This window comes from Barbus barbus (assembly GCF_936440315.1).
Source record: "Barbus barbus genome assembly, chromosome: 26".
Classification (NCBI taxonomy): domain Eukaryota; kingdom Metazoa; phylum Chordata; class Actinopteri; order Cypriniformes; family Cyprinidae; genus Barbus; species Barbus barbus.
This window is the reverse complement of record NC_136754.1, coordinates 131,484-275,662: the sequence shown is the minus strand read 5'-3', so window position 1 is coordinate 275,662 and position 144,179 is coordinate 131,484. Positions and strand designations below refer to the sequence as shown.

General features: G+C 38.0%; 7 protein-coding genes across 11 annotated transcripts in view; 2 read left to right on the top strand and 5 right to left on the bottom strand.

Moving 5' to 3' along the window:
* Nucleotides 1–44,874: 44,874 nt before the first annotated feature.
* Nucleotides 44,875–50,179, bottom strand: sf3a2 (splicing factor 3a, subunit 2). Of its 2 annotated transcripts, XM_079378652.1 has the most exons (9): nucleotides 49,348–49,396; nucleotides 48,570–48,799; nucleotides 48,435–48,481; nucleotides 48,237–48,346; nucleotides 46,954–47,003; nucleotides 46,686–46,826; nucleotides 45,711–45,779; nucleotides 45,349–45,633; nucleotides 44,882–45,086 (listed from the first exon to the last, which is right to left on the bottom strand). In XM_079378652.1, exons 2-8 carry the CDS (start codon nucleotides 48,765–48,767, stop codon nucleotides 45,370–45,372), a joined length of 879 nt encoding a protein of 292 aa, XP_079234778.1. In that variant the 5' UTR covers nucleotides 48,768–48,799; nucleotides 49,348–49,396; the 3' UTR covers nucleotides 44,882–45,086; nucleotides 45,349–45,369. The 2 variants fall into 2 exon arrangements, with proteins under 2 accessions (XP_079234777.1, XP_079234778.1); XM_079378651.1 differs by lacking the exon at nucleotides 49,348–49,396 and adding an exon at nucleotides 49,685–50,179 and having other exon boundaries at nucleotides 44,875–45,633.
* Nucleotides 49,751–53,247, top strand: LOC306845706 (pleckstrin homology domain-containing family J member 1). The gene is made up of 6 exons (XM_079378653.1): nucleotides 49,751–49,984; nucleotides 50,959–51,026; nucleotides 51,108–51,174; nucleotides 52,299–52,389; nucleotides 52,464–52,527; nucleotides 52,617–53,247. The coding sequence occupies exons 1-6, from the start codon at nucleotides 49,891–49,893 to the stop codon at nucleotides 52,692–52,694; spliced, it is 462 nt and encodes a 153-aa protein (XP_079234779.1). The 5' UTR covers nucleotides 49,751–49,890; the 3' UTR covers nucleotides 52,695–53,247.
* Nucleotides 53,248–58,477: 5,230 nt separating this feature from the next.
* LOC306846571 (tubulin polyglutamylase complex subunit 1-like) lies at nucleotides 58,478–67,336 on the bottom strand. Of its 2 annotated transcripts, XR_013782084.1 has the most exons (3): nucleotides 66,986–67,336; nucleotides 59,522–60,637; nucleotides 58,484–59,423 (listed from the first exon to the last, which is right to left on the bottom strand). XR_013782084.1 is itself a non-coding variant. In XM_079380034.1 (2 exons), exons 1-2 carry the CDS (start codon nucleotides 67,255–67,257, stop codon nucleotides 60,103–60,105), a joined length of 807 nt encoding a protein of 268 aa, XP_079236160.1. In that variant the 5' UTR covers nucleotides 67,258–67,336; the 3' UTR covers nucleotides 58,478–60,102. The 2 variants fall into 2 exon arrangements, 1 of the variants encoding a protein (XP_079236160.1); XM_079380034.1 differs by having other exon boundaries at nucleotides 58,478–60,637.
* Nucleotides 67,337–77,486: 10,150 nt separating this feature from the next.
* On the bottom strand, nucleotides 77,487–110,090 carry LOC306846334 (inositol-3-phosphate synthase 1-A-like). The gene is made up of 11 exons (XM_079379644.1): nucleotides 109,613–110,090; nucleotides 109,327–109,450; nucleotides 109,024–109,185; nucleotides 103,920–104,049; nucleotides 103,641–103,834; nucleotides 83,612–83,761; nucleotides 83,308–83,523; nucleotides 82,004–82,168; nucleotides 79,045–79,158; nucleotides 78,123–78,340; nucleotides 77,487–78,042 (listed from the first exon to the last, which is right to left on the bottom strand). The coding sequence occupies exons 2-11, from the start codon at nucleotides 109,438–109,440 to the stop codon at nucleotides 77,847–77,849; spliced, it is 1,659 nt and encodes a 552-aa protein (XP_079235770.1). The 5' UTR covers nucleotides 109,441–109,450; nucleotides 109,613–110,090; the 3' UTR covers nucleotides 77,487–77,846.
* A 6,053-nt stretch (nucleotides 110,091–116,143) lies between these two features.
* LOC306846052 (inositol-3-phosphate synthase 1-A-like) lies at nucleotides 116,144–125,204 on the bottom strand. Its single transcript, XM_079379133.1, has 11 exons — nucleotides 124,954–125,204; nucleotides 124,635–124,758; nucleotides 124,294–124,455; nucleotides 122,810–122,939; nucleotides 122,537–122,730; nucleotides 120,645–120,794; nucleotides 120,341–120,556; nucleotides 119,113–119,277; nucleotides 118,451–118,564; nucleotides 117,960–118,177; nucleotides 116,144–116,857 (listed from the first exon to the last, which is right to left on the bottom strand). Exons 2-11 carry the CDS (start codon nucleotides 124,746–124,748, stop codon nucleotides 116,662–116,664), a joined length of 1,659 nt encoding a protein of 552 aa, XP_079235259.1. The 5' UTR covers nucleotides 124,749–124,758; nucleotides 124,954–125,204; the 3' UTR covers nucleotides 116,144–116,661.
* A 2,127-nt stretch (nucleotides 125,205–127,331) lies between these two features.
* Nucleotides 127,332–134,691, top strand: LOC306846053 (ankyrin repeat domain-containing protein 34B-like). Its single transcript, XM_079379134.1, has 3 exons — nucleotides 127,332–127,441; nucleotides 131,536–132,294; nucleotides 133,634–134,691. Exons 2-3 carry the CDS (start codon nucleotides 131,538–131,540, stop codon nucleotides 134,035–134,037), a joined length of 1,161 nt encoding a protein of 386 aa, XP_079235260.1. The 5' UTR covers nucleotides 127,332–127,441; nucleotides 131,536–131,537; the 3' UTR covers nucleotides 134,038–134,691.
* Nucleotides 134,692–139,211: 4,520 nt separating this feature from the next.
* LOC306845857 (uncharacterized protein) overlaps nucleotides 139,212–144,179 on the bottom strand; it is a 6,952-nt gene continuing 1,984 nt past the window's right edge. Inside the window, exons 2-5 of one of the 3 annotated variants that reach the window (XM_079378845.1) lie at nucleotides 142,788–142,888; nucleotides 142,639–142,708; nucleotides 142,401–142,484; nucleotides 139,212–140,031 (exon numbers count right to left, since the gene is read on the bottom strand). In XM_079378845.1, the coding sequence (XP_079234971.1) occupies nucleotides 139,529–140,031; nucleotides 142,401–142,484; nucleotides 142,639–142,708; nucleotides 142,788–142,888 (758 nt within the window). In that variant the 3' untranslated portion in view covers nucleotides 139,212–139,528. The remainder of the gene's footprint in view (nucleotides 140,032–142,400; nucleotides 142,485–142,638; nucleotides 142,709–142,787; nucleotides 142,889–144,179) is intronic. The other 2 variants (XM_079378846.1, XM_079378847.1) reach the window with 2 other exon arrangements.

Here is a 144,179-nt window from a genome sequence, read left to right as displayed (position 1 = left end):
GAAGAAGGATGAGGACAATCCCAAGAACACCATCCCAATCGTTAAGCATGGGGGTGGACATATCATGCTTTGGGGGTGCTTTTCTGCAAAGGGGACAGGATGACTGCACCGTATTGAGGGGAGGATGGATGGGGCCATGTATCGTGAGATTTTGGGCAACAACCTCCTTCCTTCAGTAAGAGCATTGAAGATGGGTCGTGGCTGGGTCTTCCAGCATGACAATGACCCCAAACACACAGCAAGGGCAACTAACGAGTGGCTCCGTAAGAAGCATTTCAAGGTCCTGGAGTCTCCAGACCTGAACCCAATAGAACATCTATGGAGGGAACTGAAACTCTGTGTTGCCCAGCGACAGCCCCAAAACCTGAAAGATCTGGAGAAGACCTGTATGGAGGAGTGGGCCAGAATCCCTGCTGCAGTGTGTGCAAACCTGCTCAAGAACTACAGGAAACGTCTGACCTCTGTAATTGTAAACAAAGGTTTCTGTACCAAATATTAAGTTCTATTTTTCTATTGTATCAAATACTTATTTCATGCAATAAAATGGAAGTTCATTATTTAAAAATCAAACACTCTGATTTTCTGGATTTCTTTTTAATATTCTGTCTCTCACATTTGAGGTGTACCTACGATGAAAATCACAGATCTCTCCATTCTTTGTAAGTGGGAAAACTTGAAAAATCGGCAGTGTATCAAAAACTTATTTGCCCCACTGTATGTATTTCAATAATTTTTCACGCAGTTATATTGAGTAATTATACTGTAAATAAAATGCAGGCATCCGGGAGCTGCTATTAATATGTGGGGCATTAATAGAACTGCTTTCGAATGCACAATCGCTTTTTAAATCAGTCGCCATCATCCTCATCATCTCTCCTAACTCTGTTTATGTGGTAAGTGAAATCTTGTGTACTGTAACAGGCTACAGGTAGCAAGGAGCTAACCATGTCCCTTTAGTGGCTCGCGTTATTTTATTAGAACGCGTTATTTGCTTTCTGTGCCTTTCTGAATACAGACACCAACCCATCCCTGCACTTCACACCCCCTGCTCAGCCTGGAACATAACATTTTCGTTGTCGACCTCGCTCGTTTCTTCACAACATCTGTAAAGCTTCTGATGGTTCGGCTGCCGGCTGGCCTGAACATGGGTGAGTTTATGCAAATATAGGGGGCGTAACTATTAGTGATCCTGACTGTTACGTCACAGTCGGTGTTATGTTCTGATTCGCCTGTTTTTCAGTGGTCTTTTGCATTCACGAGATTTACATGAGGAGGAAACTATGGTGTTCGAGGCTCACGGTATGTTATTTCCATGTACAGAACTCTTATTATTCAACTAAGCCGAGGCACCTTCAACTAAGCCCAATGGCAGATTCTTGTTTAGTGTTTAGAGAATACATAAACTTACCCAGAACTAAACTGATGATGATGAATGCTTGTTTCTTCAGTCCTGAGTTTTTGTCCTCCAGAGCCGCTCATTTCCACACAATGCAAGTGGATGCTGCAAAAACAAATAACAGTAAGATATAAATCCACTATAAAATATAGTAAAACCTAGTCGAGCTTTAGCATCTCTAAAGGTTCCTTGCATTGGGTCTTTCTGAAGATCACAGAGGTTTGCACAGATAAGAGCCACACGTTCAGCTCGTAACACTGAATATAGAGCTGAATATAACCCTGATTTATTCCTCACGTCAAAGTGCTGAACAAACATATCATTAAAACAGAGGTCAGAGCACAGAAAACACAAGCTCTGATGATGATGTGAAACAGCATTCGCAGCCCATTTCACTCCATTAATGTGATGCATTTCAGAGTCAATGATCAATGCATGACAGGACACTGTTACAGATCTGAACCAGGGTTATTAGAGTTACCATTAAGAGTTATTTAAAACTCACTACACTGTAAAAAAAACTAATTCAATAATGTGGTGACTTTTTACACTAAATAAATTACCTTAATGACAGTAATTGTCGTTTCATTTTTCTATTAGCATTGCATTGCATAAGAACTAAAACACTATTTACTGTATCAAGTTGCCTTATTTGTTTTGTTTTCTCAACTATTTATGTTTTTACTGTGCTGTAAAATTATATCAGTTTACAAACAAAATTAGAAAATACAATAAAAAAAACTATCATTTTTATTTAATTCTCATATTCATTTATTCTAACTAAATGTTTAGAAAAATAAAAAAAACACAAAATTACTAAAAATGTAACAAATTAATATGAAAGCAGAAATAAAATGTAATAAAAATTATAGTATCTCATTGATACTAAAACATTGAACTGAGCTGAATTAACTTTGAACTGAATTAAGCTGAATAATGATGCTATATTCATTTTAGAGACGCTTTTACAGCTGAAAATAAATTTGTTTAAAACTAAAACAATTAGTTAAAAATCAATAAACTTAAAAAAAATAAAAAATTAAAAAATTGACAAATTTATTTTATTTCAGGTGGTTGCCAAGATAAAATTTCTCATTTTCATTTGGTTTATCTAAAATAACTAAATTAATAAACAATTTACACATAAAAAAATAATTAAATAATGACAAAAACACAACTAAATTACTAAAACTTTAACTAAAATTAATAAAGCAGAAAATATAAAAATAAACTAAATTCAAAATATCAGAAATTCACAGTATCAGTGATATCAAATATACAATCATCTGAACTGATCTGAAAAATGACACTTGTCAATGATTACTGTGTATACTATGGGCAACATAGAAATGCTGCATTCATTGATATTTGAAGTGACATTAACCAAGCAAATTACTACACATTACAAAGACAAACACTAGATGTTTGCTTATCTAGAATAATATGCATTGATAAATCATTCAGATGTTCCTGCTGATTTCATGCAGCACAGTACATGCTCAATGACACAACATCTGCTCGAACATCACTAAACACGCTTCTTTATCCATCCGAGTTCAGAGAACAAGATTTCAGATTTCTTCTAATCTATTGCCATCTAAGCCGCCAGACAGAGAAATCCAGCATTGTTTACGGTGCATTATTATTTATTATATTGGCTGAAGCACAAAACAGATTCACAGCAGGTCGGTGTGAAATTCTTGCATTATGCGAGCAGATTATTCTCATCGTTCATCTCATGCATATTAATTATGTATATAGGCTTGTGAGAAGCAGTCTCTGTGGAGTCCTTCGTTATGTAATGAACTATAATTATATGTTTAAATTTCTCACTGCTCTTAATGCAATGCCTTCAAAGACGAGAGCATTTCTAAGAGAAGAACATTTACGGTCACATTAATATTAATTAATATTAAAACTCTAAATACTAAACTAACACTGGTGCACAGCTGCTGGACACTTACAAAGCAAACACATCTCTGGATGAAGCCGCCAATCAATCTTCAGCGACAGGCTTTGATGGGCCGATGATGACATTTGCTGGAAATGGAGAGAAAAATATCCTTCCCACGACCAGCCGTTCAGAACGAGCACTCTCCGTCTCTGTCAGAGGCTCCCGCTCCGAGGGACAGAGGCATTATGGGAAATAACTTCTATGGAGATAGATGGGCTTGAGGTTCCGGTGAGGAGCGCCATCGTTTATAATGATGAACCTGCGAGCAGAAATCAATAAAAGAGGCGAAAATTACAGATTATACAGTAAAGAAGTGATCAAGGATGAATATACACAAAAACTCCAACATCCAAAACTTTAAAAAGGGTAATAAATTATGATGTGATTAAAGAATTAAAGTTCTTTAGTGTGACAGAATGAGTAAGTTTCTCTCGCTCGTTTACAGCTAATTGATATTCTCACCCGTTTAATGAACATCATTCATCATAATAATACACAAGCAGCCGGAACGCATCTGAAAGGTCACAGCATATTCACGAACTGCAGTAAAGGCCACACCGTCTCTCATGTTCGTGTAAATCTAGCGGACGCTCGAGTGCAGGGTTTCAGAGGAGAATAATGTTCCGCAAAATCTGTCAGACATTTAAGACTCTCTTGCTTTCTATCCAGCAGTTCTCTAACGGGAGAGATGCGTTTCTATAGTCTCACATAGCCAGATATTTAACCCTCTGCTGCTCACATGGAGGTCAAATGACTGATTTTTATTGCAATTAAATGAATGTGCTGTATTGTAGTTTGATCATGCTTTAATATTTTGTATTTTTAGTGGATTTTATGCTACTGAATTATATTTATGGAACAGGTATGATCCATTTATTAACTGTTAACCACTTTTTCAGTAAAGACCTTAAAATTAATTTTCCAACTTAAACGGTTGCAAATCTTGGATGCTTTTAAATTGTTCTCTTTTTAGAGAAGACACTTGGCGGGGGGGGGGGGGGGGGGGGGGGGGGGGGGTGAAAAATGCACAAAATACAATTTTAAAATTTTATATTTACCAAAACAAGTTTTACTCTACAACGGAGTAAAAATCAAAGCCATAAATCTGAGCAAGTTGTGTTCCAAATTTGAGGTTGATGCGTCAACAAATTAAATTTAGTTTGGTCGCAGTACCGAACGTTTCCACTAGATGAAATTCACTTCCCATGTGTTTCAATTTAACCTTTTGAATTATGTCCATTATTATTATTATTATTATTTTTTTTTTTTGTGTTCACATTGCAAGTGCCAAAACCTTTACCAAGTTTAGTACCATTTCAATGAAGTCATAAATTCTAAAAAAAAATGAATTTGTCGGTCAAAAAACACTGGCGGGTTAATTCAGCATACAGTCTGATGCCGATTACAGATTATTTATTTTGGCCAAAAGGTGACAGAACTCTTTTTGACAAGCAAAATATTTCACTTAAAATTAAGAATTTATTTTTGCATTAAGAAAATTAAGCATTCTGAAGGTTCTTTGCATTATTTTCATGACAATTAAACACATTTTGTAACAGGCGAGCGTGACAACAGAGTTGAGGATCCAAATACAAGGCTTTACTAAGAGCATAGTCAGAAAGGCATGGTCAAACAACGATATCCAAGGCAAGGCTAAGAGTAATCCAACAACAGGCAATGGTCAGGGCAGGCAGCAAAGTAAACAGTCCAAGGGTCAACACACAGGCAAGGAAACCAGGAAACTAAAAAAACATGGAAACTAGGAGAAGGCTAAAGACAAACAATACTCTGCCCTCTCTCTGTGTGTGTGTGTGATCTTTATAGTCCTCCTGATTGGAAACAGGTGTAGTCTGGAACGAGTTGCTACGCAGAGGTTTATGGGAAATGGAGTCCAGGGTTGAGTAGTCTCGCGTAGCCAGACCTTCAGACTGACAGCTGAAGGTCTGGAATCCATGCCAGCATTCATTGGCCAAGGCCCACCCATGAGGCGGTTTGACCGACATGTCAAAAAACCAATCAGTTTTTTTTCGATCATCGTCACGTTTCGGGGCATGGAAATGTCGCCACAATAACAGACCGGTGTGTAAAACTCTCGGTCGTATTTTAAAGATGCCGCAAACTTTAAATTTCACATACTTTTGAAAATCCAGCGTTTAGTTGATCCTGATAAACTCTTGTCGTCACAGTTGTAAACACAGCGGCCTTCTTTTTTCGTGAGGGGGTTTGGCGCCAATGGCATATTTGTTTCCAGGTGGAACGTTAAAGAACGCGACAAGTCTCCCGGAAAACCTGTATAATTCAACCAATCCGACGACGACTTTGAAACTCCTGAAGTGTTTCCAGATAAGTGTGCCGTATGCATCGGACGTTCAGCTAACGGTCCGTGGGCGTGACGTCTGAGGCTGAGACAAAGATATGGGATGGAGTGCCCTCTAGCGGAGCTCATGGGCACTCCACCTAGAGATTGTGACACTTTTAATGCCAAATTCTCATTACTGCAATACAAAACAATGTTATAGTCTACTAATTAAATTGTTAGAAATGCTACTATTTGAAAAAACTTCAAATCTTCATTTTCTTTAAGCAAAATATAATTTTTTTTATTTTGTGGTGAAATATGACGAGATTGTCCCATTAAACAAACTAATAATAGTTTTGATAACTGAAATAAAGCTGAAATAAAATAAAATATTAGAGGAGAATCATCAGTGAAAATGTCACAATGCCAAAATTAATAAACAGTGATTTTAAATTATTTCCGATTTATTTCAATTAACAGGCCTACGATTAATCAGATGCAAATAGAAACACAAATCCAGTCCTAAATGAAAGAAAACAAGTTGACAAAAAGAATGAATCCAATATTTGGTGATAATATAGCATAATAAGAGATTTATAAGCAATTGTTTGGAGTCCGGTCATTTTTGACCGGGAACACCACAAGTGTGACTTTTTGCAATTTTGTACAAAATAAAAGCATTTAAAAGCAAACTTCCTGATTAAATATTAAAGCACACTAGTGTGATAGTTTTATAATTTTTTGTTTAATATTGTGAAAATTATTCATAAAAAAAATAATTCACTCAAAAAACGAGGTACCTACTCAAGGTACCTACTAATAAATCCAATATTTGGTGTCATATTACGGGGCCATTGAATGCTTGAATCTGATTGGCTGACGAACGTTCTAAAGTGTGCAATTATTTTCAGGGAAACGCACGGCGAAAGTAGTTCCAGGCAGCTCTCGACCGCATTAAAGTTACGCATCACTTCGCCAAATGATTTCAGTTATTTCAAAAGGTCTTACAACAGCAATACAACCACAACCAACAACGACACTGGCCAAATACATAAATATAGTAAGCAATGGGATAAAATCGCATAGGAACGCATCTTCAATAAACAAGTTACAGATAGTCCAAAATGCAGCGGCTAGAGTTCTTACCAGGTCAAGAATATATGATCATATTACTCCAATTTTACAGTCTCTGCACTGGCTACCTATTCAGTTCCGTATCATTTACAAAATATTATTACTTGCCTATAAGGCCCTAAATGGTTTAGCTCCTGCGTACCTAACTTGTCTTCTACTACGCTATAATCCAACCCGCTCTCTAAGGTCGCAAAACTCTGGACTTTTGGTAGTACCTAGGATAGCAAAGTCCACTAAAGGAGGTAGAGCTTTTTCACATTTGGCTCCCAAACTCTGGAATAGCCTTCCTGATAACGTTCGGGGTTCAGACACACTCTCTCTGTTTAAATCTAGATTAAAGACACATCTCTTTAGCCAAGCATTCACATAATGCATCTTATAATCTTGTACTGCAGTTATATCTGATCAAATGTGCATTATTATTATTCTTTAGCTTGGGTTGAACAATTCATTTTTGCTTAGATGGAACAGCAGCTACGCTAATTAGGTCTCTATTTGTTTCTCTGTTTCTGCCACGGGATTAACATCCTGTGGTAACTAGGAATGACAAGCGTCTGGATCCAACCCTTAAATGATCTGAGATGACCGAACACCTGAGAAAGATGATGCCAACCCCTCAGAGGACCTCAGAGGATGCCAACGCTCAGACAACATACAGAATTGCCACACCGCCGCCACGACCGGTCTGACGGGGCTCATGTTTATAACAGTAGCTCGGTGGAGTAGACTCATTTAGACCAAAATATTCATTTGGTTTAAGCCAGGTTTCAGTCAGGCAGAGTACATCAAAATTAAATAAATAGAAAATTACACATCCGTTTAAATGTATATTAAAGTATATAAATAAAACGTGTATTAATTTTTTATAAATTTCTATAAAAATATTAAATAGTAATATTTAAAATAGTTACAGCTAAAGGGTGTATTATTATTATTATTTTATTATTGTATTAGAAATGGCATACAGCATTGTTTACAATATATAATGAATATACAAAGTCTTATTACTTATTAAAAAAGCTTAAATTATTCTCCTATATTGTGTTTACGCCACTGGAATACTAGACTGTGCAATCAGAAGACAGTAAAAATAATTAAATTATTTATTATAGTATTATATTGTGTAGTATTATATTTATTTATTTAACAAAAGTTTATAATTTGAGATGATTAAATATGCACCAAATCGAATATTTTTTGCTGATGGAATTGTTTCAGAGACTGAGAGAAACAGATGTCATGTGCTTCAGCACACGTCTGCTCAAAGCGTGTTTGCTGGTGTCGAAGTGAAAATGTCTCCCTCACCTTCACAAAAAATCAATGCAAATGGGCTGAACACAATTCGAATGTGACAGTACACAAGAAATCACCCACGTGGAGCGTTTGTCCTACATATGACTGCCAACACAAACATACCGGCGCTAACAAAGCCATCAGACACGCACAGTCCTGCATTTACACCCGACACCAGCGGAGCCAGATCCTCTCTGACAGACAGTAGGCGAAGCAACCTCACATCACATCTGACTAAATGATGTCAGAGTAAAGCCCCGAGGATGCGGATTGAGTCATAAAAGACCACAAATAGCAGCGTACAGATACTGAGATATCCTAAATCTCCACATCCCTGCCAGAATCTCCAGTAAGTGGCCGTCGATCCACATTAAGAGCTCTGAATGTTCACGCAATAAAAATCATTAACATAAATCACACGTTCATCGCTGGCTCTTCCAGTAGATCTGAAACTCTCTGTGTCCCTGTGAGAGGGAGATAAAGAAGTGTGTGATTGGCTGTTTGTCAGAGTGTGTGTGTTTATTATTGCCAATTGGCGATTAATCACAGCGGGCGACGGATATGAGCGGGTGAAGCCTGGCAGGACCGCGGCTGGAAGCAGAGGAGGAGAGATAAAGAAAACACAGACAGCAGGAGGAACGTTATTACTGAGAGAGACAGAAACACAGACAGACAGAAAGATGGACAGACAGAGAGAAAGATGGAAGGACAGAGAGATGGTCTTCTTTAAGACATATCTTAACTACTTATTTCTTGTTCATTTAAAAAAAAAAGTATCCATGTAATTATCTAGTTAATGATTTATAGATCTAGTCAATGCTTTGGCAATACTATGCAAGTCATGCAAATAAAGATCACTTGAATTGAATTGTCTGACAAAGAGACAGACAGAAAGACAGACAGATGGATGGACACATACAGACGGATGGAAAGACAGAGACAGATGGATAGACCGAGACAAAGAGACAGACAGAAATACAGTCAGACGGACGGATGGAAAGACAGACGGACAGAGAGACAGACTGACAGACGGAAAGACAAAGACAGATGGACAGACAGACAAAGAGAGACATACAGACGGACACAAAGACAGACAGATGGAATGACAGAAAGTGGTACATGTTGCATTTTCAAATGCATGTTTATAAACGCCCCAAACTCACAGCAGATGCAGAGATGGAGTTCATGTGGAGCAGCAGAGACATTGTGTCAGGGTGCAGGTGAAGGGATGGAGCGAGGACTCAATGGTGCAGGAGAATGTGCTTTTCATAGTTAACAAACAAAACAACAAAAACTACCCCGAGGGGAAAAAGGGCTAGCTGGCAACAAGGCCGGGTAGGACAAGCCAGGATCAAGACACAACTAGTCTACATTCAACAGTGAACTGGCACAGGACTGCAAACACATGGAGGATAAATAGGGACCAAATGAGGAAGGTAACGAGGGAAACACAGGTGGGGCAAATTAACCAATAATCAGGTAACAAGTAGGGCGGGGTCAAGACAATTGACATTCCAAAGCAGGAAGGCATCAAGGCACGTCCGAATCCAAATTCTGCTTTACTTCCTGTCTCTGGAGGTACCTTCTTCTGATCGCATTTTGAAGGCAGCATAGATGTATCTTTTGCTACCTTTGATATCCTGTGCATTCCATTCTGTGACAGTTGAGCTAAAAAAAAAAGATGTGGTCTGAAAGTTGCGTTTGCTGGTCAGTTTGTGTAAATGTATATTTCTGACTAACGTTTTGCACTTTTGATGTTATTTCTAGCGAGAAATTAGTATTATAGTAATTAATTATTCATTTAGTTATCACCAAAACTTGTTCTATTTTGTTGTAGAACATTAAATCATAAGGCTGCCTCAGAAGCCTGTCCGAAATCAGTTTCATGAGGTGTCTTCGTGCAAAAACGCTGCCTGCAAAGTCATTGCCTCGAACATGGACTGCATGCTACACCAAACACACCAACACATGCGGACAGGAGAATAACACTAGACCGAAGTGACAGAACTCTGACACATTGAGCCACTGCAAAAATCGGATCATGAGCTGCTCGCGTGTAAATGAACACAGAGCATCGATTCACTCTGAAACACACAGTGCATACTGCATATATTTATTGCATTAAATCACAGCCTTTCTACATATCATGATTTATTTAGATTAATTGTGCAGATCTGGTATATGCTGTGCACTGCCTATCATTTTTAAAAGCGACATAGGAAAAAACAGTATGCAGTGAGCAGTAATGCAAGTACAAACAATAGAGCATCAATGCAGAGGTCACCAGTTTGATTCTCAGGGAATGCATGAACTGACAAAATTAAACTTTGAATGCAAACTTCCTTAGATAAAATGTGTGACAAATGCATACAAATGTGATTTGTTTTTTCCTATTAACAAAGCAGTCAAACATAAGACCACAGGCAGACTTAGTGATTTGGGGGCCCTAAGCAAATTTCAGGTATGGGGCCCCAGCACAAAAACTATATGTTCTTTTACGCCTAACCCTTGGTTTTGCTCGCTCTCTCTCTCTCTCATAGGTTATAGCTATAACTAGTTTATTTACCCCTTCACAACTTAAGGAAATAATTAGTCAACCTGATGATATTCTAAAGCCATATTAGGCTACCTAATTTTTTTCTGATCACAAAAGATTATAAAAAATTTATTTAAAAAAAAAAAGCCTGCACTTGTCCATTTAATGAACTGTAAACTTCAATCTTTTTACAAAAAGGATTCAAATGTCATAAAAATTATCCCATGCAACTCGTTCTCTATCCCAAGTGTTCTTAAGGCATATGGTAGGGTTTGCAGAGAAAAAAATCTAATCTATTATTATGCAAAAATCTCAAGTTTGTTTCTCAATTTTTGTATAGTGAAATCTCAAGTCAATGCATTCATGCTTTTATATGAATAAATTTGTGTATTTGTGCATTTATTCGCGCTGACTCGCCTAGAAAAAGCACACAAGCAAGTCATTTTGAAACAGACAAAATCGCGACATGAAATTTTTTTTTCTCTGGGGTTAATATATCCGTTCTGACACAGTCAGACAGTATTATACAGCCTAGAAAGTATGCAAAGAGCGCAACCTCTATAATTACAAATAGCTGTCATTCCAGGTCATTCACTTCAGTTCATAGAGATCTCACAACTTTCCGTTAATCAATGAAGCTGTCTGCACTGCACAATGAATCTCTTATTTACATCGTATCTACCATCTACACATTGTTATAATGAAAGGATTTGCGAGCTTGCAGAACTAAGCACCTGACAAAAACCCTGCATTTTGAGCCGCGAGTGAACATTTGAGGCTCTCCATAAACAGAGATGCAAACAGGTAAGAGGGAAAAAAGGTGAGAACCGGGGGCATGCTCCACATGGAATTAAAAAAATATGTATTTGTTTTACATGCTCATTTGTAGTTACTTTAAGGTATTTTTAAAAATATTTTTTATAACCTTATATGTAAAAAACTGAAATTGTTCACACAAAAAATAAATAAAAATAAAATAGCATCTTGTTGCAACATTTTACAAAAATCAAGATTGAATATATTTGGTCAAAATCCCATGTTATAAAAGATGAAGTGCTATGCAGGCTATTTAAGACAATATTGGCTGATTAGACGGCAAGGCTGCTGACCTAAAATACAAAATGTTTGCCCTCTCTCCCCTCACTGTTCCCACATCTCAGACCTCAAATACATCAAATATTACCCTTTTCAGACAGTTTTAGAAGAGTAAAGAAAATACTATACAAAACTTACTAGCAATTGCCAAGTGGTTATCAGTCTTACTTTTCCATCATAAATAAGATCAGTCTACCTTTTCATAACTGAATATAAAAAGTTATGACCAGTCTGCAACCAGCTCTAGTTCTTTATTTACCCTTATAAGACCCCCCCCCATAGGCAAATTTAATAGGCGACCTATTCTGATCTCAAAATCTGAGTTGTCACCTAAAGGTGAGGAGTTTGCATTTATGCATAACACAAATACACATTGGAGCGTCTGCCAAATATGTTTTGCCAATATCAGATGGGGCCCCCTGATTCCCCGGGGCCCTAAGTGGCCGCTTACCTCGCTTATTGGTCAATTCCACCCCTGCATAAGATCTCACAAACACTACAGAACAATGAATAGTGCTCAAGGTTTCACCACTATCAGCACTAGTACTAGATACTTGACAAATACCAGCAAACACAACTAATGATAAAAAGGTGTAGCATATATTCAAGGTCAAAAACACACGCATGATTTGCGGATGTGATGGAGTGAGATTTCCATCGTTCTTTGATCAGCCATCTGTCAGCAGTACAGAGAGACAAACACTCGACTGCTGCTGACAGAACACCACACACGCCTTTGGACACCTGGAGAAACATTTCAGTGTGCTGTGCTTAGTTTAGAGCACACTAACAAAAAAAACATCTGCAGTATTCAGCTGAATCCTAAAAACACACGTCTAATGAAGACGCCTCTGACACGATGCTCAATCTGAGTTTTTATTTATACTAAAACAATTCAACATGAAATTAAACTCGATTTTTATATTTTCTCAAAAACAATTAATACTAATAAAATAAAATGAATGTGAGTGGTGTTTGCTCATGCAAACCAGCGTTATTTTAGTATTATTTATATACTATTATAGTTTTCATTAATACTTTGAATTAGCTTTTATTTTTTACTTTCGGTTTTCATTTTTAGTTACATTTTTAGTCATTTTGTTATGTTACCCAGTGACTGTTGTGAAAGTGCAGCTGGCGACAAGGGAAAGACCATGTGACAGCATGGAGAGACAGCTGACAGGAGGAAATAGACCCCAACGGGGTTGTTATGGGCTAGCTACCCATAGCAGCAGGCTCCGTCACCCCTATTAGGGCACAAAACTACAATTGGCTACGAAATGTTCAAAAAGAAGAATACCCCTAGAATCTGCGAGAGCAGGGGCGCAAGAAGACTCACAGACTGACCTCCCGGTAATGACCCTTGGAATGGACATGACATTGAAATAAGGAAGTAGCAAGACTCTTGAGAAATTAGCAGCTGGAGATGTTTTTCAGACTTGCGTGTGTGGATGGGCGAAAGTAACATCAATCCATGGTCTTAAGGTACATCAAGGACGGAAGAAATGCCTGAAAACCACCAACCCAGGGCCCCGCATTTACCAGATTCTGTCAAGAAGAAGATTAAATCAGTCGGATGAAACTCAGCGGCAGGAAGAAACCCACAGTCCACAGAGAATCAGCACCCTAGGGAATGAGGAGGAAGCTTCAGGCAGAACCACCAGTCCAAGATAACAACCAGCCCACCGCAAAAAAGAAAACATGCAAGGACGTAAGCTGTTGGTGAAATGGCTGAAGTCTAACAGCAAAGAGTGGGAAATCATCAACATAGACTTAAGCCTTATCCTAAGTAATATCAAACGAGCAGCCAAAAAGAAGCTGGAGAAGATGGGTGACCTTATCTACAGCTATGGAGAGGAGAAATGTGGAGTGAAGGAGCAAATAAGAAAGAACGATATGCTTCCCTCCCCCAAGTCCCATTGGCTGCAAGAAATCAACAACTCGTAAAAGAGAGGCAACGACTAAGAAAGTTGTGGAGAAAGGCGACAGTGGAAGAAAGGGATGGCATCTATTTCCTTCAAGAGGACCTAAAGCACAGGCTCTCAAAACTCCGCCGAGCAGAAAGCCTACGGATGCACCGGAAGAAGAAAGAAAAAACCAGAACCGATTTCTAAAAGGCATATTCATAAAGGAGAAGAATGGATCCCTGAAAATGTCAAAAGACCAGGTTGAAGAGCATCTGAGAACCATCTATACTGATGAGAAAAAAGATGAACTGGTCGTTGTCCCCATTGACATTCCTCCGATATCACCACCACAACATCAGTTTGATATCAGCCCTCCTAAGCTGAGCAAGGTGAAGCAGGCAGTGAAAAAGGCAAGATCGGCATCTGCACCAGGCCCTAACGACGTACCGTATAGTGTCTATAAGAACGCTCCAGATGTTTTGAAAATCCTGTGGAAAAACATGAAAGTGGTATGGGACAAGCAAATCCCCCCCAAAGCCTGGCGAAGAGCGGGAGGGGTGTTCATCCCAAAAGAAAAGAACTCAACCGCCATTGAACAGTTCCGTCAAATAAACCTTCTGAACATTGAAGAACTTTTTTAGTGTGGTTGGCACAACGACTGACACTGTATTTAAAACAAAACCATTTCATTGACACATCAATCCAAAAGGCTGGCATCGCAGGCTTTTCGGGATGCCTTGAACATAACAGCATCATATGGCATAAAATCCAGACGGCAAAGAAAGAAGGGAAAGATCTGCACGTCTTGTTCCTTGATCTGGCTAATGCCTATGGTTCAGTCCCTCATTCACTTCTGTGGGCTACCTTTGATTTCTTCCAGGTACCAACTATAATCACAAATCTAGTGAAACACTACTTCCAGGATCTACAGTTTTGCCTTACAACATCAGACTTCACCACAAATTGGCAACCGCTGGAGGTAGGCATCATGGCGGGGTGCACTATCTCCCCATTGGCTTTATCAGAGCCTCAAAATGGGTTGTGGGAAGAGAATATCTACAATGTAATCAGAGGTTACCACCAATTTCAGCCTATATGGACGACCTAACAACACTCACAAAAACTGTCCCCTGCACCAAAAGACTGCTGGAGAAACTTCATCAAAATATAACATGGGAGAGGATGAAGTTAAAGCCCAGCAAATGCAGAAGCATTTCCATCGTAAAAGGCCAAGTATCAGACCAAAGATTTTATGTCGGCGGAACACCTGTCCCAACTGTCTCAGAAATGTCAGTAAAAAGCTTGGGGAGATGGTATGATGCAAAACTCAAAGACACAGAGCAGTTTGAACATCTAAAAAATGATACCAGCATGTACATGGAGCACATCGACATGACACTGTTGCCAGGAAAACTCAAGTTGTGATGCTTTCAGTTTGGCTTACTCCCAAGACTCTTGTGGCCGTTAACTGTGTATGAGATCCCCATCACCAAGGTCGAAAAGTTGGAACTGCTGATAAGCATACAGCTGAAGCAGTGGCTTGGAGTTCCACGTTGTTTAAGTTCCGTCTGACTTTATGGACATGGCAAGTTGGAATTACCAATCCCAGGGCTCGTGCAAGAGTTCAAATGCAACAAAGCAAGGCTAGTCATGACCCTAACTGAATCTGAGGATGCAGTCATTTGAACAGCGGCCCCCCGGGTGGTAGCGGGAAGAAAATGGACTCCATCAGAAGCTGTTCAGAGTGCAAAGTCTGCGCTTCACTTCAGAGATGTGGTTGACAAGTACAGCATGAGAGGGCAGGGTTCGGACTCATCCCAAAAACTCCTCTGTGGCACAAAGCAACATCAGTGCAGAAGAGACAGCTAGTGGTAGAAGAAGTCAGGAGACAGGAGGAGGGAGAGCGACATGCCAAAGCCGTCTCAATGGCCAAGCAGGGGAGATGGACCAACTGGGAGGGCCTGGAGAAGAAGAAGCTCAGCTGGCGTGACATCTGGCAGATGGAGGGAGCGCGGCTGAGTTTTGTCATCAGAGCCACATACGACCTGCTCCTCTCCCCCAAAAATTGGAGAGTGGTATGGAGAAGATCCCGCCTATTCCCTGTATCAAGTACCTGCATCCCTAAAGCACATTCTATCAGGGTGTACTACAAGTCTCACCCAAGGGAGCTATACTTGGCGGCATAACCAAGTACTTAGAGAGCTGGCATTAATATTGGAACAGAAGCCAACCACCACAAACAATCTCCCACAAACATTGACAGGTCAATTTCATAAAATTCGTACCAGCTGGCCAACATCAAGAGCATCGTACAACACCTAAGGATGCAAGCATCCTGCAGTCAGCGTGGGATTGGAAATTGGAAGTAGACCTTGATAAGAAGCTTGTGTTTCCCCCAGAAATAGTGGCTACAACACTCTGGCCAGACATGGTCCTGTGGTCTCCAACAACAAAGCTGGTATATGTTGTACAATTAACAGTACCATGGGAAGATGGGGTTGAAGAAGCTTATGAGAGGAGAAAGAACAAATATTCCGACCTGGCAGCTGAAGCATCCCGGAACAGCTGGAAGACCAGCATCTTCCCAGTAGAGGTGGGATGCAGGGGATTTGTTGCAACATCTACCATCAGTTTGCTGAGAAAAATAGGGGTGAAGGGTTGCTCTTTCCAACAGGCCATTAAGTATATATCAAGTGCTGCTGAAAAAAGCAGTAACTGGCTCTGGATCAAGCGTAAGGACCCCATCTGGGCAGCAAGGTAGAGACAGATGGTATGCGGTCAGGCTTAGGCCCGACTCAGGGAGATGGACACCCCTGCCATGCAGAGCCCATTAGGGATATAGAGGGTATGGCATGGAGGGGGGTGTATCTGGGATGCTGGGTACACCTTTGAGCCTTCTGGAGACGTTGTGGGCTTCAATCAACGAAACATCGATGAAGTAAGGTGCCCATCTGATGACCCCAATAACATACCTTACCCTCCTTTTTAACCACTCAGTTTTTAACCACTTTTTAACCACACGTTTCCTACTAAAGGGATTGAAACATCTAGTTCTATTAGCATTACTGTGCATTTCTCATTTTAATTATTATTATTTTTAAAATATTACTATTTGGGGTTTAATTTAACAGCAACAACAACAATTTTAATTTACAGTGCAAAAGTAAAATTACAATACTAATATTTATATAAAATTATCTTAATCTCAAAAAGATTTGCTGTGCTTGTTTTATTTTGTCCAAAACTTGTGAGACTATATATCAACAACTATAAATAACAATAAAAAATAGACATATTACTATTACTATCATACTAAGATGTATTACTGTTAACTATTAATATTACTACTACTTTTACTATTAAGGGTTGTATTATTTAAGTTAGATTCTATTACTATTTTTTTTTATTTCAGGTTTAGTTTTTATTTTATTTCTAGTTATTTTAGTTTCAACTTAAATAAAAATTAGAAATGTTGCCTTGGTAACTACCTGAAATATGTTTAAGTTTTTCATCTAATATTTTAGCTTTATTTAAATTAATGAAATGTTTTAATAGTTTTAGTTAATAACCCTGTGCAAAACTCACAGACAGTATTCAAGCTTGTTGTGGGTCTTTTTCCCATTTTTTTTTTCTTGTCAGAAATATTTGAAATTACAGAAGTGAAATGAGTTGGAAATAGCATTTAATGTTTCACTGGCCTCAAATGTTTCTCCTACTAAACCTCGAGGGGACGAATGTGAGATTACCAGGTCGTTTCTGAGGAGAAACATCTGAGAAGCAGCAAAACGCTCCATTTGCACTCCATTGCTGTCTAGGAGAAACAGCTGAGATCTCATTTGTGATAAAGATAAACAATTTGTGATTTTTAAATGAATAGATTTAATTTGTGATTATTCTGACTTACGGCACACACACATTCGTTCCAGGTCGCCAGGACTTTGAGCTCCTCGTGAGTCGGTTAGCTGGTCAATCCTCCATCAGGTGTTTGATTTGAGCTCAGATATGGATGGGATTTCACAGCCCAATCACTCAAACTGGGAGAAAGAGAGATGCTTTATCGCAGAAACGCACACACACACACACACACACACACACACACAATGTCAACAAATCTGAGCCGAGTGTGTGTGAGCGTGTGTGTGGCCGCACACAGCAGAAGAAACCAGCAGAGAGCTGCAGTCTATCCACATGTCCATTGATTTTCCGAGAGGAACTGAAGCTTTCAGACGTCTTGTGCAGAAATACACAGCTGATTAATTTAGCAGACGAAGACAAACACGAGATTTCAGGAGATTTCAGGAGATTTCACAGCAACACCAAACACAATTCAGAATAATGATTGACAAACATACAAAGGCTGTGCATTATTATTATTCTGTCTTGCTTTCTTATTCTTTTCACAACTTATTTTTCTCACAATTGCAGCATAGAAAGAGATATTGATATTGGCTTAGATATTGGCTTTCCTGTAGTTCAAATAGTAGAGCATGGCGCTAGCAACGCCAAGGTCATGGGTTCGATTCCCAGGGAAAGCAAGAGCTGATAAAATGTAAAAACTGTAACTTGAATGCAATGGAAGTCGCTTTGGATAAAAGGCGGTTTATTATATGGTTATAATAACGACGCTTCGCTACCTGAAATAAAGTATAAAAATATAAAATATAAATAAAGAATATAAATAAAATATGTATTATAAAATATAAACAAAAATAAATTTAACTTGAAATTATTTTTATTTCATTTAGTTGCCATTTCCTAGGTTAAGAACTAAAATGATTCAAAATGAAATAAAAATATATTAAAGCTAAATAAAAAATATGAAAATACAATTAAAAAAAATGACAAGAACATAACAACACTCCTAAAACTTAAATGAAAATTAAATGAAAACTGAAAATATAATAAAGCCAATTCAAAATATTAATAAATATTATAATAGCATATAAATATTAATAAATACCAATAAAATAAAATAACACTGCATGAAAATGGATTAGAAATAAAAACAAATATCATCAAGGCTTTCCTAAAAAAAACAGTAATGCATCTAGATAACTTACCAATATTAAACAGCACCATCATGGCACAGTTAGCATCAATATTTGCAATAAATATACAGTTATTGCAGTTCCTAGCTGTAAATAAATATAAAATGAAATGCACTGAATGTGATCAACAGCCTGAAGAAATTAACTACATGTGACCTTTTTAATAGAGTTTGTGAAGAATGCAATGAATCCTGAATAAATTCTGCTCGGCAAGAACAAAAATTAGCATGAACATTACCACATAATCCAAAACACGAGCTAATGATGAGAGATACGAGCGGTTTTATTAAAAGAGCGCAGGCTGGTCATTGTCTTAGCAGCTCATGAATGTTCTGGTGAGCACAACATCTGCTTCATCTGTGGTTTTATGACGTTCACAGTTTAAAATGGGGATATTGTCATTATCTGAGATGGTATTAGTGAGGAGAAAGTCATTTTCCTTCACAGAAGTGTCTGTTATACAGTCATCTCATTAGACTGAACATCAGCGTCTGTCTCTCTGAGTTTCTCTTTTTCTGTCTCTGTGACTACATTTAGAATCGCATACTATACTAATAGTGCCACTTCTGCAGTATATTTAGTGTGTGCAGTATATTAATTTATGCATAGAATACTAAGATGAACAATAAAACATGTTGCATGGGATGCTGTATTCCACAATGCAATGAATTCAACCTGAAATTTCATTTTCAGTATAATAGAAGTGATATCTGTTTCATAATTTGATCAGAATGCCAAAGCTTAACTATTTTTAAACAAAAACACTGTTACTGTTGACTAAAACTAAAAAAAAAAAAGTCAGTATACAGTGTACACTACACAATATATGCTAGTTTTTTCTCCATTGAGAAGCAGGGATGATAATGTCCTTTCAGCCGCGCTGCCGCTGATTGCAGATAATTACACCGGTTTGAAAGCAGCTTTTCAAATCCAGCCTGCGGCCTGTCATTTAAGAGCCGTGTTGATATAACAGTCTTTTCAGAGCTCGCCTTTGTTTCACGAGCAGCTCAAGCTTCTGCAGAACAAGGCAATTTCATCTGCCATTAAAGCCATGGTTCACCCAAAAATGAAAATTTGCTGGGCATTTACTCACCGTCAGGCCATCTAAGATGTAAGTGACTTTTTTTCTTCAGTAGAACAGTAAAGAAGATTTTCAGCTGATTCATAAAATGGGTACCATCACTTTGAGAGTCAAAAACAGAGATTCAGGCAAGACAAAATTAATACCCGTGGCTCCTGACGATATATTGATGTCTAATGAAGTGAAATAATCAGTCCGTGTAAGAAACTGATCATTATTTACTACATTATTACCTGTAATCCAGAGCCTCAGGCAAATGGGAATCTGATTCTTTTCTGCGAACTGATTCTTTTGAACAGTTTGTTTCAATAAACTGGTTCAATTTACTTGTTAATTTCGAAAATCATGCAATGATGTCACGTATACGTAATTATATTAGTAAAGCGCTAATAATGATATGAAACACAGATGTTTGAAACATATAAAGTGAATAAACTATTCTTCATCAGGTCAACTTTTTACATAAACAATGAGAAACCATAAAAAATTTAATTTTTGCCACGAACTGATTCAGATGATTCGGTCAGATTTGGTGAACTGGTTCAACTAGTTCACTAAAAAGAATTGGTTCAAAAGAATGATTCGTTCGTGAACCCAGTGATTGGGTTGTTTTCAACCAACAGTTGGGTTAAATGTTAAACCCAACCTTCTGGGCAGTAACCCAATCGCTGGGTTTGTCCATATTTCACTCAGCACTGGGTTGTATTTAACCCAGCATTTTTTTAGAGTGTGTAAATAATGATCAGTTTCATTTAGTCATTTAGTAGACGCTTTTATACAAAGCGACTTACAAATGAGGACAATGGAAGCAATCAGAATCAACAAAATATATCATCAGGAGCCACGAGTACTTTGTGTTGCCTGTATGTGCTTTTTTGTCTCTCAAAGTGCCGGTAGCCACTTACTTGCATTTAATTAATCACCAAGGACTACAGTTTCAGTTCTACTTCAAGAAAGAAACGGCCTGAGGATGAGTAAATTAACTGAAAATGTTTATTTTCGTATGAACTATCCCTTTAATGCCTGTTTGGGTGCTGGATGCATGTGAATGCGCACAAGGATTTATTATTGGCTACATTAGTCAGGTCAGGTTTTTTGCGGTCGGTTTATGAAGATTCAGAGTGCTGCGCCGCAGAGGATCATGGATGAACGTGCGGGAGTCTGAGCAGATGGTTTATGTGAGCTGATGTAATGAACCATGAGGACTCCAAACAGGGATGAACTCACTTGAGAGACTACAGATTACGGCTGCGTCCCAAATGGCGCACCTGATGTGGACATGCGACCCTCGCTGCAGTGCACGAGTCCGCAGGGTGCACCGTTTGTCATTTTAACACTCAGGAGGAGGCGAGCGTCACCGTTTGAGACCGTGATGCATCGTGTTGTGAAGTGACGTACACTTGACTATTACCCAGCAGTCCATGCAGGATAATGTCACTAATATACGACCATAAGGGCCACCCAGACAGGCGTCATAAGCTCCTGATGAGAAGCCTGTTATTTTTGTGTTCAAAATCTACACCAGCATCACATTTATCCAATAGGCCAATCCCAGAATACATATTACATATAACATTTTTTGTCTTAATGCTGGATGTGTTTGAGCTTTTGTGTTCTCCAGATGTTAACTGATGGAGTGGAGTGGTGTGGATTATTGTGATGTTTTTATCAGCTGTTTGGACTCTCATTCTGACGGCACCCATTCACTGCAGAGCATCCATTGCTGAGACACTGATGCAGAGACACATTTCTACAAACCTGATGAAGAAACAAACTCATCTACAGCTTGGATGGCCTAAAGGCAGCTCACTAGAACTAAACCACTGTATACTGTCAAAGTTAACTTTAAACCTGTCTTTAAGTCCCTCAGGTCGCGTTTAGCACCTCTCTTCAATCACACCGGCTATTTGGTTTAATAAAATTATTTCCCAATGATATTTATTGATCATCTTACATTGAGACCTCCTCCTCCTCCTGTCAGCATGAGTGCTAAACGATTTCAGGTGACTCACCAGTCTGGATGTGTCTGGAGGTTCAGCCAGATAATAGTCTTGTGAAGTCTTCAGGAGCCAGAAAGAGATTAAAGTCAGACTCACGCCGCTGCACATCAGTGACTTCAGCCATCTCACTCTGAGAAACACACACACGCACACACACACACACACACACACACGCACGCACGCACGCACACACACACACACACACACATCAAGTGAGAGCAGAAGCTTCTTGCAGAATAACAACATCACAACAAATTATTAATAATAATTTGATATCTCTTTAAAATCAACATTTTCTCTTCTAGAGATCTAATGGAGATCTCAAAAATGTCTTAAAACCTCACATATTTCTGTCATCTTCTTACATTTCTTTCTTTTTGTAAAAGAACTAGAGTGACGCTTATAGATCCGTTTCGGCATTATGAGTGTTACCATAGAAACAAATCATTCCTGAGGCTGTGAACAGAAATGGTTTCTGAAAGTGACAGAACCTAATTACTGACATACATCATACACACAAAACATACACTAGTTTCAAATGTTTTTTAAATAAGTCTCTTCTGCTCACGAAGGCTGCATTTATTTGATCAAAAATACAGTAAAAACAGCTGTTCTCTACGTGAATATGTGTTAAACTGTAATTTATTTCTGTGATCTGCAGCTGTATTTTCAGCATCATTACTGCAGTCTTCAGTGTCACATGATCTTCAGAAATCCTTCTAATATACTGATTTACTGATCAACAAACATTTCTGATTAATGTTGAACACACTTGTGCTGCACAATATTTTTGTGGAAACTGTGATACATTTTATTTTTCAGGATTCACAGAAGAATAGAAAGTTCAAAAGAACAGCTTTTATTTGAAATAGAAATCTTTTGTGACATAATAAATGTCTCTACTGTCAGTTTTGATGAATTTAATCTTACATGATCTAAACATGACGCGCTTGCAGCTCAAAGCCATGAAAACACAAACTCAAGGACACTTTCAGCAAAAAAACATCACAATGACATTCAGAAACACTCAAGAATGCTTCTCAAACGCATCTGTCATCTCGCTCCGCTCTATAGACTCTCGTCTGACTGACAGCTGGCGCAGATGGATTCAACTGGTGAGTTTATCAATACGGAGAGACTGACTGTGTGGTGTGAAATGAGCTATCGATTATAGACCCGGAGGACATAATAGTGACCCGACGGGAGCCAGAGACAGAGAGATACAGAAAGAAAAGCAACGGGTGACGACAGGCAATATCATCTCAGACGTGGAGGATCTGATGTGTTTTATAGGGTTGGAGTGTCTTACAGATGCTCGAGTGAGGAATCCTTTTCCTGAAGAAGAGAGACTTTCCTGTCTTCATGGCAAAAAAAGTTCATTAAAAATACATCAATTATAATACATTAATGAGAATTCTGGGGAGAAATGTGCAAATATATATATATATACAGTAGGGTCCATATATATTTGGACACAGGCACAATTTTTGCTATTTAAGCTGCTGACCAAAACAAATTCAAGTTACAGTTATGTTATATAATTTTGATGAGGTATATTCTCATCAAAATTGGAGGAAAGGTTAAGGAATTACAGCTCTTTAATATGTACCTCCCCCCTTCTTCAAGGGACCATAAGTAATTGGACAGTTAACTCAAAAGTTGTTTCATGGACAGATGTGGACTATTCCTTCATTATTTCTACATCAATTAATTAAGCAGGTAAAAGCTCTGGAGTTGGTTCTAAGTGTGTCATTTGAAGCTGTAGCTGTGAATCACATCATGCGGTCAAAGCATCAGTGTGATCAGGAGCTGCATGGCTTCAGTGGCTCTGGGTTACTGCTGTTTAGTGATGTTTGGTGAGGAGTTTTTGAAGGTAAAAAGTGGATTATTCTGCAATGGCCGAGTCAATCTCCTGATCTCAACCCGATTGAGCAGCATTTCACTCACTGAAGACTAAACTAAAGGCAGAAAGAGCCACAAACAAACAACAACTGAAGTCAGCTGCAGTAAAGCAACACAAAGAAGAAGCCCAGTGTCTGCTGATGACCATGAGTTACAGACTTAAGCAGTCATTGCCTGCAAAGGATTCTCAACAAAATATTAAAAATGAACATTTTATGATATTTATTTTTCCAATTACAGTTGAGCCCCTGAAAATGGGGGGACTGCGTATAAAAATGGTTGAAATTCCTAAGTTTTTTATGTTATTAATTTATATCTAGAATTTTATTTTTTATTTATTGTTTTTGCACGTTTCTCTCCGAAATTCTCATTAATGTAACATAATTGATTTTGGGTTGAAATGTACCATATTTACAGTCTGCAACATGTGCACAAAACTCAAAAGTACTTCAGAAATGCATAAAGACTATCCTACTGCATTTGCCAAAATGCGCAGCGAACAATATGTTTACTGCAGTATATAGTATGCACATTGCATACTGTCCAAAGTATGCAATTTTTCTGCATGTATGCTGAAAGAACTTTGGTTTAGAAAATTTTAACTCAGAAATTGCTAGCAAATTTTATAAAACCATTACAAAATAATGACAAGTAACCAGTTTTGGGTAAGTTACTCAGAAAAAGTAATCCACTACAAATTACTAATTACTGTACTTCTTTAAAATTGTAATTTGATTACATTACTGATTACTGCATTTAAAAAATAATCAGATTACCAATTACTTTACTATCAAGTTACAAGTGTATCTATGTATTCCACTGCATGGAAAATTGTCGCCATGATTCAAATAACCGCTATTTTACGGTTGACTGATTTTGATTATTTTTTTTTTTATTATTATTGAATGAAAATTTAATGAAAAAATGCTAAATTATATTATAAGATGATAACTATGCTGAATTAAACATGATTCTTTGAGAATCTGGCTGAATTATTTACCTGAAGGAGAGAGACATCCTGCCTTCACGACTGAACCTGTCAAAAACAAAAATCAAATAAATAATTAAAAATACATCAATTACATCACATTAATTCGAATTTTGGGGAGAAATGTGCAAAAAATATATATATTTTGCATATAATGTTTTTCCTTTTTTTTTTATTCTAATGCAAAATAATTATTTATTTTGGTTTTAGGGTGAAATGTGGAGATGCAACATACAGGATGAACAGACGGCTGAAACAGTTTTATCATTGCTCCAGCATCTAAAAAAAAACAACAACAATTAATATCTGATATCAGACGTTTTTTGCTTTTCTATACTATAAGCAACCATCATTGCACCAAGTCGCTGTCACTGGTAGTGATAAAGATGCACTTTAAAAAAAAAAAAATAATTATATGCAAAATATTTTTTCTTCTGGTTTTGGGCTGGAAATGTAGCATACACTTTAAAAAAAAAAAAAAAAGTACATAAATCTGTCACTGAGACGGTACCCATATGGAAGATACTAATATGGAAACTTCAGGCACCAATATGGACACTTTAGCTACTAATATGAGTCTTTAGGTTATTAATATCCACCCTTTAGTGATAAATAAGGTACAAAAGCTATACCTTTTGAAAAGGTCCCAACCCCAGTGACAGCTTTTGTACCTTTTTTCTGAGAGAGTCTATAGCACATTGCACATCCTGAAAAGACACAATGTGGCCCATATTTTAAGGCATAACATATCAAATTATTAAACAAGTCCAAACACACGACATCCATCAGTATTTGTCACATCGATGGCCCTCGGACTCGTGCTGCCTGTAAACAGACCTTCACGGATGCCCTGAAACAGAAGCCAGGCCGAGGTACAAGCACTGAAAAACGCACATATCGACGGAGCAATTTGCTGAGAGATTGTAGGGCGGTCTCGAGGGGCCGGCACGTATTAATTACCATCTCTTCATCTGTGGCCTGCCGTGCGCCCCGTGTGAGGCGCATCCATGAATCAGAACGCTGTCAGGACGGTTAATGCTCGTAATTGACTGGTTGATAAGAGTCCTGAGCTCTCGCGCTCTGCCTGCATCTGACGCAAAGCCACTCTGATACGCTGATGAACTTAATATGCATGCCAGCGACTCCGGAGAGATTTAGCAGGCCGACAAGGTCAAGCAGAGTAGCTAAGCTTGCCTGAAATCCTCTCTCTCTCTCACACACACACACACACATCAAAGGGCACTTTGAAGGGACAAAGACATGTCAGCTGAACTGGGATTGGGGCTGATTCTAGTGAGCGACTTCAGAACTGATATGTGAAAAATGCTTGAGCTCCACATAAAGGGATTAGAGACGCTTCGTGCTGTAAGATGATGATTAAGTCATTTCAAAGTCAAAGCAATTCAGAAGTTATTAGTAAAAATAAATATTCATCACGTTATTATCAGAGCAGTGTTAAGAATTTAGCCCTTTACTGTCAGGCATACAATGTCTAATCCAATATTTCATCTTTTCTGAGGGGAACTGGGTATCTCTTACGGTTTGGAATGGCACACCACATACTACTTTTTAAAAATAAGTAGTATGCAGTATGTATGTTGTGCACAGAATTCAAAGTTTTAGTACGCAGAAATGTGCATGTATGCATTTGCCAAAAACATGTATCACAATATGTATATTGCAGTATAAAGCATATATACTGTGCACAGTATGCAATTTTTCAGTTTGTACAGACTAAATATGCTTGTATTTGCCAAAATGTGTAGTGACCAACCATTTTCCAAAATATGCTGCAAACAATATGTATACTGTAGTATAAAGTAAATATACTGTGCACAAGTACTTTTTCAGTATGCAGAAATGTGCATGTATTAGTAGTGCAAAGTAGTGAGTGTACAGCTTGTATAACAGTGTAAATTTGCTGTCTCCTCAAAATAACTCAACACACAGCCGTTAATGTCTAAACCGCTGGACACAAAAGTGAGTATACTCCTAAGTGAAAATGTCCAAATTGGGCCCAATTAGCCATTTTCTCTTCCCAGTGTCATGTGACTCGTTAGTGTTACAAGGTCTCAGGTGTGTTAAATTTGGTGTTATCGCTCTCACTCTCTCATACTTGTCACTGGAAGTTCAACATACCACCTCATGGCAAAGAACTCTCTGAGGATCTGAATTGGTCTGCATGGCTGTCGTCCCAGAAGGAAGCCTCTTCTAAAGATCATGCACAAGAAAGCCCTCAAACAGTTTGCTGAAGACAAGCAGACTAAGGACATGGATTACTGGAACCATGTCCTGTGGTCTGATGAGACCAAGATAAACTTATTTGGTTCAGATGGTGTCAAGCGTGTGTCGGCAACCAGGTGAGGAGTACAAAGACAAGTGTGCCTTGCCTACAGTCAAGCATGGTGGTGGGAGTGTCATGGTCTGGGGCTGCATGAGTGCTGCCGGCACTGGGGTAAAGGTGATGGACTGGCCAGCGCAAGGTCTCTAACATCCACCAGCTCCGTGATGTTGTCATGTAGGAGTGTAAGAGGACCCCAGTGGCAACCTGTGAAGCTCTGGTGAACTCCATGCCCAAGAGGGTTAAGGCAGTGCTGGAAAAAATGGTGGCCAAACAAAATATTGACACTTTGGGCCCAATTTGAACATTTCCACTTAGGGGTGTAATCACTTTTAGACATTAATGGCTGTGTGTTGAGTTATTTTGAGGGGACAGCAAATTTAAGTGAAGTGAAGTGAAGTGACATTCAGCCAAGTATGGTGACCCATACTCGGAATTCGTGCTCTGCATTTAACCCATCCAACGTGCACACACACAGCAGTGAACACACACACACCATGAACACACACAGCAGTGAACACACACAGCAGTGAACACACACACACACCGTGAACACACACAGCAGTGAACACACACACACCGTGAACACACACAGCAGTGAACACACACACACCGTGAACACACACAGCAGTGAACACACACACACACCGTGAACACACACAGCAGTGAACACACACACACACACACACCGTGAACACACACAGCAGTGAACACACACCCGGAGCAGTGGGCAGCCAATGCTGCAGCGCCCGGGGAGCAGCTGGGGGTTCGGTGCCTTGCTCAAGGGCACCTCAGTCGTGGTATTGAGGGTGGAGAGAGCGCTCCCCCCACTTACAATCCCTGCCGGCCCGAGACTCGAACCCACAACCTTTGGATTACGAGTCCAACTCTCTAACCATTAGGCCACGACTTCCCCAATTTACATTTACACTGTTATACAAGCTGTACACTCACTACTACTGTAGCAAAGTGTCATTTGTTCAGTGTTGTCACATGAAAAGATATAGTAAAATATTTACAAAAATGTGAGGGGTGTACTCCTGTGAGATACTGTATACATATATGATTTTATTTCAGTTATGTTTAATTTTTAAATGGTAACACTTTACAATAACCTTTCTTAGTTAATTAATTAACTTGCATTAACTAACAATGAGCAATACATTTGTTACAGTATTTATGAATCTTTGTTAATGTTAATTAATAAAAATACACTTGTTCATTCTCAGGTTCCTTAATATGAACAGACAAGTTATGATTGTAAAAAATGTATCTGTTGCAATTAACATGAACTACGATTAATTAATGCTATTTTCATTGTTTGTTCATGTCAAGTAACGTAGTTAACTAAGGAAGTTAATTGTAAAATGTTACAGTTTTAATTAACTATAATAACCCTGATATCAGTCATTGATCATCACAACATTAAGTTCTGCACAGGCAAGTGTCATTCATATATTCTTTAGGAGATGTAAAGATTTATTTTCTTTATTTTCTACATGTGAAACCTCATGATGGGATGCGGGTCAGCTGTAAATGTCACTGCATTATCTGTCCGACAGGTAATAACAGCATTGCATTTATTTTACAGCAGGCCTGCATGTCTGAATCACGATGCATCTGCTTAACATCCTTTGTAGCAATAATATTCTTGGCACACAGCAGGCTGAAGAGCGCCCGGCGAGGTGCCTGACAATGTAATCTATGATTTTGAGCAAATCCACTGATGGCAAAACGACCAAACTCTCACCGGTCCAGATGCAATTTAAAATCTGCCAACAAAAGTCAAACAGTCAGGAGCCCACTTCAAAATGTTTAACACCCTGATTTCCCCATTTATTGCGCGTGTGCGCGACTGCTGTAGACGCATTCATAAAAGAGTCACGTCGTCGCGTGTTCAACCTCATGTAGTGGCTGCTGAGAGTCACTCCAGCACTGCTGTGAACTTTGAGATGCGTGCAAAACTGTTTCATCAGCCCACAGAAATCTGCACAGATCAAGCAGCGTTTACAAGACAAAACAGCTCTAAACAAATATGTGGCTGGATTTTGATGTGAGAGACAGCAGGAGATGCACTTTTTCACTGGAGTATGTGTTATTATGGATTATAGACTCGTATTTTAGCCTTCTCCAGATGTTAACTGATGGACTGGAGTGGTGTGGATTATTGTGATGTTTTTATCAGCTGTTTGGACTCTCATTCTGACGGCACCCATTCACTGCAGAGCATCCATTGCTACACTTTCAACAAATTTTCCATCTTTGGATGTATGAACTATTCTTTTAATAATATGAAAATAAAATACTACTTTTTCAACAGAAGTGCATTAGTGAAAAAAACGACTTTGCATGGGTTAATTTAGAGTTATAAACCTAAAAACAAAGGATAATTTAAATTAAAAGGCCAGAGACTATAACATCACAAAATGGATTTGATCAGCCTTCTAAACATCTAACAAATAAAAGCACAAAATTAAATTTAAAAACCATCCTATTTCCAATGTATATGGAATTAAAGTGGCTGGAAAAGCTGTGTAAAGGTAAATAGTCAATTTTGATTTCATGTAGACTTCATTTGCACTTGTCATGACAATCAGCAGTCCTGCTTTCTGTCGGCTATACACAAAAATCAATAATAAACTTTCAAACATGTAACACAATGTTTCCTGTGATTTATACTGCCTCTGTGCATTAAAAAGTGCATAAACATACCTTGCCGCTTCTGATGTGATGCAACAGGGAAACTCCACCTCTGATCTTCATGAAGTAACGTTATTGAGATTCAGAGCGTGTTGAGGTTTAATCTGTGAATCTGGAGCAGGTCAACAGACCCGAGGCTGTAATTTCTATATCAGCAGGGAAAGATTTTCAGAGTCTTTAGATTTCATTCTTGGCTTACCGTTTAATGGATGTCTGTGTGTGGGTGTTTCTGTGGAACACAACGTGCACGAACACACACACACACACACACACACACACACACACACTGTTCATTCACTGCTGACAACCCCTAAACACACACACACACACACACTGGATCTGTTCCAAACCCCAGTAAGCGTCTCGCAGTCTACTGCTTTCCAAGGGGCCGTTCACACAGGACATGTTCTTGCATTTAAAAACAGCCAAACGCAGGTATATTGGGATGCTTTAAAAAAAAAAAAAAAAAAGTTTAACTTCTTCTTCTTCAAAAAGCGAAATCTGGCAGTTTTTTCAAAATGCTGAAAAAACGCTAAATGCATTGAAATGCCAATTTAAGAAATGTATACAAGAACATTTCTTGTGTGAACCTTATAATGTGGAACACTACACAAGTAGCATCATAAACACTGCTCCTCATGTGAAGCTAGGGTTAAAAGATAAAAATATATCAATATTTTTCCAAATTTTCATGATATTCAATATATATACACATATATACACATATATATATATATATATATATATATATATATATATACACACACTCACCGGCCACTTTATTAGGTACACCTGTTCAGTTGCTTGGTAACACAAATTGCTAATCAGCCAATCACATGGCAGCAACTCAATGCATTTAGGCATCTAAGACGACTTGCTGAAGTTGTTTTTACAAAGTGCATACAAATAGTTTGCTACAAAATCATTTAAGATTTAAATAATAATATAGACATAGTGACCACTTACAGAACACATTGTAAAAACATTAAATATTTTAAAAAAAATTAGAAAAAGTGAAATCTTGGATGTGGTTGCTCCAACAACAAAGTGAGTTCCTTGAAGAAAGGGGGGGGGGGGGACAAGAAGAAACACATGACATATAACAACTGGCTGATCTAATAGTTTGCAAGTGTTCATGCACATCTCTATTTTGACATAAAATATCAGATTTTTTGTTGTTGTTCTATCGCATTCAGTCATGCATTATAAAGCTGTCAATCTAGAAACTTTGCAGCAACTGTCTGACACACTTTCACAAATATGCACATGAGCACCAGAAAGATAACATATATATACAACATAAATTAGGTACAACATACCTAATTTGATATAGTCACAATATTACTAACACTTTCAATGTATCTCATGGCCCTATGAAGCACATGGGAGACTTGGTGAAAATTAGACATCTTCTCTTTTAGAACAACCTTAATGTCTGGCTCTAGAGCGCAACTACGATGCCTTAAAACGCTGTCTAGGTAGGCAGCACACTAGGTGTTGGAACAGAGTCACTAACAGAAATACATTTGTTGGCTGACAGTCGTTCCAGAGTCGATCTCACACATCTGAGAATTGAGAGATTATTGAGTGTCTGTGACTCTCCATCATTCTGGATGTTAGGGTTAGCGATAACACCAGAAAAACTTCACTCAAATTCCATAAACACACACACTCTCTCACACACACACACACACACACCCGAGAGATTCACTTGACACACAGCCTCGTTCAATCTTTCTCTATTTCCCCTTACAATGATGTCCTCTAAGGTATAGTGATGGTATCAGATGTTAATACCATGGTAAGATTTGCAATAACATGGCACCAATGTTCAAAAGAGTCCATCCCAGAAAAGCTGTTAGGTTATATCCAGGTGACATTTCACAACAGAAACAGTACAAATAAAACGACAATTAATAATTAAACAGATTTAAATAAACAAGTAAATTAAAAAAACAATCATATATATTTGGGAGGGGATTTGGGGGTGAAATGTGATTTGAACACTTTTGAATTCTCTTGTGAGATTCAACCCAAAAAACTTTTTTTTTAGTGTCTTTCTCTTTTTCTCCTCGTGTTCTTTTCAATGACACGCCTCTCCTCGTCTCTTAAAATCCCTCTTTGTGAATTTTAATGGCATTTCTGTGATGTTGAATATTGACCTAAATCTTCGACCAGATGAAATATGAATCTGAGCTGAAGCTTGTGTTCCTTCAGCGGTCTGGAGAAATAAAGTTTTGTTCTGCCAAACCATGTCTACAGCCATACTGAAACTGTCAGAGTATGAGGAGTTATAGACTGGCCATCTGGAGCACTGTTCACAAACGCTGAGCTGTGCGAGACTCGAATGCGAGCTGAGATAAGATGCAAGCAGCTAAACATGACGAGAGACAATTCAGCAATATTTGACATTCATTTTCAGGAATGCAAACTACTACTGGTCTTTTCACATTTCTCAGATTTTAATGCCGTTACTTGAATCGTCATAATGTAGGCTACATAATGCAGTTTTCAGCAGACATGAGATAAGAGTACATTCATGTAAATCTGCTTTCTTCCGTGATTTCACGTGTTAAAAATCTAAAAAATCGTTCTCAATCTTACTCTAGAACAATGTAAATCTGAAGACTTTTGCTTTTGAGTGCTGTGCATAGAAAAGTGATTTATAGGCCTAATAAAAATATAATTTGCTTATTAATTAGCCTATTTTATATACACACTGGTGGTTAAAAGTTTGAAATAATTAAGGCTTTTTATTTATTTGAAAGAAGATTTAATTTATTTGATAAATAATACAGTAATAGCCTAATATTATGAAATATTCCACTTAAAATAGTGTTTTTCTATTTAGGATGTTTTAAACTGTAATGTATTTCTGTGCTCAAAGCTGTATTTTCAGCATCATTACTCCAGTCCCTTCAGAAATCATTCTAATGCTGCCTAATTTACTGCTTTTATTATCAGTTATTATTTCTGATCAATTATTAATAATGGTTTTATTATTGGTATAATGGTTCTCAGTTAAAGAACAGCATTTATTTGAAATATAAGTACTTTGTAATAAGTGTAAATATATTTACTGTCACTTAAATCAATTTAATCAAAGTCCCTTTTTGTATTCTATAATCTTTGATTAATTCAACATTGTTGTAATATCTGGCTAGAATTTAGTTGCATACTATACACTATGCACTATGTAATTTTAGAAGAGTAGTATCATCTCAAATAGCACGCCAACATTTTTATTTATTTTTTACTAACTGGTTTAAGCCATTTCCTAGTTGAGGGCTAATGATATCAAATACACATAATGTGAAGCTGCCTGCTTTATCCACACAGTAAACAAAAATAATTGACAGAATTTACCGTTTATGTTAATGCATCATATTATGCCCAACAAGACCTTGTAATCGCCCCTGCAGTTGAATTTTGCTCACACAACCTAAAATCAATGTGCTTGTGGCTGCAGGCAATGCAAACACCTAAGGAGCATATAGTGCTTCAAAAGCCAAATATAGCAACTACGCCTTGATTTTTTTGTCATGCAGCATAATAATTATGCCGCCTACGTTTCAAAACACCATCGGGAGGCCATCTATAGTGCCTTAAAATACTGTCTAGGTTGCTAGATTATAAACAGAGCCTCTATAATAAAAACACAGACACTGTTTCTGTAAATCAGCTGAATTATAGAGGCTTTCCTGTTCGAAATGTCTAAAACATCTATTCATTCTCTCACACTGTGCAAGTCAGTCACAGTCGAACCTGAAGTGACACACACACACACACACACACATCTATGAGCTCTCAGAAGTCAGTTTATAAAGAGCTGCTGGAGACGTGGTTGCCATGGTTACATTGATGTACTGTATTCCTGTAGCTGAAACACCTTGATAAAAATTTCAACAGGAAACTCAGACAACTTTTCTTTTCTGAATCAACTCCAGGGAACATATGTGAGCGTACACTGCTAGCATTTATTCTGTCTGTCTGCCTGAGTTTGTGTCTGAAAGCACCGTTCACATCCTACTTAAACATATTTGTGTGTGTGTGTGTGTGTGTGTGTGTGTGTGTATGTGTTTGTGTGATGGACAGGCTGTTATACTAAAGCAGACATGAACACACGTCTGCCTGAGGCTCATCTATGGACCCAAACAAGCAATATTTTTGTTTAAAACATAATACGTGTGTTATATAACTACATTTTTACATCTTTTAAAGAAAATAAGATTTATGTTTGCCTGTGCAAAACTCCCCAGCATGATGCTACAGGGCATTCTGGGTGAACTCTGTGATCTTCTGGTCTTGGATCCTCCTTTAATGTGCATCTGTTGGATTTCTAACCTGTTTTATTGTTGCAAATAGTGCATCTGATTGCTTAAAGTGTCTGTAATACACTCTTAAAAATAAAGGTGCTTCACGAAAATGGTCTAAATGACGTCTAAATGGTTCCATAAAGAACCTTTAACATCTAAAGAACCTTTCTGTTTCACAAAAGGTTCTTCAGATTATAAAAAGGTAAGAAAGAGATGGTTCTTTAAAGAACCTTTGACTGAATGGTTTTATGTGGAACCAAAAACAGTTCTTCTATGGCATCGAACCTTTTAAGCACCTTTATTTTTAAGCAAAATAACATGCTGAAGTGTAATAAAAGTTCAGATCTCTAGTGTGATAAACTGACTTTGCAGCTGATGCAGCTAATTATTTTCCAATGTTTCCAACATTACAAGTGTAATCCATTAATAAGGTAGCACTCGGACACTAAAGATAAATGATTAGCCTTGTTCAATAAAGCATGCTTGTGCATCTATAAGGCACAGAGATGTGTTTGTTCCACATGAACCAGTGGATCTATAACGTACCTGCAGACGATCTGATCGGAGCTCACAGAAGCAGGAAATGAGATCATGAGGAAGTTCAGAATCACTCAAAGCCACTGTCAATACAAACAGATGCTATACTCACATAAACTGGCAGATGTGTGTGAAAGAGCCGTCTGTTCTCCTTCCAAAAAATGTATTACTTATTATTAGTTGGAAAGTTGCTTTGACACAATCTGTATTGTTAAAAGCGCTATATAAATAAAGGTGACTTGACTTGACTATTATACACTAAAGTCCTTATGGAAAAACATCCGGTAGAATTACATCTGCACTACTGTTTAAAGATTTGGGGTTGGTAACATTGATTGATTTTTTACATTTTGATAGTCTCTTCGGCTCACCAAGGCTGCATTGATTTGACCAAAAATGCAGTAAAAACAGTGAAATATTATTAGAATTTAAAATAAGTGTTTTCTATGTCAATATCTGTTAAAATGTAATTTATTTCTGTGATCTGCAGCTGTATTTTCAGCATCATTGCTCCAGTCTTCAGTGTCACATGATCTTCAGAAATCATAATAATATACTGATTATTATCAATGTTGAAAACACTTGTGCTGCACAATATTTCTGTGGAAACTGTGCTGCATTTTATTTTTCAGGACACTTTGATGAATAGAAAGTTCAAAGGAACAGCATTTATTTGAAACAGAAATCTTGTGTCACATTAGAAATGTCTTCATTGTCACTTCTGGTCAATTTCTAACTAGTGTACAGTTGGCCAAAAAAATATTTGGATACTTCAGTCATACTTATTAATTGTATTTGATACAAAATATCAAAGCAAATGTGATTTACTGCAAAAAGAGCACAGCATAAGAACACTTTACAAGCAAAAAAGATTAAAAAAACAAGACGTTTGTTTGGTCTTGGATGATAAAACAATAGATCTAGTGTTAAAAATGAAGACAGCCAGTATTGTGGTTGTCACAATCCACTAACATAAAAAAAAATAAAACACCAACTAATTAAAAGTTAAGCAAAAATTATGAAGAGAATGTAGAAAAAAAGATCCTGTACCATGACACACAAATACAGACATTTGATCAAATCGACGCATTTCTAGTGTCACTGAAGTGTTAAATCATGAGAAAGGCCCGTATACCACACAAATGTCATGTTTGCTTTCATACAAAATGTGTCTCCAGAAAGCCATAGAGCCGTACCTCTGCTCCAAACCGGCTCCTTGCCCTTGCCAAAGATCCCATCTGCAGTCTTGTGTCCTGGGACGAGGTCTGGTTTATTGAGCACTCAGCTTGTGTCCTTTATGAGGAACAGAAAACAGTGTCATTTCTCAGTGAATAAAGCACAGACCTGCTGGAGCTTCACTTGTGTTGAGTATTTAGAGCACTGAGACGCCCAGGGCGACGTTAGCCCACTTTCTTACCCTCCAGTAAACGCTGGCAGAGGCTCAGAAAGGCCTCAAACACCTTTACGACTCAAGATCATTTGCTTCAGGTCACTGTTAGCAGAGAGACTGTTGATCCTCAGGTGCGCGTGAGAGCAGTCGAACCCCGCTGCGTCTGCGTCTCGCCCTCAAATACATTTGAAATACATTTCAGTGACAGATATATTACCGTTCAGAAATCTGGGGTCTGTACGATTGTGAAAGAAACTGATAAGCAAGTGATACATTTATTCATCAGAAGTGACAGTAAAGACATTTATAATGTTACAGTAGATTTCTATTTCAAATAAATGCTGATCCTTTGAACTTTCTATTCATCTGTGAATCCTGAAAAATAAAATGCATCAGTTTCCTCAAAAATATTGGGCAGCTCAACTGTGTTCAACATTGATAATAATCAGAAATGTTTGTTGAGCAGTAAATCAGTATATTATTATGATTTCTGAAGATCATGTGACACTGAAGACTGGAGTAATGATGCTGAAAATACAGCTGCAGATCACAGAAATACATTACATTTTAACAGATATTGACATAGAAAACACTTATTTTAAATTGTAATAATATTTCACAATTTTTACTGTATTTTTGATCAAATTAATGAAGCACTGGAGAGCAGAAGAGACATTAACTTGCCGACCTCCAAACCAAACAGTAGTGTATATTTCATAAAGCTGTGAAAATATGAGTGAAATGATCAATTAAGCTGTTCTTACCAATTTAGAGCTAGTTTAGAGCTAGGGCTAGTCGTCACATTTTTAATGTTATTTTATTTTTCATTTAAATTTATTTTAATTGATAATTTACTGTATGCAGCTTGCGTATTCTGCGTATAGGGAGAATCGGCTATGACACAAAAGACAACTAGTCCCAGTCTTCACTGTATGTATTTATCAGATGCCTCCTCATTATTAGTTTATTTATTTTTGATCTACATGTATGTAGTGTGACAGTGTAATATAGGCCAGTCTAACAGAGAAGGAGTTCCTGAATGAACGCCGTCCGGATGAGAAGTATCTGTAAAATGTTGAGTAACAGCTGAACAATGATTGTTCTTGAAGACTTCAAGCCCTTCCTGCAGCATTAAAGCCGTCTGCACCACCTGAGCATTAACATCAGACACTAAAAGCACGTCGCTGACAGCGAGGACTCGTTCTGTGCTGGGAAAGGTCACACGGAGACGCCATTTCCACTCCTGCGAAAACAGAAATACCGTCTCACCCTCCTAACAGAACGTTTAATGAGAGCAGACAGCTGAAAGCTCTTCGGCTGCGCAGTCGGGACACACTGTCAGTCCGTCTCACCTCATAATCACAATGAAATCAGCCATGAAGGAGAGAGAGATGCTTCAGTCGCCGCTTTAGATGTCGGCCATGATGCAACTGTTGCCACTGGAAAGACCTGCGATATCAGAGGAATAGCAGACATAATCACCTCCAATAAACCCTGTAATGTGTTAATATACACAAAGAGAGCTGGCTTTGGTATTCAGCTCATATTTCTGTAATCATTTTCTGCCGGTGTAAACGAGATTAAAGATAATTCAGTCAAATTCAGGTCAGATTTGTTGATTTAATGCTTCCTTGTTTTTTCCTTTTCAAACCCACCATCATTTACAAGGAGTTTATGGAGTTACAGCATCCTCTAGTGTTCATCTCTGAACGACTCAATGCAACAGATACATTAAATATGTATTTATTTGTTTATTATTATAACACTATATTGGCAGCTAGGGCTATTTACATGGCAGACTCGGAGTTGTAGATTTTAAAATATTAAAAACCAAATAAAGAAAATCATATATAATAATTTAACAATACAAAAAATATATCAAATATGTTGATAATACTTACTGATGTTTGTGCTGCTGTGTTACCCATAATAATATCACTTCCTGAAGTAGGATGAAGTTAAGTGGAAATTAAAATAATGTTGCAAAGAAACAATCTTTAAAAAAAAAAAAAATCTTAAAACAAGTTTCATTTTTTGCAAAATATATATTTTTTTACTTTTGAATTTGTTTCAAAATATTACATGCACATGATATTGACTTTTTTTTTATTAACTCTTAGACTTTTATAAATATTTATAAAATATAAAAAATATTATTTAACACCATATTAGAAGGAAAGGCTATTTATGTCAAACTCAAAGTAGTAGAAATTAAAAATCAATATCAATAAAAGCTCAATAAATCAAAATATTAACAAAAAGCGGATAAAAGCGTCTGCTAAACGACTAAAAGTAAAAATGTGAAGTAATGGAATTCCTAAATATAACCTGAATATAATCCTAACTAAACAACACAAAAATACACTAAATAGAGCCAAACCCTCGTGTGATTTCTAATAGCTGTTTACATAACTCTATAAATCACCATGATTTGACCAAACACAAATAAACTGCTTTAATTTTCACTTCACAGTACAGTCACACTTATAGTGGTTTCTTTCACTGCTGATTCACAGCGTTTAGTATTTCTGGGATGCATGTTTCAGATGCTGCTGTAATACAGAGACTTCTGACAGGCAGCCTTCACCTCCTAAATAAATCTCACTTCATCCCAGGGAATTATCAGTGTCCTGTAACGACACGGCTTCGTTCTGCTGCACCTGTGCATGGCTGTCATGAGCGAGCGTGCGTGTGAGTGTGTGTGTGAGTGTGTGTGTGTCCTACACATGCTCCAGCACTCTCACACCGCCGTCCTCTCCGTCTGCTCCTCCTCGGATCTCCTGCTCACCTCCATGCAGGTAAGCCGCGCTGTTTCAGAGGTCAAAGGTGATGTCCAGTGCTTCTGATGTGTCTGTGATTCTCACTGCTGTCTGAATGGACTGGATATTTAAGCACTGTTATTGTTTGGACACTGTGAGATACAGATCATTTGCATTACGCTAAGGATATAACAAAGTAAAAAGACATTTGCAGTGTTTTTTGACTGTAATGAATAAACTGGTTCTTAGATCTACAGGGTTTCTACACTCTTTGACTAATGAATGAAAATGACTTTTTCTGCTGTTTGTGATAACTTTATTATTCTAGAGATATGTAGCGCTCATAAGATTGATTACTATCTGATGAAATATTTTAGAATACAGCATGATTTTTTTTTTTTTAATTCCAGGCCAATTTTCAAATTTAAATCTTTTGTTTTAAAATATTGAAAATTGTGAATTTACAGGCCTGGAAAATTTTCATGCATGAATTTTAAACATGAAAATACATTGTTGTATTTGATTGCTTATGTTTAAAACATTGCAAGACAATTACAAGACAATGTAAATTGAAATGCAACAATATATTTTCATTTCCTTCATGGGTGTTTTATTGTCTGAAGCTCTGAAAGGAACAAGTATTTATAACTCTCTGCCCGTCTGCGCGGCTTGCAATATTTATCTCTGCTGTTAGAGAAGTTTCAGCACACATCTGCATTTCTTTAGAGATTTATATGACCACCAGTTTCTCCTTGTTTCTCAGGTGAGTGATGGATGAAAGCACCTTTGAGACATTTGAGGAAGAGCTTGGTAAACCACTGCAAGAAGTTCCTCCTCAGAAACCTGTCAGGCAAATGCGAACAGGAGGCAGAGCAGGTACAAACGAGCTCTAATAATCTCAACACAAGCAGAGCAGTGATTTGTGACCCTGTACTTCTGTTTCAAACATAAATATAAAAGCCTCAGGAGTCAAGATGTCTTGGAAACAAAGTGCTCTTTCTAAATTAAGATCAGGGCTGAAAGCATCCACACTATTTGTGGTGTTAAAGTGAACAGTTAGTCTAATAATACTTCACAATAACCTTGACAGACACGAGCAACATGACACCGAACACCAAACACAGCACGAACGCACAACAGCTCTCTTTAAAGCAATGGACTAGAATGTGGCCTTGGCAAATATATTTTATTTCAGTTAACATTTATTTTATCTCAAGAAACTAAAATGTTTTTAATTTTAGATTCAGTTTTAGTTAATGAAAATAAGCCGGTGAGAAACAAGCGAAAAATCAAAAATGTAAATAAATAAATAATAAACTACATATAAAACAGCACATAAAAGCCAAATATTTGAAAAATACATCTAAAACTAAATCTGATCCCTGGAAATCTTTTCATTAGAATCCACTTGAAAGTAAAGAGTTCTAAAGAACTTCTTTAAAGCTAGAAATTATAATGTGACCATTAAAAATAAAAAACATAACTGACGATATTACTGTAAAAATGCATGCAATTTCTTGTCGCATGTAGGTTTTTACAGTAAATAATAAGGCAATTAATTCTTACACTTTTATAGTATTACAACAACATCACCTGCACTGATTGCTAAATCTAATGTATTTTTACTGATTAAAGGTAACAGATTATCAGGTTAACTAGCATTTAAAATGTGTGAGGATGTATTGATTCCCCAGTGAGCTGTCTGTGATGCCCGTCTGATGTGTTGTTGTTGTTTATAGAGATGTATGCTCAGAGGAGGGTGCGAGAGGTGAGTCTGAGATCACATGACAGCAGGCAAACCATCTGAACATGACCTCTAATACACACATTTACCGTTCCATTAATAAACCTTGTGTCCTGCAGGAGGCTCCAATCGTCCAGCAGGTCCCAAAGATGATTCCACGGGAACATCCGGTCTCCAGCGCCAGTATGTCGCCTGCAAAACACAAATTCATGCTCATCAGTATTCACTTGGGTCAATCAAAGTCAAGATATCTCACGACTAAAAACATCCTATAAAATATTAATTAAATGTACTTCCCAGCAGTAAACGTGTATACTAAACCACATCAGACCAGACCCGGCTGGTTTGGTGGTCTGCTAAGACCAGTAATTATAGGCTGGTTTCATCAACAAAGATGTGAGTGATGTTATGATGCAAAACAAATAATAATAGCTTCTTCATCCTGAATCAATTTAATTCAATTGAATTTCCATCTAATTTTGCGAGAGAATGCAAAAGCATTGAAGCATTTTTTCCTCCCCTCCCATCTTTTTTTTTTACTGGCAAAATGTTTTGTGATGGAAATAATGTGAACAACATTTCCAGTGATTTTGCAAGCGCACGCAAAGTTTCTTAGAGAAAGCAATAATTTTGCAACAGAACACAAATATTTTACAAACGAAAGCAAAATTTCTTATCGGAAAGCAATAGTTTTGCAAGAGAATGCAACAATTTTGAAAGCGAGGAAAACTTTTGTCAACAAGAAAACACAAACGTTTTAAAAATGAACGTAAAATGTCTTGAAACAATTGAAATTTTTTGAAAGTGAAAACATTTTCTCGGAATGTAATAATTTTGCGAAAGAAAGCAAAGGTTTTGAAAGTGAATGTAAAATGGATCGTGGGAACAAAATACCTAAAAAATTGAAAGTTAATGAAAGATTTCTCATTGGAATTAAATAGTTTTGCGAAAGAACGCAAGCAAAGGACAACTTTCTCTTCAGAACGCAATATTTTTGGAAAAGAACGCAAAATTTATGCAAACAAAAACAAAGTTTCTTATCGGAAACACAATAGTTGATCAAACTAAAGCAGTCATCGGATGCCCATTTTCCACAAGTTGGTATGATTCTTTAGGGTCTTCATGAAAAGTCTACAACAGGGTTCCTCAAATCTTTCCCTGGAGGTCCAATCTGCCACAGAGTTTAGCCCTGATCAAACTCACCCACCTGTGATTTTCTAACGATCATGAAGACTCTGATTAGCAGCTCAGGTGTGTTTGATTAGGGTTAGAGCTAAACTCTGCAGGAGTGGGCCAGATTTGAGGATGCCTGGTCTACAACATACTTTGGTTAAAATTTCTCAATGGTAGTGTAAACACCCTTTTTACCCTGTCAAAAACAGCTCTGTTCACAGCGAGCCGTTTTGGTGCATGTCCATTTAAATGCTAATGAGCTCTGCTGACCCCGCCCCTCTCTTCTGTGGCAGTTCTCTGATAGTGCGTTCACTCAAATAATCACGTTCAAATAGTCAATTCACACCGTCTCATTCACGCGAATTGCGCCTCAGGATGTCTATTCGTGCTAATGTCAAAATTTACTTCTTCCTCGCATCTCATATTTTTCAATCATCATGTCCCTTTTAGGGGCTCTGTAATATGAGCATGTTATTAGCTCGTGAATTTAAAGTTTAGATTAAAACGTGTAACAGTTGTTTTATCACCTGTCCAGCAGCGTCGTTACGCAAAGCTCTGTCCATCCAGAATCTGACCCAGATCGAGACGCCATGGGAAGGTGTGACGCTGAACAGGTGTCTGATCGCAGCCATAACCATCCTGCTGCTGAGCTCCTGTTTACAGAGAATACACGGCAAGTGTGCTTATGCCAAATACAGGCCTAGCACTCTCAAATAACATCTAAAAACAACAAACTCTAAACTACTGACAGATGTTTTCTCCTTATGCAGAAGCCGTCAGAGGCCGTAAAGACGCCAGTGAAGAGCTCATTGCACTAAACCAGAGACATAATCTGATTAAAAGAGGGAAAATAACACCACATGAGGTGAGAACAAAAACAAACAAGATCTATGAGGATAAAGATATCGCTTTAGCAAATAAAGCATTGTTTTTGTAAAGACTCAACGGACGTTTTTGACCGTTGCTGTAATGTTGCTGTTTTCATCTTTTCAGACTTTTTTTTCTTGGCGGCAGAAGCGTCACGATAATATAAAGATAAAATTATTTAAATAATTATATTTAAATCAATATTTCATATTAAAATATATTTATTTGATGAGCAATGCATAATTATTATCCATTATGGAAATACTGTACAGATTAAGGCACAAAAAAAAAAAGTTATTTAAAATAATTTAATCTTTTACTTCTGAATTAATACTCTTAGCCAGACACTTCCTTATGGGAAACATTTTTCTGGTGGATCGATGACGACGACGACGAAGGAAAATCCAAGAGAGCAACTGGCGGGAGAGTTTCCAGGGGCCTCAGACACCGGGCCCTTCCGGACCTCAGGCTCCTGAAGAAAAGAGGGACAACATTCACTGAGCGCAGAAGAAGAGGAAGACACGAAGTAGATGAGACTAAAGAGAAAGAGATAAAAGTCAAGAAGAAGGTCAAGGAAGTGGAAGAAGAGCAGAAGGACATAGAGAAGATGAAGAAACCCAAGAAACCAGCGCAAGAGAGCAAGCAAATGAAGAAAGAGAATCTGTGATGTACTGATGCATAAAGAAAATAGGGCTGATGGCATATGTGCTTAAATGATCATGAAAATAATGCAAAATAATCTTAATGGTCCTAAAAGGATCCATTTTCTGTGTTTTCTCTTGATTACAGGGTGAAATATGTTCTTGACACTCTCAGATCTTTATGCACTTCTCTAGTCAGTTGATGATAATGTGTATAATTTGGTGCTTTTTGGCTTTGTAAAGTTTATTTTTCAGAGACTTGATTGAAAACCATAAACCCCTTGACTTTTATGGCACTTTTTGCAATTATGACTGCAAGCAAAGCACATTTTTTGCCAGAGAATATTAAGTTTCAGATGCTACTGAAATCATTGATTACTGTCAGGTGAGATCCATAGCTTACAGTAAAAATAATTAGTATTTCAGCACCAATTTCTTTTTAAAAATGTATTCCCCCGGTTTCACAGACAAGGCTTAAACCTAGTCCTAGACTAAAATATAAGTCTGAGCTGTTTCAACTGAAATAACCTTGCACTGACTGATCATCAAATATATCAGTGCTTTTGTTTTGTCTCAAGATGCAACCCAGTAATGTTTTCTAAGCATGTTTAAAAAAATTACTTAAATGTCCTAATTGAACTATGGCCTAATCTTAGTCTAAGCCCTGTCTGTGAAACCAGGCCTTAAAGTGATAATATTTAAGCCAAAGCTGTAAAAGTAATGCAATGCAAAAATAAAGCTTTTTTATGTAAAAAAGTGTTTTGAGATCTTTTGTAAGTTAGTTCACCAAAACATTTTAATGTGCTCAACCTCAGGCCAGTCGAGATTAGGATGAGTTTGTTTCTTCATCAGATAGCATTGCATCAGTGTCTCAGCAATGGATGCTCTGCAGTGAATGGGTGCCGTCAGAATGAGAGTCTGATAAAAACATCACAATAATCCACACCACTCCAGTCCATCAGTTAACATCTGGAGAAGACAAAAGCTCAAACACATCCAGCATTAAGATGTTTTTAACTAAAATATGAGTCTATAATAACTCTTCCTGCAGTGATAAAGTGTTCTGGTCTGAATCAGGAGAGAAATCTGTACAGATCAAGCAGCGTTTACAAGATAAAACAGCTCTAAATAAATATGTGGCTGGATTTTGATGTGAGAGACGACAGGAGATGCACTTTCTCACTGGAGGAAGAGTTATGGATTATGGACATGTAGTTTTGTAACAGTTTGAAGTTAAAAATGTCTTGGATTTGTTTCTCACAAACAGAAAGCTTTACACTGAAGACATCAACTTTACTGAGTACTAAGTGATTTTTACCTGGTGAAAACCAAAATGAACGTGAAAATCCCATGAGCTCCCAACACCCTCATCAAAACATTATATAACATAAAAATCAGTCGTCGCAATATGATTTAGCTATAATAGTTGTCGGGATACACCAAGTCACCATGAAATTAAAATTGAAAATATATATCAAATGGAATACTGCAGTGTTTATTATGAAATATTTATAGTTCATTACCTATGCACATCATAACTTTTTAATTCATGTGTCCTTGTAATATTACATTTAAAAAGCTTAAATTTTTCCTCGCTGCTTGCAATGACATATCTTCTCTGATGACATGTGCACAATAATCCCTCCAGCAATCAGCAAAGCACAACCATCCAGTCAGTTCCTGATGGACAACATCGAAACCCACCCTGCATTCGTCTCCTTTGAGAAATTCAGATAAACAATGACATTAGGGAAGAAGAGACGATCACAACTTCCGTTTCGTCAACTTTAAAGATTTTTTAATAAAAAAAAAAAAAAAAAACAAGCATAAAAATAACTTTTGGACATTGTTTGGTCAAAGTCAAATCCATTCTCTAAACATCAGTGTAAATTCACAGAACTGTCAAATCACTACATATTTAGAGAGGAGAAAAACTAAAACATTTCAATTTATGTCTAGAAAGGTAAATCGTTAACAATTGAAGCCTTTATGTATAATGCATTATAAAAAATATTCATAATGTACGGTGTAATTTTCATAATTGCAACCAAAGTTAAAATGCATTATACTATGTGAAGGTTTGTTTGTGTTTTAAAGCATTATACTTTCTAAAGGAGCAACTATGTATATATAAATATAACCGTGGTTACAATTATTCATGAGATCATATAATGCATTATAAGGTGGATTAATTAATGCATTAAAATACTTTTACAATGCATTATATATAAAGGCTTCAAGTGAAGCCTAACTCAGAAATCCTTCAGGCTACCCGTCCATGTGGAGCGGCGGCCTCAGGTGAGGAGGCAGGGCACCTGGAGGAGGCATTTGCGGGTGCATGTGTGGCATCATGGGGGCTCCGGGGGGCATCCCATGCATTCCTCCCGGCGGCGGAGGAGGCATGGAGTCACTGTGCGGACGTGGACCGAGTCCAGTGATCAGTGAAGGCGGACGCTTCACGCCGACCGACACCGCCTGACCCGGTGGAGCAAGCAGAGCTTTCTCCACCTTAAAGTGAAACTGCAGAAAAAACTGGAGAACGAGAGGTTGTGTTCAGCACATGGAGAAGGTCTAGATAAACACAAATGATTTCATCCATCTGTTCTTACCTGCTTCGTTTCTCTATTCCAGTGTGTCCAAAAACGAGTCTCTGCTTTGTCAATCTCTCGACTGGGGACCTGAAAATATGATAGAAACAATGGCATCAAAACCCTGACATATAAAATAAGTCAGAAAAATTAAGTTGTTTTTTTAATACGGTGTCTTGAACCTTACATGTATGTTTTATGTTTTGTATCATATTTGATGCATCTGGCTTTTATGGCTCGTATTAGTCTGATATAGTGAGAATATTAAGCTCAATTTTGTTCAGACTCAAACTGAGCAAAAATATGCCATTTGCAGCAGATGCTAATATTTATATGAGATGCTTGTGATGTAAATCAATGAGATCTTCATAACAGTGCAGCAGATACTGACATAAAATGATCTAAATATCAGTCATCGCTCTATATCTCCAATAATATGTCTTATAATGCAATGCAATGCTGATTGAGAGATGAAGAAATAAACGCTCCTCAAAAGATCCTGATGATCAGATTTGAGATGCTCGGATTTTTCTAGAAAATGATTGATGGAGAATCAAGTAAAGCTGAGCTGCTTCAGTCCAGTAAGAGTTCATCTGGAGATATGACTGCAGTTATTCTGACCTTTACTTGATCAAAATCAGAGAAGATTTGACACGAGAAGCAGCAGCTGAAGCTGGACGCTTCTACAATTACACTAAAAGAGCTTTTACTGGATAAAAAACTCTAAACTATCAATCAGACGACAGAAGAGATGCAGGAGATTGAGTGTGAAGCAGGTTTAACAGGATTAAAATATGATATGTTTCAAATCAAATATGAAACAGTAGGCTTAATAGGATTTTCAGCTAATTTTGAACAAACACAGTTTCAGGTAAAAGTACATTAGATTCAAGAGGGAAATGTTATTGCTCAGTCAGGTTTAATTCATATGTCAATTTCTTATAATTGTTTCAAGTTTGAGAGTACAAGTTAAAACAGAAGATTTAGTCAGCAGACCTTGAACGCGATGGTTTCATACGGCTCGGCTGCGAACAGCAGATACTGCCAGCGGCGGTCCGGAGGTTCGATTCTCTGCTCATACGCTGACATGAAGCGATGCCTCGGCCCAATACTTTCTGCTATCTCTGGGTAATCAACCTGAAAAAAAACAAGGACACCGTTTATTATATCAGTGCAGTTTTGCAGATCAAAATTGCGAGAGAAAAACGTGCATTTTTCAGATGGATCTTAGATCTCAGGACGGCTGAGAAATGACCGGATTTACCTGGAAAAGCAGACTCTGCTGTCCGGTCTCTGGATCTCTTTGTTTTGTTACTATGTGCAAAATAATGAAAAAATAGGTACATCTGTTAATCATTAACATTTAGATCGGGTTCTCACAGCTTTTGACCAATGAGTTTCCACAACTGTCCAGTCATTTGTGATTGAATATGGATTTCTTCAAATGACTTTATAGATACTGTTTCCTTAACATATTTTAACATTAAGTCACCTTTATTTATATAACGCTTTCAATACAGATTGTGTCAAAGCACTAAACATCAAACTGGAGGATAGAGTGTCAGTAATGTATAATAATAAGATTAAACAGTCATTGTCTAGCTCAGTTTAGTTAAAATAGTAGAAATTACACAATTATAATGTACAAATGTATCTAATAAGAAAAAAAACTAGAGAAGTATATTATACAGAAAAATGTATATTTGCTACTGAAATTTCAATTACTTTTCCAGGGCTGGTAAGTTAAATATTTCCTACAGGTTTTCTCCATGACATTGAGAACTGAAATGAATGGGATTCACTCATGTGACATGAGCTAAAGAAAAATCACTCCTAAACATCTTAAATTTGTTTTGTTTTTTGCTGATTTACAAAAAAAGGCCTAATATTAACTAGTTTCATGACGCTGAGCTCAAAAACACCAATAAAAACGTTCCATGTACAGTTTTTTCACAAAGAAAGAATGAAGATTTTTCTAATTATATTTATGTATCAGCCTTAACGCAATTATCAAAATAACAAAAACAGTCAAATGTCAAAAGATTTGGTTTTATTGACAAAGATGTTTTTGAAATGTATAATAATTACATTATATGACTTACAATCTACAAACGAGTAGGAAAGTATGCTAAAATACTCCATTTAATGTCAAAAAACTACTTTTTTCTTAAAACAAAACCTGTCATTTTTTTGTGGCTGTTTGGATGCCGTAAAACACAACAGATGCAGCAGAAAACATCAGGCTCACGTTTGCATCATCTAACCTTGAAATCAGGATTAGACCTAAAATAATGCCATGCATGTAAAAATGGGCTGTGAACTGAACAGATAGTTGTAATCTGGCTCAGATTCAGACAGGAATCGTGTGTTTGTGGTGTTCAGGGAGACATCTTCACCTTGCAAATGGTTGTAAAAGCAAAAATGCTATGAAATGCATCATATTTAGTGAGAAAGTGTGACGTGCTACAGCAAAACAGACACTGTATTTATGCATTCAGCGCTGCAAAGTTAGTAGGAAACACATAGGTCTGAGGCTCAGTGTCCTACCTTTATAACCCGGTCTGCCAATCTTGACAAACTTCTTCACCTCAACCTTGACTTTCTCTGGAGCGGGTTGAGCTGGCGCTTCCTTTGCCTCTTTTGCAGCTCGTCTTGCTCTAAAATAGAAAAGCACAGACAACACAATGAGTTCCTCCTCTACACTGAACATAATCCTGATAATCACAGCTCCAAAAGTGCACTTACAAGTTAGTCTGATGCTTTTTGCCCTGTGTGTGAGCGAGATAACTTCCCTAGAAGAGGAAAATCACAAACGCAATGAGAATTGCTGATTAAGGATGAACGTTTGTAAAGTGCATGAGGGTCACTCAGAGCTCACACCTCATTGTTGTGCAGCGTGAGACACAGTTTACACTCATAAGAGCCCAAGTGGTTTTTCATGAAGTACGGATCTTTGTTGATGTCTATGGTCTCTAAAGCCAGCTGCCGCAGTCGCTCACGCCGGTCTCGGTTGCTTTCGGACGAGGAGGCGACTCCACCGCTCCCGGTTTTCCCTCCGGCTCTGTGTTGGAAATCCATGATGGCAGATGCTTCTCCTCACACGGCTGCTCCTGGAACCACAGAAGAGGAAAACACGTTTAAAAACATGACAGAAAATCACTGATTTCAAAATCTACTGAAATTATGGAGATGTGGAGGGTACTAGCCAACAATAACAGAGAAGAGCTTGATCATTTTAGATTCACATATAGAAGTCTGAAACTTAATGCCAACAGCTTGTTAAATTGTAAGGATCAGAGAAATATAAATAGACAACAAAATAAATGAAAGTATTTAGAGCAAGAAACCTTGATTTACATAAATACAAACGTGTATATAATCATATTTACGGTAGGAGTAAAAAGTTATGCTATGTCTAAATTGACCCTTATGACTGGTTTTGTGGTCATATATATATATATAAATAACAGTTAGCACACAAAGCACTGAATGGACTCGAACTGACTTCAAAACTGCATTTTAACGAATTATAACCACCGCCGAAAGCTCATTAAATGACCAGAGCTTAGTTTAGCGGTATAATTCAGATCCCCTTTTCTAAAAAAGTATAAATAACTATGATTTTGATTGGAAAATTCTTCGTGAAAACATTTTTTACCCAACGTCCAGATCACGCTCGCCGCCGTAATGTGCACGCGCGCTGAGTGACGCACTTCCGTTTCCTGTTATTGTGAAGTTCGCAACTTTATTGATAAAGGTAAGATAATAATACCACAGCAAAAGCGTCTGTTTTCCCTTATAAATGTACTGTAAAGTAATTTAATCGCACTACGATACACTGAGGATGTACAAAAGTCTAAAAAAAGTCACACTTTGACAGGTTTTACTAAAAAAGTACGTGACAAAACATCGTAAAACTGCAAAATCATCATCAACAATGCTTTTAATTGATAAACTCGGCTTTAAAAATCAAATAAAAATATCAAAACAAATACTTTTATGTGAAGTGGCAAACCAGCGCCCTCTTCCTGCAGCTCGGTGTGTTTTGTTTCGGTTTATCTGCAGTTAGAGGAGATTCTGACCACAGCAGCAGACTTTGGCTGATAGTCTGGATGACGACGCTGATGCTGGGACCAAAACTAATGTTTAATGGCATAAAAATGCGCTTTAATGAGACGAAACTGCTGTCAAAGAGCTGAAGATGCGATTCAACGAGAAAGAGCTGGTGTTCCTGAGCCGGCAGCCGTCTGAGAGAGCGGCGGAGCTGGGCATGAGAGGCCCGAAGAGAGGAGACGGTAAGCGGACAACATTCTCATCATCATCCGGCTCTCTGTGCGCTTTCTATTAAAACACCGCTAGAAAACCAGAGCCGCCGTTAAAATCAACCACAGAACTAGAAAACTGCTCATTTTATTCGCTTATATCTATTTTCTGATCTCAGTTAAAGTAGTACGCTATTACGAGTACAGATGTTAGTCACTAGTGTTCGTACTCGGCTGCACTGTCCAATCGCGTTAAGGGGCGGGTCACGTCACCTCCACTACGCGCTCTGCGATTGGTTGATTGATTTCTGTTAAACTAGAGTTGATCGCATCGCAGTCATTAACGATTAACTTTATACTAAAAACACGATCGTGGTGCAAACTAGTTTACTGTCATTTAAATCAACCAAACTATGAGAAATTGAGCGTTTCTGTAATAATCCACGAAGCTGTGGAAAAAAAACGAAATCACTCGCTCGCATCGGAATCTTTAAAGCCGCTTTGACGCAACAAAATTAAAAGACTAATAAAATAAGTAAAAAAAAATAATTCTCACAGCTTTAAAGGTTGCGACTTTTAATCTCACGATTTTGACTTTTTTTTCCTTTTCTGAGACGTTAACTCAGAATTGCTATATATTAATTCGTAATACTGAGAAAAAAAGTCCAAATTGTGATAAAAGTTGCAATTTCCTTTTTTTATTCTGTGGGCGAAAACAAAAAATATCAGAAACTCATAATAATGAAGGGAAAAAAAGGTCAGAATTGCAAGATACAAACTAGATATTATCTCACAGTTCTGACTTTTATTGATTTTTTTTGGAATTGTAATATAAAAAGTCCCAAACTTTATTTTGGCTTAATTTTGCCAGCAAAACTAGAAAATAATAATAATATATTTTACAATGCAAACTAATAAAATACATAAACCAGGAGAGAATAAAAATGCATTATGTATACTCGGTGTAAACTAAAGCAACTAATAGAGTTTGACTTTTATTTCTTCAGTTGTGAAGAGGCGTGTAGTGAAACTGATCGTTAATTTCCTGTTTTACTTCCGGACCGATGAGGACGAGGTGAGTGTGAATCAGTGTCTGATCTGGATCTCAACAGCATCGCCGTCATGATGGTCTGAGTTTAATCCCTGTGTGTTTCAGCCCATCGGCGCTCTGCTGCTGGAACAGTGTCGCGTGGAGAGAGAAGACGAGCAGGCTTTCTCCATCGGTCAGACCAGCTCAACACTGTAGAAATAGAGAAAAACATTGCATGTTTTAAGCCATTTTAAGCAGGGTTATAATTCTTGTTATTATTATTATAACAATAAAAGAGTGTTTTCATTATCTGATGATTAATCGTGATCAATCGCATCCAAAATAAAAGTTTTTGTTTACATAATATATGTGTGTGCAGTGTGTATATTTATGTATATATAAATACACACACATGGATGTTATGTTTGTATATTAAATATATACATGTAAATATTTTCAAAATATATATTGTGTGTGTGTGTGTGTGTGTATATATATATATATATATATATATATAATATACACAGCATGTATGCTGGATGCGATTAATCATTTGACGGCACTATTTGAAATAAAATATAAAAAAAACTAAATTTACTTTATTTTCTCATTTTCATTGTAACTTGATGTCCTAAAATTAAAATTTAAATGAATAAAAACTACATAGACATTTTTTTTTTAAATTACAAACTAATAAAGCTGACAAAAACACACAATTATGTAATTGCAAAAAACTTAATTACTTCAAAAAATGACTTTAAAATGGAAAAAAAATTCGACTTTGGTTTTAAGAAGGGCTATTGTTAACTAAAACTAATATTATATTATATATTAACTGAAATAAAATAAAAACTGAATTTATTTTATTTCAGCTAGTTGCCAAGGAAACATTTCTCAGTTTTGTTTAGTTTAGCTTACTAAAATAACTAGAATGAAACTAAATTAATAAAAACTATACAGACATATTTAAAAAATGAATAAATAAAAATAAAGTCAACAAAATTGCACAAAAAGACTTTAAAATGGAAAATATAAATTAATAAAAACTACAGTATAATAGTATTTCAGTATAATTTGACTCTCAGCTCTTTAAGAGAGAAATGTAACATCAATCAATGTTTCTTATGACATATTTAATAATAATAATAAAGCCAACAAAATGACTAAAAATGGAAATTACTTAAAAAAATTATAAAATGGAAAATACAAAATATAAATAACTAATTAAAAAAAAAATACAACTATAATAGTATATCAGTTATACTAAAGTAATAACCCTGGTTATTCTTTTATGACGCACTCTTGCTTGTTTTCCAGTGTTTCTGGACGAAGCCGAGAGGAAGTATTTGTTCGAATGCGATTCTCAGGAACAGTGTGTCGAGTGGATCGATGCCATCGTTAAAGCCAGGTGTGTGTCACAGACGTTTCCCATCATGCCGTGCATCTCCTGCTTTATAACTCTGATCTGCTTCTGTCTCACAGTTATGAATTCATGCGCAAGAACCTGATCTACTATCGCACGGAAATCCATCGACTGACCGGCAAGGTGAGGGAATCGCTATTAATTGATGCAACTAATGCTTCTCAGAGATCAGTATCAGACTAATCAGGATGCTGCTGTGTGATCTGGTGCAGGACCCGCTGGAGCAGTATGGGATATCAGACGAAACACGCTTTCAGGTCTACAGTGGTCTTCCTCCGCCGCCCACATAAGCACACTCTCTCTGCTGTTTGGGGTTTTTACCTGTTTTTTCAGTCTGCCAGTATCCATTACTGTACATTCTGACCTCTGTAACCTTTCATTTAATGTGAGTTATGGGGAAATGCGTAATATATTACTGTAATGAATGTCTGCTGAGTTTGAGCCAATTGCTATTAAAGTTTCTTCCCCATATCAAGGTCATTGTTAATGAGGACAAATTAAACTGGGTCGCCTTTTAAAACCTGATTTTGCCACCTTTATTGCCTTTCATAACTGATGTTAAAGGTTTATGTGCAGACACGCATGCATTATAGTTTGACCTAAAGTGCACTAAAGAGGTTTCATAGCATCCAGCTTTTATCTAAAGCATTAAAGCTTCCAGTCAATCAGACAAGATTCAGTCAAAACATTTCATCTGCTTTGAGTCTGTGTATCTAAAGCTGTATAGCGGTCGTATTTCACCCCAAAATCAAAGGAAAAAATAGAAAATTATATTTTAGCACAAAAAAAATTAAGCCGGTTATTAAACGATGTTATTTTCATGAGAAGTGCATTCTTTGCTGCAAGAAAATTCAATATATAATTTAAGTAATTTAATAAATCGTATATAATTTTATAAAAAATAAAATTACTTATCATCATAAATTACAAATGCACTACACAATTTAATAAATCTTATATAATTACTTAAATTGTAATTATTACTTCAATTTAAAATCAGCATAATTTACAAATGCATTGCACAATTAATTTAATAAAAAATATTTTAATAGATAATATAATACTATCTTATGCTCAACTTAAAAAAAATAATGTCAATGCAAAAGCCTAAAATTTATTCAATTATACAGGCTGTAATTTGTGTGTGGGGGGGGTTAACTTTTGATTTTGTGGTGACCTTTGACCTTTATATTTCAGATATGTTAAAACATTCTCAAATTTGCAGTTTGTGGAAGTATCAGATTTAATTCTGCTACTTTTTGTTTGCTCATTCGTCACAGTCTTGTGCTCATAAACGGCATTGAACGGCAAAACATGAGGAAACAACTTGAACTTCTTTCCTGTAATTTTAGGTAGTTTTATTTTTAACCCATATCACCTGTAACTTTCCATTTCTGTAAGCGATGAAGCTATAATAAGAGTGAAAATGCTTTAGTTTGTCAGAATGTGAGATTCATGAATGTTTCAGGCTTTTTCATGCACTAGAAATGATTCCTTCTATCATAATTTATATATGTTTATTTCCAATCTTATTTTGGTTAATAAATCCCATTTAAAGATACCAGCGTTTTGTTTTTATTCTGATACAAGAGCAATAAAAGTGCTGATTCTGACAGTATGATGCAAGGAAATGTCTATAAATGCATCACAATATGAGTGTTTGCACACATGCTGCCGCTCACAGATAGCATTTGTTCAGTTAATGACCACCATAAATGAGTCATTTACTGAATGCATGTGTCAGATAATGTCAATGTCACACCCTCTCAGTAAATCTGACCATATTTGACCATGATCCAGTAAAATATGTGCTGATGTTCAGCTCAAACAGTGCTGGATCATATGATTCTGACTCACTTTCAAAGATTAATAAATGAAACATGAGAAAAGGCCCATGAGCTCATTAGACCTGATGAAACAAACGTTTTCAGAAAATCAGAGCTCAGTCACATTATGACATGATTAGTGTCATCTTTAGTTGTTTTAGGATATTTCAATTGAACACAAGTGTTCATTCCTGTACCGCTGTGATTAGCTGTTAGCTTTGTTTTGGTTTTTTACATGAGAATGGTTTTGCATCAAACCGATTTGTGGAAGTTAATCAAACAGAATGAATGTTTTAAAGTAATATAACAAACCACAAAACATCACAAGACTCAACAGATCCGTTGATATACTCACTGATGTTTGTGCTGCTGGTTTCCTTCTGATAAATGATGTCACTTCCTGTAGGATGATGTCATAAAGGAAGTGCCTTTTGTTTGTTTTTTTACAAATGCAACCAGCTTCAGCAGATTTTCGAGTTTTCTCAACGTTTTGTTGCATAAACTGAAATCAACAAGTTGAGAAAACTCAAAAATCTGCTGAAGCTGGTTGGCTTAAATTTTTACGTTTTCTCAACTTTTTGTTTTTTACAGTGTAGAATGAAAAGACATAATAAAGGAATAGTTCAGCCAAAAATGAAAATGTGCTTCCCAATGAATGCTCTGCAGTGAATGGGTGCCGTCAGAATGAGACAGCTGAGACAATAAGTGATGTATTTATCAGCTGTTTGGACTCTCATTCTGACGGCACCCATTCACTGCAGAGCATCCATTGCTGAGACACTGATGCAGAGACACATTTCTGCAATTCTGATGAAGAAACAAACTCATCCTAATCTTTGATGAGTAAATGAAGTCTCATGAACTCATCTCTCAGTGGACTATGGCTTTAGGAGGTCCAGCTGCAGTGGGATTCAGGACGGTGACTGGACTCAGATCCTCATCAGGTCTGTAATGCGCTGACACAGCAGTGACTGTAACTCAAACCCTGCTGAATTATTGACACATGGACCCTCATTACTTTTAATGCCGTGAGCGGCGGGTCAGTCAAACGTCCTCTGTGTTTCACTGCAGCAGCCTGTAAGAAACAAAACCAGCTCAATTCCTGCCAGTCGCTCTCACATCTGCTTCATCAAGCCTGACAAAACCCAACAGAATGAGACGAACAGAAAGATCACATTATATTCTGTCATGAGCCGATGACAAAACTGCAGGGTTTTGACCGAAATAGAAAACCTGGAATTTAAACCCGAAAACAAATAGATTTTCCAAACTGTAAAACAAGAGAACATCAAGACATTAAATTATATTTTATGTTTATTTTCTGTTCTACTTTTGAATCGAATGCAAGTGAATTTGTGTCATTGATCATGTGACTCTTTGCACAGTCAGATTTCTTTCATTAAAGCAAAACACAGACACACCAAATATGCATTCATTCTCAAATTCATGTTTATTTTTAAACTTAAAAATTACTTTGTAATGAATGTTTTTGTAAATTAGAAAAACATGCATTAAAAAACTGCATGATCTCATAAGGAAATTAGTGAAAAAAGTCACTGAAATTAATTGGTGATGAGGAAATTCAAGCAAAATAAATATATAAATAAAAAAATCCAAGACATGTCACAATCCTGTGCAAGATTTTAATAAGCTGATAAATCAATAAATGTGACCCTGTACCACAAAAGCACTCATAAGGGTCAATTTTACAAAACTGAGATTTATACATCATCTGAAAGCTGAATAAATTGTTATGATCGGACAATATTTGTCTGAGATACAACTATTAGAAAATCTGGAATCTGAGGGTGCAAAAAAATCTAAATATTGAGAAAATCACCTTTAAAGTTGACCAGATGAAGTTCTTAGCAATGCATATTACTAATCAGAAATTAAATTTTGAGTTTTATGGTAGGAAATTTACAAAATATTTTCATGGAACATGATCTTTACTTTTTGTCATAAAAGAGAAATGTATAATTTTGACCCATACAATGTATTGTTGTCTATTGCTACAAATATACCTGTGCTACTCATGACTGCTTTTGTGCTGCAGGGTCATTAATATCAGTAATGCTTCTGAATACAAGAAAAGTTGTAAAGATGAGTTTCTCTGTTATGACTATATTTATTCATCTGGATGAGATTTTTAGTATGCAAATTAGTCAACAATAAACAGCTTGTGCAAATTCAGTCTTGTTATTGATTCATGTTCTTGGTCTTTGCTCTAATTAAAATGCAAATCACTTGCAAATGCATCAGATAGATGAGTAAATGTGAAGTGAATGCAGCTTCATGCAGAGCTCAGTATCTGTGAAACTGTGCTTCATCATATCTGTGAACTGAAAGGGGAACTGAGCGCTTTCAGATATCTATAACAGAAATACACCGCAAACACTTCCTGATCTGAGGTTCCTAGACTTCAGTGAGAAACGAGATACAATCATGATTTCACTTTGACGCCAATGAGTGCATGAAACAGCATGTGGATGAATACATTTCCTAAAGAAGTGCTGGTCTTCCTCAGTGTTTATGTTTTGTTTTCCAGTGCAAATGTCTAAAAACTCTTAACTCAAGACACATTTACTGGAGAAATGAATGAGGCATTTATAAAATATAAAATGACAGAACAAGTCTTGTTCTCTGAGAAACTGATCAGAATGGAGTTTATGAGATTAAATCAGATACCAAGGTTAAATCAGGTTTTAATCATAAAAGTTAATTTTGTAAAAGATGATGTGATGTCAAGATGTTTCTCATTGGATGGTGAAAAACATCTAATATTTATTTTTTAATTATTATATTACATTCATATATATATATATATATATATATATATATATATATATATATATATATATATATATATATATATATATATATATATATATATATATATATATATATATATATATATATTTATTTTTTTTTTTTTTTTTATTTTTTTTTTTTTTTAAAGATACATTTACTTGAGAAGCAACATTACAAGATATTAATGTAACATCACTGTGTGGGAAGATTTGCATTACAACACCCAAGTGTATGCAAAGAAAAAAGGTTTAACTTTTATTCTCGCTGTAGTAATGTTATAATGTGTTTTTTGAACCTTAAACTGCATAAACACATTGCATTACACAGCCATATCACCCTGCAGCCCAAGACTGGTTGCCCACTGAAGCTAAGCAGGGTGGAGCTGGTCAGTACCTGGATGGGAGACCTCCGGTGAAAACTGGGTTGCTGTTGGAAGAGGTGTTAGTGAGGCCAGCAGGGGGTGCTCACCCTGTGGTCTGTGTGGGTCCTAACGCCCCGGTATAGTGACGGGGACACTATACTGCCAAAAAGCACCGTCTTTCGGATGAGACGTTAAACCGAGGTCCTGACTCTCTGTGGTCATTAAAAATCCCATGGCACTTCTCGTAAAGAGTAGGGGTGTAACCCCGGTGTCCTGGCCAAATTCCCTCCACTGGCCCTTGTCTATCATGACCTCCTAATAATCCCCATCCACTTGATTGGCTCTATCTCTCACCTCTCCACCTGTAGCTGGTGTGTGGTGAGCGCACTGGTGCCGTTGTGCTGTGGCTGCCGTCGCATCATCCAGGTGGATGCTGCACACTGGTGGTGGCTGAGGAGAAACCCCCCCCCCCCCCCCACATGATTGTAAAGTGCTTTGGGTGTACAGCAATACACAATAAAGCACTATATAAATGCATCATTCATTCATCATTCAAATACACAAAATAATGTTATTTTTAGCATTGCCATATGACCCCCTTTTATAATATTTAGGTATTTGTACTGGAAACAAGACTCAAATCTTTTGCAGTGTGAAGTCAAATGGTTTGATAAAATGCCTAAGTTAGAATAGAAACAATATCTAAAAATAAAAACCTGAATGCAATACGACACAACTGTTTAATATGTATTTTCTTTTTCTTTCTACCGCTGATGTTTTTGGCTATATGTACTATTGTTTTTACAATATGTGTCCCTGCAGCACAAAATCAGTCATGAGTAACACAGGTATATCTGTGTCAATAGTCAACAACACAGTGTATGGATCAAAATTATACATTTCTCTTTTATGACAAAAATCATTAGGATATTAAGATCATGTTCCATGAAGATATTTAGTAAATTTCCTACTGTAAATATATCAAAACTTCATTTTTGATTAGTAATATGCATTGCTAAGAACTTCATTTGGACAACTTTATAATTTATTTATTTTATTTTTTTACTTTATTTTTATGAACTTCAACACAATAACAAACAAACAACACTCCTTCATGGGTACATACATAAATATTTTTCCACAAAACATAAAAAGTAAAAGAAATTTTGGTCTGGTCAACTGGTTACGATATAAGCAAATATTTGTAAGCATGTATTCATGAATATTTGTGGTCATACATTCATAAACATAATACTCATTTCCGTTCTGTATATACACATTTACCCTAAAGAACATATTCCACTTTGGCATTTATCTGTCTTCTCTCTGTTTTGACATTGTCCATTTTCCCCAGTGTTTCTTAAAAATCTCTTCTTGAAGTCTGAAGCGGAATGTCAGTCTTGAATCTTGTACATTTCTGTAACTATTTGTTCCCACTGAGTTGTTGTTGGGGAGGCTGCTGGAGCCATAGACGAGTAATGCTTTTTTGCTGCTAGTAGAATCCTGAGTAAATATGTATTCCTGTTATTAACTGAATCTGGTATATTGCCAAGAAATAGAATATAAACTGTTTTTTCAATCTCAATTTCCAAGATTTCCTCTATGCTAGAGTGCATTTCTGACCAAAACAGATTTAAGACTGGACAAGACCAGAAGACATGTGCATGATCAGACAATAATGTCCCACACTGCCTGATTTGTTATTCCTTTTTGTTTTGCTTTCACTTTGGGCATAATAAAGAAATTAATTGTATTTTTCCAACAAAATTCCCTTGGCCTGGAATGACTAGTCACACACTGTGAATGCCATATGTTCAGCCATTCTTCAGCTGATATACTCCGTAGCATGGCCTTTAATATCTTGAATGCAGGTATATAAACCAGATATTATACACTTTAATAAACATATTTAAAGGGGAATAATCATTTGTTACTCTTCTGATTTTCGTATCATAATACTTGTAAAACCTATAAACATCCTGTTTCTCCAGACCAAATTTGATCATTAAATTCTGAAAATCCTCCTTTGATATAATAGAACAGTACGCAGTTATTCATTTTTGTGCCCAACTTTCTCAGCTGGGCAGCAATATAGTAGTCTTGTAGGCATGGCAAGGACCGTCCTCCCTCTTCTTTTGTTAACTGTAGAGTTTTAAATTTAATCCGTGGTTTTTTCACCATTCCAGATAAATATAGAAATTATTCTGTCCCAGTGGTTAAATTGTTTCTGGGGAATTTCAACTGGTAAAGCCTGAAATAAATACAATAGACGAGGGACTATATTCATTTGAACTGATTCTACTCTATTGGTCATATCTAATGTCCATCTATTCTCATCTGTTTCTATCGTCTTATTAATGGGGACATAATTGTATTTATATAGAATTAATACATTTCTTTTTGAAACCGAACCTGTGATACAAGTAGCCTATAGCCAGCTCACAGAATCAAAGGCCTTCTCTGCGTTTAGGCTAAGAAAGACTGCACTAATTTCATTTGAACAACTTTAAAGGTGATTTTCTCAATATTTAGATTTTTCTGCACCCTCAGATTTTCAAATAGTTGTATCTTAGCCAAATATTGTCCGATCATAACAAACCATACATCAATGGAAAGATTATTTATTCGGCTTTCAGATGCTGTATAGATATATATTCTCATTTCTCAACAATAATGATCCATGCAAGACTCCGGCTGATTTCAGGTGACGGTTCGCACTCGAGCGATGAAGAGCGCAGCGGCGGCGTCTTCGAACTCCTGTGCGTCCATCGTGGGTCCGTCGTGTCTCTGCGCAGGTGGATGAACCTCGGCCATGGCTTGAGCCACTTTAGCGGGAGAGATCTTGGCACTGGCCTCCAGATAACGCGCCGCGTCGGGGCGGTCGGGTGTCTCCAGCGCCTCGCGGAGGGTGGAGAGCACCGCCAGGCACAGCGTCCTCTGGGCGGGCCGGTCCGGAGCGCTGGCCACCGCCGCGTAAAGACACTGAGACTTCCGGATGTAGTCGGTGAACACAGCGCAGGTCAGGACGCCCTGCCGGAAGAGCTGGAAGGGCACGGACTCATAGTCGTGGCTCTGGATGCGGCGCAGGAGCGGAGTGGCGGTGGAGCCCGAGAGCCCGCCTTCACTGCACAGACTCCGCAGCATCTCTGAGTACAGACGCCCACGAACACCTCCGCCGCTCGGACCACACGCCAGCAGCTCATACGCCACACGCACGTTACTGTTAAACGCTGACCTGCAGTGGGAGAGTAAAAATAAAACCGCTCAGACTGAATCTGAACTAAATAACAAATATATATATATATATATATATCAAGGGAATTGCACTGGTTGTGTGTGTGTGTGTGTGTGTGTGAGAGCTGGTCAACCTAATAAAGTGGTATTAATGAAATAATAAAAAAACACATTAAAACTAAATAGAGAAACCTCTCAAGGCTTGAAAGAGATTAATGGAAGTAATACAATTTCAAAAACATGGTTTAAATATAATGAATAATATTATAATAGCAGAAATAAAATAAATAAATAAAAAGAAAAAATAACTCCCCAAACTGGTTTAAAACAATATTAAATTAAATCTAAATTATGATTTTAAAAAAATAAATCTATTAAAAAAATAGGAAAATTAAGAAAGAAAAGGAAACCTGCAAATGTCTATTAAAAACATGGCTAAAACTTCTCAACTATGGCTTAAAAAATAAATAAATTAATATACAAGTAACAAAATAAATTTAAAAACAATAAAATAAATTAAGCAAAATAAAAATAAATAATTGGTGGCTTAAAGAAGGAAATATAAAAAGAAAAATAAATGAAAAGAGATAAAAACAGAAACCTCTCCACCATGGCTTAAAACAATAATAAATGAATATATGATGTTTTGATACATATTATTTTAAAATGATGATAATAAATAATATAAACAATAAATAAAATATAATAGGGGAAATGCACAAGAGCTGGTTAAGCTACTAAATAATAGTAATGAAATAAAATCAAAATAGAATATTAAAACAAACTACAGAAACCTGTAATGGTTTAAAAGAGAATGATAGAAGTACAAATAAAATGAAAAAAAAAAAAAGATTTAAATATATATGATCGATAGATACTTTATTCGTCATTTCTGTGTCACGTAGAAATGAAATTGTGTTTCACACATCCACAGCTTACAGGTCCGTGCATTATATATATTATATTATATAAAGATAAATAATAAAATAAAGCTAAAAAAGAGATATAAAGTAACTCCCCAACCATGGTTTAAAACAATAAATTTAATTTTATTCATGATTTAAAATACATAATATTTTAAGAAAAACATAGCACTAAAACATCTCTCAAAGTCAGCTTAAAAAGATAATGAAATTTAAAAATAGTAATAAAAAAGAAATCACATAAAGCAAAATAAATAAATAAAAACACTTCCCCACAATGGCTTGAGTTACAAAGTGAAATGACAAAGTGAAAACAGATTTTTAGAAATTTCTGTAAATTTATTAAAAAGATAAAACTGAGATATCACATTTACATAAGTATTCAGACCCTTTGCAACAACACTTGACATTTAGCTCAGGTGCCTCCCATTTCTCTTGATCATTGCTGAGAAGTTTCTACACCTTGATTGGAGTCCACCTGTGGTAAATTAAATTGATTGGACATGATTTGGAAAGGCACACACCTTTATATAAAAGGCCTCACAGCTGACAATGCATATCAGAGCCAACAAGTCATGAGGTCAAAGGATACAGGATTGTATCGAGGCACAGATCTGGGGAAGGCTCCAAAAAACATTTGTGTTGTGTTCCCAAGAGCACAGCGGCTTCCCAAATTCTCAAATGGAAGAGGTTTAGCACAGCCAGGACTCTTCCAAGAGCTGGCCTCCTGGCCAAACTGAGCAATTGATGGAGAAGGTCACCAGTCTAGGCCTTGTCTAGACTGGTGACCAAGAACCTGATGGTCACACATGATCATATATGCAGACGGGAGAAACCTACAGAGGGATAAACATCACTGCAACACTCCACCGATCTGGGTTTTATGGCGGTGTGGCCAAACTCAATCCTCTCCTCAGTGAAGACGCATGAAAACACACTTGGAATTTGCAAAAAAGCACCTAAACTAAAGGACCCTCAGACTGTGAGAAACAGTATTCTCTGGTCTGATGAACCTTAATTCTAAGCATCATGTTTGAAGGAAACCAGCTCTGCTCATCACCTGCAGAGTACCATCCCAGCAGTAAAGTGTGCTGGAACCAGCCTCATGCTGTAGGGCTGTTTTTCAACGGCAGGGACTGGGAGACTGGTCAGGGTTGAGGGAAAGCTAAATGGAGCAAAGTACAGAGATATCCTCGATGAAATCCTGTTCCACAGCGCTGAGGACCTCAGACAGGGCCCGAAGGTTCACCGTCCAACAGGACAATTACCCCGAAGCACACAGCCAAGGCAACACAGGCTTTGGGATAACTCTGTGAATGTCCTCGAGTGGGCCAGCCAGAGCCCATATTTGAACCCTATCGAACATCTCTGGAGAGACCTGAAAATGGCTGTACACCAACGGTCCCCATCCAACCTGACCAAGCTTGAGAGGATTTGCAGAGAAAAATGGCAGAAACTTCCCCAATCTAGGTGTGCAAAGCTTGTTGCCTCATACCCAAAAAGACTCGAGGCTGTAATTGCTGCCAAAGGTGCTTCAACTCAGTAAAAGGCCTGAATACTTAAGTAAATGTGATATTTCAGCTTTTCTTTTTAATAAATTTACAGATATTTCTAAAATTTAGTTTTCACTTTCTTATTATGATGTACAGAGTTTAGATTAATGAGGGAAATAAATAATTTAAACTTGTATCAGGTGGCAACATAACAAAACGAAGGGGGTCTGAATACTTTCTGAATGCACTGTATATATACACTGCTCAAAAAAAATTAAAGGAACACTTTGAAAACACATCAGATCTCAATGGGAAAAAATATCATGCTGGATATCTATACTGATATGGACTGGGCAATGTGTTAGGAACGAAAGGATGCCACATCGTTTGATGGAAATTAAAATTATCAACCTACAGAGCGCTGAATTCAAATCATTCATTAGTCCATTTTGCGAGAGAGAATACGGTAAAACAGGAAAAATTACACCTGCAATTTCAAAGTGAAGGCTTATAATAAACCCTACTCTTAAAAGCGCTGTTTTATTTCCTTCTTGGACAACAAACCAATCGTAGTCTTCAAAGGAATGTGTAATAGCTAGCAACCGGGTCAGCCCGTCTCCTCACTAAGATAAAATATTTGCCTTTTCCTCGCTCAGAGTTGCTCTCACATTGGTCCTGAATCACTTTTAAGCTAAGACTCCTAGTTAGAAATTTTTAAGCTAAATTAGGAGCTCTCTAAAAGGATTCTTAGAATCTTTTGGAATACGGGCCCTGGAGTATTTCCTCCCAGATCTGGACCAGGGCATCGAAACATAATGTCCCAGAGGTGTTCTATTGCATTTAGGTCAGGCAAGCGTGGGGGCCATTCAATGGTATTATTTCCTTCATCCTCTAGGAAGGCCATGAGGCCGGGCATTGAACTCAGGACCCACTGCACCAGCGTAGGGTCTGACAATAGGACCAAGGATTTCATCCCGATACCTAATGGCAGTGAGGGTGCCATTGTCTAGCACAGGGTCCACTAGAGGACGTCGGGCCCTCAGGCCACCCTCATGAAGTCTGTTTCTGATTGTTTGGCCACACACATTCACACCAGGGCTCTGGCAGTGCTCATCCTGTTCCTCCTTGCACAAAGGAGCAGATACCGGTCCTGATGACAGGTTAAACACCTTCTACAGCCCTGCCCTGCCCAGCTCTCCTAGAGTAACTGCCTGTCTCCTGGAATCTCCTCCATGCTCTTGAGCCAGCAAACATTCTGGCAATGGCACGTATTGATGTGCCATCCTGGAGGAGTTGGACTGCCTGTACAACCCCTGTAGGGTCCAGGTATCGCCTCGTGCTACCAGTAGTGACACTGACCCTAGCCAAATGCAAAACTAGTGAAAAACAGTCCAAAAAGATGAGTAAGGAAAAAATGTCAGTGGCCTCCACCTGTAGAACCATTCCTGTTTTGGGGGGCGTCTCATTGTTGCCCATCTAGTGCACCTGTTGTTAGTTTCATTAACACCAAAGCAGCTGAAACTGATTAACAACCCCCTCTGCTACATAACTGACTAGGGGTCTCATTTATAAATGTTGCAGATGAGGATATGCATAGTAAAACTAGGTGTAACTTGTCAGCTCCATATATGGCGATTTTGGGGAGAAGACGGGGTGGAGATACACGTACGCACAATCTTCCCCTGACTGGGATTTATAAAAGGATTTTTGCTCAGGTTCTGGCATACGCATGCTTTTATAAATCTGAAAACTTTTGTGCGTATGCAAAATCTAGCTTTTGTGTGTACGTACACTTAGGGGTGGGCGATATGGGAAAAATATCATATCACGATTTTTTATAGAAATATCACGATTCACGATTTTTATCACGATTCTTTGTTAGTTTTACTATTTTGGTTTTACAAGTTGTCTGAGCATTACAGCCAAACTAGAAAGACAAAGATGCATGGCAGATATTTAGGCCAAAGTGGGCGAAGATAAAAAATCTTTGTCATTATTTTATTTTTCTTATTAAAAAATAAGAACAAAGATACACATTACAAATACACATAATATACAAATAAAACAAACAGTGCTTTATTTCCAGGTACAATAGGTGTATTTAGCAGAGCATTCAATGAAATTGAATGAACAAATATAAAAATAAAACACTATATAGACTGATTCCTAAAGCAACTGTATTAAAGTTTTTCAGTCAAGAATAGTGAGTGATTTTTCTCTTTGCGTTTTGTTGTTTTGTTAACGTTAAATGAATAGTTCCCCCACAAATTAATATTCTGTCATCTGTCTGTCAATTCTGTCATAATGTTGTATTTTTATATCATCATTTACTCAAAAGTTGTTTTAAACCGGAATGAGTTTCTTTCTTCTGCTGAACATTTATAAATTATATTTTGAAGAAGGTGGAAAACCAAACAGTTGCTGGTCCTCAGTGACTTCCATAGGATTTTTCTTTCCTACTATCAAAGTCAATGTGGACCAGCAACTGTTTGGTTTTCCACCTTCTTCAAAATATAATTTATAAATGTTCAGCAGAAGAAAGAAACTCATTCCGGTTTAAAACAACTTTTGAGTAAATGATGACAGAAATTAAATTTTAGGGTGAACTATCCCTTTAATGACAGTCGACAGCATGTTTAGTGTCCTGTCCCTTTAAGAGCTGCACGCATCTAATATACAGGCACGCATCCGTTTCTCTCTTAACTATTTACTTTCATTTTAGAGATAACCAACTCAGTCTGTATGTAAACCTTGTGTGTTTTGACAGTATTAGCGCAAAATATAACTTAGTTGAGTAATCAGGCGCTGTTAGACAGGCGTTTTAGTGCGCGTGCTTCAGGTGTATCCGCTCAGAACAAGCGCACGTCAGACCAGCGCGCGAATTAAACATTTAACCAGCAAGGCTTGTATGCAAATAATGTACTTTTGCGATCGCGAATAAGTGCAGTGTCCTGTCTGAGTAACTCTACTGCTGTATGTCGTGTTGTACAGTATATAGAGAGACGGAGGAGTCAGAACTGTATTTGACAATGTGCGCGATACTACGATATTTCTTAAAAAGCAGATCGTGGAGACATTTTTATCGTCCACGATCAAAAATCGTCATATCGCACACCCCTACGTACACTTTTAGGATGAAATCCATGGAGATTTTTATAAATGAGACCCCAGATCAATATCCCAGGAGTTTAATTGACTTGATGCTATACTCTTTTTTTGAGCAGTGTATATAAGAAACATTGCACTAAAAGAACACCATGGCTTAAAAAGATAGATAGATAATTAATAATAAAGCAAAAAGAAATAGACTTTAAAAACTTCTCCACCATGGCTTTAAAAAATGTAATAAAATTAAATTATTAACTTTAAGGCAAAATAAGAAGAATTCTCTCATGGCTTAGAAATAAATAACAGCAATAATAAAATAAAACAAACATAGATAAAAACAAACTTCTCCACCATGGCCTAAAAAATTTATAAATAATGAAATACAAAAATAATAATTAAATAAAAAAAAAAATAATAAAAAAAAAAAATCGAATGCTTCAAAGAGATAAATAATACCAATATAAAATGCACAAAGAAACTAACCAAAATAAACTTTTCCACTACAGCTTGAAAAATTAGGAAATATAAAAATAATAATGTACTAAAATAAAAACAAAATAGATTAATATTAAAATAGATACATAATACCAATAATACAAATAAATATGCCTAAATAAACTTCCCCACCGTGGCTTAAAAAGATATGTATGAAAATCAATTATTAAAATAACAATACATTAAAAAAAGCAAAAAATTAAAAGAAACCTCTCATGGTTGGCTTGAAATATAAATAGCAATACAAATGTTAAGAAAAATAAATAAAAATATATATTTTTTAAAATAATTCCACACCGTGGCTAAAGTAAAGTAAAAATAAAGTAAGACCTGTGGGAGTGATGCGCCAGGCTCAGGTGCCAGAGACAGCGGCTCACGCTCCGATGCTCCGCGCCTCCGTCCTCAGCCTCCGCCGACAGATGAGCGAAGTGTTCGGCCAGGAAACCCACGGGATCCTCGGGCCTGGACTGGAGCAGCTCCAGCAGAGCTCCCCTGAGCAGCGTGCTGACCGCGGCCTGCGACACAAACTCCCCGTCGCTGTCGGATTTGGGTGATTTGGAGTCGGACATGATAACGACACCGGCGCGGCGCTTCTCCGCCATCTCTTCACTTCAGCATCCTGACCTTCAGCCGAAGCCACGAGAAAACAAGCGTAGCGGCTAAAGCTAATGCTTCCGGTCTGGCAGCACGTGGGAAAGGACACCGGAGGCAACGGAGGAGAGGCGCACACAGACATTATTTCATACACGACATACACTGCAAAAAATGATTCATGGGTCTTGTAATTTTCATTAAAAAAATTAAGGCGATAATTAAAAATTGTGTGTATTCATTAAATAAATTGTGGTTCAGTGTTGTATTGAAAATATTGAGCACTTTTCTCTAATAAAACCAATACATGTGTTTTCCTCATTTTTTAAAGGAAACTTAAGCTGTTTTGAGGCTTGAATTGAGGAACTGATTAAACTAAAAAAAAAAATAAGTAAAGAAGGCTACCTATTTATTTTAAGAGAAATGGCTCAATTTTGCAATTTTATTTTAGAGGTGATTGTTAGTTTCCATGCTTTGCATGGCTGCATATATGGAGAGTACATTTTGAAATTAAATGCTATTTAATGTGTTTTTGAGTGAAGGGAACCATAATGTTTAATATTCATTTATGTTTAACATTTGAAACAGTTTCTGTTACATTGAAGTTTCCACTGTGTAGTGCAATCATTACCATTGTGCAGAAGAGTAGAGCTTATGGTTATGTTTACTAGAGCTAGTGCAGTATTTCTCAAGTATTTCTCAAGTATTTTCCTACTCGAGCTGTTTGGCTGTATACAGTCTTTTAAATGTACAAAATGACTCAGTCAAATACAAACAGACCTCACTCAAAATCACAGACTTTTCAACTTTAAATAAATGAGCATATTTCACTAAATATTAAATTTATTGTCTCATAGATTCATTAATTTAGGTGATTTTACATGATTTATTCAGGTAGATTCCATTAAAAAATCTAGCCTTAAAAACTACTCAAAATAGTGTAATATTTTTTGTTACCATAATTTTTTTAATTAAGTAGATAGCTCATTCCATTTCTGATTAGTAATATGCATTTCTAAGAACTTCATTTGAACAACTTTAAAGGAGATTTTCTCAATATTTAGATTTTTTTGCTCCCTCAGATTCCAGATTTTCAAATAGTTGTATCTCAGACAAATATTGTCCTATCCTAACAAACCATACATTTACATTTACATTTATTAATTTAGCTGACGCTTTTATCCAAAGCGACTTACAATTGCTATATATGTCAGAGGTCGCACGCCTCTGGAGCAACTAGGGGGTAAGTGTCTTGCTCAGGGACACATTGGTGTCTCACAGTGGATTCGAACCCGGGTCTCTCACACCAAAGGCATGTGTCTTATCCACTGCGCCATACATCAATGCAAAGATGATTTATTCAGCTTTCAGATAATGTATAAATCTCAATTTCAAAAAATGTACCCTTATGACTGGTTTTGTGGTCCAGGGTAACAAATGTGTTTACCAATTATAAAAAGTAATTTGATTCAATGCAGTGTGCCCAAATACAGAGTCGTGATATTATTGTGTCGGCCCTTCTTTTGCCACAAACCTGTCTCACACTTCCTTCCTCTTTGTTTATTTCAAATAAATGTTTACCCTTTTCTTCCTGTGTGCATAACTCTTGCCATCTTTTCTTTTTAATTAACCCCTTTTTATTTCAGATTTTCCCAGAGGGGCATTAACATTTATTCTTGAATACTTCAGAGCCTTTTTTGCCAATTTATCCTCTATTTCATTTCCCACAATCTCCACGTGTGCAGGAATCCACAGAAAGAAGACTTTCAGTTGCGCATTTGCAAATGAAAATATAATTTAAATCACTTCCAGAATTCGTTAGCCCCGACCGGCCAAGATGGCAGAACGTGTGGTTGTGCTTTTCTGTTGAGGAACGATGGAAATTTTGTCACACAACAGTCAGTAATGTTTGTATAATACAGTTGCATAATATTTTGTTACTGGATGTATATAGTTGTCTTTTAAGTTGAGTTTTACGTGTTTTGTTGTTTTATTTGTTATATTGAGAGCTTTATTTGGTTGTATCTCTTTATTAGCTCTACTGGATCTTAGCGCTGCGTTCGACACTATCAACCACAACATCCTTTTAAATAGACTAGAACACTTTGCTGGCATTAGTGGAAGTGCATTAGCATGGTTCAAATCATACTTATCTGAACGCCATCAGTTCTGTAAGGATTACAGAATCTCAGACACTGTGAACTCCTGAGATGGACAACACACACACAGTGCATTAACATACAGACATCTGCCTCCACACCCCACTGAGAGAAAATGCGGGAAAATGCCTCCCTCGCATATGCATAAACTCCTTTTCATCCCTTCCTTCCCATCACCCATCCTTCCCTTCACTCAGATTGGTCAATAGAAGAATGTAATATTCTACATTAATGCAAGTGTTATTTACAGTCATGTTTGGTATCATTTGAATTGTCTCAGGGCGACTGGTATAATGGTCTCATTCTTATAAGAAGTAAACTAAAAGGTAATACAAATCCTAAGAGTTCAGAGACATTTTGCATACTGTAGAGGGCGGACCGCACCTAATGGTTTTCATGCAAATTACCTTCTGTCCCAAAAGGTGCCAACTCGACTTGATTAAATTGCAAATTACAATTGTTAGTTCCTGTCTCGAGTTTGGGGATGTTTATTCTGGTCTGAGGTACTTAAAGAGAATGTGGCAAAAGGATCGGGGCGATTTCTGTAACCAGACGCCCGTAGTGTGGGTCTCAATGCTCACACTATGTATTTCTATAAAGTCAGGTATGCATTCTTTACTCATAGATTTATCTTTGAGAATTCGATGTTTTGTATTGATATGATTTGATCTCTTTGAATTGCTGTGGAATTGAAATAATACATACAGTATTTACCTGACTGATAATAAATTGTTACATTTGACCTTATTCTGTTTTACTCTGTAATTATTGACTCTAGTAGATTACGTTGCATCCTTGTTAAAGACATGAGCAACCGAATGAACGAGTAAATATAAAGTCAAGAGTTAACTAGAATAATCAAATATCAGAATAATAAATTAGAAACGGACAAGCAATCAATTTGTATTTCAAGTTAAATACGAGGTCATAAAGAAATGGAGTCAGATTAAATGATAAAATGGAGTCAGATTAAAGTTTAATTAAAATTGAAGAACTGTGCACACTGGAAAGACCGAGCACGCAGGAAACCTTCATCCACCACCGGAGACCTTCTTTGGGCCGGATGCGTGGAGCCTTACAAAGTGGTGACCAGCCTCCGTGATCTCCCTACTCAGGCGAGCAACGTCTTTCCAGCGCGAATTTCGCTTTGATTCTCACTGACTGAGGACATGAGGTTTGAGCTTCTTCTTCCCTGTCTGCAACTGCTGCGGTAAGTTCCTTCATTTTACTTTTGTGTTGAGGGAAAGCTTTTTGCATCTCACATATAGACACATTTTTAGAACGGGTCGGTATACCCATATCTGTTTTAGCCCGGAGCCGAAAAATCCGGTGGGCAAAAGAATTAGCTGAAAAACATGGCTTTTCAGGGACAGTACAGCAGCAGTGCAGATCAAGAGATCATGGAAATTCACGCTTGTGCATATAAAAAATATCCTTCTTCATTTAAGTGGTAAAGGTAACATTAGCCGAAAATGAGCGCACAATATCTCGAGTATCAAAGAAATCGAGAAAGCGCGTTCGGATGAATTGCAAAAGCTTAGAGCACAGGTCGAAGCGTTTGCCTACGAACAAAAGGGGTGGGCTAGACAGCGCGAAGAAATGGCGACAACAATTGATCAAATTCAAAGAAAACTTCAAACCGGCAGTAATTACATATCAGCTCTTGAACATTGCTGCGATAAATCAGGTTTTCCAGTGGCTGCAGTTAAACAGGCAGCACTGGAAGAAACCTTTTAGCTATAGGTTGAAAATGAGAGTGATAATGATGATGCCGCGCTAAGATGCAGGCCCTGAAGCGCTGATAGACCTGAGAGGAAATTAAACAGGGAAGCAATGAGCCGTTTGAAACATACGCTGTGTGTAGTTTTGTTGACAAATAATTTCTAATTATTGATTCATTACTTGGTCAATAAATTGTAAACGTTTGATTGTATTCTGACCGACTCTGAGAATTGTTTTCCCAAGTAGATTATCGGATTCGTATATTTCCACAAGTTTGCGTCAGAGATTAGTGACGACTAATAACCGATACCTGGATTCACGTGTGCTTGGATGAGGAGACGAGTAAGTTTCTGTCTAGAATCAGCAGATGCTGTTTGATCAGCCTAGATCTGAATGCGTCGATGACCTCTGTTCTAATTTAATGTTACTTTAGATAAGTTTATGTGGAAGAAGCCACGAGCTTGGCCAAAACAAAGCCATTTTGAAGGAAGGTAAAGTTGATCGACTAACGTTCTTAAATGGTGGTCAAAGGAAGATTCTACTAAAGTAAACGATTGAATTAAGTTCCTGAGGGGCATCCAAGGGGGCTAAGTATTACATATCTTTGATTGTGCACGTGGGAATACGGCAAATCTCAGATATTTAGCCAAATACCTCTGTTTTGGGTCATCGGAACTGACTAAATTGTGCCGGAGACCTGGTGAGGAACTCGAAGCGATATAGTTTCCTGATCTAAGCGGGTAAAATATAATCAGAGTTTGACAGAATAATCAAATATTCGAACACAGCAGACAGCCGTATGGTGAAGACAGCAGGTTCACTTTCTAAAAGTAAAGATCAATTGTTTACATGTAACAAGTCATCCTCATGTAAAACTCTTTGTGAGGTAACTGCATTGCTGATGCAAGGCCTCCAGATGTTGACTTCACTTGCTAGTGGGCTAGCAGCTTAATAGTGATGACTTTAATATGTAAACATCCCAGTTTCAATGATCTTGTTTGAATTTTCAAATTTGTAATTGTGCTAAACACAATGTGCACATGTTACACACATTATAGTTGTTTGTGCTACTACATGTGCACATAGGCTAGTTGAGTTTATTCTTTATGAAACACATGACTGCTTCACTGTAAGTGTACGAAACACTTAGGTTTAAGGTTGTAGATGCTACATACATGCTAGACCGTGTCTCTTGTGTGAAATTAGAATAACTGTAATACTGGAATTGCATTGCAATCTAAGTTGCATGTGTGTGTCTATGTTGAATTTGTTTGTCTCTTGAGTGATACACTGTGCTATTTTCCATATAGCTACAGTTAAACCAGATACAGGAGCATAGAATTGCCATGTGGCCACAGAGTGATTTCACAATTGTCTTAATGAAAATGATCAGCAAGACTAAATGAAACAAATAGTCACAACAATTAGCCGTTTGCCTTTGAAACATAAAAACAGTGATTGTGCATTGCATCAGCTCTGACCTGCCTTTCCATATTTAAATGAATTAACACGTGAATTCTATTTGTGACAACTTAGATCTTGTTGTGCCAAGAGGGAGGAGTTGGGTTTTCATTTTAATAAGTGTGGCACAAGCAAATGCAAACCAATTCACTCGTCGCTGGGTAGCACCAACCAAAATTTTAATCTGATCAGAAGGACTGATTAAGATTAATATTCCACAGTTAAATGCAGCCACATAATACCACATGATCTTCTAAATTTGCTAGAAGAATAATGAAAGGGAGGTGAAAAAGACTCAAAAATTAACTGTGGTTCTCTCAGTATTTGGTTCTGTTTCAGGTTGACCACTGCAATTCCTTGAAAGTGAGATACCAGGAAGGCACCTGATGCCAGCTGCATCAAGCCAGGACGGCGGAATTGTTAGAAATAACCTGAAATTGCAGGAGATGGGTGCAATAACACTTCAAGAGGCCAGTCACATCTCACAATAAGCACACTACCACACAAATATCTACATGGCCTTTCCGGATTAGCACCGGAACTAAATTTTTGCAACACAGATTGTTATAGATTAGACTTCACCCATCTCCCAGACATGAGCACAGAACACAAATCTCCACCATCGCATCATCACCTCATCTAGACTGTCCAGTCTGAACACTGCACACCACAGAAAACAATGATGGCTTAGATTCCAAATGTGGTACCCCACTAAAGATCTATTGTCCATCTTCACACTGACAGAAACACATAGATTCTCACACATAGGACTTAGTTAATCCCATGATGGCAGTCTCAGAAAGACACACATAATAGTTATGATTTACAACCATCTGCCAACTCATGGAAAACATAATACATCTGCATGGCTACTGTCACAAATCGATGATGTATAATTCTGAATGCAGAGTCAAATCTGACATGAAAATTCAAAAGATTTAAACTTTCTGATTGTTATTGGGATGTTTTGACAAACCAGAGGGCCCGCTGGTTTCCCAACACATCACTAATAACAGAAATATTATCAAAATGATTAAATATGAAGTGTTGGCACTTCTGTTCATTAACTACAAAATTTACAACTTGACTATCGAATTGCCATCGAATGTGACGTAGCTTGTATAACACACACATACACATACACACACACACACACACACACACACACACACAATTACAAAGGATCCAGGATCTCCATTCTCGTACCTAAGCACACTTTAGATCACTACCTTGAAATCTTAGGTGACTGTGCATTGGAGAATTATATGTATGTCTACACCTTTGTAATTGGGATTGAATATTAATTATTACTTTCATATGTTTTAATGATGCATACCATTTTTATAAACATGTAAGGTACACTGACTTTTTGCTACTTTTCATATAAGCCACTCAGACCAAGCATTCTGTAATTCCACTACCATTAAAAATCCATCAGAGCGGTAGTGAGGATTTGGCTGTTTTAAAATGAGACCTCAAATGACACCAGAGACCCAATGTACCATTCGCACTTGTTGACATATTATGTTTTTGCCTTGTTATATGTTCTTGTGCCAAATCTCACAGCTTTCTACATCGAGTTCATCATTGGTCAATCGTTGAGCCATTAAGATGCTGTTTAAGTGTCTCACACAAAGCAGTATGTAACCAGCGAGAACCCTTCACCTAGTGAAATCTGCCCAGAAATCTGCACAATTGAAGGTGACGAGATTCAACAAAAGAGGCAAGGAAGTCCTAGGGAGGTGTTACTACAGACAGAGATTTCTCCATGATGGAACGACTCAAGAAATGAAAGGATGCACACGTGTTGTTCTCAACCAGACAGGTGAAACCCTGAACCCGTTCATCTACCTGCTGAGTTCAAGCTACATGCACCTGCTGAGACTGGTATACACAAAGGCCTTTCTAAAGGCATCCACAGCTGCAAATACTACATCACAAGGACCACAACAAGTGTCTGACAAGTGACCTCGTCGGGAATCATTTGGAATTGACCCACGTGGTCAGAGGGAGGAATCTGTAAGGATTACAGAATCTCAGACACTGTGAACTCCTGAGATGGACAACACACACACAGTGCATTAACATACAGACATCTGCCTCCACACCCCACTGAGAGAAAATGCGGGAAAATGCCTCCCTCGCATATGCATAAACTCCTTTTCATCCCTTCCTTCCCATCACCCATCCTTCCCTTCACTCAGATTGGTCAATAGAAGAATGTAATATTCTACATTAATGCAAGTGTTATTTACAGTCATGTTTGGTATCATTTGAATTGTCTCAGGGCGACTGGTATAATGGTCTCATTCTTATAAGAAGTAAACTAAAAGGTAATACAAATCCTAAGAGTTCAGAGACATTTTGCATACTGTAGAGGGCGGACCGCACCTAATGGTTTTCATGCAAATTACCTTCTGTCCCAAAAGGTGCCAACTCGACTTGATTAAATTGCAAATTACAATTGTTAGTTCCTGTCTCGAGTTTGGGGATGTTTATTCTGGTCTGAGGTACTTAAAGAGAATGTGGCAAAAGGATCGGGGCGATTTCTGTAACCAGACGCCCGTAGTGTGGGTCTCAATGCTCACACTATGTATTTCTATAAAGTCAGGTATGCATTCTTTACTCATAGATTTATCTCTGAGAATTCGATGTTTTGTATTGATATGATTTGATCTCTTTGAATTGCTGTGGAATTGAAATAATACATACAGTATTTACCTGACTGATAATAAATTGTTACATTTGACCTTATTCTGTTTTACTCTGTAATTATTGACTCTAGTAGATTACGTTGCATCCTTGTTAAAGACATGAGCAACCGAATGAACGAGTAAATATAAAGTCAAGAGTTAACTAGAATAATCAAATATCAGAATAATAAATTAGAAACGGACAAGCAATCAATTTGTATTTCAAGTTAAATACGAGGTCATAAAGAAATGGAGTCAGATTAAATGATAAAATGGAGTCAGATTAAAGTTTAATTAAAATTGAAGAACTGTGCACACTGGAAAGACCGAGCACGCAGGAAACCTTCATCCACCACCGGAGACCTTCTTTGGGCCGGATGCGTGGAGCCTTACAGTTCGTAGCAGTGAATGAAGAGGTATCATATCGATCACAAGTGCAGTATGGAGTACCTCAAGGCTCAGTACTAGGGCCGTTACTGTTCACGCTTTACATGTTACCCTTGGGAGATGTTATCAGGAGACATGGTGTTAGCTTTCACTGTTATGCTGATGATACTCAGCTCTATATTTCTTCACAGCCTGGTGAAACACACCAAATTGAGAAACTAACGGAATGCATAGTCAATATAAAAAACTGGATGACGAGTAACTTCTTACTGTTAAATTCTGAAAAAACAGAGGTGTTAATTATCGGACCTAAAAACCCCACATGTAATAACCTAGAACACTATCTAACACCTGACGGCTGCTCTGTCAATTCTTGTTCATCAGTTAGGAACCTAGGTGTGCTGTTTGATAGCAATCTTTCATTTGAAAGCCATGTTTCTAGCATCTATAAAACTGCATTTTTCCATCTCAAAAACATATCTAAATTGCGACATATGCTCTCAACGTCAAATGCAGAAATACTAATTCATGCATTTATGACCTCAGGGTTAGACTATTGTAATGCTTTATTTGGTGGTTGTTCTGCACGCTTGATCAACAAATTACAGATGGTCCAAAATGCAGCAGCTAGAGTTCTTACTAGAACCAGGAAGTATGACCACATTAGCCCGGTTCTGTCAACACTGCATTGGCTCCCTATCAAACATCGTATAGATTTTAAAATCTTGTTAATTGTTATGCTGCATTAATTAGATCAACCGGAACCGGGAACTCTCCCCATAACACATGATGTACTCATTACATTGTAAGAAGATTGACATCTACGCTAATATTTGTCGGTTTCTTTCTTATTCTGTTTCTCAGTCCGTGTCCGGATCAGATGGTGGATCGGCGCCGGGAGATGATGTATGTGGCCCTGATCGTCGGCGGAGGCCGGACACCTGGATGAGCCCCAGGGACATATCCCCAGTGAAGACCTCCACTAAAAATACAATAAATCTAAAAATAAAACAGAATAACTAAAAATATAATAAAATACCTAACTACATAATACTATTATTGTTCGGAAGGTTCATGGTTTCAATTAATTAGACATGCTTTTTGATTATTAACATTTAATTGAATTCTTAAAACAAAATCCAGAAAAATTATATATATATTGTTTCTTTTTTTTCTTTTTTCTTATTGCAACCATAAAATGTACCTCATATTTACAAATTATTATATATAAGAATTAATAGATTTATATAATAATTAATAAATATATAATATAATATAAATATATCATATAAAATACTTTTTTTTTTTTTTTTTTCAACCTGAAGTTGTACCTCATATTATACAGTACCTCTGGCACTGTGAGAGAGACAATGCAATACTAGATAGATAGATAGATAGATAGATAGATAGATAGATAGATAGATAGATAGATAGATAGCACTGAAAAAATATATACCATTTTTTTTAAGGTAAGTGGTTGAAAACAATTTATTTTAAATAAAAAATGTGAAAGTTTAAATAAAAAATGTGAAAGTTAGTCTACTAAATTTGTTTATTTAAATGTAGGTAAAATAAATAGATTGTAACACTTACCTTACAAAACTGTAGCAAATTCAATGAATCATTTGTTTCAGTATATGTCCACCCTTGGCAGTTTTATATAATCGTTCTTCAAGCCATTAAAAAAATTCCTAAAGTCAATTTTTTAATGGTTTTACCAAATATTTAATGTATTTAACACTAAGAAGTATAGTTGTTAAATACATTAAATTTAATTATAATTACCTAACATACAAATAAAAAAAAAACATCCCAGAATAACTCAAATTGCTCATTTTTATTAAGTCAATATTTTTATGAGTGTTTACACAACTCCTATTTATACATTTGCCAAATGCAACAACAATTATCACTGTTCAGGAATTAACTAATTTTGTTCAACAGACAAAAACTATGAGTTTCTCTGAAAAAGATTCCACGGCTGGGAATGCATAGATGAACATTTCATCCAGAAACAGAGCACTGGTTAAACAAGTACAAGTAGTTAAATGCAAATAAAAAACTGAGCAAGGCTTTGCATAACAAAGCAACTGATTTTTACTGAAACAACCATAACAGATTTACAACAGTAGTAAACATGTAGCTAATCTTGGTGTGTTTTGTTCCACTATGTAGGTTTTATGATACTGTGTGTCGAACCTTCTTATGACTGTTAATTTCAATGCATTTTCCAGACTGATAGCCATTGAAGCACTCGATCTTTCCGTTCATGAGGACGGGATGATGGATGCGGCTTTCATCTGAATGCATGAAGCTCCTCTTCATCTTGTGCTCCAGCTGCATGTGATTCTGCGGCGGCAGGCCGAGACACGCTCTGCAGATTCAGAAAGACATATATTAAACAATGCACACACAAACGCTGTGAGAAAACTCACACACAGGCTCGTGTCTGACCTCATGACGTTCTCGATGCACGCCCGCTGGCGGAAGAAGGCGTTGACCACCGGCGCTCCCTGCGGCACGAGCGGCGCTTTTAGGAGGAAGCTGAGCAGCGACAGAACGCTGTGAAAGCCCTGGAAAACTGGATCGTCCTGAGTGCAGAACGTGATTCTCTGACACAGTTCTGTCAGGATCACCAGATCCAGAATAATGGGACTGGCCAGCAGAGAGTCCTGGACACAAGCAGATGACAGATGCATAACAATGGAAGATGCATATCATGATGAAGATGCATCAGATTATCTTTATTAGTCTGCAGGCATACAAAAATGTGACTGGTGCATTAACACTATTGATGAGTATACTTGTTAAACATCATATTCCACTAAATACGCACACACACACACATAAACAAAATCAACAGTGATGACATCTTTGTAATATTTGCATGTACTTTACTTTAGTACTTTATTTTAGAGTAAGTTAATTGTTAAATTGTATAAGTTTCATTATTTCAGTTAATTAGACAAGATTGAATTGTTAATCATTAAAACAGAATATATATATATAAATGGGAAAAAACTGAAACAAAAAAATAAAGAATTTTGGAAAAAAAACAAAAAACAGATCTCATAGGGCCCTAAAAATTAAATTTTGGTTAAACTTTTAATAAATTGTTGTTAAATTGTATTGCCCCCCCCCCCCCCCACACACACAAAAAATGAATTATTTTCTCTTTTTTTCCAGAAAAATAGATAAAAATAGATTTAAGAAAAAGATTTTTTGAAAAAAAAAAAAGAATTTGGGAAATAATTAAATCGATTTCATAGGGCCCTAAAAATGGCATTTAATTTAACCACTAAAACAGAATCCAGAAAACTTTAAATTGACAAAACAGAATTTCTTGCATGTGTTTAGTGATATGTGATGATCTCACCTCACAGGTGTTGTGCAGAGCGATGGTGTTTGTTCCTCCCATCATGATCTCTGAAGTGTACTCATCCATCGCACGCTTGCTGTCGCCCACATAGGGCACATATTTAATAACCACCTGTTCAGACAAACCACAAACCGAATCAGTGTCTTTTCACTTATTCACATTATTAATGCACTGCAGCAATCTTCTGTTTGCATTCACAAACCACTATATTAGACCATATCAGAACTGATCTACAGTACCGTCCAAAAGACTGGGGTTGGTAGGATTTCTAATGTTGCTAAAAGAAGTCTCTTCTGCCCACACAGGCTGCATTTGTTTGATCAAATATATAAATGTAATATATTACAATTTAAAATAGCTGTTTTCTATGACCGCGTTTTAGTGCCACGTTAAAAAATAAAACAAATATTTTACTGGTGATGTAGGTCTGTGCGTGTTTCTCAATACAAAGTAGACTACGCAAATTTCGGACTTGCATCCTCGGTAGTTAGGACTTCGCAAGTTCAACTCGGGAGTGTGAACTCCCACGGATGGACGAGGCAAGTCCGGTAATTCTGCAAAGAGCAGCGTACTTGATAACGTCAGCTCGCCTTGGCTACTGCGATTTTCCTCACTATATTTACAATAAGACGAAATATGATATCAAACACCACTGCCTCTGTTCGTTTTCATTTAAACATATTAATAACCGCAGAAATGTAGTTCATGGAACGTACATAGGCCTACATTACGATGAAACGATATCAAACATATCATATCAAACAGTATTGCCTCTTTTCATTTTCATTTGAACAGATTAATAGAATTATAGAATAAAGAACAAAGATTAGCTGTTAGATTTCCCGAAAACAAATGATATCTTATCTTTAACCACTACAGAGACATCAGAGCCAGCGGTAAATGTCAGAAGGACTAGCCGAGGTGAGGCTGCTCTCGTTGGGAAACATGAAGACTGAGCGCCCGGTGATCGCCTGGAGCTCATGTCTCCGAAATCAGCAAAGCACATTTTCAAATAGGCGCTGTCTTTATAAATAAACCACAGATTTGAGTTTTAAACAACTACATTCTCCCCTGAAATACTTTTAAAACTACATTTCATTACACATAAAAAATTATGCCAATAAACAGTGGTTGAAATACAATGTTGCGTTAACTCAACCAATCAGAATGTTCAGCGCCCAAGTCCCGCCCCCGAACGTTCCGGACCTTTGAAAAAGTACTACCTCGCGAGCAGGGACTTTCTGAGGGGCATATTGCTTACCCGGAACTTTATTTAGATCCTGGTTCCTGCGGTGGAAACACACAGAGTGTGCCCAAAGTCCCTAGTTCCTGCTGAAAGTTCCTGCTGTGGAAACGGGTCTGTTCTTGGCCTGGTTTTACAAGATTTTTTCCTCACTTCTGTAAGCAACCTCTTTGGCATGACGAAGCTGTTTGAGTTTCCCTGTAAACCACATTGAATGATAAGAATATCCTGGTGGGGATGCTCATATCCCCACAGAAACTTATATATGAAGTTACAGTCTCTGTGAGCTCATCCAGATCGGTGGTGGCAGTTTCAAAAACACTCCAATCAGTAAAGTCGACGCATTCATTGCTTCATTAGTCCATCTTTTAACAGTTCTTAGTACAGGTTTAGCTGATTTCAGTTTCTGCCTGTAGGTTGGTATAAGATGAACCAATCAGTGATCAGAGAGCCCCAAAGCTGCCTTTACTGTTGTGTAACAGTGATCCAATATATTACTGTCCCTGGTGGGACATGTAACATGCTGTCTGTATTTTGGCAGTTCACAGGACAGATTTGCTTTGTTAAAATCTCCAAGAATAATTAAAAGAGAGTCTGGGTGCCTTTGCTCCATTGCAGTTATTTGTTCAGCTAGCTCTATCAGCCAGATCCGCTCTGAACAGCTGGTAGCCCGGCAAATGAAGTGTGTTTTCTTCAATGGCTTCACTCAGCCAGGTTTCAATGAAGCACAGTGCAGCAGATTTTGAAAAGTCCTTGTTTGTGCAGGTGAGGAGAAGTAGTTCATCCGTTTTGTTAGGAAGGGGTCGGAGATTCGCTAGATGGATACTAGGGAGCGCTGTTCGGAAACTGCATTTGCGGAGCTTAACCAGCGCTTCCTTCTTTTCCGTCTGAGCGCGCGTTTGACTAGGACCACTGCCCCTCCGACTAGAATATCCAACAAAGCGTCTGAATAATCAAAAACCAGAAACATTGTCCGGTGTGTGTTGCCTTATGTCCAGTAGTTTGTCTCTGGTAAAACTGATAGTAAGAGAATGACTAAACACAGAACAAACAAACAAACAAAAACAGTAAAATAATGGGAGCGTTCCACACCACAGCAGCCATTCGCGGCGCCATCTTAAACCAGATGACTTTAGACTTTATTCTCATAATATTTCGACTTTATTCTCATAGTATTTTGACTTTATTCTCATAATATTTCAACTTTTTTCTCGTAGTATTTTGACTTTATTATTGTTACTTCTAATTTATTCTCAAAGTATTACGACTTTAATCTCATAATCTTAGATTTTTTTATTTTTTAACGTGGCACTAAAACGCCGTCAGTTTTCCATGTGATTATATTGTAAAATGTAATTATTTTCTGTGATCAAAGCTGAATTTTCAGCATCATTACTCCAGTCTTCAGTGTCACATGATCTTCAGAAATCATTCTAATATACTGATTTACTGCTCAACAAACATTTCTGATTATTATCAATGTTGAACACAGTTGTGCTGCACAATATTTTTGTGGAAACTGTGATGTATTTTATTTTTCAGGATTCACAGAAGAATAGAAAGTTCAAAAGAACAGCATTTATTTAATCTTTTGTCACATTATAAATGTCTTTACTGTCACTGTTGATCAGTTTAATGCATCGTTGCTGAATAAATAGTTTTTAAATCACACCTCTGAGCAGTAGTGTATATGTAATATAGTGTCAGACTCACGCAGTGGTCAGGTTTCTCCCCGGGTCGGAACAGTACAGGGTTCGACTGCACCATGTCATCCACCACGTTACTCTTGGAGATTTCTTTAGAGCGAAACTGTTGCGGTGCCGACAGATTCAGGCCATCGTTGTTGCCAAGATGATTATAACTCACTATAGAAGTTGGCTGAAAATGACAATTTTATTTTTTTTATAATATGCAATATTGAATATTTCACATAATATAAAATATATAATATAAATAACACAATAATATATAATTTATGTATTACGGAAATATAGAATATTTTATATAATAAAACAATATAAGAAATATTTTATATTATTTTAATATTATTTTGATGTTTTTCCAGAATATACATATGGCACTTTTCAGAAATACAAAAATAGGATCTATTAAAAATCTTTTTTTTTTTTTCAATAAATTATCAGTGAAAGGAAGTGCGTAAGCTTCAAAAACTAATGTTTTTCAATCAAGATGTCAAACCAGATATGCAAATAAACAAACAAAACTATTTGTGTAAACATTGTATTATATAGTATAAAAAATGTAATATGATAATTTACTGTAACATATCTAAGAGTTCACTCGAAAGAAAATTATGGTAAAATGTTACAATAAGGTTCCATTTGTTAACATTAGTTACCATGAACTAGCTATGAAAAACTCATTCTAAAGCATTTAATTATCTTAGTTCATGATGATTTCAACATTTGCTGTACTAATGAGTTATTAAATCAAAAGTTGTATCTGTTAATATTATTTAATAATAATAGCTAACATGAGCTAACAATGAACAGCTGTATTTTTTATAAACTATTGTTTAACAAAGATGAACAAATACTGTAACAAAGTACAACTAACCTTTAAGTTAATTATTAAAACAGAATCAAGAAAAATTAAACAGAAAAAAAATTAATTTGGGAAAAAATAAAACCATAAAATAAATTCGGCCCTAAAAATTTAATTTTTGTTAAACTTTTAATAAAGTTGTTAAATTATATAAGTTTCATGATTTCAATTAACTACACATGATTTTGAATTACTAACATTTAACTTAATTATTAAAACAGAATCCATAAAAATTAAAATGGAAAAAAAATGGAACGCAGAACAATTAAAATGAAAAAACAAAAATTATAAATTGCTTTTTGTTAGTTAACTTTAGTCAATGCATTATGTAATAAATGTGTCCTTATTGTTAAATGTTACCTAAATTATATTTGTGCATTTATTGCTTAAATGAAATAATGGGACACTAATGCAAGTGTTAATGTTTCAGATATTTCATGTGTTTCTCTCACCTTGATTCCAGCGCTGATCAGGAAGTCCACCAGCACAGACTTGAGTTTGGTCTGTCCGGATTTGAAGTCGTCACCACTGATGAAGACGCCGTGCTGGAGGGCCAGATCCATGGCTCCGGGGACAAACGTGTTCTGTGGCGAGCCGTTAATGTAGGCGCAGCCCTCCAGAATACTGGCCACCGCAAACATGGTGGAGGGAGACACTTCACCTCCCCTCTGAGACACAAACATCCCAGAAATCATTAATACCAGTGATTCTGACTGATTCTGATTCAGTACACATCAGTGTTTTTATCAGGCTTGCCTGAATGGTGTTGAGCAGGTTCTCTGCAGTGTCGTTGACTCCAGTAATCACGTCACAGAATCGCTCGGTGTTTGCGGTCCAGAGAACGATGACTTTATCCACGCCGCTCTTCTTTCTGAAATCACAGATATCTCTGCGGATCTGAGCCACCTAAAACAGGACACAAGAATATTTCAAACATCCAGATTTATACATTTACTCAACATACACAAGCTAAATATATATATATATATATATATATATACAGTATATTATAACTATTAGTTATATAGATTTTATATTTGGATGTTAAAATATATATATATATATATATATATATATATATATATATAAACACACACACACACACACACACACATATATATATATATATTATTGGCGTTAACGTGCTGCATTAACGTGAGACTCTTTTCGGGCGATAAAAAAAATATTGCCGTTAATCTATTCTCAAAGTTGGGTTGGGAGCTGGGTCTATACTATGCAAGCTATGATGACTTTCACCTTGATATTTTAGCGCGGATGTATACCTAGCCGAATTGCACTGTAGGGGGCGAGAACGAGTCTTCGAACCTGTGTGTATGCCTACTGTGAAATTACCACATCAAACGTGACGTGCTAACATGGATGCAGCTATGAAGCCGCCGGGTTTGCTTCAGGGAAATTTTATTTTTAAGAAGCTTCCCAATGGAAACCTCGACAAGACTAAGGTTGTTTGCACCTTGTGCAATGCGGAATTAGTTTACTGTAGGAGTTCTTCCAGTCTCAAGTACCACCTAAACGCAAAGCATCCCTTAGCTAATGCGGAAGATGCCGGGCCAAGCACTGATGTAGCGCAGGGGAAGAGTCGTCGTCAAACTACTATGTTTGAGTGCAACCGAGGCAAGTCTGTCAGCACAGCTTTATCAGCCAAGCTAACTAATCTCCTCGCTCAGTGGATTGCCACCAGCTGCCGGCCCATCAGCGTGGTTGACGATGATGGGCTCGAGCTTGTTCTCCAGGCGGCCACAGGTGACCCATCTTACAAACTACCTGCGAGGCGAACTATCACGAGGAGAATACATCACCAGCACGCCGCAAAGAAAGCCGCAAAAGATGAGGTAATTTACATAGGAAGAGGAGATCTAGTTTATCACCAGAAAATGTGAACAAGCTGGTCTGCCTGAGTGACTGGTGGAAGGAGAAATAGAGCTTGGACTGATTGACACAAAGCTACTGACTGTAAACAGTTCATCACGACCTCTTATGTAGGCCTACAGTTCAAAATTCATGTTTAACTGAATAAACAGTTAGTAAACACAAGTGCATCTTATTGAACATGATTTCTTTTCATCACCAAGTATCATAGTAGAACAGCTTTCTCAAGCAGTTTGTGATGCATTTTGGAAACAGGAGATGAGCCCCTGGTCTAATGCGCCACCTGGCTTGAGAAACCCGTTCTCAAAGACTTACTTTTAGTCATTATTTGGGTAGCACACGTATTCTGAATGCCTTCGGCAGAATTCAAAATTCAAATGAGCCATTTTAATCTAGATTAATCTAGATTAATTCCAATATTACAGTGAGATTAATCTAGATTAATTCCAATATTACAGTGAGATTAATCTAGATTAAAAAAATGAATCTATGCCCACCACTAATATATATATATATATATATATTAGGGCTGTCAATCAATTAAAATATGCAATCGCGATTAATCACACATTTTTATCTGTTCTAAATGTACCTTAAATTAATGATTTTCAAGTTTTTAATACATTACTCTAATCATCATAGGCAAGTACAAATGTGACCCTAGACCACAAAACCAGTCATAAGGGTCAATTTTTCAAAATTGAAATGTATGCATCATCTGAAAGCTGAATAAATAATCTTTCCATTGATGTATGGTTTGTTATGATAGGACAATATTTGTCTGAGATACAACTATTTGAAAATCTGGAATCTGAGTTTTAATTTATTTACGGTAGGAAATTTACAAAATATCTTCATGGAACATGATCTTTACTTAATATCCTAATGATTTTTGGCATAAAAGAAAAATATATAATATTGACCCATACAATGTATTTTTGGCTATTGCTACAAATATACCCCAGCGACTTAAGACTGGTTTTGTGGTCCAGGGTGACAAATATGGATGCTTTATGCAAATGCATATTTATTATTAGTAAAACCATAGTCAACATAGACCATGAAGACTAGACATGTTTCAAAGGTCATAGATGCTTTTCCAATAACTTGTTCATGTCTATTAGACATGAAAAAAAACAGCAGGTTCCCATTACTCCTCTTTCTTTGCACTGAGCAATTTACTTACACAAGCCTGTTTACATTTTCGCATGACAGAGCAGCTCACTTCACTCAGATGCAGAGAAAGAGGTGTGTGCGCAGCAGGAAAGAGAGATTTTGGGCTCGTGCTGCACGAGTCGTGCAGCAATATCGGTGAGTCCAGAGATTATCTTACTATAGGGAGATGAGAGGGTCTGTATTACTTACTACTGAAGAAAGCGTAACGGCTAAATTGGACCACATGTGCCGTAATAACCAATCACATTACAGCTTTGACTTCATTGAATTTCAGTCAGAGTTGTGCGACACTCAATCGCCGCTTACGGATAATATAGGAATGAATGAAAAGTGCTGTAAGATGAATCCCACCTGTCGCAAAAAGTCAGTGACTTCGCTTATAAAACGGCTTTTTTTTTCATGGTAAACTCTAAAAATAGTTCAATCCAAAAGTATTGCTTTGTGTAAAACATGCTGAAGATTAGCAGATACGCTGTTGATTCATTAAATGATAAGCCGTTTCCTCTTTAAAGCTGTTTATTCAGCGTAGTGAAGCCTCTCCTCCATTGACATCTATTTAAAAAAACAGCCTCTGGTCTCCTTTCCGTTAGCATTAGCCATTACACTTTTTTGGCTAATGATTGCAGGCTTGCCTACTATTGGCTTTGGCAAGTCTCAAAAACTAATTAAGGTTTGGGCAAACCGTAAAGATTAGTCGCTAAGCACTTAAAACAAAATCGCTAAAGGGGTCTGAAAAGTCTAGCGACAAAGTTGGCAACAGTGTGTATCTCCATTTCTCCAACTACGAGCTAGACACAGGTCAAATAGAGAGTGCTAGAGTTAGAGGGTCAAATAAAGATGGAAGAGATGTGCTTTTAGCCAATTCTTGAAGATGTGTTGGGCAGATCATTCCACCAGGAGGGAACATTTAATGTAAAAGTCTGTGAAAGTGATTTTGTGCCTCTTTGGGATGGCATAATAAAGCATCGTTCACTTGCAGAACGTAAGCTTCTAGAGGGCACATAAGTCTGAAGTAATGAATTTATGTAAAGGGGTGCAGAGCCAGTGGTGGTTTTGTAGGCAAACATTAATGCCTTGAATTTTATGTGAGCAGCTACAGGTAGCCAGTGCAAATTGATAAACATAGGTGTGACATGCATTCTTTTTGGCTCATTAAAAATTTATCTTACTGCCGCATTCTGGATTAATTGTAAAGGTTTGATAGAACTGGCTGGAAGACCTGCCAAAGAGAGCTTTGCAATAGTCCAGTCTGGACAGAACAAGAGCTTGAGCAAGGAGTTGTGAAACATGTTCTGAAAGAAAGGGCCTGATCTTCTTGATGTTGAATGAAACAAATCTCCAGGACCGGGCAGTTTTGGCAATGTGGTCTGAAAAAGTCAGCTGATCATCAATCATAACTCCAAGGTTTCTGGCTGTTTTTTAATGAGTTATGGTTGATGTGCCTAACTGGATGGTGAAATTGTGATGAATTGATGGGTTTGTTAAAACCACAAGCAGTTCTGTCTTGGCAAGGTTGAGTTGAAGGTGATGGTCCTTCATCCAGCAAGAAATGTCTGTTAGACAAGCTGAGATGTGAGCTGCTATCGTCGGATCATCAGGATGGAATGAGAGGTAGAGTTGAGTATCATCAGCATAGCAGTGATATGAAAAGCCATGTTTCTGAATGACAGAACCTAGTGATGCCATGTAGACAGAGAAGAGAAGTGGTCTAAGAACTGAGCCCTGAGGCACTCCAGTAGCTAGATGTTGCGACTTGGACACTTCACCTCTCCAAGATACCTTGAAGGACCTATCTGACAGACTCAAACCACTGGAGTGCGGTTCCTGAGATGCCCTTTGCCAATAGGGTTGACATGAGGATCTGGTGGTTGACTGTATCAAAAGCAGAGGATAAATCCAGCAAGATAGGATAAGTATACAAGATTTGGAATCCACTCTTGCAAGTCTTAGGGCTTCAACAACTGAGAGCAAGGCAGTCTTGGTTGAATGTCTACTTCTGAAACCAAACTCCTGTCCAGGAGGTTGGTCTGTGTGAGAAAGGCAGAGACTTGGTCAAGTATTTTTGCGATCAAGTGTTTTTGCAATGAAAGGAAGAAGGGAAACTAGTCTGTAATTCACTAAAAGAGACGGTTTGCTCTGTAAATTCTTCGTCATCAGCTAGGAACCTAGGCGTACTTTTTGATAGCAATCCTCCCTTCGAAAAACATGTTTCTAGCATTTGTAAAACTGCATTTTTCCATCTTAAAAATATATCTAAATTACGACATATGCCCTCAATGTCAAATGCAGAAACATTAATTCATGCGTTCATGACCTCGAGGCTAGATTATTGTAATGCTTTTACATTTATTCATTTAGCTGACGCTTTTATCCAAATCGACTTACAATTGGTATATATGTCAGAGGTCGCATGCCTCTGGAGCAACTAGGGGGTTAAGTGTCTTGCTCAGGGACACATTGGTGTCTGACAGTGGATTCGAACCCAGGTCTCTCACACCAAAGGCATGTGTCTTATCCACTGCGCCATCACCACCCCTTTATTGGGTGGTTACTCTGCACGTTTAATAAACAAACTCCAGCTGGTTCAAAATGCAGCAGCTAGAGTTCTTACTAGAACCAGGAAGTATGACCATATTAGCCCGGTTCTGTCAACACTGCACTGGCTCCCAATTAAACATCATATACATTTTAAGATCTTGCTAATTACCTATAAAGCCCTGAATGGTTTGGCACCTCAGTATTTGAGTGAGCTCTTATCGCATTATAGTCCTTCATGCCCGCTGTGATCTCAAAAATCTGACCATTTGATAATACCTAGAATTTCAAAATCAACGCGGGCGGAGATCGTTTTCCTATTTAGCACCCAAACTCTGGAACAAACTACCTAACATTGTTCGGGAAGCAGACACACTCTGTCAGTTTAAATCTAGATTAAAGACCCAAGGTCCGAACCAGCTTCTCAGCTCTCTGCTTTCCAACGTGAAATAATTTGAGGCCAAATTAAAGCTGTGGCAATTGCAACTGGAAAAGGGTAGCACTGTGCATTTTCCTACTGTACAAGAACAAAAGCCTGCTATGACAACAGAGTATGCTGGTGAGTGTGCAAAACTGCTTCAGATATTTGGAGAGGCGTTTCAGGACATGAAAAGTAAACAAAATGAACTGAAGATATTTGCTACGCCGTTTAATGTGGAACCATTTAATGTGGAAGTACCATTGGTATCACCGTTATATGTGAAACTGCATTACCCATAAAACTGTTGATCACAGGAAGTGACGGGGAATAATAATAAAAAGAGATCTGTGAAATGCGTGACACTTACCGCATGGTGTCCCTGAATTGTGATCAATCTGATCATATTTCACTATAGAGTGAACAGAAAAGCACTACATGATGTCAGAAAACTAAAAGAACTTACAGGAAGAGAAGATGGACTCCGCTGGCGTGCCGATGCCAATTATAACACCTGGACATTGACTGAAGAAAATGCAAAACTTCTAAGCACATAGTACGACAGATTCGAAGCATACGTGATGCCGAAGAAAAACCACATTTTCACACGGTACAAATTCCACGAGAAAGTGCAAGCGGATGGTGAGAGTTTTGACAATTTCGTAACGGAACTGAAATTGTTAGTTAAAGACTGTGGGTACACTAATGCAGACGAGATGGTAAGGGACAGAATAGTCTTTGCCATAAACTCCGCAAAAGTGAAAGAAAAACTGCTAAACTATGGACCAGATCTAACCCTAGAAAGAGCCATAGACATAGCGCAATCTCACAAAGTAGCACAAGCTCAACTAAAATCTATGGCCAGACCGCACAGTGCAGCTCAGACACCACAAGTAGCGCACGCTGTGTTTAAACGAGGCAACTGGCAAAGTCATGCGAAAACCGCCTTCAAAGCTGAGCGAGACAGCACAAAATCTATAACATGCGGACGATGTAAGTAACGACACTGAGCCCGACTGTGAAACAACACAGGAATTCTTCATTGACACGATAAATGAAGAACACAGTAAAGTGGTAAATGAGCAAGCTTTTGGCGAAATTGAAGTAGGTTTGAGAGCAAAGCATGGTCATGGTCACGAGAGAGCAAAGCAGGGAAGATAAGGGGAGGAGAGGGAGAGAAAAATGCGTCAGCCTTCGTTGAGAGCCAAGTAAGAGATGTCACAAGCCTCAGTCAACTAAAAACAGCAAGATGAAAACTATCAGGACTTATAAAGCCCTGAATGGTTTAGCTCCTCAGTACTTGAGCGAGCTAAACCAGACTATATTAGTCTGTTTCTTTCTTATTCCGAGATCACCGTAGCCACCTGATCTGGTCCGTATCCAGCCCAGATGGTCACTGCAGTCACCAGATCCAGTCCGTATCCTGATCAGATGGTGGATCAGCACCCAGAGATGACCTCTACAGCCCTGAACGTCAGCGGAGGCAAGAGACAGATCCCCAGTGAGGATCCCGCCACCTAGACAGCAATCGGGAAAAGACCACTAGAACCAGTTGAGCCCTTACAATCTGATTTGCTGCAGTTGGAACAAACTGCTGGTTCGTTTGGCCAGAGGAGAACTGGCCCCCCGACTGAGCCTGGTTTCTCCCAAGGTTTTTTTCTCCATTCTGTCACCGATGGAGTTTTGGTTCCTTGCCACTGTCGCCTCTGGCTTGCTTAGTTGGGGACACTTAATTTCCAGCGATATCGTCGACTTGATTGCACAGATACTATTTAAACTGAACTGAGCTGGATGATGACATCACTGAATTTAATAATAAAATGTCTTTAACTGAAAATTGAGTGTTTAATCTTTATTAAACATTTTACTAGTCATTTTACATGATTGGCACCCTATTTTCCTATTTTGATATTGTGCAGTTGCTTTGACACAATTTGTATTGTTAAAAGCGCAATATAAATAAAGGTGACTTGACTTGACTTGTAAAAGGAACCTGCCAACTCCAGTGCAAACATAACCAGACCAAAACCATGCAGGAATTTTTCGTCGTTGACACCCAAGCGCCACCAATACTAGGACTTAAAGCGTGCCTAGAAATGGATTTGATAAAACAGGTTCTCGCCATACAAACAAGTATCGGACAGAACAATGACCTGCTAAGCGAATTCGCTGATGTGTTCGAGGGAATAGGGGAATTCCCAGGTGAGTGTAAAATACACCTTGACCCAGCTGCCATTCCAGTAGTATACCCTCCACAAAAATTCCATTCACCTCGTGCGGACGCATGAAGGAGGAATTAAATAGAATGGAGTATCAAGGAATAATTGCAAAGGTAACCGAACTGACAGATTGGGTCAATGCCATAGTCGTAGTGGAAAAACCCCACACTAGAGAACTCCGTATATGCCTCGATCTGCACAACCTAAAAAAGGCAATCAAACTGCCGCATTATCCGCTACCAACTTTGGATGACGTAATCTCCAGACTCTCAGGTGCAAAATACTTTAGCGTATTAGACGACAGATCAAGGGTACTGGGCCATCAAGTTGGCAAAAGTGTCATCTAAGCTTACAACGTTTAACACGATTTTCGGACGATACTGGTTCCTTCATCTGCCGTTCGGAACAGTCTCTGCGCAGGATGAGTTCCAGAGGAAAATAGAAGATACCTATGAGGGGCTGTCCGGAGTAGCAGCTATAGTAGATGACATCTTAGTGTACGGACATACAAAGGAGAACCACGATAAAAACCTACACGCAATGCTTCAAAGAACGAGAGAAAGAGGCGTCCGCCTGAACCCCGAAAAAAGCACTGCATACATGAATTCATCTGCATACATGAATTCAGCTACTTTGGACACAGACTGACGCACGACGGCATCAAACTGGACCAAAAGAAGTTAAAATCCATAAAAGAAATGGAACCATTACAAAACAAATCGGAGCTAGAAACAATACTGTGTATGATCAATTATCTGTCCCGATTCGCCCTGAGACTGGCAGAGATAAACGCAACGTTGCACCAGATGTTGAAACAAGGCAACGAGTTTACATGGGACGAAACGCACACTGCTGTCTTCCAACAAATCAAGGACTTGATAACGAGAGAGCCGGGGCCGGTACTGGCATACTACAACCCAAATGAATCACTGCAACTGCAGGTGGATGCGTCTAAAAATGGCTTGGGTGCGGTCTTTTTAATAAAAATGGAAACCGATTGCTTATGCATCCAAATCGCTCAGGGAAATGGAGCAGAACTACTCACAAATAGAAAAAGAACTTTACGCCGTTCTGTTTGGATGTAAACGATTTCACCAGTATCTATATGCGAGAGAATTCATTGTAGAATCGGACCTCAAACCTCTGGAGTCCATACTCAAGAAACCACTCTCTGCCACCCCACCACACCTACAGCACATGAGTCTGCAGCTGCAGAAATACGACTTCACGTTGATTCACAAAGCAGGTAAAGAAATACCTGTTGCCGACACACTGTCGAGGATATCCGTTGCTTACCACGACGCATCGTAAACGAAGTAATGGAGGCACGTAGTCAGCAACTTACCTGTGTCAGACAGCAAACTTGCGGAGCTGCGTGAGGCGATGAAACAGGACCCCCAGCTTGCAGCCTTAAGACTGTTAATCCAAGCAGGAAGGCCAGAGACGTGGCAAAGCGGCCCACCGCTGGTGATAGAATATTGGAATCACAGGGACGAGCTCTCGTTTACCGATGGCATCTTGCTAAAAGGTGAAAAAATCATTGTACCACGCAGTCTGAGACTTAGCATGCTAGAAAAGATACACACAGGCAACATGGGTGTGGAAAAAAGTAAACAGTGAGCAAGGGATGTCTTGTTCTGGCCGGGCATGAGCAAGCAAAAACTATTCCATCTGTCTTGCGCACTGTTACTCCAACCAGCAAGAAACGATGATTGCACACCCAACTCCAAAGCGCCTATGGCAAGCGGTCGCTAGTGACTTCTTCACATGGCAGGGCGAAAATTACATCATTGCTGTCGATTATTACAGCCACTTCTTCGAGGTAGAAAAGCTACATTCGATTTCTGTGGCTGCCGTAATCCAAATGCTCAAAGCAATGTTCGCGCGCCATGGAGTGCCAGAAAAGGTGGTGTCTGATAACGGTCCACAATACAGTTCACAGGAGTTCCATGCTTTTGCAAAAAAGTGGGACTTTGTGCACACAACAACAAGTCCATACTATGCCTAGAGTAATGGACTTGTGGAGAAAACAGGGACCCATACCTGAGTATCTTGGAGCACAGAAATGCACCTGTTGATGGTTTTAAATGACCAGCTCAGCTTCTCATGAGCAGACAGCTTCGCTCAATCATCCACGTTACGGACAAACTTCTGCAACCACAGACAAGCAAACTCACTGTTGTACAACTCAAGTGAGAGCGATGCCAAGTAAACAAAAATCATACTATGACAGAGCTGCGAAACCACTTACCGCACTGAAACAAGGAGCCAACGTCTATTCACAGCAAGGTAACGGGCAATGGACACCTGCCGTCTTATCGCATGCCTTGGAGGACGGACGCTCTTACATCATCCGAAAACCCGAAGGTCAGGAATATCGCCGGAACTGCAAACACCTAATGGATGTTAAGGGACAAAACATAACCGAGTCACCAACGCTTGTTCCTGACAGTGCCGTGAATAGTGAAATTCCAGTAGTGAATTCCCGTCACTACTGACTCAAATGCACACATACACCTACACCAACTGATAATTGTGTGATTACCAGGTCAGGTAAATTGTCATGAGCTTATGTTGTGTAAGTAAATCACGTACTACATAGTATGACACGTACTACATGGTGTCCCTGAATTGTGATCAATCTTATAATATTTCACGATAGAGTGAACAGAAAAGCACTACACCTACAACACAAACTAATTGAGCTGCAAAGCAATGATGAGCTTAAAGCAAAGTACAACAATCTCCCTCTGCTTAAATTCTATAAACTATATGTACATTTTGGGGATTTTCCCATTCTGAGAAAACATGCACTGACGTTTGCATCTCTCTTTGGGACGACCTACTGCTGTGAACAGTTCTTTTCAAAACTAACTCTTTCAAAGACTCGATTCCGCTAGACTGACCGAAACTTGGAAAACCAGCTGCGAGTAGCATCGTCATCACTGCCATCTGACATCCGACACCTTGCCAAAGAGAAGCAGTTCCAAGAGGTTAGAGAGGTTAGTGATATATGTCTTCAATTATTTAGTATGGCCCTTAAAGAATGTTACAAAAATGTAAATGGCCCTTGATAGAATAAAAGGTTCCCCACCCCTGGTTTAGGGGGAGGAAGCGAAGATGAAACCATAGCAGATAGCCTGGAGGGTGAGAGTGAGCGTAGGTTAGGTCGAAAGATGACAATGTTAAGGGGTATGTGTTGTGTCAGGAACCATATTGAGGATAAGAGTGAGGAGGAAGTGATTCGAGGTGTACAGTGGAGTAATCAGCACATGATCAGTGGAGCAGTGTCATGTGTAATTAAGGTCCAGTTGGTTGCCTGCTTTGTGAGTAGCCGTAGTTAACACTCTCTTGAGATCAAAATGTTTATCTAGATCAATGAGGTTTATCTAGGTCAGGGGTGGCGAACTCTAGTCCTGGAGAGCCGCAGCCCTACAGAGTTCAGCTCCAACCCTAATTAAATCTCACCTGCCTGTAGCTTCTAAGTAACCATTCAGAACTTGATTAGCTTGTTCAGGTGTGATTGTTTAGGGTTTAAGCAAAACTCTGCAGGGCTGCAGCTCTCCAGGAGCAATGTTCGCCACCCCTGATCTAGGTGGATGTTGAAGTCTCCAAGCATAACTAGGGGAGAACCATCCTCAGGAAAGGTTGAGAGCAGCACATCTAAATCATCCAAGAAGTGAAGTGATGTAACGTTTGGCCAAGTATGGTGTCCCATACTCAGAATTTGTGCTCTGCATTTAACCCATCCAAGTGCACACACACAGTAGTAAACACACACACACCGTGAACACACACCCGGAGCAGTGGGCAGCCAATGCTGCGGCGCCCGGGGAGCAGTTGGGGATTCGGTGCCTTGCTCAAGGTTCTCACCTCAGTCGTGGTATTGAGGGTGGAGAGAGCACTGGTTATTCACTCCCCCACCGACAATTCCTGCCAGACCTGAGACTCGAACCCGAGACCTTCGGGTTACAAGTCCGACTCTCTATCCATTAGGCCACGACAAGAAGTTACCTTGTGGTCCTAGGGGTCGATAAACAACTACAAAATGGATTTTAAAAGGGTGGGTAATATTGATTGAATGTGATTCAAAGGAGCTGTTAATACTCATAGAAGGCAAAGGAATACATTTCCAATCATTAGAGATGAGGAGACCAGTACCTCCACCTCTTCCAGTCAGACGGGGAGTGTGGGAAAATGAGAAATTACCAGAAATTGCCAGAACCTGCGCAAAAAGCACTTTATAAATCCCAGTCAGGGGAAGATTGTGCGTACGTGCATCTCCACCCCGACTCCTCCCTGAAATCACTATATATGGAGCTTACAACGGCCAGTTTTACTATGCATAACCTCATCTGCATATAATTCCCATGCATATTCCCATCCACATAACACCGTCAAAGGTACAAAATGTTAAGGAAACATGAGATACAGGGTATAAATGCCATTTGTGCCATACATTGATTTTTGTTGCTAAAAATAATCAAATAGCATTGTTATTTGTTAGAATAAATGTATTAAAATATTTATAAAAACAAAACTGTTTAAAATATTTATCCGATAGTCTACATGTTTTAGAATAGAGCTGATCTCATTCTTTTACACTGGCCAAATAGTATATCAATTGTTTTAAACAATTAAAATTAAATGATGCAGTTTTGCTGATAAGGTGAACATCTTTTAGCTATTTTTAGTGGAAACAGATAAGACTATATTTATGACTCGGCGCCGATGGCGCATCACTGACAAAGTAGCTATTTTAAAAAATGAAACGTGCAAATCTTACCGTTTTCTTCAAGTTGTATCCTTCAAATGGTGGTATTTTTTCATAATGTTGTGGAGATGCCTTCACACGACATTAACAGCTCCGTGCAGCTGCGGTTGTACAGTAAGATCATTAGACCTATTCAAACCGAACAATGGACCATTCGACCACCGAATCCAGCAGTGTCCACCTTAATATCGAAGTAAGTGCGCATCATTAATCATTCTTCTCGCTATAAAAAAAAAATAAAAATCTCATTACATGAGATCTGCAGTTTAGTTTAAAGATGAATTATTGTGCACCTATAGCACTCCTTGTTGTCATTAAAAAAGGAAAAGTGATCAAGGGCATCCATTACAAATATGTCTAAATTCATATGATTTTGGTTTAATTTTTGTGTAATGACTATGTAATTTCAGTTCTTATCTCCATTAATGAGAGTGGAATATTTAATGTACTAAATGTGTATATCGACATGAAAACAGAGTTTAAAATCATTGTTTGCTTCATTAATTTTCTCACTCCATGAACAAGACTTTGTACGCATGAGTCAGAGTTTGCGTGTAGGTGCAGGTTATGTTTGTTTTTATAAATTCCACCTTTTGCGTAGGAAGTGGCAAACGCCTCTTTCAGGGCAGGTTTTGTGCATACGCATATTAAATCATAGTCTATATATAAAATGAATGAATGGCCTCGCCCCTTCGTTGCGTGTTCCCGTTGGCGGGTTTATCTGGATTCGTGATGTAACGGACCCAGGAAGTAACTCGTTGTAGTCCCTACGAGCCATTTTTGTAGGCATTAAACTGCCAGAATTTTAAAAGACGATATCTCCGTTTGCATTTAACTTTCAGCACTGAAACGTGGCAGATATTGTTTATGCTCAAACAGCAACATTACACACTAACTAACTTTTAAAAAGTGAAATTGCAATCCACCCCTTTAAATTAGCCTAATTCGTTTTGGCTTGTTTAGCAACTTATATTTTTCATTCTTGTTTTGTTCTGAAAACCGTTCAAAATAGCCTATAGGCTAGGTACTGTGTTTATTGTTTATACATTATAACATTTCGCTTTATTTACAGGTGTTATTTATGAATGTAATAATGTGGTTTGTGCTTATCTGTGTTTAACCTAAGCTACAACGTAACATTAATGTAGACCTACATACCGATATCTAAATATGGTTTTATAATTTTATGCTATATCTACAACATTACCCTCCACTTGATGTATAATGAGCAGCAATAAACTACATTTTGACATTTTATAATGCCTAGTCATACTTCTGTGGATATTTTGGTGAAAGTAACTCAAAAGTAGTGTAACGCATTACAATTCAGAGACAGCAATATTGTAATGTAACTAATTACTTTCAAAAGACAGTAACTAGTAATATATCATGTATTACATTTTGGAGGTAACTTGCCCAACACTGCTTGCCGGTGTCCCTGCACGGTGGAGTCGCACAGTACAGTCGATGGTCTTTACACTCTTCGGTCTTCACACGAGGGCTGCTGTGACCGCTACCACATTATACTAATGTTTTTTACACTCGTCTGACAAAACGGAAATTGAATTTAGCTGGACACACTTTACTGTTTATCACAACAAAGGGGCAAGCAAGCACACAACACTGATAAGGTATAAGAGACCAAACACGACTTCAGCATGTCTCAACACAATAAACAAAACAAGCGTTTCCTAGCAACGACAACTGCGCTAAACACTAATGAGACAAGAAATAAATACATTTACGAGCTGCTTTTAATTTTTAAAAAGAGATTTATATGTATATTTGAATATTACAATAAATAAATAAATATATATATATATGTGTGTGTGTGTGTGTGTGTGTGTGTGTGTGTGTAAATATATATATATATTTTTTAATATTTATTTCAAATATATATTCTAGAATATTTTAAAACATCCTAATTTATACATTTGCGCAAAGCACACACTGTACAGGTATATGTCACAACCCTGTTGTTGTGTTGTTGTGACTATGACTGTGTTTTCTCCCTCATGTGCTCGTGACCTAGTTTTTCCTTGTGTCTGATTGTGTCATTCTGTTCACCTGTGTTCCATTAATTATCCTCATTTACCTCCCTATTTTAGTTCAAGTCTGTTCAGTTTGTCATTGTCCAGTATTGTGAATGTTCCAAGGACTCTGAGGACTTAATAAACTTCGATTTGTATTTGTGTAGTGATATGCCCTGTCTTCTGCCATCCTCTGAACCTCCTATCTGCCCTGAACCGTCAATCTGCCCCAAACTGTCTGCCCAGAAATATCTATCTGCCATGAACTGTCTGCCTGTCCTGAAGCGACCATGGAGGTCGTTCCCCTGTGGCTGGAACTCCCGGTGCTGGGAATGGCCTTATGGTGTGTGTGGGCACCACACACCGTTTCAAGCCCCCCTGATCATCCAGAACTCCTGCCCAGCCTCCCTCTCCCACCACCTCTGCACCAGTCCTCACCATTTGCCGCGGGTCTGCCAGTCTCCATCAGCCTCGTGGCTGGAGGATCCCTTGTCTCCGCCTCCAGCCTCTGAGTCCTGGATTCTGCCTCGGCCCATCGACCCAGCGGCTCCACCATGGCTCCTAGCTCCCTCCTCTCCACCATGGCCCGTCAGTCCACCAGTTACGCCGGGCTATCCTCATCCCTCCGTCTCTGCTTTGGTCAGTTGTCGACCATCCGCCACCTCGGGACACCACTCCTCTGGCTGAGCTTCATCCCTCCATCCCTCTGGTTCTGTCAGGCTCCTCTGGCTCCACCTTGGTCATCTGTTGCTCCGGCTCCACCGCGGCCTCCGGATCCCCGCCTCCGCCTCGGTCACCGAAACCATCAGCTCTGCCTTGGCCCTCTGGATCCTCCACGTCGCCCTGGCTCATTGGCTCTCTGTCTCTGCCTCGGGCTCCACAACCACCTGCTCCGCTGTCGTCGGTCAGCACCCTGGAGTCGTCAGCCCTTCCTCCACCATGTCTCCTCCATCCCTACTGCCTGTCGTGGATTTACCCTCTTGTGGATTAATTAAAGCTTATTTGACTAGATCATCTTCTTCTTCGTGCACTTATTATTCACCGTAGTGTGACAATATATACTGTTAACAATATTTTTTATATTTTTACACTGTATTATATACAATATATGATGTTTATTAAAACTTTTATATATATAAAAAAATATATAAATACAATAAATTTTATATTAAAATTAAAATATGAATTTAAAAAACACTGTTACCACTTTAAGGTCACAGTAAAGTCCCATTAGTTACGCTATTATGTTAAGTAATACATTAACATTAATTAACAATGAGCATTATGAGCAGTATTTATTAATCTTTGTTAATGCTAATTAATAAAAATACTGTTCATTGTAAATTCAAGTCAGTTTAGGTCCATTAAATAATATGAACATACATTTATTAATCTGAGTTAACATATTTGTTTTTATAACAACTAAATATTATAACATTTTTTTATAGTCATAGTATATATAGTTACAGAATATATATATATAATGTTTCACAAATATTGCACAAAAATAGGCCCTATAAAAATTTGTTTTCAATAAACTATCAATGAAATGAGGTGCTTATGGTTCAGAAACTGATGTCCATAATTCAAAAGGTCAAACTAAATATTGTATGAGTGTAGAACACGTTACAGGTTACTCATGTAAATATGGTTCTTTGAGAATAGGGAACGAGAAGCACAACACGTCGCAAAAGTTGTGGCCGAGAGTATAAAAGGGCACCTGTGAAATACATCATCCACTTCTTGTTTGAAGGAGACGTGCTGGAATTCCTGGAAAGGGACACAACATCTTGTTCCCTATTCTCAATAAATTAATACAGACATCTAAACTTCTCAAAGCCAGATGTATAAAGTAAACAAATGTTTCAAACAGATTAAAGTGCAAAAGAATTATAAAGAACAATAGGTAACACTTAACAATAAAGCCTCATCATTTAACATTAGTTAATGTATTAACATTAACAATGAGCAATACTACATTTGTTACATAAGTTATTATTCTCACAGCTGTTAATTCATGTTACCGCGGGTCCATTAAATAGTACAGTTACAACTTTTGATTTTAATAACGTTATTAAATGTTGAAAATAACTTAATAAATGCTTTAAATTATTTTTTCATTAGCAGTTTATGTTAACTAATGAGTTAACTAATGTTAAATAATAATAAATAATAAAAAAATCTAAACATTTTCAAACAATATCAAGGGCATGTTGTAGTCCAGATTAAAATTTAAAAACATTTGAAAATAAATAGCCTATTAAGTCTAGGTAGTTAAAGCTGCAGTCTGTAAGTTTTGCCTCTTTGTCACCATCTCTGGAAAAAAAGCTTCACAATAAATCACGCTACCAATGGTAATTAAATCTAACGATCACTTAGCTCATATCACATCAAACCATGCAAAATATTTTTATTGTTATGATTTTTTCTCATATTGTTCATGTTAACAACATCAGCTTTGCGTTTATGTAGTGTGTATTAGCGTTACATGTAATGTCTCGGTTACGTATGCAACCCTCGTTCCCTGAAGGAGGGAACGGAGACATTATGTCGTGACGACATATGGGGTCTTAATTGGGAGCCCGAATCCTCTCTGATTAAGAGAAAACGCCAATGAAATTTGGCTAGAAGATTTTGCATACCTGAGCCACTCCCCGTGCATACAGGTATAAATAGGCGACAGGTGCATCCACTCGTCAGATTTTACGCTGAAGACCTTAGAACTCTTCCCTGGCAACCAGCGATGGTTCAACGTTGTGGCATGGGGCCATAACGTTTCCGTTCCCTCCATCAGGGAGCGAGGGTTACATACGTAACCGAGACGTTCCCTATCTATCAGTCACTACGAGTTATGTCGTGACGACATTTGGGGTCTATGGAAAGCGCCACAACCTGAACCCCGTCATAACCCTATGGCATTGCAAGTGTTGACAAGCATGTAACCATGTCAGACAGGTGTTACACAAAGGTCGTAACCTTCCCAACGCTCCAGCGCAAATAGGCTGCCACAGGTGAGTACATTGCTGCTGGAGACAGCCAAGCCGCCATTCCTGCGACAGAAAATCATTTCTTAAGATAAGGGATTTCGATCTTCATGAAAGGTGCTTCACGTGCAAGTGAGGCCACATCCTACTCGCAGGAAGGTAACATGTGGAGAAACTGATATGGACTGGTCCAGGCCTGGGGCAGTACTACATATGGAATGGAACTCTTGAGGCAGGTCCCACCTGAGAGTAGGGAGGAACCACCGCCAACAGAGCCTGACAGAACGGTCTGTCAAAGGGAAGACACGGGTTCACAGAAAGGGAAACCTTACCATGGAAGTCTACACATATGGAGTCTACACACCTGTGATCGCTCACAGGGAATCAAGCCATATGGACACCTAGGCCAGTACAGGGGCTGACCGGAGACCCGGGCAAGCTAACACCAATACTGGGCCTGGCATCAGACTGCTCCGCTGGGTCTAACTGCCGGGGGTGCTGGAGGATGCTCAACCAGGGTTCGCCGTCCAGGGAACTTGACTGGGACAGAAAGGTGCTCGCATCCCCGTGTGCGGGGGAATGGCGCAGCAAGCGTGACACCGGCCGGTCCTTCCTACCAATTACCTATTACCCAACACACGGGAAGAAACTGGCTCAATGCAGAGACTGTAAAATCTTGTGAAGGTGTTCGGTATCGCCCAGCGAGCAGCTCTACAGATGTCTGCCAGAGAGGCAGTGCATAGGAGGAGGCAAAACTCCGTGTGGACCTAGGGGGAACGGCTTGCCCTGGGACTGGTACGCCAAGGCAATGGCATCCACTAACCAGTGGGCCAACCTCTGCTCGGAGACAGCCTTCCCCTTCTGCTGACCTCTGTAGCAGACAAAGAGCTGCTCGAAGCTTCTAAAGCCGGGTGCTCTCACGGGACACAACAACGCTAGGGCTGGATCTGCCTCCTCCGAGGGCAGTACTTGCAGGTTCACCACTTGATCACGAAAAGGCGTGGTGGGAACCTTGGGCATGTATCCAGGCCGGGGTCTCAGGACAACGTGAAACTAGGCCGGCCCGAACACAAGGCACTCTTCGCTCACCGAAAATGCTTGGAGGTCCGCAACCCTCTTGATGGAAGTGAGCGTGGTCAGGAGCGCTGTCTTAGCAGACAGAAATTTAAGCTCAACTGAATCCAGCAGCTCAAAGGGATCCTTCTGAATGCCAGCCAGGAAGGTAGAGAGATCCCAGGAGGGCACCAAGGGTGGCCTAGGAGGATTTAACCTTCTGGCACCCCTCAGGAACCTGACGATGAGATTGTGCTTTCCCAGGGATCGGCCGTCCACTGCATCGTGATGTGCTGCGATCGCAGCCACATACACTTTCAAGGTGGAGGGTGACAGCCTACGCTCCAATCTTTCTTGCAGGAAAGAAAGCACTACTCCAATCGTGCATCTTCGGGGGTCTTCTCGGCGAGAAGAACACCAGTTCATGAACAGACTCCACTTTAGTGCATAAGCTTGCCTCGTAGAGGGAGCTCTAGCCTGAGTGATGGTGTCTACCACTGCCGGTGGCAGAACACTCAAGTCTGCTGCATCCTGTCCAGGAGCCACACATAAGATCTGGGCGCAGGCGAAAGGAATTCCTTCCTCAGGGGGAAATGCCAGAGAGGCGCTGTTGCGAGGAGCGTGAGTTCCGGAAACCAGGTCCGGGTGGGCCAGTATGGCGCAACCAGCAGGACTTGTGCCTCGTCCTCCCTGACCTTGCACAGCGTCTGTGCAAGCAGGCTCCCAGGGGGAATCACATACTTGCATAGAGCCCAAGGCCAGCTTTGTGCCAGTGCATATGTGCCGAGGGGGGCCTCGGTCAGGGAATAATACAGCTGGCAGTGGGAGGACTCCTGGGAAGCAAACAGGTCTACCTGGGCTTCCCCGAATCGACTCCAAATCAGCTGGACCGTCTGGGGGTGGATTCGCCATTCTGAGGGGAACTACTCTGGGCATGCGCACTGGGCATGCGCACATCAATACAGCGAAATTTATGTCACCCTGTACAACAATAATTTTTTTCATTCTTGTAAGGGGTAGGTTGAGGGTTGGGGTAGGTGTAATCATTAATAAAACACAATCTAATAGGTATGAAATTAATTTCATTGTTCATTTCTGGTTGGAGCTGTATTCCTTCTAGCCACAACCGGAAAGCAAGCAGTGGACCCCTGACCCCCCCGCCCCCCGCAATTTACACCCCTGAACACACGTGCTCCTAACTCATGTACAAACAGTTTCCTGAAGACAAGAAAGTGGATGATGTATTTCACAGGTGCCCTTTTATACTCTTGGCTGCACCAGTTTTATACGTTTATACCTTTTATACGTCATAGGCTGCCGCCTGCCAATGTTGTAATTTTCTGTATATGTCGTTTAAAACATGATAAAATAATAAATAAATAAATAAAATAAAAAATGTTCATTGTCGTGTTTAGACTCATGCTTCAGACATCAGTCATGCCGAAGGCATTACCCATAGCGCCCTAGGGGACGCAGCGCGAGTTCCCTTTCAAAAGGGAACAATACAATTTGTATAAAATTTTTAAAAATGTGACTATTATTCATTGTAACATCTAATAGTTGACTCTAAAGAAAATATGGTAAAAAGTTACAATAAGGTTCCATTTGTTAACATTCGTTAACATGAACTAACAATGAAAATCATTCTAAAGCATTTACTATTTATTAACTAAAATTATGCAATGCAGCTGTGTATAGTATTTCACCTGTTCTGCTTTGTTTCCTCTGATGAGGTTGTCGGCCCGCTGCTCCTGGTTAGCAGCTATGAAATCTGGGATGTAGACAGAGGGTCTGGGTTTGAGCTGGTTCATGTGTGGCCGGAGCTTCTCCTGCAGACTCCAGTCCAGAACTTGAGCGCGCTCCATGGCTCTGCCGAGGTCCAGAGACGAGATATCCCAGCCTGTGTAGACGCAGGACACAGAGTTACCAATCACTGCACAACGACAAACAGAAACATCAGATCCACGAGAGCCTAATGTATTTACCATCAAAAATTACGTCATTGGGATGCACCATCGGCAGCAGATCTCTGAAGGGAACGTAAACCTCTCCATCCGGACCGGATCCCAGACACACCGTAGATGACTCCAGCAACGAGCCGTAGTAATTTGCTTTCTGAATGGAGGACATTACAAGCTGATTCCCAGCTGACAGGAAGCATTCTCAGAACGTTCTGGCAAGGTTCTCTGGACGTTATGAACAAACGTTCTTCCAATGATGTTAATAAGATGTTTATGCAATGTTATCTGGTCTTTAACAATGTTCTCAAAATGTTATCTCAAAAACGTTATTTATACAGTTCATGCTGGGGGTTTTTTTTTGGGGGGGGGGGGGGTTGTTTTGTTTTTTTACATTTTAGTTGGATGTTCATCTGTTTTTTTTAATGTCACTATTTGTTTCAGAACCTTCAGAGAACGTTTAAAAGTAACATTCCCATAATGATTCCAAAATAGTAAAATGGAACCTTCCCTTAACGTACATATAACCAAGACGTTTTTAAGACATAAAAAAACTAAACAATTTGAAATAACAGAACATTCAGAAATAATGTTTTCAATACTTAATGGGAACATTTTTAGAACATATTTCTGTTAGCTGGGTTATTTGGCTAAAAATGATGATTCTTTAGGGCAATGGTTTTCATCGGTTGTGTGAAAATGAAAAAAGAGAGCCAATTTTCCTATAATCATGCAAAATAAATATGCTAATTAAATTTTTTTGTACATTTTTACTGTTATTTTTTATTTATTTGCCTATAATAATGATAATAATAATTATAGCTGTAAGTAGCAATTAAGGGTCCAAGAAGCAGAAGCAAGCAAGCAAGCATCAGATAAACTGAAGTAATGATTAACTGAAGCCATTTTAAGGTAGTTTTAGTCAAAATGGCTGAAAAATCATAAATACAACCACTAGTAATATAATTTAATGGCTTATCACTTTTGACCAATAGGTGGCACTTATCAGTCGATGTGGTTTGTTCTGTGTGAGCTGATAATGGCACACACAAACTTTTTGAGTACTGTCAGGACATGGTACAGAAGACACATACCGAGTTTCGTAACGATACGCCAATACGTTCGTAAAATATAGCATTTTATGACAAAATTCTAAATGGTCGACACCCAAAATGGCTGACATGGGAAAATTCGGTATGGTTCAACTCGGTATGCTGCACCAAATCTAAAGAGATCACAAAGAGTTTTGTCATTTTTGGTCAAACCATTCAGAAGTTATAAGCAAAAAGAGCCATTTTTCATATCTCCTGACCACTAGGTGGCACTGCACTGACACAGTGCAGGTAGCCTCACATCATGGTTGTTATAACACACACCAAGTTTGATCTCAATACGTTAAACCGTTGCGGAGATATAGCCTCATCGATTTTTGCATGCTCTTCATCAAATTCGTTCGTGCATTATTCGAGAACGGTTTGACTACTCAGCTTTATTTCCAAAACTTTTAGCTAGCATGCTCTGAAGATGATCTGAGCCAATTTGACTGAAAATCAGCATTATTATTAAATCTTATTATTAATAAATTAAAAATTATTATTAAATATAATTATCAGTATTATTAAAAATTGTAAAAAACTTGACCTTACAAATTTTACATTTTGGATACCATGAACCAAGGATTCAGAGGAAAAAAATATTTTGCTTCTAGACCTTACGGTTCAAAAGTTTTTAGCATAAAAATTAGTGAAATTGTGGACAAGTGGTGGCGCTAGAGAGTTTAAGTTAGAGACTCCAAACTTGCAATGGTTAATATTGAGACTGTCTGTATGCCATATTTTATAACTTTCCCGCAAGTGGTTCTATGGGCTGCCGTAGACTCAAGAGGGGAAGAAGAAGGAGAAGAAGAAGAAGAATTCGCACCTTCAGTGCTTAGCCCCTAATAAAATACAGCGTTTTCTTTACTCAAAAAGGGGGGAAAAAACATGAAGATAGTCTTGATCTGGTAGTCCTCCACTTATTCATAACTGTAACAAAGGGAGGCGTGACAACAAAGTGGAGATCCACGTGCAGGCTTCATTCTATAGAGCGTAGTCAGAACAGGCAGGGTCAAACACCAGCAAACAAACACATCCAGGGCAAAGGCAAAAAAGGAATCCACAAGTCAGGCAATGGTCAGGGCAGGCAGCAAACAATCATAAACAAGGAAACAGTCCAGAGATCAAAACACGAAGGCAAGGAAACAGGGAAACTAGAAACATGCAAGAGCTAATCAACATTCACCAGCAAAGAGAGAGAGAGAGAGAGTGTGTGTGTGTGTGTGTGTGTGTGTGCTATTCTTATAGTCCTACTAATATGAGGCAGCTGTGAACTGGTAATAAGTGCTGATGAGTCCGGGTAAAGGATTATGGGGAATGGAGTCCTGAGTGAGTGGCAAGGTACAGGATGGAGTGCCCTCTAGAGGAGCTCATGGGCACTCCAGCTGGTGATCGTGACAGAGTCCCCACCCTAAGGAGTGGCTTCCAGATGCTCCTTAACAGACCAGAGTCCTGGAGGGAGGTGGAGTGGAGGCGGAACAGGGGGAGGGATGGAGGGCCAGGTCCATGAGAAAGGGGAGGAACAGGAGAGTGAGGCACAGCCGGTGGAACAGGAAGACAAGGTGGGGCAGGGAGCCAGGGCGGAGCCGGCAGAGCAGGGAGTATCAAGGCACAGATCTGGGAAAGGGTACAGACATTTTTTTTGCAGCATTTTTGCAGCATTTTTGCAGCATTTTGCACCAATGAGCACAGTGCTCTCCATCATCCGTAAATGGAAGAAGTTTGGAACCACCAGGACTCCACCTAGAGTGGGCCACCCGGCCAAACTGAGTGATCAAGGGAGAAGGGCCTTAGTCAGGGATGTGACCAAGAACCCGCTGTACGTGTTTCTCTGTGGAGAGAGGAGAACCTTCCAGAAGAACAACCATCTCGGCAGCACTCCAACAATCAGTCCTGTATGGTAGAGTGGCCAGATGAAAGCCACTCCTCAGTAAAAGGCACAAGACAGCCTGCCTGGAGTTTGCCAAAAGGCACCTGAAGGACTCAGACCATGAGAAACAAAATTCAAAATGAAACAAAGATTGAACTCATGTCTGTAGGAAACCAGGCACCGCTTATCACCTGGCCAATACCATTCCTACAGTGAAGCATGGTGGTGGCAGCATCATGCTGTGGGGAAGATTTTCAGCGAAAGGAACTGGGAAACTGGTCAGGACTGAGGGAAAGATAAATTTGGCATTGTACAGAGACATCCTTGATGAAAACCTGCTCCAGAGGGCTCTGGACCTCAGACTGGGCCGAAGGTTCATCTTCCAACAGGACAACGACCTTAAGCACACAGCCAAGATAATAAAGGAGTGGCTACGGGACAACTCTGTGAATGTCCTTGAGTGGCCCAGCCAGAGCCCAGGCTTGAACCCGATTGAACATCTCTGGAGAGACCTGAAAATGGCTGTCCACTGACGCTCCACATCCAACCTGATGGAGCTTGAGAGGTCCTCCAAAGAAGAATGGGAGAAACTGCCCAAAAATAGATGTGCCAAGCTTGTAGCGTCATACTCGAAAAGACTTGAGGCTGTAATTGGTGCAAAGGGTGCTTCAACAAAGTATTGAGCCAAAGGCTGTGAATACTTATGTACATGTGAGTTTTTGTTTTTTATTTTTAATAAATTTGCAAAGATTTCAAACTTCTTTCACATTGTCATTATGGGGTATTGTTTGTAGAATTTTGAGTAAAATAATTAATTTAATCCATTTTGGAATAAGTCTGTGACAACAAAATGTAGAAAAAGTGAAGCCATTTATGCTGCGGCACCCGGGGAGCAGCTGGGGGTTCGGTGTCTTGCTCAAAGGCACCTCAGTCGTGGTATTGAGAGTGGAGAGAGAGCTGGACATTCACTCCCACCACCTACAATCCCTGCCGGCCCGAGACTCGAACCCACAACCTTTAGATTACGAGTCTGACTCTCTAACCATTAGGCCACGACTTCCCCAAGATAAGTAAATAAGTGGTTAATAAATAAAAGTAAATCCCCTAGTTAAGTAAATAAGTGTTATTTATTAGTTAAGTATTAGTAAATAGCCAAATTTATAAAGCAATGTTCCAACATTAATAGTCATTAGTAAGCAGTTCATAAATACAGCTATAAATGTTTTGTTCTTGAGCATATCTATAATATTAAATAATTGTATTTTCATACTTTATTAATGATCAATTTATCATTTCTAAATTATTATGTTATTTACAAACCAGTCATTTATGAGTTGTCAGTGGTTCATAAGATCATTTAGGAAGTGTAAGTAAATGATTAATAAACTATTTAAATGTACATTTATAAATCTTATTTAGACACATGATAATAGTTGCTCGGTGTGTTAATAAATGCTTTATTAACACATATTCCTGCTGTAATTCATGATTAAGTCAGGTAGTTATAAAACATTTAGTAGTTTATTTGTGTGAGCTCATCTAAAGTGAGGACTATTTATACCTTATAAAGCATCAGGAGATTTAAAGGCTCAGTTATCTTCCAAACAGAAAAGTTAAACACAACACAGAGGGATACAAAACACAGAAATATTTTTTCAAGATGCAAAAAATGAAACTGTACAACTGTACACTTGATAAAAAAAAACAAAAATAAACGTCTGCAATTTAATAGAAAAAATAAATAAATAAATATAAATTCAAGTGTACAGTTGTACCGTTTCATTTTTTGCATCTTGTGTTGTGTTTGTTTATTTTTTTCTGTTAGGAAGATAACTGAGCCTTTTAATCTCCTTTGTAATAGATATGCTTATAAATAAAGAACAAGGCATTTATAGCTGTATTTATAAACTGCTTACTAATGACTATTTAATGTTAGGATAATGCTTTATAAAGGATGAACTGACTATTTACTAATGCACACTTTAAACCATCGATAATAACGATGTGACCTAAAGTGGATTTTGATTCTATAATAGGCAGGCATGTACTCTTTGTATGTTTTATAATGGATTGAATACAACACCTGTTTATTATTTGTCATAAACATCATTTTTAACATTAACATTCATAACATTGACACACTTAGCTAAAATCTAAGCCTCTGTACCTTCAGGCCGGTCTTGGTTTTCCAGGTCAGACCCAGTTTATTGGCCAGGACTGCAGCTGTGACCGTGGTGCCGTTATTTCCACCCCATCCCACCAGCATCACACCCAGCCTGGGCACCTTCCTCTCGGTGCGGAAGGTGAACTCGGTGTTGGAGGGCGTCACCTTATTAACATAAAACATGCAAAACACTTGTTTACCAGTAGCAATGCAACTTTCTGATTCAGACTCTGAAATATAAAGTTGCATTGCCTTCAGCATTGCACAAAGCAGAAATGCATGAGTTTAAAGGGTTGAGAGACTCACAGTGAACGCGTCTCCATCTCTGCGCACAGAGGCAGTGTGGTAACAGTAACGCGACTCGATGTGTTTCTCAGTGTATTTCACATCGGCGCTGTTGATACGAACTTTCACAGGCATGATAAACAACCTGCAACAATGCATTTTAAGTCAAAAATACCGATGCAACATGCGTCTGTGTAACATGCAGTAGAGACAGCCTATTGTACTAAAGTTGCATTTAATATATTACTGAATAATTTATAATATTATAATCTAACAGGCTATAAATAGTCTTCAGCACTAGACATACCTTTAATGATATTCTCCGAGCAGAAGGAAAATGTAGGGTTATGCAAGGCTTTAGTTTTAAGATTTAATATTAAAAGACTTAAAGTAATCTCTACTAGTTCCGTGTTGTCGTAGGTTGTCGGTCACCTTCCGCGTCTCCGGTTCCGTCTGCCGGTCAGTCGTGCGCCGCTCTCACTTTATCCTGCAGAGGCGGAGTTACCGAAACCTCCTGTATTTTTCCACTCGTGAATGAAAATGCGACGATGGATGCTTCTGGAGTCTGCGTAACAAAAGCCGAACGATTCCGCGCGTGCGTCAATGGATATCAATCTGCGCAGCGTTTTCCTAAAGCATCGTAAACCATTGAAACCAATGCAGCTACGATCCACTTAAGGTTGCGATGCTTTTCGGAAACACAGCCCAGGACTGTAATGCACATATATGAAATATTGCATTTGACGCAACTAGAAATGCAGCTGCTTGATTAAACTACATTGTGTGAATTTAACCCCGTCACATGCAATAAATAAATAAATAAATACATACATATTTTTCATATAGCTATTTTAATAATATTTAATATATTTTATTCATTCGTTTATAATATTCGCAGCATTTGTCAAACTCGTCAGAAGTGCAGAATTCCAATGCATTGTTCAAAATAAATAGCCTACGTTTTAATATATTTTATATTTAAGCTTATTCGATATTTTATATATATTTTGTATAGCAAAGCAAAATATTAGTAGACATTAATATTGAGAGGTATAATAATCCCTGCAAATCTGGTGAAAACATTCATTTCTCAACAGCATTTGTAACCCTGTCAGAAGTGCAAAAATTCAATGCATTATTTTTTATGTCTTTAACACAAGATATCTGGTGATCCAGCTCAATAGGAGTCGTGTGAAGGATGAGGCTTGTACAAAAAAATTTAAATGAAAAAAGTTTCCAACTCCGCTGAGTCAAAGGAGATTTGTAAGCACTTTTTTTTCTTTTCTTTTTTTTTAAATAGTGGAAAGGTACCGAGTTAGTGAAGAACAACCAGACTCTGCAGGGCATCAGAATGTTCTAGAAACTCAAGTTTCCCACACAGACACTGGAAAAATACTGATAGTGTTGAGCAGTGAACGTACTTCCGCTTCCTCTTAAGGCTGTTAGTATGTCCCTGTTTTTGTTATTAAACGTCACATCTGCTGTTTTATTAAAGTTGCATGCATTTTTTTAACTCTTTCCGCGTCACTGACGGAATTTTCCAGCTTTCCGTGTTTTATGGTGTGAGGCGCTATTACGCATCTTCTGAAAGAATGCATGGATCAAAAGGAACATGAAGCAGAAACAAACGCGATCATCAAACGCTAAACAACACATAATTTAAAACTGCCTAACGTTACCGAATGAAATGTCGAGCCAGGAAGTGGTTTAGGACTGTGAAGGTTTGGGTATGCTGAGAGAAGCGATCTATTCCATCTGCATCAAAAACAAAACGCCATTTCCTCAGCTTTTTGTTCAAAATGGTGCTGCTTGTTTTATTTTTTTATAAAACCTAACGTTACCCACATTCAAGTGCTGATTTAAAAATAATAATAATAATGCAATTAAGGTAGAATAAAACGGTTGTCTGTTTTCTTTGTTGTTTTTACATCTTTGACACAATCTGTATTGTTAAAAGTGCTATATAAATAAAGGTGACTTGAAGGTGACTTGACATGTTGCATGTTCAGATATTCATAAAACAAATATTCTGGGGTCATGAAAATTTTGTGAAAATGATCAAAAATGATGGCAATAAAACAACAACAACAAACACTGGCGAAGAAAGAGTTTAGAGCTCAGATGTTATTTACTGCAAAACATTAACTTTTTTCCATAGTGACATACAACAAGCATTCAAACACTTCAAAGGGACTCTATCAAATAAAGACATGAAAGAACAAAAGTAACCTCGGTTCCCTGAGATAAGGAAATGAGGGTTATGTCAGGGTATGAGGCTTGGGAAAACTCCTGTTTACTCTGTTACTGAAGCCTGATTTGTTCATGTTTCTGTAGCTGCACAAACCAATGGCGCACGAGCCTGCCAGAAGGGTTGGAGCCGACCGCTATATAAGTCAGCTTGTAGCATGTCAGCCTTATAGCATGGCAACCTCTGCAACGCTCCTTCCCTTATCTCAGGGAACCCGAGGTTACGCAAGTAGCCGGAGCATTCCCTATGGAACAGTAGTCTCAGCCTAAGACGTCACGCCCACAGACCGCAGGCTGAACGGTTGATGCATATGGCACAAAAAAAGTGGAAACACTTCAGGAGTTTTGAAGTCGTCATCTGATTGGTTGAATTTTACAAGATTTCCGGGAGACGTGTGTCGCGTTCTTTAACGTTCCGCGTAGAAACAAATATGCCGTGACGCCAAACTCCCTCATGAAAGAAGAAAGACACCGTGTTTGCAACTGTGATGATGAACGCTTATCAAGATCAACTAAACACTAGATTTTCAAAAGTATGTGAAATATCAAAATTCGCAGCATATAACCTTTAAAATACGTCCGGGAGTTTTACACACCGGTCTGTTATTGTGGCAACATTTCCATGCCCCGAAGCGTGACGCTGTACGAAACGAACTGTGGCTGGTTGTTTGGCATGTCGGTTAAACGGCCTCATGGGTGGGCCTTGGCCAATGAAAGCTGCCATGGATTCCAGACCTTCAGCGGTCAGTCTGAAGATCTGGCTACGCAAGACTAACGCAACAGGAACTTCCATTGTGTCAGCATATGATGCTTGGGGAATGCATCCAATAGCAAGCTCAGCCCCGGAGCACTCAACACTAAGGACTACATAACATGGCCTTTTCCACTTGAAAGGGAAATAGGCAGATTCAAGCATACAGAATTCATGCCTGCATGGCAGGGACATCCAAATAATAGAATCTGGCAAAGGTAGACGGCGATGACCAGCCAGCGGCTGCACAAATCTCACCAATGGAAATCCCACTAGACCATACCCAAGAGGAGACCATCCCTCAAGTGGAGTCCATCCCTCAAGTGGAGTGGGCCCTAACTCCTATAGGGTACTGCAAGCATGTTGAGGCATAAGCCAAGGCTATAGCATCAGCAAAATAGTTTCTGCTTCATGACAGGCAGCCCTTTAGAGCCCCAGAGCACTCCACATACACTCTCAAAGCCCGCACTGGGTAGAGTGGATTGAGACCCTGCTCACCATTCGCAGAGGGGAGTGCTAGAAGGGTAATGACTTGTGCTCTGAACGGGGTTGAGAGCACTTTCAGCACATAGCCATGTCTCGGTTTGAGGATGACTCAACAGTTGTTAGGCCCAAACTCGAGACAGGAAGCGCTGATTGACAGTGCTTACAAGTCACCTACTTACAAGTCACCTACTCGCTTGACCGGTCAAAAGGAGGACGGTCTTAAGCGACATGGGCCGCAAGTCGGCCGAATGGAGTGGCTTAAAGGGAGGGCCCCTTAGGGCCCTAAGGACTAAAGGCAAGTCCCAAGACAGCACAGTGTGAGGACAAGGCAGGTTTAATTTCCGAGCTCCCCTCAAAAACTTAACGACCAGGTCATTACTCATTTATCTGGTTCCTGTGGTCTTGTCCCGATGACCATCTTGAAGACAAGGTCTTCACTGGGGATCTGTTTCTGGGGCCCATCTAAGATGTCCTGGTCTCCGCTGACATTCAGGGCTGTAGAGGTCATCTCTAGGTGCTGATCCACAATCTGGGCTGGATATGGACTGGATCTGGTGGCTTCGGAACAAGAAAGAAACAGACTAATATTAACATAGATGCCATTCTTCTTACAATATAAGTACATTGTGTGTTATGGGAGGTGTTCCCGGTTCCGGTTGATCTAATTAATGCAGCCTAACACCTAGCCTAACTGATTTGAATAGTAGAATGTGTTGTGTGTAAACCAGGTTAAAGGGATGGGTATATAATCTAGATTTAAATTAACAGAGTGTGTCTGCCTCCCGAACAGTGTTAGGTAGATTGTTCCAGAGTTTGGACGCTAAATAGGAAAAGGATCTGCCGCCCGCAGTTGATTTTGATATTCTAGGTCAAGGGTCGGCAAGTAAGTTTGGCATCATGCCAAAAAAAAAAACAATTTTGCCACTAGATGGCAGGCCAGAACATAGTCAAAGGATAATTTAAGAAATTAATTTATGAAAAATGCAACTAGAATTGCCTGTGACAGACTGTTACAGTGTCTTTTGTAACTGGCTACTCTGTGTTAAATCCTGTCAGGAGAACAGTCATTAACAAAAATCCATATTTGTGTGGCGGTGTCCGGCAGGTATGATACTTTCAGGTGTGGGTGAAGGGATGAGAGCGAGGACTCACTTGCAGGAGGAAATAGGGCTTTATTAATTATGAAATAATATCAACAAACAAAAACTATGAAAACGGACAGGACAGGACAGGACAGGACAGGACAGGACAGGACAGGACAGGACAGGACACAGGGTAACATCGAGGACGAACCGGCACAGGACTGCAAACACAAGGAGATTATAAAGGAAGCAAATGAGGAGTGTAACGAGTAAACACAGGTGGGGCAAATTAACCAATAATCAGGAAACAAGGTGGGTGGGGTCAAGACAATTGACACGAGAGCACATGGCACATTGAACCAAACAAGACAAGCCATGTGCTCAAACAAAACAAAAACACAAGCACATGGCCAGCAAAACAATCACTAACCATGTGCAAAACCGGACACGAACACGCAGCTAATGAGGAGACTCATACGTTGCATGTTCACAAAACATGACAAACATGAAAGCACGCATCCAGTGAAAAACACAAGCTGCGTGCCACACAGAACAAGAGAAAAAAGCACGCGGCCAAAACCGAACCGCGTGCCGAACAAAACACACACACAGAGGACAGAGGAGCGCATGGCACGAGCGAAGTCGAAATCTCACGCTCCCACAGCGAGACAAACCTGGAGCGTGAGTGTCCGAACCCCGACACGAAACCAGAACCGAGCCTGAACAAGACAGGAGTGCCGGGATCCGAACACCACGCCCCAACATGAAACAGAGCACGCAGACGAGAGAGCACACAGCTCGAGCACACTCTTAGCCACGCGCTCACCAGAAAACAAGACAAGGGAGTGTCAGGGCTCCGTCACAAAACCAGGAATAAACTAGACCGAAGTGACAGAACCCTGACAGAGACAGTCTAAATCCTGACTGGAAATCCTCACAGATACCTTTTTTCTCTAAGAAGGAATATAATTGTGAGGATACCGCTTTTTCTCGTATCTTTGACAGAAAAGGGAGATTCGAGATCGGTCTGTAATTAACTAGATCTTTGGGGTCAAGTTGTGTTTTTTTAATGAGAGGCTTAATAACAACCAATATGATACTCATTTCATAAATCTTATTTTCCTGTTAGTTAAATATCATATTCATAAATTTTCTAAATGCAGACTTATTTTTTTTTTAGATTCAAACTTGAAATGAAAATATATTTTGAATCTATTGCATTCTCTACAAACTTAAAAGCAATATGAACAATGGCTTTGCTAAAGGACTTGGCACTTCCTCTGGACTGAAAGACTGAATGACACTGGACTGTTGTTGTATTGTTATGATTTGACAATGATGTTATTGTTTTTTCAAGCTTTCAATAAAAAAAATAAAAAATAAAAACCTCTCATCTCCCGATAGTAAAACAATCTCTGGTAGGCAATATCCTCCTGAAACCCACCCAGCTATGGAGTTTTGGTCTCTGTAGTGGACATTATATATTAGTGAATTTCTCTGAGATTTTAAATGCCACAGTTATAAGTCTGGAAGTCCTTTAGAGCACATTCTGGGCTATTCAGAGATACCAAATGATTGGATGTTTCACATGATCACTCCCTCTCCTTGCTCTTTAAAGATGCCTGACATTAATCTAGCGATAAAGTTAATCCTAATGGAAATATGATATTTTGTAATTATCATTTAAATCTGATTAATTTTCTAATTGTTTGTCATAAATCAACATCTCAGGAAAATGTTATGGGATTTCAAATTAAAATAAGACTTCCTGTTATGAAACAAGTCATAATTTGATACATGTCTGCTGTAGAGGACGCCAGGACAGTGAGTGTGTTTATTACACATTTTGGGAGACAAAACTAATGAAATATTAGATATTATTATGAAAATCTGGCCAATTATAACTCCCATTACTACACTTCGTTTTTCAACATGCTGTCTCAACAGCACTTTAATATGCAAATTATATACAGTGTATAGATAACATTTGTAATGTTTGACATAAAAAAAAAATCCTGAAACCTAAAAATTGATTTTGAATTGTTTTTGCCTTTTCATGTCTATTCATGTCATTTTATTTTTTAGAAAAACTGAGTCCTGGTGTCCTCTAGCATAACATTAAATAATAAAATTATATTTTTCCATTTTTTTTTCTTATGCTCTAAACAATGTAATGACATGAAAAAATACTAAATTCACTAAACTTATTTTTTCTGGGTCTCAGGAGGCATGACATCATGAATTTCTTTCACTTTTTTTTTTTTTGTTTCTTATATTCTAAAGATTTCTTTATTCCATCCAGTTGGGCCTTAAAAAAAATTAAAATTTATTTTTTGTTAAATTTTTAAGAAATAGTTGTGAAATTGAATAAGGTTCATGATTTCAATTAATTAGACATACTTTCTGATTACTAACATTTAATTATCAAAACAAAATCCAGACTAAAAGCTAAATTTACCGATATAAAACCGATATTTCAGTTTATTTGTTTGTTTGAAGACATACAAATGAAAACCATCAAAATGCAACAATTCTCACTATTCAAGAATTAATTAATTTTGTTCAACAAACAAAAACGATGAGTTTCACAGTGCAAAAAATCCACATCAGGGAATGCATAGATGAATATTCATACAGAATTACAGTACTCGCTAAACAAGAACAAGTACTCAAGTGCAAATACAAAAATCAAGCAAGACTATGCATAAGAAAGCATCTGGATTTGACTTTAATCAGACTTCAGACAGTGCAATCAGAAGTAAACATCTAGCTGGTCTTGTATGCAAGTTTTTACGAGATTGTGTGTTGCAGCTTCTCATGGTCGTTAATGTCGATGTATTTGGCAGACTGATAGCTGTTGAAGCACTCGATCTTTCCGTTCATGAGGACGGGATGATGGATGCGGTTTTCATCTGAATGCATGAAGCTCCTCTTCATCTTGTGCTCCAGCTGCATGTGATTCTGCGGCGGCAGGCCGAGACACGCTCTGCAGATTCACAAACAAACACATTAAACAATAATGCACAATTTTCAGGGGAAGTTGCTAAAGGAATGTCAATTTGTTGCTAAATGACGTTGTGATGTCATGCAAAATTGTGTCTGCATCAAATCTCAGCAAAAATATATTTTATATATCTTCATTTATATTTGTTTGTAAGATGATATAAATGCTATAATAACTGTATTTTAAATACAACATTGAATTATTGAACACTTACACATTTTTTAACAATTTAAGGTTTTTTTATTAGTTTGTAAACTAGAAAAACATTCTGAACAATTATATTTTTAAGCAGTGTATTAGTAGTTACTTAGTATTCTGCACTCTAAGAAGGGTCTGTAAACATAGGGCACAATCTACTATGTTAATATGAAGGAATTTTCCATATTGATTTTTCACAGGTTTTTTTACCTGCATTTTAAATTCTGCATTGTGTTTTGTGTGTTCGGGTTACAGGGTTACAATGGATAATGCATAACGGATGTGTCTTGGAAAATTGCTAGTACCTTTTCCATTTTTCTAGGTATTTTTCTTACATTGTAGCCTACGAACTTATCAACAATCGCTAGTACAAGCTAACAAGGTTTATTATAAATTAACAATTATTCAATTATTATTAAATTGCAAATAGCAGCTAACTTAATTCACGTGATGTGTGTACTGCTAAGCATCTTTGGTTTCCTCTTTTTGTGTAATTTAGATGGAAAATGTGTGACATTTTATCGTTTGGGTCACTTAACAAAAGTTGCTAAAAGTTGCCAAATAAATTTTAAAAATAGAGTATTAAATAAAAAAAAAATTGTCTGTTAGTCTGAAAAGTTGCTGATTTTAGTAACAAAATTGTTGACGCACAGACTGGTTAGATCACATGACCATATTAGACCACAACACATTAGATCCGCACCACTGTCCATTTTTAAGCAGAAACTTATTCTCTGTTGCTTTTAAATAATGTGTATATATATGGCCTTTTTTTTCCTCTTAATTGTGTTTTTTTGGTATTTAGTTTTATCTTTGAATTGTAAAGCACCTTGGACAACGAGCATTGTAATTATATGGTGCTATATAAATAAAAATGAGGTCTGACCTCATGACGTTCTCGATGCACGCCCGCTGGCGGAAGAAGGCGTTGACCACCGGCGCTCCCTGCGGCACGAGCGGCGCTTTTAAGAGGAAGCTGAGCAGCGACAGAACGCTGTGAAAGCCCTGGAAAACCGGATCGTGCTGAGTGCAGAACGTGATTCTCTGACACAGTTCTGTCAGGATCACCAGATCCAGAATAATGGGACTGGCCAGCAGAGAGTCCTGGACACAAGCAGATGACAGATGCATACACAAATGTGACTGGTGCATTAGCCGTACGTTTTAGGAAATAATAAAACAGATTACACAGGGCCCTAAAAATGTCATTTTTTATAAACTTTTAATAAATTATTGTTAAATTGTATGAGCTTCATGATTTCAATTAACTACCCATGCTTTTTGATTAACATGTAACCTTTAATTGAACCATTAAAAGAGAATGCAGAAAAATTAAAATTGAAAAGCCCAGTGTTTAGTGATCTGTGATGATCTCACCTCACAGGTGTTGTGCAGAGCGATGGTGTTTGTTCCTCCCATCATGATCTCTGAAGTGTACTCATCCATCGCACGCTTGCTGTCGCCCACATAGGGCACATATTTAATAACCACCTGTTCAGACAAACCAGTCAGACGTTATTTATGCATTGCAGCGATCTCCTGTTAGCATTTACACATCTGAGCTGATCTACCGTACAGTTCAAAAGAGCATCTGTAGGATTTATAATGTTTTAGCCTCTTCTGCTCATGAAAGCTACATTTATTTGATCAAAAATACAGTAAAGCTTGTGAAATATTATTGCAATGTAAAATAAATGTAATTTGTATTTTCAGCATCATTACTCCAGTCTTCAGTGTCACATGATCTTCAGAAATCATAATAATATACTGATTTACTGCTCAACAAACATTTCTGATTATTATCAATGTTGAACACAGTTGTGCTGCACAATATTTTTGTGGAAACCATGATGCATTTTATGTTTCAGGATTCACAGATGAATAGAAAGTTCAAAAGAACAGCATTTATTTAATCTTTTGTCACATTAGTAATGTCTTTACTGTCACTGTTGATCAGTTTAATGCATCGTTGCTGAATAAATAGTTTTTAAATCACACCTCTGAGCAGTAGTGTATATGTAATATAGTGTCAGACTCACGCAGTGGTCAGGTTTCTCCCCGGGTCGGAACAGTACAGGGTTCGACTGCACCATGTCATCCACCACGTTACTCTTGGAGATTTCTTTAGAGCGAAACTGTTGCGGCGCCGACAGATTCAGGCCGTCGTTGTTGCCAAGATGATTATAACTCACTATAGAAGTTGGCTGAAAATTACAATTTAATTTTTTTAATAATATGCAATATAGAATATTTCACATAATATAAAATATATGATATAAATAACACAATAATAATATATAATTTATGTATTACAAAAATATAGAATATTTGATATAATAAAATAACAGAAGAAATATTTAATATTATATTGATGATTTTCCAGAATATATACCTATGGCACTTTTCATAAATATTGTACAAAATTTTAATCTAAAAAAAAATTACCAGTGAAATGAGGTGCTTAAGGTTAAAAAATGAATGATTGTCAATCAAGAGGTCAAAATAATTGTATATGCATCCAAAAAAACAACAACAACACTACAATGTGTGTAAAAAATGTATTGAATGAACAGTATAAAAATGTAATGTGATAATTTACTGAAACATATCTAATAATTTTCTTCTGAAGAAGAAAATTATGGTACAATGTTACAATAAGGTTCCATTATTTAACATTAGCAACAATAAAAATAATTCTAAAGCATTTAAATACCCTAGGTCAAGTTCATTTCAACTTTTACTAATAAATTATTAAAATCAAAAGTAGAATCTGTTAATATTATTTAATGGATTTGAGCTGAACTAACAATGAACTACTGTTAACAAAGATTAATAAATAAGTACTGTAACAAATTACAAATTAACATTTAATTTAATCCAGAAAAATTAAAACCGATAAAGTGGAACCCAGAAAAATTAAAATAGGAAAAATTATAATGCATAAAATGTAAAACATAAATTTAATTTGGGAAAAAATAAAGCAGAAATCGGGGGGGAAATAAAATGGATTTCATAGGGTCCTAAAATTAACCATTAAGACAGAATCCAGAAAAATTCAAATGGAAAATTAAAAATGGAATGTGGAAAAATTAAAATGCAAAAGAACTGGATTAGAAAAAGTAAATTGTTCTTTGTTGGCTCATTTTAGTCAATGCACTTTATTGTTAAATGTTACCTAAATTATATTTGTGCATTTACTGCTTAAATGAAATAATGGGACACTAATGCAAGTGTTAATGTTTCAGATATTTAATGTGTTTCTCTCACCTTGATTCCAGCGCTGATCAGGAAGTCCACCAGCACAGACTTGAGTTTGGTCTGTCCGGATTTGAAGTCGTCTCCACTGATGAAGACGCCGTGCTGGAGGGCCAGATCCACGGCTCCGGGGACAAACGTGTTCTGTGGCGAGCCGTTAATGTAGGCGCAGCCCTCCAGAATACTGGCCACCGCAAACATGGTGGAGGGAGACACTTCACCTCCCCTCTGAGACACAAACATCCCAGAAATCATTAATACCAGTGATTCTGACTGATTCTGATTCAGTACACATCAGTGTTTTTATCAGGCTTGCCTGAATGGTGTTGAGCAGGTTCTCTGCAGTGTCGTTGACTCCAGTAATCACGTCACAGAATCGCTCGGTGTTTGCGGTCCAGAGAACGATGACTTTATCCACGCCGCTCTTCTTTCTGAAATCACAGATATCTCTGCGGATCTGAGCCACCTAAAACAGGACACAAGAATATTTCAAACATCCAGATTTATACATTTACTCAACAAACACACAATATATATACTTATATATGTGTCCCTGCAGCACAGAAACAGTCATAAATAACACAGGTATATTTGTAGCAATAGCCAACAATACATTGTTTGGATCAAAATTATACATTTCTCTTTTATGCCAAAAATCATTAGGATATTAAGATCATGTTCCATGAAGATATTTAGTAAATTTACTACCGTAAATATATCAAAATTAATTTTTGATTAGTAATATGCATTGCTAAGAACTTAATCTGAACAACATTAAAGGATATTGTGATTTTTTTGCTCCCTCAGATTCCAGATTTTCAAATAGTTGTATCTCAGCCAAATATTGTCCAATTATATTATTTAAATACTATTTATTCAGCTTTCAGATTATGTATAAATCTCAATTTCAAATTGACCCTTATTACTGGGTTTGTGGTCCAAGGTGACATTATAAATATATATATATATATATATATATATATATATATATAGAGAGAGAGAGAGAGAGAGAGAGAGATGTTCATAAATCAAAATGTCAAACTAAATATTATATGAGTGCAGAAAAATTTGTACAATTTGTGTAAAAATGTACTGTGATAAAGTTTCACTTGTTAACATTCATTAACATGAACTAACAATGAAAAATAATTCTAAAGCATTTTTTATTTATGAACTCAAATTAATTTGAGTAATTTAGTTATACTGTACATGCAAAGTACTTTCAAATGTTGTATGCATGTATGCAACCACCCAAAAAGGAAGAGAATGCAATGCAACTTTATGAAAAAAATAAATAAATAAAAAATAAATATTGCTGGGCAATGATTAATCACAATTAATGGCATCTAAAATAAAAGATTTGTGTACATAATATTTGTGTGTACTGTATATATTTATTATGTATATATAAATACACACATGCATGTATATATTTAAGAAAAATATGTTTTGTTTATATATTAAATATGTGACCCTGGAGCACAAAACCAGTCATAAGGGTCAATATATTTAAATTGAGATGTATACATCATCTGAAGCTGAATAAATAATCTCTCCATTGATGTATGGTTTGTTATGATAGGACAATATTTGTCTGAGATACAACTATTTGAAAATCTGGAATCTGAGGGAGCAAAAAAATCTAAATATTGAGAAAATCTCCTTTAAAGTTGTTCAAATGAGGTTCTTAGCAATGCATATTATTAATAAAAAAATGAAGTTTTAATATATTTATGGTAGGAAATTTACAAAATATCTTCATGGAACATGATCTTAATATCCTAATGATATTTGTCATAAAAGAGAAATGTATAATTTTGACCCATACAATATATTGTTGGTTATTGCTACAGATATACCTGTGTTACTCATGACTGCTTTTGTGCTGCAGGGACACATGTGTATAAATATATAATATCAATTATATGAATATAAATATATAATGTAAATATTTTTAAAATATATACCGTATGTGTGTCTTTATATAGACATAAATTTAGACAGTACACACATATATTATATAAACAAAAACTTTAATATTCATGATTAATCGTTGCCCAGCACTAATAAAACAATAAAGAAAAATAAATTTGCATTGCATTCAGCAATGCACAAAACTAAAATTAATTTTAACATTTTAGTGATTTAGTTAACTAATGTGAATTCTTCTTATACAGTGTTGCTGATATATTTAATACAGTTCCTCACCTGTTCTGCTTTGTTTCCTCTGATGAGGTTGTCGGCCCGCTGCTCCTGGTTAGCAGCTATGAAATCTGGGATGTAGACAGAGGGTCTGGGTTTGAGCTGGTTCATGTGTGGCCGGAGCTTCTCCTGCAGACTCCAGTCCAGAACCTGAGCGCGCTCCATGGCTCTGCCGAGGTCCAGAGACGAGATATCCCAGCCTGCGCAGATATTACAGCTTCAGTCATTACTGCACAACCACAAACAGAGCGCCAGATCACGAGAGCCTAATATATTTACCGTCAAACACAATGTCATTGGGATGCACCATCGGCAGCAGATCTCGGAAGGGAACGTAAACCTCTCCATCCGGACCAGATCCCAGACACACCGTAGATGACTCCAGCAACGAGCCGTAGTAATTTGCTTTCTGAAAATGATGATTCAAACATTCTCAAAACGTTCTGGCAAGGTTCTCTGGACGTTATGAACAAACGTTCTTCCAGTAGCGTTAATAGAATGTTCATTTATGTATAATATCTATACGTAGCGTTAATAGAATGTTCATTCAATGTTATCTGGTCTTTAACAATGTTCTCAAAGTGTTAGCACAAAAATAATATCTATACATTGTTATTAACAGGGCAGTCGTGGCCTAATGGATAGAGAGTTGGACTTGTAACCCGAAGGTTGTGGGTTTGAGTATCAGGTCCGGCAGGGATTGTAGGTGGGGGGGTGAATAACCAACACTCTCTCCACCCTCAATACCACGACTGAGGTGAGACCCTTGAGTAAGGCACCAAACCCCCAACTGCTCCCCGGGCACCGTAGCATTGGCTGCCCACTGCTCCGGGTGTATGTTCACTACTGTGTGTGCACTTGGATGGGTTAAATCCAGAGCACAAATTCTGAGTATGGGTCACCATACTTGGCCACACACCACTTCCCTTTCCCCCCTTATGTTGCTTTTTAAACATTTTAGTTGGATGTTCATCTGTTTTTTAAATGTAACTTGTTTCAGAACATTCAGAGAACGTTCAAAAGTAACATTCCTATAATGTGTGCAAAATGATAAAAATTAAAAATGTTTGTAAAAAGACATTTTTAAGACATAAAACCTAAACGTTTTGAAATAACAGAACATTTTCATAACATAATGGTAACATTATGCAAATAACATTAGCAAAACGTTCTTAGAAAAAAAAATGTGTTTTCTGGGTTATTTCAATAGGCCTAATTTATAATGCACAATTGCAAAAGAATGGATGGTCTGAAATCAGATATATTAAAATGATAAAAAGCAGAAATGTCAGTTTATCCAGAAGTATCTTTATTTAATTCTACTAAAAATCATGCTGCTTTAAGGCAGTGTTTTTCACAGGTTGGGCAGAAGGGAAAATGTGCTAAATGAAATCTAAAACAAAGAGAGCTATTTTTATATAATCATGCAAAATAAATTAGCTTGTCACCTTTTTTGTGCATTTAAAAAATATTAAATAATACATTATTATTATATAATAGTAAATTAATATTACATAATAATATATAAATTTTATTACAAAATGTATATTAATTCTATCAAATTTGTATTATTGTGTTTCTTGCATTATATTATATGTATTAAGTGTTTTATTATTAATATTTATTATTGGTAGTAGCTATTTAGAAATGTTCATGCTTAATTTTAAGACATTTTTTGTACTGTATTTAGTGTCTACTTGATGTCTAATGTAATGCCTGTGTGTGAACTTAAAAAGCATTGATACACTTTGCTAAATTTGTACCTTCAGGCCGGTCTTGGTTTTCCAGGTCAGACCCAGTTTATTGGCCAGGACCGCAGCTGTGACCGTGGTGCCGTTATTTCCACCCCATCCCACCAGCATCACACCCAGCCTGGGCACCTTCCTCTCGGTGCGGAAGGTGAACTCGGTGTTGGAGGGCGTCACCTTATTAACATAAAACATGCAAAACACTTGTTTACCAGTAGCTGCATCATACGCAACTACCCAAAGGAGGAAGAAAATGCAATGCAACTTTCTGATTCAGACTCGGAAATATAAAGTTGTATTGCCTTCAGCATTGCACAAAGCAGAAATGCATGAGTTTAAAGGGTTGAGAGACTCACAGTGAACGCGTCTCCATCTCTGCGCACAGAGGCAGTGTGGTAACAGTAACGCGACTCGATGTGTTTCTCAGTGTATTTCACATCGGCGCTGTTGATACGAACTTTCACAGGCATGATAAACAACCTGCAACAATGACAGAGACGATGCAAACTCATTAATACCTCATTAATACCACAAGACAATTCAATAAACATTTGTGTAATATGCATTAATTAAATACAGCCTATTGCATTTAATATAAAGCCTATTATTAAATAATATACTAATAGGCTACTATAAGATACAACATAATAAAACTCTTTTTAGGACCAGACATACCTTTATGATATTCTCCGAGCAGAAGGAAATGGATGAAGGTTGCAGACTTTCAATTAAAAGACTTGAGAGGTATTTCTAACGCTAGTTACAGGTGGATCACCTTCCGCGTCTCCGGTTCCGTCTGCCGGTGCGTCGCGCGCCGCTCTCGCTTTATCCGGCAGAGGCGGAGTTACCAAAGCCTTCTCGATTTTTCCACTCGTGCACCAAAATGTGAGGATGGATGGATGCTTCTGGAGTCTGGAAGACAAAAGCTGATCCGTTCGTGCAGTGAATTGATATCAGGGAACAATCTGGACTGTAAGATACACGTATGAAACGATTCACTTGCATTTCATGGTGTACCGATGCAACAAGAAATGCAGTTTCTTGATTAGAACGCTTTGTGTAAGGTTAACCCCTTCACATGCAAAAAATAAATTAATATTTATATTCAATATATTTTATTAATGTTTAATATATTTTATTATTAATAATGAAGAAACAATTTATTTAGAATAACATTCATTTCTCAGCAATCCTTGCATCAGAAGTGATGCTAAATTTTAGCCTATTCTTCTAATATTAAGCATTTAAATATTTAATATTTTTAGATTTATTTTATGCATTTATATATTTTATTTTATTTATTTAACGGATAGTAAAAATATTATCAGATATTAAATATGAGAAGACATAATCTAAGCAAAGCTGGGGAAAACATTAAATTCTCAGCATTTCCTCGCATTAAAAGGGCACAATTTAGATGCATTGCAAACAAATAAATAAATAGAATTCATTTCTAAACAGCATTTGCAATCCTCGCATCAGAATGCATTGTTTCTAATGTCTTTATCCCATGATATCTGGTCATCCAGCCCTAGACAGGAATTGTGTGAAGGATCAGGCATGTAAACACATTTCAAAACAGATAAGAAAAATGTTGTGTCTCTGCTGAGAATCCAAGGACATTTTTCAAGCACTTTGAGACAGTGGAAATGTACTGAGTTAGTGAAGGACAATCAGACTGTTCTAGAAACTCAAGGTTCCCACAGACTGTGGAAAAATACTGATAGTGTTGAGAAAGTTCCTTCCACTTTCTCTCAAGACTGTCGGTATGTTGACTTGCTTTTGTTTCTGTAATCAGACGGCGTACATATATACATATATATATATATATATGTTAACAGTACTGTGTTATTAAAGATGCATGAGTGAGTGTTAGAGCTCAAACATCATCTACTGCAAAACATCCACTATACTGCCTGTTATATCACCTCAAATAAAGACGTGAAAGAACAAAACAGAAATGCATATACTTTTTATGCATAAGTTGCAACAAAACTATTTGATTCGCAAATGTCTGAAAAGAAAATCAAAAGTTGGTAATTATAGGCTAGAATCTTTTACTTTGCATCAGCAATTGATTCAGCAAAAAAAATCAGACGTTCATTCAATAAACAGTGATAATGTGGAGGTGGAAATGTACAAATTTGCTGCAGAAACAAATATTTTCACTTTTTTGAATGCAGGTGTGAATATATTTATAAGCAGTCATTTTTACAACTCTGCAAGCTGTTTTTCCTCAGCAGGGATGATACTGGTACTTTTCTCCTAGTGTGATCAAAAACAGTATTTCAGGGGTCTTGCATGGATCTATTGAACACAAAGTCAAAACATCTGTATATTTGATTCTGATGTAATGGGATCTGTATATTTAACAGCTGTGGCGGAGAATAAAATGTTTTCTTTAAAAGACTGATAATGGAAGTGTTAGGGATTTAATTCCTATTTTATTCTCTTAAAATAATATGCTGATGTTGACATATATATATATATATATATATATATATATATATATATATATATATATATATACAGTACTGTATGTCCTGAGTGTGCTCATGGTTCTATGAAGGTCAAGACCTGAGAGGAGACTGGAATGAGTGTCATGAATCCCGTAGCCATAAACTGGGAAAACTGTCAGCTGCAAGTCAGGCCATTATGAGTGGAACCAATCAAATTGTTATTAGTTGCTTTAAACATGATCATCAGCTTTTGTCTTCTCCAGATGTTAACTGATGGACTGGAGTGGTGTGGATTATTGTGGTGTTTTTATCAGCTGTTTGGACTCTCATTCTGACGGCACCCATTCACTGCAGAGCATCCATTGCTGAGACACTGATGCAGAGACACATTTCTACAAACCTGATGAAGAAATAAACTCCTCCTGATCTTGGATGGTCTTAGGGTGAGTAAATTTTCATTTTTGGCTGAACTATTCCTCTAAGTCAGATACAATTTGTTTAAAAATGTCTATGAGAGCTGACCAGTAAAGACTGGTACTCTTCAGTGCGAGTGACACACAGAGGGCACACACACACACACACACACACACACACACGTCAGCTTCACCAACACAAACACATTCATCTGTTCTCTCTTCACTTCAGCAGCAGCTCCAGGTCAAGGTGCAGCTCGTGTCGAAGGATCATCTCAGCCAAATCTGCAGGTACATAACATTATAATTAATAGAATAAATAATTATATATGAAATATCTTTACTTTAAAAATTAAAAATTGCATATTATAATCAGTATGTGCATTTATGGACACAATGTGCTAAAACGTAGCAACGATTATCAAGCAAATAAGGGATTGAAGAAAAATATTCTTATAAATCTGTTTAGGACAGTAAAGATTAAAACTACCGTGCACCATGGACGAGACTGTGAGACTTGGAGATTATCATAAACCATAATCTCTCCGTTAGTACAGTTACACAGTGTTCTTACAGGAGCGTCAGCAGCTGCTTTCAAGCTCTGTTCTGTTTTAAAATAGAGCGCACACCTAAAGAGATGAAGGCATTTCAAAGCTGTGATCTGATGCTTTTGTTGTGCCGCCCTTCGACATTTCAATCGGAGATCATTTAACCCTTTCAACACTCTGTTGCTATTCATGTGTGTTTTCATGTGTATCTGATGAGCAGTAAAATGTTGAATATGTGCTGGGTTAAACAAAAATATAGTCGTCAAATTAAACATTATTTTTGCAGTGCTTGCAAATGAATTTATATGGAAACCCATTTCCACCAGATAAGAAAAAAATCTTGCAAAATGACAAAATTCAAAATAATGATATATTCAATTATGAGATTATTACATACTAAATCATTAATATGACATAAGTCAATTGTCAGCTTTATCATAATTTTTCATAATTCTTAACTGACTTAGTATGTCATTTTTATCTCAATTATGAGATAAAAGTTGAAATTATTGCATACTAAGTCAATTATGCGGTAAGTTATAATTATGATTACTAAGTCAATTATGATAGTAAAAAATTATGGCATTTAGCCATTTATGCCATAATTTTGATTATGTCAGAATTATTATTTTATCTCATAAGTGTAACGGTTGGTGGTTGTAGTAATCGGCGCCCACGATGATGAATAACAAAAGATATCTTTATTTAGCATCAACTCACATAAAACCATTGTAAACTTAAGATCCGACAAGGATTGGGACAAAACTGAATGCTTATAAAGAAACAGGAAACAAAGGAGCAAACTAGATAATTAATCAAACACAGGTGACAAGACTAAATGATGATTACTAATGAACTAAATCAGAACAGGAACTACCAAATAAGGTCAAAACAGAACTGAAAGGAAAACCGACATGTGACAGATATCGCCCCCCTCCCGGTAGGTGCATCCCGCACCGTAACAGTAACATCGGGGAGGGGGGGCGGGCGTCCTGGAGGCTGGCATAGGATCAGGACAGGGAGGAGAACAGGGAAGCCTCCAGGGCGGATCAGGGGCCTTGGGAGGCCATGGCGGGACTGGAGATTCGGGAGGCCATGGCGGGACTGGAGATTCGGGAGGCCATGGCGGGACTGGAGATTCGGGTGGCCTTGGCGGATCGGGATCCTTGGGCGGCCATGGCGGGTCGGGGTCCTCGGGAGACCATGGCGGATCGGGGTCCTCGGGAGACCATGGCGGATCGGGGTCCTTGGGAGGCCATGATGGATCTGGATCCTTTGTGGCCTTGGCCTTTGGCCTGGCCACACAAACTGCGGCTATATGGCCCCCCCCCAAAATTTCTTTGGGAAAGTTCCCCTCTGGGGGCCACATTGGAGGAGCGGGCTCTTGAGGGCGCTCTGGAGGAGCGGGCTCTTGAGGGCGCTCTGGAGGAGCGGGCTCTTGAGGGCGCTCTGGAGGAGCGGGCACTTGAGGGCGCTCTGGAGGAGCGGGCACTTGAGGGCGCTCTGGAGGAGCGGGCACTTGGAGGCGCACGGGAGGAGCGGACTCGTGGGGGCGCACGGGAGGCGCGGAGCTGGACGGAACCAGCGGAGACGAAGGAGAGCTGGACGGGACCAGCGTAGATGCAGGAGGGCGCTCTTGCAGCGCGGACTTTCGAGGGCGCTCTTGCAGCGCGGACTTTCGAGGGCGCTCTTGCAGCGCGGACACTTGGGGGCGCTCTTGCAGCGCGGACACTTGGGGGCGCACGGGAGGCGCGAAGCTGGATAGAACCAGTGGAGACGAAGGAGAGCTGGACGGGACCAGCGGAGACGCAGGAGGGCGCACTTGCAGCGCGGACACTTGGGGGCGCTCTGGCAGCGCGGATTCAAAGGGACGCTCTTGTAGCGCGGACATTAGAGGGCGCACGGGAGGCGCGGGGCTGGACGGGACCAGCGGGAACTCAGGTGAGCTGGACGGGACCAGCGGGAACTCAGGTGGGCTGGACGGGACCAGCGGGAACTCAGGTGGGCTGGACGGGACCAGCGGGAACTCAGGTGGGCTGGACGGGACCAGCGGGAACTCAGGTGGGCTGGACGGGACCAGCGGGAACTCAGGTGGGCTGGACGGGACCCTCTTGCGAGGTGCAGGGATAGGAGGGCACAGACGAGGAGCAGGCACTGGATGGCACTGGCGAGGAGCAGGCACTGGATGGCACTGGCGAGGAGCAGGCACTGGAGGGACTGACATGCCCTCAAACTCTATCAAAATCCCTACCGGCACCTGCTTTTCCTTCCTCGGTGGTTCAGGGTGAACCGTTATAGGCGGCGGGATCCTCTCCAGCGCGGACGGCGCAACGTTCATCGCCCTTAGCGGCGGAATCCTCCTCGCCGCGGGCGGAAGATTCATCGGCGTCTCAGGCGGGACGAATTTCTTTTGGGCGGTGGGTATGGGCGAGCGGCGAATGGCGACCCGTTCTCCCCAAAACGGGTGGCCTGGGTAAGCCGCGACAGGCAGCCCAACATCCCACGTAGAACGGGCAGGGGCGAGCCGCGAACGGCGGCGTGAACCCCCGCAAACGACGGGCACAAGCTCAAGCATCTTGAGCGTTGATCTCGTCTTTAGTTGGCGGTCGGATCTTCTGTAACGGTTGGTGGTTGTAGTAATCGGCGCCCACGATGATGAATAACAAAAGATATCTTTATTTAGCATCAACTCACATAAAACCATTGTAAACTTAAGATCCGACAAGGATTGGGACAAAACTGAATGCTTATAAAGAAACAGGAAACAAAGGAGCAAACTAGATAATTAATCAAACACAGGTGACAAGACTAAATGATGATTACTAATTAACTAAATCAGAACAGGAACTACCAAATAAGGTCAAAACAGAACTGAAAGGAAAACCGACATGTGACAATAAGTCTGACTTTCTCATAATTATGACTTTTACTTATTATGACTGTCACAATTTTGACAATTTTGTCTTTTTATCTCATAATTTCTACTTTGTCTCATGAGATGACTTTCTCACAACTGACTTTCTCATAATTTCATATTTTAGTCAATTATTACACATTGTTTTTATTTTTGACACTTTTTCGTAATTTTGAGATTTCACTTTTTATGCAATAATTATGACGTTTTGTCATAAGCTTGACTTTTTAATTCTGATTTTTGACTTTTTATTCTAATTTGTTTTTACTTTTGATCTCAAATTAGAAATGTAAATTCGAAAAAAAGGTCTGAATTGCGACAAACTCGCAAAAACACTTTATAAATACCATAATTTTGACTATCTCGTAATTCTATAGTTTTCCGTAGTATGGCATGATTTTAACTTTTTACTCTCATTTATGATTTATATACTCACTTCTTATGTCAATTATAATATTTTTGTCATAATTCTGACTTAATATCAAATTTACTTAATACATAGACGATAAAGAATCAACTTGATGAAGCTCAAACTCAAAACACGCAGTCACAAATCAGCGCATGCAGTTCTTCTGTCTCTAGTCTGTCTCAGTTTGTTCTGTTTCTTCATGTCATTCCAGACAGACTGGATGATGATCAGATCAAAACTCTGTGTGGAGCACAACAATCTCACTGGATTATTACAATTAATGGCAAAATTAATATTTGGAAATGTAAACTGATATTTCTTCCTGACAAACTACAGCAAAAGATTTTTTTAAACCATTTTTTTAGCTGCTGAAAATACTAGTGTTCTAATCATTTTGGCTGCCCACCACTGTATAAACCTGCAATTGCAAGAAAAAAACATAATTGTGAGAGAAAACGTTGCTATTACATGTTTTAAACTTGAATTGACTGTGATTTTGCTTTCATTGACGCAGTCATGACAGAGTCACCGGATTACCTGTTAGACGACAGTCCGCTCATCAGCGCCGCTCAGCTGGGAAAACTGCGCTTGGTTCGTCTTCTGGTGGAAGGAGGAGCGCAGGTCAACGAGAGAAACCAGCGAGGAGAGACGCCTCTGCTGGCCGCCTGCCGAGCTCTGCGGGGTGATCAGTCCGGATCCAGCATGCTCAGACTCATTCAGTATCTCCTCCACAACCAGGCTGACCCGAACATCCAGGACAAGACGGGCCGCACGGCTCTGATGTACGCCTGCATGGAGCGCGCCGGGCCGGACGTGGCGTCGGCTCTGACCGCGGCGGGTGCTGATCCCAGTACAGAGGACTACGCCGGAGCCTCGGCCCTCGTTTATGCTATTAACGCCCACAATCAGGACACACTTACAGTGCTGATGGACGCCTGCAGAGCTCGGGGACGAGACATCATCATTATAGCCACCGATCTGAGCTGTGACCCGAACACCCCTCCGTCGCTCGACAGCTCGCCCGTCTCCTGCATGTCGCCCTCCGACATCGAGCTCAAGACCAACTCTCCCAACTCTGAGGGCGAGAACATCTTTAACTTTCGAGGAGGCGGGCAGGCTTCTCCTGTCCTCCTGAGGAGCGAGACTCACTGCCGGCAGCGTTTGCGCTCGGAGCCTTGGCTGGCCATCCAAAACCTGGCGCATCTCAGCCAGAGCTACGAGAAAAACACAGAAGAGGAGGAAAACCAAGAGGACGGGTGTTCTCTTCCCTCCTGTGAGTTACAAAAAAATGATTTCTTCTTCTTTTAACTTTATTTTTATATAATAAAGCAAGATACAAACAATGAACTAAACATCCCTTGACGAAAAATTCACGAATATTAATTTATAGTAAATACTATAGTGTTTTTGAACCACACTATTGTAAAGTAGTCTACTTGAATTAATTTGATGTGGTAATTAGTGCTAGCATCCCACCTGGAGGGTAGAAACTCAGGGTTATCTGCTATGGACATAGCTCTTGATAAAGGTTGCCACTCCTCTTGTCTTTTGTTTTTTTTAACTGTTGTCCAAACTCTTAAGAGTTTGCTTAACCCAAATATTTTTAAATTAGATTTTTTTCTGAGATTGGGGTGTATTAAAGCCCAGGTGAAAAAAGTGCACTTCCATAATATACCTAAACTTCTCTATTTTCACACACTAATTTTGTACTTAATTGGCCTATACTAAAAATGATTCTTTAGTAGTTCTTAGGATAAACTTAAGATCATCTAAGTGTACTCAACTGTGTTAATTTGGGACACCATGAATATTAACTAAAATGTGCTTTTAACATACTATCTCTGTATTTAAAAAATAAATGTATTTAATTATCACTTGTAGTACACTTGAACCCATCTTTCATACACTAGTACACCCAAGTGTACTACAATTTAAGTGGTGACTAAATAGATTTTGTAAATACAGCAATAGTATGTTCAAAGCCAATTTTAGTTCATATTCATGGTGTCCCAAAATTATACTACTTATGACCCCAAAAGCACTCATGAGTAGCACAGGTATATTTGTAGCAATAGCCAACAATACATTGTATGGATCAAAATTATACATTTCTCTTTTATGACAAAAATCATTAGGATATTAAGATCATGTTCCATCAAGATATTTAGTAAATTTCCTACAGTAAATATATCAAAACTTTATTTTTGATTAGTAATATGCATTGCTAAGAACTTAATTTGAACAACTTTAAAGGAGATTTTCTCAATATTTAGATTTTTTTGCTCCCTCAGATTCCAGATTTTCAAATAGTTGTATCTCAGCCAAATATTGTCCTATCCTAACAAACCATACACCAATGGAAAGATTATTTATTCAGATTGTATAATCTGATTGATGTATAAAGATTGATGTATAAATCTCTATAAATTGACCCTTATGACTGGTTTTGTGGTCCAAGGTCACAATTAAGTACTAAATAATCATTTTTAGTAGGCCTACATTAAGTACAAAATTAGTGCACATTATGAAAGTGCACTTTTTTTTCACCTGGGAGACTAGTGCTGAGAAAAGGGCCCCGTTCCATGTTAACCCATCCTGTTTCCAACAAACAGATTTGAAGTTTAAATCCGAATCAGAGCAGCTGCAGAGCAGAAGAAACACGCTTCCAGATCTTCTTCAGCCACCGGCCCTTAAACTCACGCTGTCCGGATCCGACACTCACTTGCACCGGGATCCCTGCGCTTCCAGGTTCCCTTCCATCTACAGGAGCAGTTCTCTGTTGCTGGCGCCTCCCGACGGGCTTCACGAGCTCCACACAGCGAACAGAAAGAAGGAGAGAGCTCACGGCGGATTCTTGCCTCCTCTTCCCAGTGTTTCCGTGAGGAACGTGTGCAGAGATCCCATCCCAGCCTCAGCTCCTCTCAGACGGGAAGCTCACGGTCCGTCCCGCCGTCACTCGGTTCAACTCGAGCAAATAACACAGAAGGAAAGCTCGGAGATGCTCTACCTGTTGTGAAGTGTCTTCCAATAAAACCAAGACAATTACACTACCAGTCAAACCTTTCGGAACAGTAAGATTTTTAATGCTTTTTTAAAGAAGTCTCTTCTGCTCACCAAGCCATTTATTTGATACAGCATAAAATTTTGAAATATTTTTTTCTATTTAAAATAACTGTTTTCTATTTGAATATATTTTAAAATGTAATTTATTTCTGTGATTTCAAAGCTGATTTCAAAGAAATCATTCTGATTTGCTGCTCAAAAACTTTTATTATGTTGAAAACAGCTTAGTGGATTTCTAAGAGGTTTCTTTGATGAATAGAAAGTTCAAAAGAAAGCAATTATCTGAAATAGAAATCTTTTGTAACATTATATAAATGCATTTATCATCACTTTTGATTCCTTACTAAATAAAAGTATTAATTTCTATAATTACTTTTGACTGGTAGTGTACATATCATTAATACACCGTTTTAGAGAAATAAATAAGAAAAAAAAACAGCATTTGATCAGATCATTATGTTTAACTTCTCAGCTTTTGGTCATAAAAATAAAGCCACTAAAGAAAGCAGACAATTAAATCACTTGAACCTGTAAAACACTGTTTGAAGATAAATACATGGAAAAATCTTGTTTTATTGTTGGTTATTAATAAAAACATTTTGCATCTAAAAACAGTTCATCGTGTTCAACTTCTCAGCGTTTGCTCATAAAAATAAAGCCAACAAACATTGATTTCCTTTCCAGCTGCTATAAAATCATGTGTTTTTCTGAAGCACAATCTGAACAAATACAATAAAAGATTTCATATCATAAGTCAACATGAAACCACATTTGCAGCTCATTTTACTCCCATAATTTGATGTATTGCAAGTTAAATGCATCAATAGGATTTACAATCATATTTAAATTTACATAATGCATTTTTCTTGCATGAATACTTACATTAAGACAGCGAGGTCATACAGACAATAAACAAACCTGTTAATAAATCTGAATATAAGAATGTTTAATGAGAAAAAACCTAAATGTGAGGCAGTAATGTGAATGTTGAATTACTGAAAGAACATTTAAAAACATAAAAATGACACATATCAAGTCATATTCATCAATACAGGTTTGATATTAAAGATGCTCTCTACAGGAACTCATGCTGAATTTAACCCTGGGTTAACAGCTTTAGTAAACCTTTGGCCACTTTTTAACCCTGGGTAAAGCAAAGTTCCACAACTGCAACTTGAAACAAGGCCAAATCTGAACTGCGGCCCAAAAAGATGAAACAATGTTGCAACAGAATGCAAAGACAAACAGACAACCAATCATAAACTCCACAGCACTTACCTCATTAAATATTCATGAGCTCTGTATAGTCAGAAACAATTGTGCATCTGTTGGAAACCACTAAAATAGTGCAACGGTGTTAACTGGAGTACAGAGAGTATTATTTCTGCTGCATGTGTCAGAAGAATCTAATGGATGAGCAGTTATTAAAACGAGCTCATTAACATGCAAATATGCTCATGAACTCAGGGTTAATTCAGATTTTAATTACATTTTTCCCCCAGTTACTAATGTAGTTTTTGAATTAATTTTGAACTGTTTTCTTTTGTATTGTAGTTAAAGTTTCAATCATTTTTCTGTGTTTGTGTCATGTTTTAAATATGTCTATATAGTTTTAATTAACGTTTAGTTATTTTACATAGTTAAACTAAATAAAAATTACAAATGCTGACTTGGCAACTAGCTAAAATAAGATAAATTTGATTTCAGGTAGAGTTTATTTCAAGTAATGAAATTAGTTTATTTAACAGTTTTAGTTTACGATAACAAACCTGATGCTTTAACATTTTATTTCTGTTAATGTTTATTTAATTTCAAGTAATTTAAATTAATGGTTTTATTTTTAAATTAACGATAATAACCCTGATGTGACGAGATTTTAGATGGGAAGATTTAAAAAAATATATATTTCAGTAAAAGTTCATCTTAAAAGTAAGGAAAGCTGTTTTATGGTTTTACTTTTGGATTTATCTGTATTAACCATGGGATTTGTGCAATTGTTGCAAACGTGATTGACATTATTTTCACGCTACATATTAACAAATGTGTCAAACAGGCCGTAAAGCAGATATGCAGAACTCTTTTACAAGACAGAGTTTAATAGCAACACAGTTACAATATGCAGAAATCTCACTTTGAGACAGGATAAAGCGCTGGGGTCATGTGCAGACGCATGTGTCTGAGACAGTCGTCCTGTCTGGAGAAGGTTTCCCCGCACAGCTGACAGCGGAAGGGTTTCTCGCCTGTATGCACTCGTCTGTGTGATCAAACGCATCCGCTGCGTGAAGCCCTTCCCGCATTCCTCGCAGCAGAACGGTTTGGGCCGCGAGAACGAGAATGCCACGGAGTCGCCGGATCCGGATGAGTGCTCCTGTCGAGGAAGATTCGATACGTACTCAACGTCTCCAGAAGCGCCGAAGCCGAACGAGAACAAACCGGATGAAGCCTGAGCCCCCGGATCCTCCATCATCATCACGTATGGATCTGGAAACATCTGGGAACGCTGCTCTATCAGACTCTCCGGATCGTCGAACGCTTTCGAACTCCACGAGTTTCCGTCGTCGCTAAAACTAATAGTTCCAGCTTTATTTTAATTGTGATTAAACGTTTGACAGCACTAATATATATACATATATACACATACACAGTCGTGCTCATAAGTTTACATGCCCCTTGCAGAATGTGCAAAATGTTAATAATTGAAACAAAATAAGAGGGATCATGAAAATTGCATGTTATTTTTATGTAGTACTGTCCTGAATAAGCTATTTCACGTAACAGATGTTTACATAAACTCCACAAGACAAAATATGTGAATTTATATTCTAAAAATGTTTAAATAAAAATAGTTTACATACCCCTGAGTCTTAATACGATGTGTTATTTCCTGGATGATCCACGACTGTTTTTATATTTAGTGATAGTTGCTCATGAGTCCCTCGTTAGTCCTGAGCAGTTTAACTGCCTGCTGTTCTTCAGAAAAATCCCCCAGCTCCTGCATATTCTTTGGTTTTTCAGCATCTTCTGCATATTTGAACCCTTTCCAACAGTGACTGTATGATTTTGAGATCCATGTTTTGACACTGAGGGACTCATGAACTATTACAAAAGGTGAAAACATGTACTGATGCTCAAGAAGGCCACACCATGCATTAAGAGAGGGGGGGTGAAAACTTTTGAACAGGATGATGATGTGTAAATTCTTCTCATTTTGTTTAATGATAATATTTTTTCATTTAGTACTGGAAGCTACATAAATGCAATTTACCCTGATCATCCAATTAAAAACAAGTTTAATGAGTTGTGTGGACTTCTTGAGCATCAGACAGTACATGTTTTACAATGAAATAAAGCACACACCCAGCAGGACTGCAGGCTCACTCGTGTCCATGATCTCCACCTGTACGCCCATAGAGCATCTGTCCGCAGAGAGTCTCTGTAGCTCGGTCTCAGTGAGCAGCAGCCGCGTCTTCAGTCCCCGGATCTCCTGATGAAGAGCAGCAGCGTCTTCCTCCAGCAGCTGACAGATCTGTAACCTCGCTGCCGAGCTCATCTCGCTGCTAAACACTCTGCGCTTATATCACTAGATAGAAAACACACCTGAGTCCAGATGAAGGGGCGGAAACTCCTTTGGGGAAACATCCGTCAAAATAAAAGTCCCTGTATTATTTATTTAATACTGGGCGTTAGCTAGAGAATCTCTGTTAAGTTTTATTTTATTAATTTAATTTACATTTCTTCTTATTACATTATTTACTTATTGGACATATTGCTGTTTGAGCATCTCTGTATTAATTTTATTAATTTAATTTAGTGCTGTCAAACGATTAATCGCGATTAATCACATTCAAAATAAATGTTTCGTTTACATAATATATGTGTGTGTGTACTGTGTATATTTATTATACACACACACATGCGCGTATATATTTAAGAAAAATATGTTATATTTGTATATTAAATATATTTATATATATAATATCAATTATATAAATACAGTATCTAACAGAAGTGAGTACACCCCTCACATTTTTGTAAATATTTTATTATATCTTTTCATGTGACAACACTGAAGAAATGACCCTTTGCTACTCACTTTTGTGTCCAGCGGTTTAGACATTAATGGCTGTGTGTTGAGTTATTTTGAGTTATTTTTATTTTGTAAATATTTTCTAAATATATACTGCATGAGTGTGTATTTATATATGCATAATAAATATACACAGAACACACACATATATTATGTAAACAAATACTTTTATTTTGAATGCGATTAATCGCGATAAATCGTTTGACAGCACTAATTTAATTTTATTATTTATTTTTGAACATAATCCTGTTGTTTGAGCATCTCTGTGTTTTATTTAAATTTGACTAATTATTGGATTGTTTTTTATTATTTAGTACTGCACATAGTAGTTGTTAGTTTAAGCATCTCTATATTAAGTTTAATTTGGATTAGTTTTCTTTGATTTTATTACTGAACAGAACTGTTGTTTGAGCATCTCTGTATTAAATTTTATTCATTATTCAATTATTTATTGTTGCACTTAATTTATATTTGAATTCAATTTCATTTATTTTTGGGTTATTCATCATCAGAAATATTACTGTTGTTGGCGCAAGCATCTCTACATTAGTTTGATTTATTTACTCTGACATTCATTAGAATTTGAGTTGATCAATTTACACAATGCAAATGAATCTGTAGATCAAACAAACCACACAGAATCAAACACACACACAGTCCTGCAATACATAACAATAACAGTGTAAATCACAGCACTCCCTTCCCATGATCCATTAAGACACGAGAGGACTTTATCCATCAGAAAGTCATGGATTTTTATTGTCAAGCGCAAAATGGTGCTCCCATATTAAATAATCCACACAATCAAAAAATACAACAAAACAGCATAGCACAAGTTTTACAGGTCATAAAATGAAAAAGTTAGTGCTGTCAAACGATCAATCGCATCCAAAATAAAAGTTTTGTTTACATAATATATATGTGTGTATACTGTGTATATTTATTATGTATATATAAATACACACACACGCATGTATATATTTAAGAAAAATATGTTATGTTTATATATTAAATATATTTATATATTATAAATTGTATGAATATAAACATGTAAATATTTTCTAAATATATACTGTATGTGTGAATTTATACATACACAGTACACACACATATATTATGTAAACAAAAACTTATTTTGGATGCGATTGATCACGATTAATCATTTGACAGCACTAATTTATATAATGAAATGTAATTTATGTAACAGTCAATGTGTAACAAATAGATAAAAAAGGATATAAAATTGACCAGCTACTCAAAAAAAGGCAGTATATCAAACTTAAAGCAATGCTATTTTATAATTTATCATACAAAATATGTGTTGAATGTAAAACAGAGTCATGTAGTATGTCATGGATCACCAGTACGCATACGCCTCTTCTTCAGTGTGGCTGCGCTGGTGCAGTTTGAGCGAGTTTAAGTGCGAGTAGGATTTTCCGCACTCCTCGCAGCTGTAGGGTTTCTCTCCGGTGTGCGAGCGCTGGTGTGAGATCAGGTGTGAGTTGCAGTAGAAGCCTTTGCCGCACTGCGGGCAGGTATAGGGTCTCTCTCCGGTGTGGATGCGCTGGTGGATCTTCAGATAGAAGCGTGTGGTGAAGGTCTTTCCGCACTGAGGGCAGCTTGAGCTCCTCTCCGCCGCTGATGGGTTCGCACGCAGGGAGATCTCGCCCGTTCTGTACGCTTCTTCCACATGGTGCTGCGCGCTCGGATCCGGCCGTCGGTTTTCATATCGCTCGCCTGATTCCAGAGGAGACACGTCCAAACTCTGGGCTTCGGAGTTCATGGGATATTCCTCGGAAACGGGTGAATTCCACAATCCGCTGCGCTTCATTTTACTCGTCAGGATGAAATCACTGCCTGCTGATTGAAGTACAGAGAACAGAGGGTTAGGACAGTTGCACCAGAGTGTAATTTACATGTTTGCATATACAATTGAGCGTTGATTATAATATTTAAAAATAAACAGCAGTTGAATTTAATAGTATGGGCTCTGTTGTTAATGCACACTTTAACATTATAGTAAATTTCATCTAACAGTGGGGGGGGGGGGGGGGGGGGCAATAAACAAAAAATTTCTCAAGAGCAATTTTGGAAAGGGACACAAATAGTACAGCCAAAATTGTACTTGTACGGATAGATAAGTGTATACAGCATGGAGATCGTGTTTAAATATGAGTTCGGTTCATAGGTTCACCACGCGGTCATTTGTGACCATGGACCACAAAACCAGGGTCAATTTTTTCAAAATTGAGATTTATAAATCATCTGAAAGCTGGATAAAATTGATGTATGGTTTGTTATGATAGGACAATATTTGGCTGAGATACAACTATTTGAAAATCTGGAATCTGAGGGAGCAAAAAAATCTAAATATTGAGAAAATCACCTTTAAAGTTGTTCAAATGAAGTTCTTAGCAATGCATATTACTAATCAAAAATTAAGTTTTGATATATTTATGGTAGGAAATTTACAAAATATATTAATGGAACATGATCTTTACTTAATATCCTAATGTTTAGCCTGTATATGCTCCCACTAAGTCAGATAATGAGGAAGAACCAAATTGCCTATCACAGCTATGCTGATGATACCCAGATTTACCTAGCCTTATCTCCAAATGACTACAGCCCCATTGACTCCCTCTGCCAATGCATTGATGAAATTAACAGTTGGATGTGCCAGAACTTTCTTCAGTTAAACAAGGAGAAAACTGAAGTCATTGCATTTGGAAACAAAGATGAAGTTCTCAAGGTGAATGCATATCTTGACTCTAGGGGTCAAACAACTAAAAATCAAGTCAGAAATCTTGGGGTGATTCTGGAGACAGACCTTAGTTTCAGTAGTCATGTCAAAGCAGTAACTAAATCAGCATACTATCATCTCAAAAACATTGCAAGAATTAGATGTTTTGTTTCCAATCAAGACTTGGAGAAACTTGTTCATGCCTTTATCACCAGCAGGGTGGATTACTGTAATGGTCTCCTCACCGGCCTTCCCAAGAAGACCATTAGACAGCTGCAGCTCATCCAGAACGCTGCTGCCAGGATTCTGACTAGAACCAGAACATCTGAGCATATCACACCAGTCCTCAGGTCCTTACACTGGCTTCCAGTTACATTTAGGATTGACTTTAAAGTACTTTTACTCGTTTATAAGTCACTCAATGGCCCAGGACCTAAATATATTGCTGATATGCTCACTGAATATAAACCAAACAGACCACTCAGATCATTAGGATCGAGTCAGTTAGAAACACCAAGGGTTCACACAAAACAAGGGGAGTCTGCTTTTAGCTATTATGCGGCCCGCAGTTGGAACCAGCTTCCAGAAGAGATCAGATGTGCTAAAACATTAGCCACATTTAAATCAAGACTCAAAACTCATCTGTTTAACTGTGCATTTACTGAATGAGCACTGTGCTACGTCCGGACTGACTGCAATACATTTTATGTATAATCATTTTCTTTTAAATTCATTTTAAATTAATTTCTATATCATTTTAAAATTCCTTGTTTTTATTATTTTTATTTCCATGTTTTTATTGATTTTTATTGTCTATTTCACTTTCTTTTATGTAAAGCACATTAATATATTATTTTTGTGCGCATTTCATAATAATAAACTTAAACTTCTATAACTTTTTTTAGTTTCAGTTAAACTTTTTCACTTCAGCAATAATCTGCCAAGCGTCTTTTTTAAAAAAAGAGACCAAACTTAAGTCTGCACTTCAAAGCCTTTAAGATGTATGACAGTTTAAGTTGGAAAAACTTACTTTTACATTTACATTTATGCATTTAGCAGACGCTTTTATCCAAAGCGACTTACATTGCATTCAAGTTTTTACATTTTATCAGCTCTTGAGGTCTATGCTCAATAGGTCTATGGTCTATGCTCAAAAAGTGGTTAACAGGTAATAAATGGACCATAAGTGTTCCATAAATATAATCTAGTACCATTAAAAACCCCTAAAAATACAAAATATTAAATAAAAAAAACAGGACATTCAAGTCATTATAATAATAATAATAATGAAAAACAAATCAGTAATTTTTGACCGCCACACAAACAACACCAGAGGGTTAAAGACAGAAACACAATTTGTTCAAAAAACCATTGTTGAATAAAAATGCCGTATACATACTGTGCACTAAATCTGACGCTTCATAGAGCAGCTAAAAAAGTCCCTAATTCTAAAGACTAGTTAGTTAGACTAGTACTGACCACTCACCCTCTCTAGCTGGTCCTGTTGTTCCAGCACTGAAACTGTCCTGGTCTTCCACCTCTGGACCCAACGGGCAAAGAGCAGGAGATACTAGAATAAAACAGTGTGGAATCATTCAAACAAGTATAAAACGACTGAGAATGTAGATTAGAATATTATATCTGACAATCATAAAGAGTAAATACTTGGTAGCTCTATCATCATTTTTAAAAGCATGGTTATTTTAAGAATGTGTGTGTTTTACTCGGTCCACTGTCCCACTGTCCGTCCTCCATGTGCTCCTCTTTGATCTGAATGGATTTAATTCCATCTTCCTGTGTTAGAGAATGACAAGAAATCAAGATAGTATATAACAAATATTGACGAAGAATCTAATAATGAAGCAATCCTTACATTTAGTGCAAATGTCTGTGCTGAAGAATCGTCTGTGTATGTCTCTACCTGTGTTTCTCCGTCATGATTTTCATTGAACTTTACAAGGTTGAGGTTCACCTCTGATGAGAAAAAGAAATAGTGGAAAAAACATGAAACACAACGGTTACAATTCATGCATCTGTAGGGATTGAATACTCCAAACAAAACTTCTGGCATCATTTACTCACCCTCATGTTACATTTACATCTATTAATTTAGTGACTTACAAAAGAGAAACAAAAGTATGCTTGGGATCATTACAGTTCCCTTTTTTTCTCCACATTAGTGCTTTCCCATCACTTAGATAAAGGTTCATCTTTGTCTCATCGGTCCATAAACACAGTTCCAAAACTCTTCTGGCTCATCTTTGTGCTTTTTTGCACAAACTCTAATCTTGCCTTTCTATGTTTGGTGCTGGTCAGAGGTTTGCATCTTGCTGTGTAGCATCTGTAATTCTGTGTCAAAGTCTCCTGAGGACAGTAGATTGTCAGAGCATCACCCCAGCTTTCTGGAAGTTGTTGGGGATTTTACAGACACGTCTTTTAGGATTCATTTTGCTTTTATGATGTCTGTCATCAACTACTGTTGTTTTCTCAGCCGATCAGGTCGTTGTTGGTCGCTGGTGGTTTCCAAACTCTTGATTTCTCCATGCCCTTTGTTTTTGCTAGAGCTCTAATTGACTTCCTCTTTTCTTTCAAGATTCAGAATACAGAAGTAATGGATATAACTGATACGACACATTCCCTGCTTTTAATATCTGAAGAATTAATGCAGCAGGACACAGCTGATCACTTAGAAAGACCTGAGAGGCAACTGCTCCAATACTTATGATCACATGCTCATCAGGGCTCTATTTATTTGCTGAATAAAAGTATATATGTATATGTAAATATTCCACAAAAGCAGTCCATAAGACATGTTAGAATATGAAATATGTTTAGTGATTAATAACTAAGCAATCAAATGTCTGATTGATTTCATGCTAAATATTTTCTGAATATTGCATGAAAGAAGGAAAAGCATATGGTTTGGGAACAACATGAGGGTGGGTAAATGATGACAGAATGATCTTGAGTAAATTATCCCTATTAGTAATAATAACACCAGTGTGCATCAATTCGATACCTATGTTTATATGTTTCATGACATGTTTTTGTGAATTTATGAATTTTTTCCCTCCCACAAAAGTAGTCCATAAGACTTAGAAAGAGTGAAATATTTGACTAACTAATAACTACCTAAGCTATTTAATGACTTCAGAAGACTTTGAATATAGAGCACAGGCCATCTAGCTTTCATTCACTTTCATTGCATGTTGTGCTAAATCTTATGAATGTTGCATGAAAGAAGGAAAATTGTATGGTTTGGGAA

Bases quoted from the DNA above. Each gene is read 5' to 3' on its own strand.
- sf3a2 (XM_079378651.1), bottom strand. From the start codon at position 48,767: ATGGATTTCCAACACAGAGCCGGAGGGAAAACCGGGAGCGGTGGAGTC. The intron at 46,827-46,953 runs GTAAATCCGGTC...GTTTTTTTTCAG, and splicing joins AGCAGAGTCTGCTTTTCCAG to GTTGATTACCCAGAGATAGC. The intron at 45,634-45,710 runs GTAAGAACAGAT...CTCGTTCTCCAG, and splicing joins GGAATAGAGAAACGAAGCAG to TTTTTTCTGCAGTTTCACTT.
- LOC306845706 (XM_079378653.1), top strand. From the start codon at position 49,891: ATGCGATTCAACGAGAAAGAGCTGGTGTTCCTGAGCCGGCAGCCGTCT. The intron at 51,175-52,298 runs GTCAGACCAGCT...CTTGTTTTCCAG, and splicing joins CGAGCAGGCTTTCTCCATCG to TGTTTCTGGACGAAGCCGAG. The intron at 52,390-52,463 runs GTGTGTGTCACA...TCTGTCTCACAG, and splicing joins GATGCCATCGTTAAAGCCAG to TTATGAATTCATGCGCAAGA.
- LOC306846571 (XM_079380034.1), bottom strand. From the start codon at position 67,257: ATGGCGGAGAAGCGCCGCGCCGGTGTCGTTATCATGTCCGACTCCAAA. The intron at 60,638-66,985 runs GTCTTACTTTAT...CTCCCACTGCAG, and splicing joins CTGGCGCATCACTCCCACAG to GTCAGCGTTTAACAGTAACG.
- LOC306846334 (XM_079379644.1), bottom strand. From the start codon at position 109,440: ATGCCTGTGAAAGTTCGTATCAACAGCGCCGATGTGAAATACACTGAG. The intron at 83,762-103,640 runs GTGAAATACTAT...GTCCTGTTTTAG, and splicing joins GAGGAAACAAAGCAGAACAG to GTGGCTCAGATCCGCAGAGA. The intron at 82,169-83,307 runs GTGAGAGAAACA...TGTCATTTTCAG, and splicing joins TGATCAGCGCTGGAATCAAG to CCAACTTCTATAGTGAGTTA.
- LOC306846052 (XM_079379133.1), bottom strand. From the start codon at position 124,748: ATGCCTGTGAAAGTTCGTATCAACAGCGCCGATGTGAAATACACTGAG. The intron at 118,565-119,112 runs GTGAGTCTGACA...TTGTCTGAACAG, and splicing joins GGGAGAAACCTGACCACTGC to GTGGTTATTAAATATGTGCC. The intron at 116,858-117,959 runs GTCAGACCTCAT...GTGAATCTGCAG, and splicing joins TGCATCGAGAACGTCATGAG to AGCGTGTCTCGGCCTGCCGC.
- LOC306846053 (XM_079379134.1), top strand. From the start codon at position 131,538: ATGACAGAGTCACCGGATTACCTGTTAGACGACAGTCCGCTCATCAGC. The intron at 132,295-133,633 runs GTGAGTTACAAA...TCCAACAAACAG, and splicing joins CGGGTGTTCTCTTCCCTCCT to ATTTGAAGTTTAAATCCGAA.